The sequence below is a fragment of the Lissotriton helveticus genome, chromosome 5_1, assembly GCF_964261635.1.
Source record: "Lissotriton helveticus chromosome 5_1, aLisHel1.1, whole genome shotgun sequence".
NCBI lineage: Eukaryota > Metazoa > Chordata > Amphibia > Caudata > Salamandridae > Lissotriton > Lissotriton helveticus.
Window position 1 is genome coordinate 36,292,546 of NC_136065.1, and position 144,179 is coordinate 36,436,724.

A 144,179-nucleotide genomic window follows, 5' to 3' on the forward strand; every position below is an offset into this window, starting at 1 on the left:
TATTTCAAATGTTCACGTGTTATTCTTGACTCCACGTTCTGGTTTGAAATGATTGTATAACCAAAGAGTGCTCATGTGTTCCACGTAACCTGAGGTATTGTAAGCTCATGTTCTGGTTTGTCTAAACATTGGGAGTTTGTTATGACCAATGAGACACTGTAGCTAGCTCGGTAAGGGGTTTGTTGGATACTAAGGTGAGATTTGGGTCACCCTAATTCGCTGAGGTTCCAATCCTCTGTGCACAGTTCTGTGGGAGAACAGAAACCCTGCTACACAATGAGGTGCAAAATCACATTTGGTACAACATAAACAGGAGTAGTGTGACACTAGGGTGACCAGGTGTCCCAGATTTGCCCGGATGGTCCCAGTTTTTCAACACTTCAAAATATTGGCACGAGCTACAAGAGACTGAATTTCCCAGAATGCCAGGGGCGAACCTTGCCTGAGAGGTCAGCGGTGTGCTCCCACATCCTGTTGTTTATTTAAAGTACTTCCGTGAGTCAATGAGCTGACGAGCTCCTGGATGAAGCACCTGCGCGCCAGTGAGAGGTACCGGACCTGATATCATGTTTGGCAGCCTACTCAGCAAACCCCAAAACACAAGACTGTATTCTCTACTGATGACGGTTAATAAACCAGAAACACGTGTCTAGAGATCAGCACTATCTGCGCCAACCTTGGCGAAACACTCGAAAATATCAGAGCGAGCTACAAGAGACTGCATTTCCCAGAATGCCATGGATGAACCTTGCCTGAGAGGTCAGCGGTGTGCTCCCACATCCTGGTTTTTAGTTTTTCAACAGTTGCTCAGGCAGATTGTGATAAAAGTGCCTCATATCCCGTTTTTTTGAGAGGGTAAACTGAAAACAGTGTGAGGCTCTTTTTCAGGTGTTCCAAAGGATGGCTAGTAAGCAATTTAATGAGCATGTATGATGCTGGTTTTAAAAATTACATTGTATTCATTTTCTTAGTGCCTCTTCTGTGTGTCTATGGGGATGAGGGCTTCCGTTCTTTGCCACATTATTTTAGTAAATTTGTAGTTCTTCCTCTATTTTTGCAAAATGCCCCGGTTTTTGGGTCGCACTATCTGGTTCTCGGATATTTACACAGACTTAGAAGCTCTTAATCTCAACCCTGCAATCCCTGCCCCCCCTGCCGTGACACTGGAAAATCAGGTGCCCGATCCTCACTATCGCCTTACCCATTTTCCTCCCCTTACTATCGACCATCTTAGCTTGCTTCTAGAAAAGCTTAAGTCCGGATCTCCGCTTGACCCCTGCCCCCTGAAAATTCTTAAAGAATGTAGGCAGGTAATTTTGCTCCCCCTTGTGGAGGTCATGAATCTGGCCATTTCAGAAGGGGTTTATCCCCTTACTTGGAAAATGGCCATCGTCAAGCCCCTACTGAAAAACCTACTCTGGAGCCCAGGATATTAAAACACTTCCATCCCATCTCCCTTCTCCCTGCCCCTGCTAAGCTCTTGGAGGCACACCTTAACCACCATCTGAGTGCCTTCCTCGACAGCTCCAGCGCCAGCTCCCTGGGCTCCTTGAGCCCGACACTTTTTAACGTCTACGTGGCCCCACTCGCCAGGCTTGTAAGATCCCTTGGGCTAGAAGTTCTTTCCTACGCCGACGACACACAGATCATGGTCTCCATATCACAATCTGTGAACATAACAGCTCTTAACTTTAAAAACTGTATGGAGGCGGTCGCCGGCTGGATCGTTAAGAACTTCCTCGAGTTGAATGGGGGGAAAAAATGAGGTCCTTATTTTTGGAGCCAAACATGAGACCTGGTCGATAGACTGGTGGCCCCCTGCCCTTGGCGCTTGCCCCACACCATCCTCCTCTGCCCGTAACCTGGGTGTTATTCTGGACACCACCCTTTCTCTTGATAGACAAATCAGCAGGACAGTATTCACCTGCTGTGGTGCCCTAAGGATTTTAAGAAAAATCACTCATTATCTCTCCCCAGAAGCACGCAAACAGGTTGCAGTGGCCCTTTTAGCCTCCAGGTTAGACTACTGCAATGCACTATATCTAGGCATTAACAACGGTTTGGTCCAACGCCTTCAGATTGTGCAAAATGCAGCTGCCCGGTTTGTTGTGGATGCCCCGAAATACTCATCAGGCACAGCCATCAGGAACAACCTGCATTGGCTCCCCATGCAGCGAGGATAAACTTTAAGGCTCTCTGCCTTACGCACCGTGCCTTGAACGGGACTGGGCCCGATGACAATCGCTCACTTGTGTCCCACTATATCCCCGGTAGGGCACTTCGCTCCTCCAACAAAAATCTGTTGGTTGTTCCCCAAATATCCAAGGCCAGATGGGGCGGAAGGGCCTTCCACTTTCTCGCACCCAGACTTTGGAACACGCTCCCTGATGACCTTAAGGATCTTGCGTCCCATGCCCTCTTCCGCAAAGCACTCAAGACCTGGCTATTTCAAGAAGCATACCTGTAACCTACCCCTTGCCTTCCTCTGATAAAACAGTTGCACCATCTCTCAGCGCCTTGATGCCTATTAATTCATTCCTTCATGGTCATCATAGTAGTGTGGCAATAGTGCAATATGAAATAAAGTTGCAAAATACCCAAAAAAAGCAGAAACTGACGTAGAAAGTTGTCACATAAGGGTAATCGGTGTGCATGAACGTGATACGATGGCAGCTCATTCACGTGAAAAAGCACCATTAGTGCAACAATAGCATAGGTTTGCAAAATGTTTATAAACACAAATGTGCAGCATCACATTAATGAGTAGATTCACTCTCTGTAAATGATGCAGGGTGCAATATCACCTTTTGGATCTAAATCTTACGGGTGTAAAAATACACGGGGTGCAAATTTAGAGGCGTGTGGAAACACATTTAGGAGTACAAATCCCTTTTAGGAGTAAAAACACATTTCAACAAAATTGAAATTAGTTCCAAGATCAGATTTGGATGAAAAAAGAGCTGGGTATGATGAGACGCTTTGGGTGGAAAAATAAAATTAAGACAAAAAATTTTTGGGGGCCAAAAAAACATTTAGGTGCAAAATCACTCTAGGCACAAAGTCGGCAGGAGGGTGGTACCATTTTGAGGTGCAAAGTCATCAAATACAGAGAGAAAATATGGTTATAAGAAGTTACATTAACTGTACCTATGAGATGGTGGAGATAGACTATTTTCCAATCATCACTCCAAAATGTAAAGCAGTCCAATACACATATGGCTTCATACAAATTGGAAATACTCATTAAGTAAGCAATGCTGAAGGGGGGCGACCCAAACAATTCAGTAGCTGGAGGCAGCTGACCCAAATCCCACTCTGTGGATTTTTGCTTATCTGTGACATGAACCTTAGCTATCAGCAAGGACTCTCTGCAGCAAGGCCTAAAATTAATGGAATGGAGTGTGGAGTGTGCCGCAACTGAATGCACCCAGTGTGCTTCCTGCCCGAGCTAGTGACGACTCTGAATCGGTTAATGGTTGCCAGTGGGACTGGGAGAAAGAAGGGTGGGGTGAAGGTGAAGAGAGGCATCACAGAGGCTGGAAATTAAAGTGCAAAACATGTTTCCACAATTTGAGCTACAAACGCTTTGAAGGATCCCACCTCTTCTTCGCAGCCCACCTCCAGAAGGACTAAAACAATGTCCCACCTCATGGGCAGTGCTTATGTCTCACAGTGTGACTGACCTCCCAGTTACAGCGGTATCAGGTGAGTGTCCCCTACATCTAAATATTGCTGCTACCCATCTGCCTTAGTCACCATAGCCCCCAATGGCACTACCCCCCACTCAACCGCAGCTCCATCTTGCACTTTCACCTTCCTGAAACTACCTCTCCTGCATTGACCCCTTCACACAATGAAACCATGCAGCTGAGCCCAGCAGTGCAACGCCCATTGGGCTGAAAGGGCTTAAAATCTGACCCCCCCACCCCCACCGTCCTGTGTGTCAGCCCGGGTTGACACGGCTTCGCGGGCACACACACAGCCTCACCCGAGTTCTTCACAAGTCTTTAAAAGATCATTTTCTTGCTAACAAGGCTTTGTTGTACTTTAACCCCTTCTTAGAGCCCCTGCATCTCCACTCTGGCCCTCACTGGAAGAATTAGCCCCCCCCCCCAAATAGATGGTAGCCTCATCCCCCCCCGGAATGTGTCTCTCTCTAGTTGCTCCTCTGCCTGAGCCTATAAGGGGTTCTCTCGTCTGCCTGGCCCCTGCCGCCATGTTAATGAGCTTGTACCATTCCAGAAATTAGCAGATCCCCCGCACTCCATATTACAAGACCGAGATAGCGGCCCCTCCCGTAATAGCAAATACAATGGAAGCAGTGGCCGAAGTGAGGGGAAAAAGTAGGAGAACTGTGGGCAGAGAATCAGAGGGCAGGAGTAACGCTTAGATTGGGTCAGTGGGCGGAGTCAGAGGTGTGGCAGAAAGAGCAAAATATCCCAATTTTTTGTATTTGTTTCCTATTTCACTAACCGGTTACAGCTTATTATGTTATTTAATTTAACCAATAGATACACATGTTTATTTAAGGTTTAATATGAGTTATTGACATTAAAATACAATCACAAATTGGGATGTGTTTCCAATCACAGAATGTCCCAAGTTTCCGTCATCAGCACTTCTCCCTTTTTCCACAAGACTAGCTCAAACATGAATGGCAAAATATCCTAGTTTGCAAATGTTTTCTGTATAACAATGGTTTTGACATATTTGCCACATAACACATCATCTGCTGCATAATCTGATGACTTAACGAATAAATTGTTAATAGCTCAAACGGATCAAAGGTTACTAAAACATGTGACTTGTGCTGCGGTGAAGGGGAGGTCCCTTGGCGAAGGTTGACTGGTCACCTTTCTCACTGCTGCCGTTGTATGTTCCACTTGTACTAATAAGGAAACATCTTTGCAGAGACTGTTCGCATGCGCACAAATTTCAAAATACCAAAGTATCAGAAAATGTACAGCACCACTAATACCAGTGTAGGGTGTCAGAGCATTTTCATCATACATGTTACACAGAGACAATCATTCATACGTGTTTAAATCACTGTCTAGGGAACGTTATATAAGACAAAGGACTACAAGGTGTAGGAGTCACATGAGAACCATACTGGTAGGCAGCATAGTTTAATAGTGATTTGTCTGGGGAAACACAAACTCAGAATTCAAAACGTAATACCATGGTTGGGCGTTCTCTTTAATAATCAGAATTGATTTCTACCCAAATGAACCCTTTTTTTGCAATATCAGGATAATCAAAGACTGGGGAAAAAACCATAATGCTCTAATTTATACCTTGCAGTTTGGATGCAGCTCTTACATGACAGTTAATAGCTCACGGTTCTATGTTAGGATTTTAACTTATTAACTGCAAGTAACAATAGGGTCTCTCTGACAAAGCAGTAACCCACTGACCTATTAACATTATATTAACTTTGTGATCTGCATGGTACATGTTCTTAGCAGCAGGTACATTAACCCTCTGCGCTCCCTTTTTATGAGTCAAAACTTCCTCTAGACAAAACACCATCTATCTATACTAAGAACATTAATCACTGGAGTTATCATGACATTTTTATTGTTGCCGAAAATTGTTGAAGGCCAGGAAGGAGGCAGAACGTGCTTTAAAAACCATATTATGCTTATAAACATGACGCCCCCACCCGAAGTCAGTGCCCGGTGCGGCCGCACTGCCCTAGAGCCACACTTCTCCAGGGTCCTGTGACCTCAGTGACAGAGTCACTGTTGCTCTAGGGTGTGTTGCTTCATAGGCCTGTCCCCAAGACTGAAGGTGAACTTCCTGGATCGTGATGAACAGGCCTTCAAGGTTAACCCACACTTGCCACCGCTAGGGTTCACCGGCTGGTGCTAAGAGACCAAGGGCTAGATGTAGGTAATTTAAATTTACCGATTCAAAAATACCGAATTTTACCGATTCGGTATTTTCGAATCGGTAAATGCTATGTGGGTAAAAAAATCGGTAAAAAATACAAAATAATTAAGATTCGGTATTTACCGAATCGGTAATTACTGATTCGGAATTTGCCTTTCATTCCTATGGGCCTGGAGGCCCATGGGAATGAATGTCAATTACCGAATCGGTAATTACCGATTCATTAAAATTGGGAAAAAGTCAAGGGTGGCAGGGTGTCACTTTAACACCCTGTTGCACCCCTGATTAGTGCTTGTGTGCACATGTGGCACACATGTATGTCTTTCACATGGCACAGGTGTAAATGCACAGATTTGCATTTACATAGGAATTTGTTGTTTACCACCAACTCATAGTTGGTGATAAATAACGATTCCTTAAAGCCCAGAAGCACTCTTTGAAGTGCTTCCTACATTTCATTTACCGATTCAGTAAATACCAAATCGGTAAATGATGATTCGGTAAATACCGAATCGGTAAATGTGCCTCCAACATAGGAAAAGTCTATTACCGGTTGGTAACGGCCGATTTCGGCCATTACCGACCGGTAATGGCCTTCCTACATCTGGCCCCAGGGCTTCTAAGGTTTTGCAGGCCTTCTAAGGTCTAGCATGGGAATGTGCTCTCTCAGGAGAGTGGTCTGGAGACTGGTCATAAAGGCTGAACTTGGTTTTCAAGTTCCAAATTCAGTAGCTCTGACCATAGCGCCACATCCTCTCCCCCACGGAACACCATACTGCCCCACTGAGTGAAACCTGCACTGCACTGACCCGCTATAAACACCTGGATATGACTGTATTCAAATTACGCACTAGACAAGAACAATATCCTGCCTAAAAAAATAACAACATCCTAGAAAAAGCAAACACTCATAGGGAATGCAAGATTAAGTAAACATGTGAAACGTATGCAGGAACAACATGGTTACCTTTTTCCCTTTACACTCATTATTTAGTGAGTGCTTTTGCCTAAAAAAGATAAGACCATGACTAAAGGGCCCGGAAAGGACCTGTTCCAGTGTCCATTTTTTATATCCTAACAAAACATAGGCAGTATGGTTTAAAAATACCAGAATTGTGAACACACAGCAGCTGAACACATTTTTTTCCAATTCACACATCAAGCAGGCATTTCAGTTCCTTGAATAAAGGTGCACTTTCCCACCAAGGGAAAACAATGAGAAAACAAAAGTAGCACTTTACTGGCAAACACTGTAAAGTGGCGCTAATGTGTTTAAGTGAAAAAAAATGTAGTGGCCACCTTGCCACCACTCTGTCTTGCTTTCGTTAGTTGGTTGCTTATTTTTCATATTGGGAATGTTTTATTTTTTCTCCACTCCGAGGCTGCACATAGAAATTGAAAAATGTCAGTAAAAGACACCGTTTTGAGCAAAACTGTTTTTCTTTTTTAGAGCGATTTTACAGGGGAGCAAATAAACGAAAGAGGAAAGAGAAGGTAATACCCGTTTCTTGAAGTCTCGGTTTTCACTAAATGAGTGTTAGAATTGGGGGTCGCTAGTTGGCACAAGTAGGTACTTGAGACAAATGGGGACCCTCTCCTCTAGTCAGGGTAAGGGGGTACACTCCTAAAATAATCCCTGCTCACCCCCTTGGTAGCTTGGCACGAGCAGACAGCCTTATCTGAGAGGCAGTGTGTAAAGCATTTGTGAACACATACAGTAATCAAGTGACAACACTACAAATGAACCCCACACAGTTTGTATATTTATAAAAATAAGTATCTTTTATATAGATTTACCAGAAGACCATAAACGACAAAAATAATCCACAATACTATTACAAACCAAGAGTTCTTGTTAAAAAATGCTTAAATCAGAGTTCTGTGTGAGTCTGTAGGCCTGTCCAGCTACAGCGTTGATGAAACAACACAATTCCAGTGGACCAAGTCGATACGGGCCCACTCGAGTGTAGACAGACTCGGTCACAGTACCATTACTTGATGCGAAAGGCACGGGCGTGCGAGCCAGTCTTGGTGTTCGTCGCGTTGCAGAAAAGAAAGTGTTGCAGGATGCGTTGTCCCTCGAAGCGGTGCAGGCAACGGCCCGTTGACAGAGTCGGTGGGTCCAAGGCGTATCTTGCAGGGCTTGCAGTGCGGCGACAGAGCTGGAGTTCTGGAGATGGCGTTGATCAGTCCAGACAGCTGTACGATTCGGGCGGTGCGTAACTCCGATGCATCCACAGGTCTCAAAGTCAGCAACAGTGACTGCGTTGGTCAGACCAGTACGAGTTGCTGTAGCGAGGCGTTGCACGTCACGGTGTCCACAGGTTACGGTGCAGGCAATGGCTCGGTGACGGCATCAGGACAAAGTCGGTGAGCTCAGAGCTTATGTTGTGTTCGATGCGATGCCTACAGGACACCGGGCCAGTCGTGAGAGTCGGTCACAGCTCCCTGCCTCTGTAGGCACTGAAACAGCTTTTACCAGCAGCAATCCACAAAGGCCGGTCAGGGGGCAATTTCTCTTCCAAGCCCTTGGAGAACTTTAGCACACGTCGATGAGGGTACACACACAGTTCTCCTCTCTCTCTTTAGACATTAAGGCAACCACTGCAGGCCAATTCCCCAAAACATCAACCAGGTGGGGATAGCCTCTGCTTCAGTCTTCACGGGTTCCTTCCTCAGCAGAGGTTTCTTCTTGTCTTTCCAAAAGTTATCCAAATTCTTGGGATCAGGGTCCCACTACTTATAGCCCAAAATCATTTGTCCTCTGTGGGCAGAGGGTCCTTTGCCTAGTCCAAACCAGTTCTGGTCAGTCCTGGAGCACTCTTTTTACATGACTCCTTCTTTCCTTTCAGAGAGCAGGGCAGAGACATCAGAGACACCACAGGAGGTGGAGCCAGCATTGTGGAGGGAAGGCATAGTCCTATTCAGGTCCCAGGTGCAACTCCTCCCACCCATCTGCATGGAGATCTTTCTATTCAGCCCTGGCTGCCTCACGCGGTCTCCTAGAAATTCTCAAGCCTTTGTCACTCAAACTCCAGACAGGGAATACACAGCCCAGTAGAGGCAGGCTTGGATAGTTAAGCAAGAAAATACCTACTTTCTAAAAGTGGTATTTTCAAAAACAGCATGTTAAAACCAACTTCACTAAAAGATGTATTTTATCATTCTGAGTTCAAGCATACTAAACTCGAATTTCAACCATGTTCCCTGAGTCAGTTAGGATTATAAAATGTAATAATCTTACTGCCCATTCTGGACTATGGAGAACAGGTAGCCTTGCAATAGTGAAAAACGAAAATGGCTTTAAGTCAATATTAGGACAAGCCACACACACCAGGGCATGTCCTACCTTATACTTACAATGCACCCCGTCCTTGGGCCTATCATAGCGGTGTCTGACATGAAGAAAAGGGAAGTTTTAGGGACTGGCAAGTGGGTGCACTTGCCCAGTCAGCATTGCAGTACTAGACTGCACATAGGCTCTGTAATGGCAGACCTGAGACACATTTTACAAGGCTGCTTCTGTGGGTGACACAACCAGTGCTGCAAGCCCACCAGCAGCATTTGCATTTACAAGCCCTGAGCTCTCCTAGTGCACGGTACTAGGGTCTGACAAGTAAACCAAATCTGCCATTCATGGAATCACTAATTCACACATAAATTTAAAATGGAGAGCATATGCACTCTAACACTGATCAGCAGTGGTAAAGTGCCCAGAGTCAGAAACAGCCAACAACAGGTCAGAATTCATATAGGAGGAAGGCAAAAAGTTCAGGGATGCTCTGCAAAAAGGGCCAAGTCCAACAAGGAGGAGCGAGAAGAAAGAGAGGGTAGAGGGGGAACAAAGAGAGTGGCAGGCAGCTGCCAGCGTCAGGAGAATTGGACACTGTTCTCGTCTTCTCAGGGCATGAAGGAAAAGAGAGTGCTTTTCCTTCTCTGTCCGTTCTGCCTGTCCCCAAAAGCCAAGGCTTAACTATTGGCCTTGGCGATTTCTGCCTTCTGGAGGCATGTTTCAAATAATAAAGTAGGGGAACGGACTCTATGAAATTAGAAAAATAGGGGCAAGCAGTGAGTTGCCGATCCCGCCCACTTCTACCACTGAATGGAAGTGCTAGAAACACGGGATCCTTCATCTACGCTACCAGCGCAATCATCAATATGGCCCCAGGGCCCAGTCCATGCATCACGCGATAATTGCATACGTTTACTTACTATTGTGGAGCAGGGTTCCTCTTGCGGAGAAGCTGGGGTACGTGACTTCACGTCTGCAGGGCAGCATATTCAATTCCGGACTTTCCTTTTCAGGCGCGTTATGCGAATTGTTTAAGTTGAAATGAGCCAGTGCTACAGTTCTACAATGCATGATGGCCTGCAGCTTCACATGCGCACTTTTAATTGCGCAAAGTGGCATGCGCATGAAAATGACCAGCTGCCCAACATTTAATTTATGAGGCAGCCGCCGACCGTAACGTAAGTTACGTAACTCCCAGCATCCGAGATGGATCAGATGTGTGGAGTGCAAAGGGGTTGCTGGCTGATGGCTGCAGAGGGGCGCCTGGAGCACAGGGCCCCCCTGCATCGCTGGGGCTGCGGGAGTCTGTGTTACGCCCCTGGTCGGCGAGGCAGATCTGGGCAGCCGAAAGGTTTGTTTATACGATCTTACCACTAATTTGTCAAAAAGGGTAGTCTCATTGCCTAGCATTATCTCAGATCCATATGCAATGGAAGGTTTAAGTTTAGCCTTAAGTACCGCTCCCAAAGGTTTCAAATTGTGGCCTCGGATGGATCTTGCCAGTGCTGAAAAGGCAAAAATAATTGTTTGGGCTTTCCCCTTAATTGTCTTTCTTTGGGGTACAAATGTTCCCCTTGCATCTATTTTTATCCCTGTATATACATAGGCAAATGTCTCATTTATAATATTGTTGCCAAGGTACCATTCGCAGTTTTTCTTTTATGTGCGCCGGTTAAAAGCGATCAATTTGTCTTTTTTGCTATTTAGTGTCAGGCCATTCTACCCTGTGTAAACGCTAAGACAGTTAAGAAGGTGCTGAAGTCCTGTTTGTGTATTGCCAAGTAGTAATCCATCATCTGCATGAAGAATATTTGACAATTGTTGTCCACCCAGGCTCGGGGCATGCGCTGTCAGCTCATACAACTCCGTCGAGAGATCTGCAACCAAAAGGGGTGCTAACACATCGCCTCGCTTTAAGCCCATCAATGTTTGAACTTTCTCTGATACATGGGTACCATTGCCAATCTTGATTTTAACCCACGTATCAGAGTATAGTAATCTAATTGCTCGCAGGACGGGAGATGGAATTCCCCATCAATGGAGTTTTGCCCATAGACTACTACGTGGAACACAGTCAAAGGCTGCCTTGAAATCAACAAAGCACATATAAAGCGATGTACCAGTTGCCTTTTCTCTATTCAATATCAGGCCCACCACCATGATGTTGGTAATAGTACTGTGACCCCTTAAAAAATCAGTTTGATTTGGTGGAAGTCTTCCATTTTTATGTGCCCAAGATTCCAGATCGAGTAGAGAAGAATTTAAGGTCAACATCCAAAAGTGCACATAGACGGTAGATGGTGGGAGAAGATGCCTGTCCACATTTATAAATGGGATGGATTATTGAGCCCTTCCAGCTTTCGGGGGTAACCTTGCTTGCCAGAATGTTGTTATACAGTGACGACAAAAAGGCTGCCCACCTAGATAAAGAATGCTTAAAACGAGCCTGTGGTAGTCCATTTGAGCGAGGGGCATAATCTGCGCTTGACTTTTTGTTTACTTTTCTTTAACTCCCCTGGAGTATATAAACAGGGTGCCATGGTATCTTTATAAGGCTGATCCAAGCTCATTATATCCAAGGAACTTTCTTTAAAATGTGATTTTATATGCTGAACCCACTCGAACACGCTAATATTTGCATTATTTGCTGGTCCAGTACCTTTCTTGGTTAGGTTATTGAGTTCCCAAAATCTTTATGAATCATTTGTTTTTGTAGCTTGCATCGATTGAGCCCATAATGTTTCCTGTTTGGCTTTTTTATATCTCCAGATCTTCCTTTTTAATCAACGTCTCTCATTGCGGAAAGGCTTTAATAATTCTGTATCTCCTAAATTGTGGCGCAACTGCCACTAAAGCTTGCCTACTTTGGTTTTTATTCTTCGAATATGTAGTAGGAACATGTTAGACCTGGGGGTCTCTAGTTGGCAATGGTATACACCTTTGATCAAATGAGGGACCCTTTCAAAGTCAGGGAAAGGGGATTACACTCCTGGATAACCACTGCTCACCCCCTTGGTAGCTTGGCACGAGCAGACAGGCTTATCCCAGAGGCAGTGTGTTAAGCATTTGTGAACACATACAGTAATACAGTGAAAACACTAAAGATGGACACCACATTGGTTTGTATAAAAATAAGTGTTCTTTATATAGACTTATCACTAGACCACAAATAACAAAACCCCACAGTACTGTAATCACCAGTAATACTTCACGATGGTAGAAGTAATTCAAAAATAGGCCATTCACTTACTCAGCCTTTAGCAACAGATAACCCCAAAAAGAGTTATTACAACGACGAGGTCAAAGAGCTCTCAAAGTACGGGGCCCACCGCGAGGTGCGCAGCGTCGGGCCCAGAGTCAAAACAGATTCCAACAGAACAGTACTGTGGAAAGCGAAAACAAAGACAGCTCACGGTGTCATGGAGATGCGGTGTCGTTTGCATGTTGCAGCGTTGGTTCCTTGCTTCGGGGCAGATGATGCGTCAGTGTCCTGGATGCTTGCAAAGGCAGGGGAGGCGTTGGTTCCTGTTAGAAATGGGGGTCTCCATTTGGCATTGTATAGCGCCACTGTCCACATAGGGACCCTTCTTCCTAAGTCAGGGCAAGTGGGCTACCCCCTTCGACAACCCCTGCTCAACCCTGTGGTAACGTAGCAGAGCTGTTAGGCCTATATCAGAGGCAGTGTGTGAAGCGGTTATGATCATGTACAACAAGGCAGTAATGACATCACAAAAGGATACCACACAGATAGGTATAGAAAATATTATCTTAACAGTTTAACTCAAAACTCTCAAAACGTTTCAACAACTGCAATTCACGTTAACCCGTAGGGACTCAAAAAGACAATAACGTATTCACCAAGGCGTGACATTGACTAAGTTCAGGGCTGGAGCCTACGCGACCCAGGGCGCACCAGGTACCTGTCATTGGAATTGGAACACAGCACACAGCTTCTCGAAGAAGCGGAGACGGTGAAAGGCGGACTCCCAGCGACCACAAGTCTCGTCTGCAGAGGTCCGCAGCGTTCACCCACAGTGATTCGGGAACTCTGGGACAGGCGCACACTCAGCGGCAGTAGCACGTGGCTGTGGCGCCCCGGGCTGGTAGTGGCGCTGATTCTCGTCGTGTAATTCTGTTGTGGGCTCACCGCGGCAGCAGTTCTCTCTTAACGGCGGCTGCCCACGAGGCGATAGCAACATTTCTCAACAAGGGGAGACAAGGCGCAGGCACACAGCGGCAGCAGCTCTCTCTTAGCTGCGGCGGCCCACGGGACAGATCACGATGATGCAAAGTTAACCAAAGGTGGGGGCGCTCAGCGGCCACAGGTCTCTCTTAGCTGGGGCAGCCCACGGGACAAATCACAATGTTGCAAAGAAAAAGGGTGCGGTCACTCAGCGGCAGCAGCTCTCTCTTAGCTGCGGCGGCCCACCGGACAGATCACGATGATGCAAAGTTACCAACGTTGTGGACGCTCAGTGGCCACAGCTCTCTCTTAGCTGCGGCGTCCCACATGATGATCATGAGGAAGCAAAGATACCAAAAGTGTGAACATTCAGCGGCCAAAGTTCTCTCATAGCTGCGGTGGCCTACTGGGCATATCACGATGATGCAAAGTTACCAAAGGTGTGGGCGTTCAGCGGTCACAGCTCTCTCTTAGCTGCAGCGGTCTCAGGACAAACCACGATGTTGCAAAGTTGAAAAAGGGTGCAGGCGCTCTGCGGCAGCAGCTCTCTTTTAGCTCAAGCGGCCCACAGGATGAGCCACGGTGATGCAGAAGTTGGCAAGGGTGCGGGCACGCAGCGGCAGCAGCTCTCCTTCAGCTGCGGTGGGCCACACAGCAGATCACGGTCTCGACCAGGCTGGCACCACGGTAGACGCTGAGCAGCTACAGCGCTCTCTTCGCTGCAGCGGTCCACCCAGGTTCAGCGGAAGGCTCGAAGGTGCAGATTCCAGCAGGCTCTCAGCGGCGGCAGCTCTCTCTTAGCTGCAGCGGCCCACACAGGGTTAGCAAAAGTTTCAAGGATGCCCAGTCCGCGGTCCTCACAGTAGAACTAGAGGCTCCGAATTACTCGACAGAGGTCTCACCTGCAAATAGAATTCCTCGCACAGGAATTCTGAAGGCGGAGTCTAATGTCCCTGAAACTTCTGAAGGAGGCGCTCTCGATTTAGGCCCTCTGGTAGTTTCTTCGGCAAGTTTTGTGAAAGTTTTAAAGTCCTTTCCTCTGTCCACTCGGACAGAGTTTCGTCTTGACAACCTGAAGGAGCACACCTGGACAAAGTTCCAGCTCAGCATTTTATACCTAAAAAGACTTTGTTCTCTAAGGCCGCAAATCACTGTCTCCAGTCAGAACCAGTTTAGTTGGGTCGGAGAGCACTTGGTTTAAAAGGTGGTATCCTGCCAAATCAGAATGAGGGAGTCTGCTATCAGACACCCAGTGGGAGGTGGAGCCATCTTTCACCTTGCCAATCACGGCCCTGCTTGATCAAAGAGTAGCCCTGCCCCATGCTCTGAATACCGATCTCTCTCTCCAGCCAGGTCTGACCCAGCTGGCACTGCTGCCTCAAAACCAGACGGCCAATACACATACTCGCCACAGCCTACAGTAAATTTTAGGCAAGAAACTACCTCATTTCCTGAAGAGGAATTTCACAACATGTGATATATAAATGGTCCATACTAAAAGGTGTCCATCACTGTCCTGAGCATAAACATATCAAACTCGAAGTTCCTATCAGGTTCCTAGTGCCGATATGATGATAGAAGTAATCCTGAATTGGTCCATCCTGGCCTATGAGAACGGATCGTTTCATAGTAGCGATAATGAAATTGAGGGTAGCTCACTATTGGAACAGGCTACACAGATGTAGGCATTATGGTTGTCCTAATTCATACAGTCATTTATATACAGGGAGCATTCGCGCCGTGGCACTGATTAGCAGTGGTACGGCGCCCAGAGCATCTAAATCCAGCCAACAGAAAAGATAGGAAGAGTAGAGGGGAAGGTAGACCCACGCCAATGATGCCAGGTCTAACAGTTCCTAACCGGAGAGGAGGTGACATTACGTTGGCACAGAAACCACGGTTCCTTATGATGTCACAGTGTTGATGAGTTCTTGGCCATCTTCGTCGAGGATCGGCTCTGCAATGATGTCGGTTTCAGAGTCAATACGGCACAGCAGCAGGCATTGGGCCTGCTCACAAGTCAGAGCAGCACTCACGGCTTATGGCAGGTTAGGATGTCACTCGCTGGCGTCGATGTTGCAATTTCCTTCTGTAGCAACTAGAACAGCAAGTTCCAGATGCAGGCAAGCAGATGGGGTGACGTCTTGTATCCCTGAGACAACAGGCAGGAGGCAAGTTCAAATTCAAGCCCTTGGAGAAATATTCTGCAAGATGATGAAAGTACCTTAAAAGTTCCTTCTCCTTTCCTTGGTAATGAAGAAACCACTGCAGGCCAACCCACCACAGCACGCTGGCAGAGGGGAAGTTCAAACTCCTGCAGGCTCCTTCGGTTCTTCTCCTCGGCAAAGGTTTGTCTTGTGTTCCCGGAAGTGATCTAAAGTCCTGGGGTCTGGGCCCCAATATTTAAACTGCAAAATCCTTTGTCTTCTGAAGGCAGAGGGTGCCTGTGTCCAGCCAAAACCACTTCTGGGTGCACTCTGCCAGGGCACAACTTCTTCCTTTGTCAGTGTGGGCCAGGGTCATCAGACGCACCACAGGAAGTGAAGCCAGCATTGTGGAAGGCAGGCACAGCCATATTCAGGCCCAGGTGCTACTCCTTCCACCACTCCTTAGGTAGATCGCCCTATTCAGCCTAGTGCTGACTCACCCTGTATCCTGGAGTCCCCCAACCCCTGTCACTCACAAACCAGACATACAATTCACTACCCTAGCAGAGGTAGGCTGGATGGTTAGGCAAGAAAATAACCTACTTTCAAAAAGTGGTATTTTCAAACACAGAATATTAAAACCAACTTCACTAAAATATGTATTTTATCATTCTGAGTTCAGGCACACTAAACTCGATTTCTACCTAGTTCCCTGAGTCATTTAGGATTATAAGATGTTATAATCAAACTGCCCATTCTTGCCTATGGGAACAGGTATCCTTGTAATAGTGAATAACAAAATTGTCTGTAATTCACTATCAGGACATGCCACAAACATCAGGTCATGTCCTACCTTTTACATACAATGCACCCTGCCCCTGGGGTACCTTGGGCATACCTTAGGGGTGACTAACATTTAAAAAAGGGAAGGTTTAGGGACTGGCAAGTGGGTGCACTTACCAAGTCAACATGGAAGTGCTAGACTGCACACAGGCTCTGCAATGGCAGGCCTGAGACACACTTTACAAGCTGCTTCTGTGGGTGGCACAACCAGTGCTGCAAGCCCACCAGCAGCATTTGCTTTACAAGCCCTGGGCACACGTGGTGCACTGTACTAGGGTCTGACAAGTAAATCAAATAAGCCAATCGTGAAGTCACTAATGCATAACATCAATTTAACAGAGAGCATATGCACTTTAGCACTGATCAGCAGTGGTAAAGTGCCCAGAGTCATAAAACAGCCAACAACAGGTCAGAGGAAATACAGGAGGAAGGCAAAAAGTTCAGGGATGACAATGCAAAGAGGGGCAAGTCCAACATAAACCCCTTCCAGCCAAAACACAGGGTAGACCAATCACTACCTTGATGGGCTTCCTTGCTTTGGGCGATAGAACATGGACCCATGGCTGCAACAGCAGGGGCATATTCCAGTTCTACGCCAATCTGAACTCATTTGGATCCCTCTGTCCATAGTCTCCGGGCCCACCAACTAACCCATGGGGAACCCTTCTCCTAATTGTGAACACCATCGGTGCAGTACCTCACCTTAGCTTGCTCACAGGTGTGTCCCAACCAACAGCAAGCCACGGTGGCCACTGACAGTGGTCAGAGATGAGACCTAGACCATATGTCTCTCAGGGCTCTCAAACCTCAGTGGTGTCAGAGACATCCTGACACTGACCCACCAGTCCCGGGCCTGTACCCGGCGACTGGACTGGACACTGTGGTGGGCTTTCCAACACCCGCTCCTCCTCCTCGGGGCTCTGTATCCTCCCACCTGGAGCAGTACCCCCCTTCCAGAATTGTCAGGGCACCTGTGGCAGGTGTCCTGCGCAATTCACCCACCAGTTCAGGGGTTTTATCCTCCAAATGGGATCCCAGCCTAGGGTCTATACCCTTAGACTAGACAGAGGTCAGGGGTGAGGCTGCCCTCTCCCTGCCCCCCTTCCTCAGGCCCTGCACCTTCCCACGTGGAGCGGTGCTCCTAGAAGACAAACCAGTATGGACACTGATTACAGTTGTCCTTCCCTCCAGGTCAGGCAACACCTGAACCTGTCTTCCCAACCCAGGGACGGAACCCTGAGGCTGAGCAAATGCCTGGCAAACCATGACTTCCTGGGGAGTACATAGACCCTCCCCAGGGTGACACATAAACTCATGTGTCATGTGACAGTCTGCCTGGCAGTCTGCCTGGCATAATCTTCCGACTCCCGTCCATCTGACATTACACGAAGATCCCCCAGGACAGAAGGGGTGTCAGCATGGTCACTCTTTGGTGGCTCAGCCCTTCTGGCAGGCCCCTGACCCACTGGTTCTTCCACTGGGGACTCTTTCCTCTCTCGCCCCTCAATCTGGACTTCTGCCCCCTCTACTTAGGAGTGGCACTGCCAGACACCAGAACTGATGGAGGGCTGCTTACAGACACTCCCAGCTCACCTGACACGAAGAGATCCCCCTCAACAGACGGTCCATCAGGACAGACTGGGCTACCTACCTGGTGTTCCCTTAAGGAACCATCCAGTACTGGAGACTGAAGTTGGGGCTTGGAATACAGCCCAGTCTCACTCCTTCTCATGCGAGATAGGATGTGAGGCCCTACAACCACCTCCCTATAAGGGGACCTAACTGGGCTACTTAGAACCACTTTCACCACTCTGGGTTGGAAGACACCTGCACCATTCCTCATAGGGTCACTCCCCCATGCCTTGCATGCACCACAAGGTCTGCTCCCATGCAAGCTTCCTAGGTTCAGAAAACTCACACTCCAACAGGTGTTGACAAAGCTCTGGAAATAGGGACTTACAATATGCTCTCCCACAATTGGATAACAAAGCCCCCTACAAGGGTTAACCGAACTAGGATTCACCTCCAAATCCAGTGCCTCGCACACGTACTCCACACCACTCTTGAGATTGGCAAGACAGTATCTGACTGTCTCTATCACTCAACCCACACTTTTCTGGGGGGTCTTCACACTCACATACCAGGACTTTAACCCAGTCAGAACTCCTCTTCCTGCACCTCTCATCCAGCATCAGCAGAGTGTCCCTCCCACCACTAGGACCATGAACCCCTGCGTCAGTTTCCCCATTCTCCCCAGGGACACTGCACACCACTGGAGCTACCTCATGTCCTTGAACCCCCTGGCGTATGTTAACCCCTCCTTCAAATCAGGTGCCAAATCTCTGGGTGTATGTACTATTCTAAATCTCTGGGTGTAGTAAACACCCCCACCCACTACGCCGGACACACGCTCGACCCAATCTTCACCTCCAGCAAGCACATCTCCCTCAATCACATCACAGCTCTCCATTGGACAGACCACAGCTGCGTTCACTTCAACTACAAAAAGACTGCAACACACAACCACCCACAACCAATTCCCCGCAGAAACTGGAACAAAATTACCACCGACCAGCTCTTCACATCGCTTCACCAAAACCCTCCTGCAAAATCATCGGACCCTAACCTTGCAGCCACCAACCTCACACAATGGATCACCCACAGCGCTGACGAATTTGCACCCTTGAAAAAACATCAAAGCAAGCAAGGCAGGAAAAAAGCCCCCTGGTTCAACGATGACCTTAAGAAATCCAAGAAGATCTGTTGCACCCTCGAGAAAGCCTGGAGAAAAAACCCAACCACTGACAACCTGGCCACTTTCAAGAACGCCACCCGTAAACACCACCAACTGATCCGATCCACCAAGAAATCAGCATTCAAGGATCGACTCGACAACAACTGCCACAACAGCAAGGAACTATTCAACATCGTCAAAGAATTTACCAACCCCACCGCCGGCACCAACGACATCACTCCCTCCCAAGACCTCTGCGACTCCCTAGCCTCATTCTTCCACAACAAAATCGCTGACATACATAACAGCTTTGAAAACCAGTCTGGAGAGCAGTCCACCCCACCCTCCTCCGAACTAAAACCCCCCTCCAACAACCTTTGCGCCTGGAACCCAATCACCACTGAAGACACCATCCGCCTGATGAACTCCATCCACTCAGGATCGCCAACCGACCCATGTCCCCACCACATTTTCAACAAAGGAGACTCCATTATCGCACCCCATCTCCGAGACGTCATCAACTGCTCCCTCAACTCCGCTACCTTCCCGGAAAGCTGGAAACATGCCGAACTCAGCGCCCTCCTGAAGAAACCCACAGCGGACCCCACTGAACTTAAGAACTACCGCCCCATCTCGCTCCGCCCATTCCCTGCCAAAGTCATTGAGAAAGCCGTCAACAATCAGCTCGCCGCCTTCCTCGAATCCAACAAATCCCTCGACCCTTCACAGTCCGCCTTCCGAGCCAAACACAGCACCGAGACCACCCTCATCGCAGACGACATTCGAACACTACTGGACAACGGAGAAACAGCTGCCCTCATCCTACTTGACCTCTCCGCAGCCTTCGACACAGTTTGTCATAGCACCCTTATACAACGCCTCAACAACGTCAGAATACAAGGAAAAGCATTGGACTGGATCATCTCGTTCCTTGCCGGAAGAACCCAGAGAGCCCGCCTCCCCCCTTTTAGATCAGAGGCCACCGAAGTCATCTGCGGCGTACCACAAGGATCATCACTCAGTCCCACCCTCTTCAACGTATACATGAGTCCCCTCGCATCCATCGCGCGCCAACACAACCTCAACATCATATCCTACGCAGACGACACCCAGCTGATCCTCTCCCTCGCCAAAGACCCAAACACAGCCAAAACCAACCTACACGAAGGGCTGAAAGAAGTAGCCGATTGGATGAAGAACAGCCGTTTAAAATTGAACTCTGACAAAACGGAAGTCCTCATCTTAGGTTCTTCCCCTTCCGCCTGGGACGAATGAAGGTGGCCACCAGCCCTGGGAAACGCACCCATACCTACGGACCACGCACATAACCTGGGCTTCATACTGGACTCCTCCCTCTCGATGACCAGACAAGTCAACGCCGTCTCTTCATCATGCTTCAACATCCTACGTATGCTCAAAAAAATCTTCCGTTGAATCCCCACCGAAACAAGAAAGACGATCACCCACGCACTTGTCACAAGCCGACTGGACTACGGAAACACCCTTTACGCCGGAACCACAGCCAAACTACAGGAAAAACTCCAACGCATCCAAAACACCTCAGCCAGACTCATACTAGACATCCCCCGCCAAGCTCACATTTCCGGTCATCTGAAAGACCTCCACTGGCTCCCCATCAACAAGAGAATAACGTTCCGTCTCCTCACCCACGCACACAAAGCCCTCTACGACCTAGGACCCGAATGCCTCAACACGCGCCTGTCCTTTTACACCCCCACCCGCCAACTACGATCGTCCAATCAAGCCCTCGCCGCAATTCCACGCATCCATAGATCCACCATGGGGGGGAAGATCCTTCTCCTACTTAGCGGCCAAAACCTGGAATTCTCTCCCCACCCACCTCCGCCTTACACAGAACCACCTCTCCTTCAGAAAACAATTAAAAACTTGGATATTCGATAAGTAAAGTTAACCCCCCCCCCCTCAAGCGCCTTGAGACCCTCTGGGTAATTAGTGCGCTATACAAATGCTAAACTTGAACTTGAACTTATTCCCTCAGCACTAGAAAAATCTATTTTGCGGACACCATCTGAGCTGGACTCCACCACCAACTCAGCAAAGCTCATTTCCTGAGCTTTACACATTTCTGCTTCGTGGGCTAAGGCTCTTCTGCCCTGATCAAGCTTTCTCAGCTCCTCACTCTCTCTCAGCCTCTGGTCACAAGCCAGAAACCAGGCATCTTTTTCTGTTTCCTCCTCACTTTTAGAGAACTCCTCCTCCTTAGACTCAACTGGTAGTGTTGCCTTCCAGCGGGGTAACTCATACTGAAATATGGATGCCTCTAGATCCTCCCTGGACCTTCTCTTCACAGGCAGCCCTCTTTCCTGGCAAAACACACGTAGCTCCTTCATTGTGTAGACAAACATATGTCAGAAGTAGAGTTCCATTTTGCAACAACTAACCAGAGTCCTAGCATCAAAAATACTTCCAGAAGGACACCAGAAAACAGAAAACCAGTATGTGGTTGCGTTTGGTCTGCACTCACTAGTAGTGTACACCAATCACTGTATATGAGTCACAAATGCAAGTCAGAATCCTCACCGCTGAACACCAATGTTAGAGATGGGGGTCTCCAGTTGGCAATGGTATACACCTTTGACAAAATAGGGACCCTTGCTTCTAAGTTAGGGAAAGGAGATTACACTCCTTATTAACCCATGCTCACCCCCTTGGTAGCTTGGCACGAGCAGACAGGCTTATCTCAGAGGCAGTGTGTTAAGCATTTGTGAAAACATACAGTAATACAGGGAAAACACTACAGATGGACACCACACCGGGTTATTAAAAATAAGTATTCTTTATGTAGACTGATCACAAGACTACAAACAACAAAAATCCACAATACTGTAATCACAAGTAATACTTCCAGATAGTAGAAGTAATTCAAAAATAGGTCATTCACTTAATCCGTCTTTAGCATTAGATAACCCCAACGGGAGTTATCACGACGTCTAGGTCAAAGACTTCCCAAAGTACGGCGCCGACCACGAGGTGCGCAGCGTTGGGCCCAAGATCAAAACAGACCCCACAGAACAGTACATTGGAAAGCAAAACAAAGACAGCTCACGGCGTCTGGGAGATGCGGTGTTGTTGGCGGTTTGCAGGGTCTGTTCCTTGCTTCGGGGGAGATGATGAGTCGGTGTCCTGGATGCTTGCACAGTCAGGGGAGGCATCAGTTCCCGACCAGAGAGGAGGTGACGTACCTGGTAAGGTTTCCTGAGGCCGAGAATTACATCGGTGCCTCGCTGCTGGTCGCGCTGGCCGCGCTCTCTCTATTGCACTAAGAATTTTTTAATAATCCAGTTTTGGATTTTATTTAATTAATATTTTTCATTGTTCCCCTGTTTTTAATTCCGCTCCTGCCCCTACCTTGCACCATAATTTTCTGGTAGAACCACCGCTTTTCGGTGGGTCCGGGTTCCCGGGAGGTTGTGGGTGCCAGTGACATCTTGGTTTGGGAAGGGAAGTGTGAGCGCCATTTTGGAGCGTCCAGGTGATCTGGGACGCGGAGAGGACGCTATTTAAAGCTCGCCTGTAGCGCGCAGCGGTGACGCGCAGCGGTAGTGCCCTCCCTGCGCCTGAGTCGTGCCAGAGTCCTGCCCGTCTGCGCTCGTCAGCGTCTCGGAGGTGTATGCGGTGGGACTCTGGCTTTCGTTTATCCTTACATCTAGTATCTTCAGGTATTCTTTTCATTTTATTGTACCTTAGCTTGGTTCCGTGATGATTGCGTATAGTGCCGCTGCGTTGCGGGCTTTGCGCAACCATTCTCCAGTGTGTCAATGTGTTTTTCCCGGATTACGCCTCCTGAAGAAAGGCTGTTCTGCCTGTGGATGGCGTCCTGTGGTTTCGCTGATAACAGTGTTGCCACTTCCTATTCAGTACTGTCAATGTGCTCTTTTGAATACCAGATCCCTTGTTAGACACTCCACGGACATTTGGAATCTTCTTACTGACTCTAACATATCCTGCCTGTTTTTAACAGAGACTTGGTTAGGGGAAGGCTCAGGACCTGATTTGGCCTGTGCCTTACCTCCGAACTATACCATCTTAAGAAAGGATAGAGTTGGGGGCAGGGGAGGTGGAGTGGCCCTTATAGTGGACAAAGCACTAGTGTGCACTTCATTTCCTGTTGAGAACATCGCAGGCTGTGAAGCCTTAGGCTTTACACTTGGCCTCTCGGCTTCTCAGACGTGCACTGGGATCCTCGTTTATAGACCGCCTAGGCCTATTGGCTCGTTCTTTGATGATCTGCAGGCTGCACTTTCCACACCTTGTATGCGATCGGCGCACCGTGTTTTGTTAGGGGATTTGAATCTGCATATGGACATGACAGCGGACCCCGACGCGGCTAAACTGCAGGATATTACTGCATTGCTCAGGCTTGTTCCCTATATTGATAGACCCACCCATATTAAAGGCCATACTCTTGATTTAATTTTTTCTACGAGGCAGATCGCCGTGTCCCCGCCACTCCCAGTATTATGGTCGGATCATTTTTTAATAAGTTTTGGTATCCCTTATGGGACCAGGATCGGCCAGAGAGCACAGAAGGGCGCGATCCGACAATCAAGGTCTTTTCACCTAGTTACGGCGGAAATGTTGTCCTCTGCCGGTATCCCTGTGATCTTACAGGTGATCTAGATTCTGACATGGATCTGGTTCAGAAGTGGCTGAAAACAAGATTTGAGGAGTTAGCTCCAGCCAAACCAGCCAAATCAGCCCTCAGCCATGTGTCCGCCCCTTGGTTCACCCCTGCACTACGGAAAATGCGCCAAGATTGTAAAAAGGCTGAAAGATTGTGGCGACGCAGATACGAGTTAGAAGAGAAAATAAAATATCGTGACGCTATTAAAATTTACCATAAATATATTTCCGAAGGTAAAAAAGAATATCTTGAGCGTCGGATAGATGCAGCGCAGAACATGAGTAGGGAGCTTTTTTAGAATAGTAAAGGAGTTTGCTTTTCCAGCCGCTTGTTCTCCCACTCACTCTCACACAGAAGAGCGGATCAGGCAGCTTCTGATTTTTTTGTACTTAAAATCAAGGCTATTCAGGAGTCCTTCCCCATTGTTGATGCCGATGCGCTTGCATTTAAGCTGAGCTCGGTACCGTCACTGGGGGAAGAGACAGGGCCCATACTATCGGCCTTTCGACCGATGTCCTGTGCCACATCCCACGATTTGCTGTCCCGGCTTCAGTCTGGCTCACCGCTGGATTCATGTCCGGCAAAATGTTTGGGTAGAGTGGCTTCTGCAGTTAACTCCTTGCTGAACCCCCTGCTTAATCTCTCCCTGAGTTCGGGAATGGTGCCACAGGCATGGAAACACGCATTGATTCTGCCGCTACTCAAAAAACCTCTATTAGATCCCCTGATGCATGCTAACTATAGACCAATCTCCCTGCTTCCTGCTCTGGCTAAGGTGGTTGAGAAACATGTACAGCATACGATTACCAACTATATCGAGTGCAACAACATCCTTCATGATTCTCAATCTGGTTTCCGTGCTAATTATAGCACGGAGACAGCCCTCCTGGAGGTAACCGAAGCTATCAGAGAAACTCTCGATCTCGGGGGGAAGGCTATGTTAGTCATGCTGGACCTGTCGGCGGCTTTCGACACCGTCCCACATGACGGTCTCCTTTTTAGACTCTGGGAGATCGGGCTACGTGGGACGGTGTTGGATTGGTTTCAATCCTTTCTATCGGGCCGTCGACAGGTGATCTGGGCACCTCCGTTCTCCACTGAAATGCCACCGCTAGAGGTGGGGGTTCCTCAAGGGTCCATTCTGAGCCCCACCCTTTTTAATATCTATATGGCCCCTCTGGCGGAGGTAGCGGAGGCTTTTGGTGCCCAGATCATATCCTACGCTGATGACACCCAGCTCCTGTTCACTTGCAGGAAGGGAGAGGTTTTTGACGGCGACAGGATCAAAGGCTGTCTGAGTGCGGTCTTTGCGTGGTTTCAGCGGCACAGCCTGAAATGCAACTCAGATAAGTCTGAGTTGCTCTTCTTTGGTTGTGCCCCTGACCCCTGTTGGAAATCGTGGTGGCCCCAGGACATGTTCCCACCGGAGAAGGCGTCGTCCCAAGCCAAGAACCTTGGGGTAGTGTGTGACGACGACCTCTCTTTTAGACCCCACATCATTGGGTTGTCAGGGAAATGTTTCGGCATCCTAAAGATGCTCAGAAAATTTCTCCCACTGCTCTCCTTGCAGTATAAAAAAATTACGGTCCAGGCGTTAGTAGGGTCCCGACTCGACTACGCCAATGCGCTATATGCAGGATTGCCCAAATATTTGTTGGCCAGACTGCAAATAGTGCAGAATTCTGCGGCAAGAGCCATTTTTGGCCTGCCACGGAGAGCAAGAGCCTCAGAGCTGCTAAAAAGGCTGAACTGGCTGCCCATTTCCAAAAGAATTATCTTTAAAATCCTTACTTTGGCTTTTAAAGCTCTTCACTTAGTGGGCCCGAACTACATCAGGAAGCGCATGGTCTTTTATGCGCCGCGGAGGATGTTGCGATCAGCTGAATTGGCTAAAGCGGATGTACCGTCTATTAGACGTGCCCGGATGGGAGGACGGTCCTTCCAGTATTTGGCGGCATGCCGCTGGAATGAGCTTCCTATCACTCTTCGAAAAGCCAATAGTCTCCTTTCTTTTAGAAAGGAGCTAAAGACTATGCTCTTTTCTTCATAATTTTTAAGACTGCTGTGAGTTGTTGTATTGTAATTTTTTGGTCTTCAGGCCTCTTTGCCAAAGCGCCGGGACACCCTTTGGGGTAGCCGTGCGCTATAAAAGAGTGGTATATAACATAACATAACGATGGCGCCAAAACCAATGTTCCTTACGAGGTCACGGTGTTGATGAGTTCTTGGCCACCTTCGATGATGTCAGCTCTGGGGTCGATACAGAACACCAGCAGGCGTCGGTCTACGGATACAAGTCGGAGCAGCCCTCCTGACTTCCAAGCAGATACGTTCGCTGGCGTTCGTGTTGCAGATTCCTTCTGTAGCAACTGAAACAGGAAGTTCCAGAAGCAAGCAAACAGAAGGGGTAAAGTATTTTGTATCCCTGAGACTTCAGACAGGAGGCCACCTCAGTTCAAGCCCTTGGAGAAATATTCTATAAGATGATGAAAGTTCTGTAAAAGTTTCTTCTCCTTTCCTCGGCAATGAAGACACCACTGCAGGCCAACCCAACAACAGCACGCTGGCAGAAGGGCAGTCCAAACTCCTGCAGCTTCCTTTGGTTCTTCTCCTCGGCAAAGGTTTGTCTTGTGTTCCCAGAAGTGATCTAACTTCTTGGGGTCTGGGTCCCCATATTTATACTCAGAAATACTTTATCCTCTGAAGGCAGAGGTTCTAGAATGTTAAAACCAACTTCACTAAAAGATGCATTTTATCATTCTGAGTCAGGCATACTAAACTCAAATCTCTACCTCGTCCCCCAGGTCAGTTAGAATTATAAGATGTTATAATCAAAACCGCCAGTTCTGGCCTATGGGAACAGGTAGCCTTGCAATATTGAAAAACAAAATAGGTTGTAATTCAATATCAGGTCATGCCACGAACTAACCCTGGGCGAAGCACTACGCTCCGCTCGCGGAGTTTGCGAAGTTTTTGCAACTTCGCACTACGCGAGCGGCACGTAGCACAGTGCGAACATGCGTAGTGCAGCGCTCATTTTTTGCTTGTTCGCGGTCCTGAACGTCATGTTCGCGACCGCGAGCAAGCAAAATGACATCCCGGCGAGATTCTCAACGCGAGGAGGTCAGGTTTCTCATTGAGTGGTTGCGCATGCTCGCGACCGCTCTCAATGAGAAACTACCTGTTCGCGTTGAGAAAGCTGCCGCTCGAGTAATAATCTCCTCGAGCAGCAGCAAACTACAGCTCGCACTGTGCAAGATGCCGTTTTCAATGCTTGCACAGTGCCGGATGCTTGTCCGCACTGTGCAATCATTGAAAACGCATCTTGCACAGTGCGAACATGCTACTACGCAGCTCGCGTAGTGCTACGTGAAGTTCGCGTCGTGCGAAGTGCACTTCGCGTAGCTTCGCGTAGCGCTACTTCGCGAACTACGCCCACCCTTACCACGAACATCAGGGCATGACCTACCTTTTACATACAACGTACCCTGCCCGTAGGCCTACCGTAGGGGTGACTGCTATGCAGAGAAGGGAAGGTTTAAGGACTGGCGAGTGGGTGCACTTGCCTAGTCGACACGACAGTCCCAGACTGCGTACGGGCTCTGCAGTGCCAGGCTAGAGTTAGACTTTTCGGGCTGCGTTGGTTGCTGCAAGCCCACCAGCAGCCTTTGATTTACAAGCACAGAGCACACCTGGTGCACAATACGAGGGTCTGACAGTAAATCAAATAAGTCAGTCATGGAGTCCATAATCAAAACATCAATTTAAAATAAAGAGCATATGCACTTTAGCACTGATCAGCAGTGGTAAAGTGCCCAGAGTCATAAAAGCAACTAAAACAGGTCAGAGTTCAAGTTCATGGATGACCCTGCAAAAAGGGCCAAGTCCAACAACTATATTTTAAAACTAGTTGTTTGGCATACCACTGTCTAGGAAACCTAGTAGTATGTTAGAATTTAATAATGTTATTCAGTCGGATGAGGAGTGGGTGTTATATTCTGTATAGGTACCCTAATATAGGTCCGGGTAACATCATAACCCTTCACCTATATTTTTCCCTACCTTTCACTACATACATACCGGGCTTTAGGATTGACCCTTTACCTGGTTACAGTACTGCTCACAGTACCTGAAGTTTTCCCTGAACAATAGCCTCATACATTATGCATGAGGATTCATGAGGATGCTTGGAAACTCAGCTGGACCTACATCTACTGCATAATAATTATGTATAAGGTTCATCCCCGGCGTCATCCCAAGTCCGAGAATGGCACAGCAAGGTAGAACCCCTGGGGAGACCTCTGGGTATAAATACATCACATCTTGCTGAGATCGAGAGAAGAGATCAGGACTTCCCTGCCGACACACTGACGTGAGACGCCGAGGTTCCTGCATGCAGATCCTCCAGCTCGCAGTGGTCTGAACATCCCTTGCGGGGTGTCCAGCTCGAGACCAAGACGAGGACCCACAGTCTCAGACTTCAGGTAATGGGGGTGACTTTATCCTACAAGTATTCTTGGCTGTACACCTACTGACATGCCAGGTACACTTAGATACATCTAGTTAGGGTTGTTTCGCACTAGTACCCATTTTACTGTCATGTATTTGATATACTTGCCTGTATTCATGGTTTTGGCAAAATGGTAGAAATCTACATTCCTTTTACCTTTCTAGTGCTTCTAGTAATTTATATATGTTTCTGTCTAATGATTGTGTTAGCACACTTATCTTACACTAGAATAACGACTGTTCAATAAATGCTTATTGAAAACGTCCCTACCGTTTATTCTGTGTATCTCTCTGAGACAAAGTGAGCACTGTTTCCACGGTCCTGATGGATCAGGGTTGTCATGTTCGATAGTTGTCAAGAACTATTCTTTCCTTGGTAAGAAGAGTTTCTAGTGGCACCGTGAGCCAGTTGATACACAGGCTAACATCCGCAGTGGGGGTGTCTGGAATCAGTCTGGACACAAGGCATACAGTGTATGTTGTCTAAACACGCAGATCCTATGTAGTTTTTAAAGGAGCTACGCGACAGTTCTTGATAGGGAGAGATCAGAGTGTTCTCTAGTGGCCGTTTCCACTCATGCCAAAGTAGCGCAGAGGATTAAGATGCCTGCTGCAAAGAACATATCCTTGTGTGTTCATAGGTTTACAAGCCCTAAGGCCATGTGTGTGCGCAAAATCCGAACACAAACGCTGAAATTCTGTGTGTCCTTGTGTGTTCAGAGATTTCCAGGCAATAATAAAAATATAAATGTAACTGGCGATTAAAGTTCCTGTCAGAGAGAGATGTAATTTTTTATCTAGTGGCTGTTTCCACTCATGCTAAAGTAGCGCAAAAGATGAAGATGCCTGTGGCAAAGAACATGTCCTTGTGTGTCTGTAAGTTTTTAGGCAACAATAAAAATGTGAAGGTAAATATGGAGATCAATGTTCCTGCAGGAGACAGATCGAAGCTTTATCTAGTGGCTGTTTCCACTGATGCTAAAGGATTAAAGAGGATTAAGATGCCTGCTACAAAGAACATGTCCTTGTGTATTCAAAGGTTTTCAGGCGACAATAAAAATGTAAAGGGAACCTTGGCGATTAATGCAACCGCTGGAGAGAGATGGGAGTTTAATTTAGTGGCTGCTTCCATTGATGCTAAAGTAGAGCAGAGGATTAAGATGCCGGCTTCACAGAACATGTCCTTGTGTGTTCAGAGGTTTTCAGGCGACAATAAAAATGTAAAGGTAACTTTGGGAAAAAAGTTCCTGCTGGAGAGAGACATTAGGGTTGTATCTAGTGGGTGTACCGACTCATGTTAAAGTGACGCATGCAGAGAGCATGTCCCTATGTGTCCAGAGGTTTTCAGACAACAATAAAAATGTAAAGGTAACCTCAGCAATTAATGTTTCTGTGGGAGAGAGATCGGAAGTTTTATCTTGTGGCTGTTTTCACTCATGCTGCAGTAGCGCAGAGGATTAAGGTGCCTGCTGCAAAGAACATGTCCTTGTGTGTCTAAGTTTTTAGGCAACAATAAAATGTAAAGCTTACTTTGGCGATTTATGTTACGGCAGAAAAGAGAAGGAAGTTTTATCCAGTGGCTGTTTCCACTCATGCTGCTGCAAAGAATATTTCCTTGTGTGTTCAGCGGTTTTCAGTTGACAATAAAAATGTTAAGTTAACCTTGGCAAATAATTTGTCTGCGGGAGAGAGATAGGAGTTTTTTCTAGTGGCTGATCCCACTTATGCTAAAGTAGTGCAGAGGATTAAGATGCCTGCTGCATGGAACATGTCCTTGAGTGTTCATACATTTTCAGGCGACAATAAAAATGTTAAGGGAACTTTGGCGATTAATGTAACTGCTGGAGAGAGATGTGAGTTTAATTTAGTGGTTGTTTAGAGTGATGCTAAAATCACGCAGAGGATTAAGATACCCGCTGCAAAGAACACGTCCTTGTGTGTTCCGAGGTTTGCAGGCAACAATAAAAATGTAAAGTTAACCTTGGCAAATAATGTGTCTGCGGGAGAGAGATCAGAGTGTGTTCTAGTGGCTGTTTCCACTCATTCTAAATGAGTAGTGCAGAGGATTAAGATGTACGTCTGTTGCCCTTGAGTGGTCAGCGGTTTTCAGGCGGGAATAAAAATGTAAAGGTAACTTTAACGATTTTTGTTGTAAAGATGCATATGCCACCCACATGCATCCCACCAACACATACCTTATAACACACCACACCATGCCACTGCCCCACGTCACAGCACTAGACACCAGGTTTGCGGTACGGAGCACAGCAGCCACACTGCTCTACAACATAACTTAGAAAAATTGCTCTGGCTAAAGACTTATAAAGGACCCACAGGCGAGACCTATTGAATATGCCAGTGCTTGTTTAATTCTTTTGAGACTTTATCATGTTACAGCTGTTATTGGTGCATGATTCACAGGGAAACATTGTCTGGCCTTGTTTTAAAAATGTACAAGGAAACGAGACACAGTTTCACTGAGGCTTCTGATTGTCATGGAAACAGGTGAGAGGGTCATTGAAGAAGGTTCTTGGAATGTTGGAGTTTGAAGATTCCTTGGAATGTTGGAGTTTAAACCGTGGGTGAGAGTTGAGGGGGAGGGAGGGGGGGATCACACCAGCCTCAGCTCCGCTCCTCCCCTGTAGGGGGGCAGGGAAGGATGAGGGTCTGAAGCTCCCTGCAGCTCTCACACCAGCCTCAGCTCCGCTCCTCCCCTGTAGGGGGGTGGGAGGCAGGGAAGGATGAGGGTCTGAAGCTCCCTGCAGCTCTCACACCAGCCTCAGCTCCGCTCCTCCCCTGTAGGGGGGTGGGAGGCAGGGAAGGATGAGGGTCTGAAGCTCCCTGCAGCTCTCACACCAGCCTCAGCTCCGCTCCCCAGAGCCAGAAGATCGGGAAGAGCCTCTGTGTGAAGGGGGCCTGCGGGAAGGAGTAGAGAAGCTCCATGGAGTCAGCATTGTACAGGGACAGAAGCCCCCCCTCGTAGTCCAGATACACCCCCAGCTTCAGGGGCTTCACACGAGGGGCCAGAGGGGTCTCAGGGGAGGTGAGAGCCCAGTACTGACCCCCCGACCCCCGCACAGCCCAGACTCCCCCCTCAGGTGAATCTGTGATCGCTCCCTTCCTGTTCACAGACTCTGCTGCGACCCCCACATGCCACGCTCCCCCCTCCTGCAGCGGCTGCACCTCCCAGTAATGTCTGCCGGAGGTGAACCCCTCGCTCCCCAGCACACAGGGGTAGTAGGTGAATCTCTTGGGGGTGTCCGGCAGAGGCTTCCATGTGTCTGTCCGTCTCACTCGTCTCCGCCCCTCAGACAGGAGGAGCTGTGGATGAAACGTGTCAGGATCCAGAGTCACCATCACTGCGGAGAAGAGATTCACAATTAGAGATTTAATGACACAAAGAAAGGCTGGAATTACTGCTTCTGGTTTACATGTGATTAGTTTACAACACATCTGGAAGGAGCATGCGGCGCTAGAGAGCACGAAGCACTGGACTGCTCACTACACTAAATCGCACAGCACTAAACTGCTCACTACACTAAAGCGCACAGCACTAGACTGCGCCAGAATATATTACTGAACTCCACCGCCCTGTAGAAACACTACAGGGGCTGAGCCAGAATATCTCACTGAACTCCACCGCCCTGTAGAAACACTACAGGGGCTGAGCCACAATATCTCACTGAACTCCACCGCCCTGTAGAAACACTACAGGGTCTGAGCCAGAATATGTTACTGAACTCCACCGCCCTGTAGAAACACTACAGGGGCTGAGCCAGAATATGTTACTGAACTCCACCGCCCTGTAGAAACACTACAGGGGATGAGCCAGAATATCTCACTGACCTCCACCGCCCTGTAGAAACACTACAGGGGCTGAGACAGAATATCTCACTGAACTCCACCCTCCTGTAGAAACACTACAGGGGATGAGCCAAAATATCTCACTTAACTTCACCACCCTGTAGAAACACTACAGGGGCTGAACAGAATATCTCACTGAACTCCACCCTCCTGTAGAAACACTACAGGGGATGAGCCAGAATATCTCACTTAACTTCACCACCCTGTAGAAACACCACAGGGGCTGAGCCAGAATATCTCACTGAACTCCAACGCCCTGTAGAAACACTACAGGGGCTGAACAGAATATCTTACTGAACTCCACCGCCCTGTAGAAACACTACAGGGGCTGAGCCAGAATATTTTACTGAACTCCACCGCCCTGTAGAAACACTATAGGGACTGAGCCAGAATATCTCACTTAACTTCACCACCCTGTAGAAACACTACAGGGGCTGAGCCAGAATATCTCACTGAACTCCACCCTCCTGTAGAAACACTACAGGGGCTGAGCCAGAATATCTCACTGAACTCCACAGCCCTGTAGAAACACTACAGGGGCTGAACTGAATATCTCACTGAACTCCACCCTCCTGTAGAAACACTACAGGGGATGAGCCAGAATATCTCACTGAACTCCACCGCCCTGTAGAAACACTACAGGGGCTGAGCCAGAATATCTCACTGAACTCCACCGCCCTGTAGAAACACTACAGGGGCTGAGCCAGAATATCTCACTGAACTCCACCGCCCTGTAGAAACACTACAGGGGCTGAGCCACAATATCTCACTGAACTCCACCGCCCTGTAGAAACACTACAGGGTCTGAGCCAGAATATGTTACTGAACTCCACCGCCCTGTAGAAACACTACAGGGGCTGAGCCAGAATATCTCACTGAACTCCACCGCCCTGTAGAAACACTACAGGGGCTGAGCCAGAATATCTCACTGAACTCCACCGCCCTGTAGAAACACTACAGGGGCTGAGCCAGAATATCTCACTGAACTCCACCGCCCTGTAGAAACACTACAGGGGCTGAGCCACAATATCTCACTGAACTCCACCGCCCTGTAGAAACACTACAGGGTCTGAGCCAGAATATGTTACTGAACTCCACCGCCCTGTAGAAACACTACAGGGGCTGAGCCAGAATATGTTACTGAACTCCACCGCCCTGTAGAAACACTACAGGGGATGAGCCAGAATATCTCACTGACCTCCACCGCCCTGTAGAAACACTACAGGGGCTGAGACAGAATATCTCACTGAACTCCACCCTCCTGTAGAAACACTACAGGAGATGAGCCAAAATATCTCACTTAACTTCACCACCCTGTAGAAACACTACAGGGGCTGAACAGAATATCTCACTGAACTCCACCCTCCTGTAGAAACACTACAGGGGATGAGCCAGAATATCTCACTTAACTTCACCACCCTGTAGAAACACCACAGGGGCTGAGCCGGAATATCTCACTGAACTCCAACGCCCTGTAGAAACACTACAGGGGCTGAACAGAATATCTTACTGAACTCCACCGCCCTGTAGAAACACTACAGGGGCTGAGCCAGAATATTTTACTGAACTCCACCGCCCTGTAGAAACACTATAGGGACTGAGCCAGAATATCTCACTTAACTTCACCACCCTGTAGAAACACTACAGGGGCTGAGCCAGAATATCTCACTGAACTCCACCCTCCTGTAGAAACACTACAGGGGCTGAGCCAGAATATCTCACTGAACTCCACAGCCCTGTAGAAACACTACAGGGGCTGAACTGAATATCTCACTGAACTCCACCCTCCTGTAGAAACACTACAGGGGATGAGCCAGAATATCTCACTTAAGATCACCACCCTGTAGAAACACTACAGGGGCTGAGCCAGAATATCTCACTGAACTCCACCAGCCTGTAGAAACACTACAGGGGCTGAGCCAGAATATCTCACTGAACACCACCGCCCTGTAGAAACACTACAGGGGCTGAGCCAGAATATCTCACTGAACTCCACCGCCCTGTAGAAACACTACAGGGACTGAGCCAGAATATCTCACTGAACTCCACTGCCCTGTAGAAACACTACAGGGGCTGAGCCAGAATTTCTCACTGAACCCCACCACCTTGTAGAAACACTACAGGGTCTGAGCCTGAATATCTCACTGAACTCCACCGCCCTGTAGAAACACTACAGGGGCTGAGCCAGAATATCTCACTGAACTTCACCGCCCTGTAGAAACACTACAGGGGCTGAGCCAGAATATCTCACTGAACTCCACCACCCTGTAGAAACACTACAGGGGCTGAGCCAGAATATCTCACTGAACTCCACCGTCCTGTCAGAAACACTACAGGGACAGAGCCAAAATATCTCACTGAACTCCACCGTCCTGTCAGAAACACTACAGGGACTGAGCGAGAATATCTCACTGAACTCCACCGCCCTGTCATGATTAACTACAGGGACTGAGCCAGAATCTCACTTAACTCCACCGTCCTGTAGAAACACTACAGGGGCTGAGCCAGAATATCTCACTGAACTCCACCGTCCTGTCAGAAACACTACAGGGACTGAGCGAGAATATCTCACTGAACTCCACCGCCCTGTCATGATTAACTACAGGGACTGAGCCAGAATCTCACTTAACTCCACCGTCCTGTAGAAACACTACAGGGGCTGAGCCAGAATATCTCACTGAACTCCACCGTCCTGTCAGAAACACTACAGGGACTGAGCGAGAATATCTCACTGAACTCCACCGCCCTGTCATGATTAACTACAGGGACTGAGCCAGAATCTCACTTAACTCCACCGTCCTGTAGAAACACTACAGGGGCTGGGCCAGAATATCTCACTGAACTCCACCGTCCTGTCAGAAACACTACAGGGACTGAGCCAGAATATCTCACTGAACTCCACCGCCCTGTCATGATTAACTACAGGGACTGAGCCAGAATATCTCACTGAACTCCACCGCCCTGTAGAAACACTACAGGGACTGAGCCAGAATATCTCACTGAACTCCACTGCCCTGTAGAAACACTACAGGGGCTGAGCCAGAATTTCTCACTGAACCCCACCACCTTGTAGAAACACTACAGGGTCTGAGCCTGAATATCTCACTGAACTCCACCGCCCTGTAGAAACACTACAGGGGCTGAGCCAGAATATCTCACTGAACTCCACCACCCTGTAGAAACACTACAGGGACTGAGCCAGAATATCCCACTGAACTCCATCGCCCTGTAGAAACACTACAGGGACTGAGCCAGAATATCTCACTGAACCCCACCACCCTGTAGAAACACTACAGGGGCTGAGCCAGAATATCTCACTGAACTTCACCGCCCTGTAGAAACACTACAGGGGCTGAGCCAGAATATCTCACTGAACTCCACCACCCTGTAGAAACACTACAGGGGCTGAGCCAGAATATCTCACTGAACTCCACCGTCCTGTCAGAAACACTACAGGGACAGAGCCAAAATATCTCACTGAACTCCACCGTCCTGTCAGAAACACTACAGGGACTGAGCGAGAATATCTCACTGAACTCCACCGCCCTGTCATGATTAACTACAGGGACTGAGCCAGAATCTCACTTAACTCCACCGTCCTGTAGAAACACTACAGGGGCTGGGCCAGAATATCTCACTGAACTCCACCGTCCTGTCAGAAACACTACAGGGACTGAGCCAGAATATCTCACTGAACTCCACCGCCCTGTCATGATTAACTACAGGGACTGAGCCAGAATCTCACTTAACTCCACCGTCCTGTAGAAACACTACAGGGGCTGGGCCAGAATATATCACTGAACTCCACCGCCCTGTAGAAACACTACAGGAGGTGAGCCAGAATATCACACTGAACTCCACCGCCCTGTCATGATTAACTACAGGGACTGAGCCAGAATCTAACTTAACTCCTCCGTCCTGTAGAAACACTAGAGGGGCTGAGCCAGAATATCTCACTGAACTCCACCGCCCTGTCATGATTAACTACAGGGACTGAGCCAGAATCTAACTTAACTCCACCGTCCTGTAGAAACACTACAGGGACTGGGCCAGAATATCTCACTTAACTTCACTACCCTGTAGAAACACTACAGGGGCTGAGCCAGAATATCTCACTGAACTCCACCGCCCTGTAGAAACACCACAGGGGCTGAGCCAGAATATCTCACTGAACTCCACCGCCCTGTCAGAAACACTGCAGCGGCTGAGACTGAATATCTCACTGAACTCCACCGCCCTGTAGAAACACTACAGGGGCTGGGCCAGAATATCTCACTGAACTCCACCCTCCTGTAGAAACACTACAGGGGCTGAGCCAGAATATCTCACTGAACTCCACCACCCTGTAGAAACACTACAGGGGCTGGGCCAGAACATCTCACTTAACTTCACCACCCTGTAGAAACACTACAGGGGCTGAGCCAGAATATCTCACTGAACTCCACCGCCCTGTAGAAACACTACAGGGGCTGAGCCAGAATATCTCACCGAACTCCACCGCACTGTAGAAACACTACAGGGGCTGAGCCAGAATATCTCACTGAACTCCACCCTCCTGTAGAAACACTACAGGGGCTGAGCCAGAATAACTCACTGAACTCCACCCTCCTGTAGAAACACTACAGGGGCTGAGCCAGAATATCTCACTGAACTTTATCGCCCTGTAGAAGCACTACAGGAGCTGAGCCAGAATATCTCACTGAACTCCACCGCCCTGTAGAAACGCTACAGGGGCTGAGCCAGAATATCTCACTGAACTCCACCGCCCTGTAGAAACACTACAGGGACTGAGCCAGAATATCTCACTGAACTCCACCGCCCTGTAGAAACACTACAGGGGATGAGCCAGAATATCTCACTGAACTCCACCGCCCTGTAGAAACACTACAGGGGCTGAGCCAGAATATCTCACTGAACTCCACCGCCCTGTACAAACACTACATGGGCTGAGCCAGAATATCTCACTGAACTCCACCGCCCTGTCAGAAACACTACAGAGGCTGAGCCAGAATATCTCACTGAACTCCACCATCCTGTAGAAGCACTACAGGGGCTGAGCCAGAATATCTCACTGAACTCCAACACCCTGTAGAAACACTACAGGGTCTGAGCCAGAATATCTCACTTAACTTCACCACCCTGTAGAAACACTACAGGGGCTGGGCCAGAATATCTCACTTAACTTCACCACCCTGTAGAAACACTACAGGGGCTTAGCCAGAATATCTCACTGAACTCCACCGCCCTCTCAGAAACACTACAGGGGTTGAGCCAGAATATCTCACTGAACTCCACCACCCTGTAGAAACACTACAGGGGCTGGGCCAGAATATCTCACTTAACTTCACCACCCTGTAGAAACACTACAGGGGCTGAGCCAGAATATCTCACTGAACTCCATCGCCCTGTCAGAAACACTACAGGGGCTGGGCCAGAATATCTCACTGAACTCCACCGCCCTGTAGAAACACAACAGGGGCTGAGCCAGAATATCTCACTGAACTCCACCACCCTGTAGAAACACTACAGGGGCTGAGCCAGAATATCTCACTGAACTCCACCGCCCTGTAGAAACACTACAGGGACTGAGCCAGAATATCTCACTGAACTCCACCGCCCTGTAGAAACACTACAGGGTATGATCCAGAATATCTCACTGAACTCCACCGCCCTGTAGAAACACTACAGGGGCTGAGCCAGAATATCTCACTGAACTCCACTGTCCTGTCAGAAACACTACAGTGGCTGAGCCAGAATATCTCACTGAACTCCACCGCCCTGTAGAAACATTACAGGAGCTGAGCCAGAATATCACACTGAACTCCACCGCCCTGTAGAAAAACTAGAGGGGCTGAGCCAGAATATCTCACGGAACTCCACCGCCCTGTCATGATTAACTACAGGGGCTGAGCCAGAATATCTCACTGAACTCCACCGCCCTGCAGAAACACTAATGGGCCTGAGCCAGAATATCTCACTGAACTCCACCGCCATGTCATGATTAACTACAGGGACTGAGCCAGAATCTCACTTAACTCCACCGTCCTGTAGAAACACTACAGGGGCTGGGCCAGAATATCTCACTTAACTTCACCACCCTGTAGAAACACTACAGGGGCTGAGCCAGAATATCTCACTGAACTCCACCGCCCTGTAGAAACACCACAGGGGCTGAGCCAGAATATCTCACTGAACTCCACCGCCCTGTCAGAAACACTACAGGGGCTGAGACTGAATATCTCACTGAACTCCATTGCTATGTCAAACACTACAGGGGCTGGGCCAGACTATCTCACTGAACTCCACCCTCCTGTAGAAACACTACAGGGGCTGAGCCAGAATATCTCACTGACCTCCATCGCCCTGTCAGAAACACTACAGGGGCTGAGCCAGAATATCTCACTGAACTCCACCGCTCTCTCAGAAACACTACAGGGGTTGAGCCAGAATATCTCACTGAACTCCACCACCCTGTAGAAACACTACAGGGGCTGGGCCAGAATATCTCACTTAACTTCACCTCCCTGTAGAAACACTACAGGGTATGATCCAGAATATCTCACTGAACTCCACCTCCCTGTAGAAACACTACAGGGGCTGAGCCAGAATATCTCACCGAACTCCACCGCCCTGTGGAAACACTACAGGGGCTGAGACAGAATATCTCACTGAACTCCACCCTCCTGTAGAAACACTACAGGGGCTGAGCCAGAATATCTCACTGAACTCCACCCTCCTGTAGAAACACTACAGGGGCTGAGCCAGAATATCTCACTGAACTTTATCGCCCTGTAGAAGCACTACAGGAGCTGAGCCAGAATATCTCACTGAACTCCACCGCCCTGTAGAAACACTACAGGGGCTGAGCCAGAATATCTAACTGAACTCCACCGCCCTGTAGAAACACTACAGGGACTGAGCCAGAATATCTCACTGAACTCCACCGCCCTGTAGAAACACTACAGGGGCTGAGCCAGAATATCTCACTGAACTCCACCGCCCTGTAGAAACACTACAGGGGCTGAGCCAGAATATCTCACTGAACTCCACCGCCCTGTCAGAAATACTACAGGGGCTGAGCAAGAATATCTCACTGAACTCCTCCCTCCTGTAGAAACACGTCAGGGTCTGATCCAGAATATCTCACTGAACTCCACCACCCTGTAGAAACACTACAGGGTCTGATCCAGAATATCTCACTGAACTCCACCGCCCTGTAGAAACACTACAGGGTCTGAGCCAGAATATCTCACTGAACTCCACCGCCCTGTCAGAAACACTACAGAGGCTGAGCCAGAATATCTCACTGAACTCCACCACCCTGTAGAAGCACTACAGGGGCTGAGCCAGAATATCTCACTGAACTCCAACACCCTGTAGAAACACTACAGGGTCTGAGCCAGAATATCTCACTGAACTCCACCTCCCTGTCAAACACTACAGAGGCTGAGCCAGAATATCTCACTGAACTCCACCACCCTGTAGAAGCACTACAGGGGCTGAGAAATAATATCTCACTGAACTCCAACACCCTGTAGAAACACTACAGGGGCTGAGCCAGAATATCTCACTGAACTCCACCGCCCTGTAGAAACATTACAGGGTCTGAGCCAGAATATCTCACTTAACTTCACCACCCTGTAGAAACACTACAGGGGCTGAGACAGAATATATCACTGAACTCCACCGCCCTATCAGAAACACTACAGGAGCTGAGACTGAATATCTCACTGAACTCCATTGCTATGTCAAACACTACAGGGGCTGGGCCAGACTATCTCAAAGAACTCCACCCTCCTGTAGAAACACTACAGGGGCTGAGCCAGAATATCTCCCTGAACTCCACCACCCTGTAGAAACACTACAGGGGCTGAGCCAGAATATCTCACTGAACTCCACCGCCCTGTAGAAACACTACAGGGACTGAGACAGAAAATCTCACTGAACTCCACCCCCCTGTAGAAACACTACAGGGGCTGAGCCAGAATATCTCACTGAACTCCACCGCCCTGTAGAAACACTACAGGGGCTGAGCCAGAATATCTCATTGAACTCCACCGCCCTGTAGAAACACTACAGGAGGCCAGAATATCTCACTGAACTCCACTGCCCTGTAGAAACACTACAGGGGACGAGCCAGAATATCTCACTGAACTCCACCGCCCTGTAGAAATACTACAGGGGCTGAACAGAATATCTCACTGAACTCCACCCTCCTGTAGAAACACTACAGGGGATGAGCCAAAATATCTCACTTAACTTCACCGCCCTGTAGAAACCCTACAGGGGCTGAACAGAATATCTTACTGAACTCCACCGCCCTGTAGAAACACTACAGGGGCTGAGCCAGAATATTTTACTGAACTCCACCGCCGTGTAGAAACACTATAGGGACTGAGCCAGAATATCTCACTTAACTTCACCGCCCTGTAGAAACACTACAGGGGCTGAGCCAGAATATCTCACTGAACTCCACCCTCCTGTAGAAACACTACAGGGGATGAGCCAGAATATCTCACTTAACTTCACCACCCTGTAGAAACACCACAGGGGCTGAGCCAGAATATCTTACTGAACTCCACCGCCCTGTAGAAACACCACAGGGGCTGAGCCAGAATATCTAACTGAACTCCACCCCCCTGTAGAAACACTACAGGGGCTGAACAGAATATCTTACTGAACTCCACCGCCCTGTAGAAACACTACAGGGGCTGAGCCAGAATATTTTACTGAACTCCACCGCCGTGTAGAAACACTATAGAGACTGAGCCAGAATATCTCACTTAACTTCATCACCCTGTAGAAACACTACAGGTGCTAAGCCAGAATATCTCACTGAACTCCACCGCCCTGTAGAAACACTACAGGGTCTGAGCCAGAATATCTTACTGAACTCCACCGCCCTGTAGAAACACCATGGGGCTGAGCCAGAATATCTCACTGAACTCCACCGGCCTGTAGAAACATTACAGGAGCTGAGCCAGAATATCACACTGAACTCCACCGCCCTGTAGAAAAACTAGAGGGGCTGAGCCAGAATATCACACTGAACTCCACCGCCCTGTAGAAACACTAGAGGGGCTGAGCCAGAATATCTCACTTAACTCCACCGCCCTGTAGAAACACTACAGGGGCTGAGCCAGAATATCTCACTGAACTCCACCGCCCTGTAGAAACACCACAGGGGCTGAGCCAGAATATCTCACTGGACTCCACCCCCCTGTCAGAAACACTACAGGGGCTGAGACTGAATTATCTCACTGAACTCCATTGCTATGTCAAACACTACAGGGGCTGGGCCAGACTATCTCACTGAACTCCACCCTCCTGTAGAAACACTACAGGGGCTGAGCCAGAATATCTCACTGAACTCCATCGCCCTGTCAGAAACACTACAGGGGCTGAGCCAGAATATCTCACTGAACTCCACCGCCCTCTCAGAAACACTACAGGGGTTGAGCCAGAATATCTCACTGAACTCCACCACCCTGTAGAAACACTACAGGGGCTGGGCCAGAATATCTCACTTAACTTCACCACCCTGTAGAAACACTACAGGGGCTGAGCCAGAATATCTCACTGAACTCCATCGCCCTGTCAGAAACACTACAGGGGCTGAGCCAGAATATCTCACTTAACTCCACCGCCCTGTAGAAACACTACAGGGGCTGAGACTGAATATCTCACTGAACTCCATTGCTATGTCAAACACTACAGGGGCTGGGCCAGACTATCTCAAAGAACTCCACCCTCCTGTAGAAACACTACAGGGGCTGAGCCAGAATATCTCCCTGAACTCCACCGCCCTGTAGAAACACTACAGGGGCTGAGCCAGAATATCTCATTGAACTCCACCGCCCTGTAGAAACACTACAGGGGCTGAGCCAGAATATCTCACTGAACTCCACCCTCCTGTAGAAACACTACAGGGGCTGAGCCAGAATATCTCATTGAACTCCACCACCCTGTAGAAACACTACAGGGGGGGGCTGATCCAGAATATCTCACTGAACTCCACCGCCCTGTAGAAACACTACAGGGGTTGAGCCAGAATATCTCATTGAACTCCACCACCCTGTAGAAACACTACAGGGACTGAGCCAGAATATCTCACTTAACTTCACCACCCTGTAGAAACACTACAGGGTCTGAGCCAGAATATCTCACTGAACTCCACCACCCTGTAGAAACACTACAGGGGATGGGCCAGAATATCTCACTTAACTTCACCACCCAGTAGAAACACTACAGGGGCTGAGCCAGAATATCTCACTGAACTCCATCGCCCTGTCAGAAACACTACAGTGGCTGAGCCAGAATATCTCACCGAACTCCACCGCCCTGTAGAAACACTACAGGGGCTGAGCCAGAATATCTCACCGAACTCCACCGCCCTGTAGAAACACTACAGGGGCTGAGCCAGAATATCTCACTGAACTCCACTGCCCTGTAGAAACACTACAGGGGCTGAGCCAGAATATCTCACCGAACTCCACCGCCCTGTAGAAACACTACAGGGGCTGAGCCAGAATATCTCACTGAACTCCACCCTCCTGTAGAAACACTACAGGGGCTGAGCCAGAATATCTCACCGAACTCCACCGCCCTGTAGAAACACTACAGGGGCTGAGACAGAATATCTCACTGAACTCCACTGCCCTGTAGAAACACTACAGGGGCTGAGCCAGAATATCTCACCGAACTCCACCGCCCTGTAGAAACACTACAGGGGCTGAGCCAGAATATCTCACTGAACTCCACCCTCACTACAGGGGCTGAGCCAGAATATCTAACTGAACTCCACCCTCCTGTAGAAACACTACAGGGGCTGAGCCAGAATATCTCACTGAAGTCCACCGCCCTGTAGAAACACTACAGGGGCTGAGCCAGAATATCTCACTGAACTCCACCGCCCTGTAGAAACACTACAGGGACTGAGCCAGAATATCTCACTGAACTCCACCGCCCTGTAGAAACACTACAGGGGCTGAGCCAGAATATCTCACCGAACTCCACCGCCCTGTAGAAACACTACAGGGGCTGAGCCAGAATATCTCACTGAACTCCACCCTCCTGTAGAAACACTACAGGGGCTGAGCCAGCATATCTCACTGAACTTTATCGCCCTGTAGAAGCACTACAGGAGCTGAGCCAGAATATCTCACTGAAGTCCACCGCCCTGTAGAAACACTACAGGGGCTGAGCCAGAATATCTCACTGAACTCCACCGCCCTGTAGAAACACTACAGGGACTGAGCCAGAATATCTCACTGAACTCCACCGCCCTCTCAGAAACACTACAGGGGCTGAGCCAGAATATCTCACTTAATTCCACCGCCCTGTAGAAACACTACAGGGGCTGAGACTGAATATCTCACTGAACTCCATTGCTATGTCAAACACTACAGGGGCTGGGCCAGACTATCTCAAAGAACTCCACCCTCCTGTAGAAACACTACAGGGGCTGAGCCAGAATATCTCCCTGAACTCCACCGCCCTGTAGAAACACTACAGGGGCTGAGCCAGAATATCTCATTGAACTCCACCGCCCTGTAGAAACACTACAGGGGCTGAGCCAGAATATCTCATTGAACTCCACCGCCCTGTAGAAACACTACAGGGGCTGAGCCAGAATATCTCACTGAACTCCACCGCCCTGTAGAAACACTACAGGGGCTGAGCCAGAATATCTCACTGAACTCCACCGCCCTGTAGAAACACTACAGGGGCTGAGCCAGAATATCTCACTGAACTCCATTGCTATGTCAAACACTACAGGGGCTGGGCCAGACTATCTCAAAGAACTCCACCCTCCTGTAGAAACACTACAGGGTCTGAGCCAGAATATCTCACTGAACTCCACCACCCTGTAGAAACACTACAGGGGCTGGGCCAGAATATCTCACTTAACTTCACCACCCTGTAGAAACACTACAGGGGCTGAGCCAGAATATCTCACTGAACTCCATCGCCCTGTCACAAACACTACAGGGGCTGAGCCAGAATATCTCACCGAACTCCACTGCCCTGTAGAAATACTACAGGGGCTGAGCCAGAATATCTCACTGAACTCCACTGCCCTGTAGAAACACTACAGGGGCTGAGCCAGAATATCTCACCGAACTCCACCGCCCTGTAGAAACACTACAGGGGCTGAGCCAGAATATCTCACTGAACTCCACCCTCCTGTAGAAACACTACAGGGGCTGAGCCAGAATATCTCACTGAACTTTATCGCCCTGTAGAAGCACTACAGGAGCTGAGCCAGAATATCTCACTGAAGTCCACCGCCCTGTAGAAACACTACAGGGGCTGAGCCAGAATATCTCACTGAACTCCACCGCCCTGTAGAAACACTACAGGGACTGAGCCAGAATATCTCACTGAACTCCACCGCCCTGTAGAAACACTACAGGGGCTGAGCCAGAATATCTCACTGAACTCCACCGCCCTGTAGAAACACTACAGGGGCTGAGCCAGAATATCTCACTGAACTCCACCGCCCTGTAGAAACACTACAGGGACTGAGCCAGATTATCTCACTGAACTCCACCACCCTGTAGAAGCACTACAGGGGCTGAGCCAGAATATCTCACTGAACTCCATTGCTATGTCAAACACTACAGGGGCTGGGCCAGACTATCTCAAAGAACTCCACCCTCCTGTAGAAACACTACATGGGCTGAGCCAGAATATCTCCCTGAACTCCACCGCCCTGTAGAAACACTACAGGGGCTGAGCCAGAATATCTCACTGAACTCCACCGCCCTGTCAGAAACACTACAGGGGCTGAGCCAGAATATCTCCCTGAACTCCACCGCCCTGTAGAAACACTACAGGGGCTGAGCCAGAATATCTCACTGAACTCCACCCTCCTGTAGAAACACTACAGGGGGTGAGCCAGAATATCTCACTGAACTCCACCCTCCTGTAGAAACACTACAGGGTCTGAGCCAGAATATCTCACTTAACTTCACCACCCTGTAGAAACACTACGGGGGCTGAGCCAGAATATCTCACTGAACTCCACCCTCCTGTAGAAACACTACAGGGTCTGAGCCAGAATATCTCACTTAACTTCACCACCCTGTAGAAACACTACGGGGGCTGAGCCAGACTATCTCACTGAACTCCACCCTCCTGTAGAAACACTACAGGGGCTCAGCGAGACCATCTCACTGAACTCCAACACCCTGTTCCGAAGCCACAGTCCAAAGATTTCTATTTCCATTTTTGTGTCAACACTAATTTGACAAAAAAATTGAAGTTTCTTCCCAACTGGTATTTAAAGTGACACAGTATTACCACAGGCACTATTACCACAGGCACTATTACCACAACCAGTATTACCACAGGCACTATTACCACAGGCACTATTACCACAGGCACTATTACCACAGGCACTATTACCACAGGCACTATTACCACAGGCACTATTACCACAGGCACTATTACCACAGGCACTATTACCACAAGCAGTATTACCACAGGCACTATTACCACAGGCACTATTACCACAGGCACTATTACCACAGGCACTATTACCACAGGCACTATTACCACAACCAGTATTACCACAGGCACTATTACCACAGGCACTATTACCACAGGCACTATTACCACAGGCACTATTACCACAGGCACTATTACCACAGGCACTATTACCACAGGCACTATTACCACAGGCACTATTACCACAGGCACTATTACCACAAGCAGTATTACCACAGGCACTATTACCACAGGCACTATTACCACAGGCACTATTACCACATGCAGTATTACCACATGCAGTATTACCACATGCAGTATTACCACATGCAGTATTACCACATGCAGTATTACCACATGCAGTATTACCACATGCAGTATTACCACATGCAGTATTACCACATGCAGTATTACCACATGCACTATTACCACATGCACTATTATAACATGCAGTATTACCACATGCAGGATTATCACATGCACTATTAAACATGCAGTATTACCACAGACCTGATTATCATATGCACTATTGCCACATGAAGTATTGCCACATGCAGGATTATCACATGCAGGATTGCCATGTGGAGCATAAACACATGCAGTATTACCACATGCAGGATTACCACATGCAGGATTACCACATGCAGGATTACCACATGCAGGATTATCACATGCAGTATTACCACATGCAGGATTACCACATGCAGCATAACCTCATGCAGGATTACCAAATGCAGTATTGCCATGTGGAGCATAAACACATGCAGTATTACCACAGGCAGTTCCACTCAACCAGATATTACAGGGGACACATTCCACTTTGGCTGACATTACAGAAATTGTAGCAGGAAAATGACAAATAGTGTTCAGGAATTGTCTGCAGAAATCAGTGCAGCATTACTCTATTGTTATCTTGTGTTTTGTGTGCGTGCATGGCATAAGAGCATATGTACCTGATGCGACAGGCCTAACTGTGAGTGCATCGTGTGAGTGTAGACTGTGAGGGAAGATCTTATAAACTGTGTGTGTGCAATAGGTCAGTGTAGATGCTTGCGCGAGGTCAGTGTAGGTGCATGTGGTAGGTAAGTGCAGGCGCATGCACTAGGTTAGTGTAGATGCATGCGCTAGGTCAGTGTAGGTTTATGCACTAGGCCAGAGTAGATGCATGTGCTAGGTTAGTGTGAGTGCATGCATTATGCCCTAGCTCACTGTAGATGCTTGTGCTAGGTTAGTGTGAGTGCACGCATTATGCCCTAGCTCACTGTAGATGCATGTGCTAGGTTAGTTATGTTATGTTATGTTATTTAAAATGTATTAAGCGCGCATACGCCCAGGGGCTTCTTGGCACTGGAAAGAGATAAAAGAAAAAACATAACAGAAGGTGAATCAATGAAAGTCTCTATTTCAAATATGCCTGTGTGAAAAGGTGAGTCTTAAATGCCTTTCTAAAGGCAAGGAGATCCGTACCCTGTGAGGGCTAGTGGCAAAGAATTCCACAAGGTGGCTGCTAAAAAATGAAAACTGCTGCCACCCTGTCGTTTCTTCTTAAAGCGTGGTACCTCAAGTAGGTCTTTGTGGGCTGATCTCAAGTTACGTGAGGGAGCGTATCTTCCAATCAGCTGCCTAATGAATAAGGGGCCCTTGCCTTGCAATGCCTTAAAAATGATGCACCCAGCTTTGAATTTGGCTCTTTGAGCCACAGGTAGCCAGTGTAAGGTCTCTAAACCAGGTTTAATCGATTCCCACTTGGGTACATTGCATATCAGTCTAGCGGCCTGGTCCTGCAAGTACTGCAGTCTTTTGAGTTGGCCTACAGGTAGGCCAAGATAAAGACTGTTTGAAAAATCAATATAGGAGAGGACTAAGGCCATGACCACCTGAATTAGGGCAGTGTGGGTGAGGAAGTGTGCAATTTTCCTAATTTTCCTCAGTTGAAAAAATCCGGAGGAAACCACGGTTCCGATCTGGGTTTTTAAAGTAAGGTCCTCATTGATGGTAACCCCCAAGCTTTTTACAGTTTGTGATTTTTTGGGGGGGAGACCCATATCAACAGGCCAGAAATTAGGGCTCCAGCTGATTTCGCTCTTACCGGGCAGAATCAGCTCGGTTTTCCCCGGGTTTAATTTAAGGTGATTTGAGGACATCCAACTCTGGATTAGAGTGATGGTTGCCTGAAAGTCCTCCTCAGCATTTGGAGAGTTGAGTTCAAAGACTAGCTGTAAATCGTCTGCATAATTATATACCGTGACTTTGTGCTTTCTCAAAGCAAAAAGAAGGGGCCGCATATACAAATTAAACAATAAGGGAGACAAAGAAGAGCCTTGGGGGACCCCACAGAAGGAATTGATTTTAGGAGCCGAAAAGGATCCTAGGCAGACAGCCTGGGTGCGTTCAGATATGAACGATTTTAGCCAAGCCAAGGCAGAGTCTCTGAGGCCCGCCTGTTCGACACGGTTGACCAGAATGGAATAGTCAACCGTGTCGAATGCCGCGGACAGATCAAGGAGCACCAGGGCTTGGTGAAGATTTATGTCATCGTTGGACCTCAAGGTGTTCTGGACGGCCAGTATTACTGCCTCAGTAGAATGACCAGGCCGAAATCCTGCTTGATTAGGTTGAAGATAGCCCGATTCCTCCACAAAGTTTGAGAGGCAGTTGGTAACATGAGCCTCCAACATTTTGGATAAAAAGGGAAGCAGGGATATAGGCCGATAATTCGTGAGGTCCAACGGGTCGATACCAGGTTTCTTAGTTAAGGGTATCAGTAAGGCCTGCTTAAAACTGCTGGGCACTGTCCCAGAAGTGAGAGAGTTGTTAAGCAAGGATATCATGCTGTTGGGAATGGCTCGACCAATTTCCCTCATAATTTGGGGGGGACAGGCATCCATAGGGGAGCCTGATTTGACTCTGGACAATAATTCTAAGAAAACTTTCAAATCAATAGGAGGAAAAGAGTGTAAGGTTAGGGGATTAAAAAAGATGTCGTCCACAGGAGCGCAAGCTGGAAGTGTGGAGATGTTCTGTTTGATCAATAGAATCTTTTCACTAAAAAAATCGTTCAGGGAGTTGCATAGTGCTTGTGTAGGAACTACCGGAGGAGAGGTTCTGTCATCATTACATAAGTCGTTCACTATCCTGAAAATTTCTTTCGACTTATTGGTAGAGTTTAAGATTTTAGACGAGAAGTAGGCAGTCTTATGATTATGTAGAATTTTTTGATATGCCTTCCTGGCTAGGCAGTAAGTAGCCCTGGCTAGAGGGCAGTACTGAGAGCGCCATGCCCTTTCCTGTTGCCTCACTTCCAGTTTTAATTTTTTGACCTCGGGTGTGAACCATTTATGTGCGTCCGAGCTCCTAGAGCTGCAAAGACGCATGGGAGGAGCAAAGATATTGATTGCTGAAGTAAGCCATTGTTTAAACCAGAGGTCGGCCTCCTCCACATTAGTACTCTCTGGGGGAAGGGAAGTATTTAAAAAGTTTAAGAAAGCTGACATATCCATGGAAGTCCATTTCCTAATGGTCTTACTGGTTTGTAGCTTAAATTGGGTGGTTTTATCTAACTGGAAAGAAAAACTTATGCTATAGTGATCAGACCAACAACAAGGTTTTATATCTATCGAGGATAATAGTAAGTTCGAGGACCAGATTTGGTCAAGACTATGACCTTTCTGATGAGTCTTAGTATGAATGTGTTGTATCAAGTTGAGGTCGTCAAGAAGTTCTTTCATCTCTGCAGCTTGAGGGTCTAGCAATGTATTGTCAAACCAGAAATTTAAGTCTCCGACCAAAAGCAATTTAGAATGGTTTGTGACCAGAGGGGCCAATAACTGTGCTAGAGTAGATGGAAATATAGCCATGGTTTGAGGTGGGCGATACAATAGCACCAGTGCAAGTGTTCCATTAGGAGTGTCTAATTTAGCGACTATGTTTTCTGTGTTAGATAAAGGCAGGGATGACAGTTGTCTGAGTTGATGTTTTTTGTTAGCTATAATGGCCACACCTCCCCCAGTTTTCCCTCCCGGACGTAATGCTGACAGAATGTAATAGTCTGCTGGTAGGGCAGCTAAGATGTCCGGTAGTGAGTCCGGGGTGAGCCAGGTCTCAGTCAGTAGCAGCATGTCAGGTTGTATGTCCGTTAATACCAGAAAGATGTCCGTCTGATGTTTAATCATGGAACGGGTGTTTAAATATATGCACCTAAACGTGCAAGTAGCGCTGGGTGTGGTAGTGAGCATCGCATACTTAGGAGCGGGATCGGCTGTAAGGATGGCAGGGTTGTTTATGCCCAAGTGAGAGATTCGTTTAGCCGTATTGTGAGGGACGGGTGGACACATCGTTGTAGATGGCCGTAGTGCTTGTAAGTCAGCGGATGTGTATGTATAGGAGCAGGCAATGTCCTTAGCCCCTAGTCCCGGACGCTCGCGGACGAGCGGAGACGATCTTGACTCTAGCGCGACTCCGGCGCGCATCCGTCACGCCCGCTGCGCTCCCTCCAGCACATTACGTTTTATGTGAAGGAGCCTTGAGCAACTGGACCGCTGCCTCAGGTCCCAGTGCTCTCGGACTCCTCCCAATATGGCGCCCGCTCTCACCACCAGACCGGCACCAGGAGCCGCGGTAGATGAGCCGCCCTCCACTCAATCGGCAGGGGAGCCGCGGTGGACCGGGGCAGAGGGGCTGCTGTCTGAAGGTAAGAAAAAGGTGGCGCTGATAATCAGCCGCGCTGCTTGCCTTTAAACGATGCAGTTAAAATACACCTTCAGCCTGTAAGAGAATCTGATGTTAAAAAGATAACCGTTTTGATCACAGTTAATCAGTAAGACGTTAAGGTAGTGCAAATAAACAGTGCAGATAAACACTAATCAGGAATAAAAAAATTAGATTCTCAAGATATGCCCTTGTGCGCTTTCTCTCTTTCTAATGGCGCCGGGAAGCTGCCACCAACCCGGAATCCACCCGGGTTAGTGTGAGTGCATGCATTAAGTAAGTGCAGGTGTATGCCCTAGCTCACTGTAGATGCATGCGTTGGGTCCGTGTAGATGCATGTGCTAGGTTAGTGTGAGTGCATGCATTAAGTAAGTGCAGGTGCATGCCCTAGCTCACTGTAGATGCATGCGTTGGGTCCGTGTAGATGCATGTGCTAGGTTAGTGTGAGTGCATGCATTAAGTAAGTGCAAGTGCATGCCCTTGCTCACTCCAGATGCATGCGTTGGGTCCGTGTAGATGCATGTGCTAGGTCCCGGTTGGTGCTAAAACTCTGGAAAATAGAATGTGTTGTGAGGTAAATACAAAATTGAGGTAATTTTCCGTTCGATTGCCCCAGAATACTGCAATATCTGAGTTGCTCGCCGCTGTCAAGCCTACAGAATCATAACAGTATCATCGTTCGACACGGTCTCCCACCAGATCCTGCTCAGGAGATTGGAGGAGATTGGACTCAGAGGACCTGCTCTTCAGTGGATGACGAGCTTCCGGTCCTCCCGTTCTCAGACCATCAATTCAGGCCCTTTTCAGTCAAAGACAATTAAACTGACCAAGGGAGTTCCCCGGGGCTCATGTTTAAGCCCCACCTTATTCAACATCTATGTTGCTCCCTTGGCCAACCCCTCCGGGCCTGTGGCTTTACACCTATTTCATCTGCATTGTTGACAACACTTAGCTCCTCTTCTTATTTAATAAATCCACCCCCTTTGTTCAGGGAAGATGGAGATTATGCTCTGCGGAGAGGCATCTATGCGGTGGACACCAGACTGGTGGCCAGTAGCCCTTGGCATCCCCCTGCCCCTAAGGTCCTTGCTAAAAACCTGGTCATTCACCTAGACCGGGCCTTGACCATGAAGGAGTGTGTCGCTTATACTGCCGGCTCCTGCTTCTACGGCTGGGTTTGTTATGGCGAGTTTTTCCTTTCCTCCCCGATTCTACTCGTAAAACCCTCATTCAGACAATGGTAGTAAGCCGCTTATACTATTTCAACGCTCGCCTGGTCTCAGCCAATGAGTCCTCGCTTAGCAGATTGCAGGTGGTTCAGAACACCGCAGCGCGCCTTGTCTCAAATGCCCCCCAGAAAACTGCCTCCCTTCCTCTCCTTCTACAGCTTCATTGGCTTCCAGTGCCCAAGCGGGTTAAAGTCTAAATCTGCTGCACCGTCCACAAGGCCTTGTATAACAATGGCCCCCTCTACATCGCCGAGAAACGTAATCCTTATGTCCCTTCTAGGATCCACCGGTCAGGAACCAAATCACTTCTCTTGGTCCCAGGGATCAGGAAACAAGGGTAGGTGGGAAATCCTTTAGCTACCTCGCTCCCCTTTATCGGAATCAACTCCCCATTTACCCGAGACAATGTCCTGACTATCTCTGATTTAGAAAGCTTCTTAAGACTGCTCTGTTCTCATAATGCTCGTCAGCCTGTCCAGCAGCACGGTTCAAAGCGCAGAGATACCCCTTTGGAGGTGATTTAGGCGCTATATAAAACCCATAAATAAATAAACTAATTAATGTGAGGTGTGAAATTACCGCATCTGAATTTCCGATAAATTTCGCATGAATGTCTAAGGGGAAGATTGATTTAAACAAAGGAAATGCTGCAGCACATATACAGAATGGAGATTAGTGGAAATCTAGAAAAATCTTGTAAATACAAAGTTTAGGGACAAATCAAGTAACTGTACCCTGGCGTGAGTGCACGTTACCATTAAATACCAAACAATACCACACCATATCGCCATCCCATTCCATCCATCACCACCATACCAAACCATCCCATACCACTATACCATACTATACTATACTATACCATGATCTCACCCTATAGTACACCCACCATACCATCATAACATTCCATTCCATTCCAGTCCACACCATCCCATCCCATCCAATCCCATCCCACCATAACATCCCATAACATACCATTCCATTCCGTAGCATACCACACCACACCATACCATACCAAAGCCCATCACACCACACCACTTTAGTGGAGTGGTGTGGCTCACTGGTTAGAGGCGGCAGACCCGGAAGCAGAAGTCGGCCCGGGACCAGTGTTCGATTCCAGACGCGGCAGGGTTGTGGACTCGATAATTCTCGCCTCGGTGCCTACTTTAAACAGGGGTCCCACTCGGCAACTCTGGGCATTAGCTTGCCTAATCTCCTCAACGGCCCCATCAACACCGGGGATGCCTGGTTCCACCATGGGGATTCCCAGCAGGGACCATCCCACAGGGAAAGCCAGGACGGGTTCCCCAGCGGTATACAGCGCCGGGACGCTGGCTGGTACAGTGCGCTTTACAAGTATACATTACATTACATACCAGGGTATACCATACCACACCACCCCATACCATAGCCCACCAGACCACACCAAACCATAGTACACCACACCATACATGCCATACCAGTACACACCATCCCATCCAATCCAATCCCACCCCACCATAACATCCCATAACATACCATTCCATTCCGTAGCACACCACACTATAACATAATGCCATCCCTTGCCATGCATTACCACCATACCAAACCATCCCATACCACTATACCATATTATACCATGATCTCACCCTATAGTACACCCACCATACCATCATAACATTCCATACCATACCAGTCCCCACTATCCTATCTGATCCCATCCCACCATAACATACCATTTTGTAGCACACCACACCATACCATACCATAGCACACAACACTATACCACACCATAACATAGCCCACAACACCATACCATACCACCCCACACCATAGCACACAACACTATACCACACCATACCACACCACACCATACCATTGCCCACCACACCATACCATTGTATGCCACACCATTCCATACCACACCATCCCATGCCATACCACTCCAAACCATACCATAGCCCACCATCCCATACCATATCACACGATACAATACCACACCACACCACAACATACCATATCAGTTTCATGAACAGTAATATTCAGAGCTAATCAACGCAATGATATTTACCTTTATAACTCTTCACCGCCTCTGGGCTCTGAATCTTCACCGCCTCTGGGCCCCGAATCTTCAGATTATTACACCTGTAATAACACATACATGATCCTTGTATTAAAGAGAAATGATAGCTACAGGAACAAAGGATGAACATCACATAAGACCTGTATTTGAAATAAGATTCAGTATTAAGAGCAGCACCTGCGGACCAGAGCTCAGTGTGAGTTACTGTTCATACACAACAGTCAAAGCTCTAACGATACCCAAAAGTACCTTCAATATCTTCTGATAGGAAGTGGGTGTTCGAAGGCAACTAGCTCAGTGAGACCAGCGCGCTTCTTGTGAGGCCACGGAGTGCCTCAGCGTGGTTCTTCTAGGAGCGTCCGTTGGATCAGTGAAAGGGGGGCTGACTAACAGGTTGCATCTGCTCCTGGTGGAGTCTCGTGTATATACTTAAAAATTCACAGAAAAACCATAGGTTTCAGGCACGTTATAGTTAGTTGGACATTTCCTTCATACAAAACAATAGAAATTCTGGTGTTATAGTTAGTTCAGCTAACTATACCTCGCACCCCGGCAATGCACTTCTGATGACATCACATTACATAATTCATGACATGGTCAGTGACATCACTGATGACATATCAAATGATATCACTGATTACATCATTCACGTCAAAATCTGATACATCTCCTCACACCCTAATGTAACCTTTCATACACTCACTCTAAAATATACACTACCATTTTCGAAACCCTACACACACCAATACCAGTTACTACATACACACTGACTGATTTACAGGTCTACACACACATCCAGTCATTCACCCATACAGTCACTCATACATGCAGTCACTCATCAATACAACACTATGATACACACTCATACAGCTACACAGACGCTCACACACCACCACTCACCCAGAGTTACTCACACATCTAGTCAGTCATGCAAAGAATCAATCACACTCCCATTTACTCACCTTAAATTAAATACACACCAACTCACTTATTCCTACAGAAACTAATCCATACTTACTCTCTTCTACAATCACTTATACAAGTACACATTCATCCATAAACCCACTGTCACAATCACTTACTCTCACATATACTTATTTAAATACACCATTACTGAAATATACTGTCTTTTACCTATGTAGTTACTCGCACATTTACCACTATGACATCCATTCACTCACAACACACCCATACACTCACTTACCCACCCATACAGCTGTTTCCTTATACAGTCTTGAACCCATACACCCAGTGTATTAACCACTCACACATCTCTGCAGTCACACACTTCCCACCCACACATACACTGAGGCACCCATACAAATACTCAGGTAACCAAACAATAACTGATATAAACATTCATGTAGCTACTCATCAACGCATGCACACACTTACACACCAAGTTACACACTGATACAAGGATTCACACAGTTTAGTCACTAACCCATGCATTCAGTAACACGTTGAATCACTCACTCATACAGTCACTCGCACACCCACAAAATCATCCATACAGACACTCATACACCCATTAATTTCCCAATACACCTTGTAATTTATTTATATAAAGCATATTTCAACTTTACAGAAGCACACAGTCACTGTATGATGTTATCAGTGATGTCATGAATGATGTAATATGTGATGTCATCAGCAGTACATTGTGGGGGTGAGAGTTATAGTTAGCTGAACTAACTATAACGCCGGAATGTATATGGTTTTGTATGAATGAAATGTCCTAACTATGACGTGTCGGAAACCTATGGTTTTTTCAGTGAATTTCAAAGGTTTTTGAGCTAACTATAACGTGCCTGAGTTTAGTGTACCTGATACTACAACAAATACTATAAAATACCGAGCCAAAGTGGGGGCCTGTCTGGACTTATGTGTGAGGTTAATAATTTTGTTACACACATTGTGGACATCTTTTTTTTAGATGTTTTAAAAAGGGCTACAGATTTCCAGACCACTTCAGAGCACTTCACTTTGCTCCCTTAACCATATTCCCTACTCAGTTATTTGCAATTATTAATGTATACATTTTCCTCAATATGTACATGAATTTAGTAATTGTGTTACCTAGACTTTTAACTTATTTGTTTATTACATGTTTATATTTCGGATAATTTTATTAAGAATGTTATAAATTCAGCAACAATATAAAAAAATAAAAATTGAAAAAGGCCATGGTGTTACAGGCATGTGTAACAGATATGAAATGAAAAGTTTTTATAAAACACACAGTACACATTTGCCAGATAATTCTAGTTTCGCTGCTCACCAGATACAAAGGCGATACATGAATCTGCATTAAAAAAGCTCTGTTTTTTTCCAATCCAAAATGATTATTCCTATAAATGTGTGGGTGCCGTAAAGGTGAAAATATTTCCACATATTGCAGAATCTGATGAAACACGCACCTTAGCTATATGTTGACATAGGTGCTCCCGCGCACCGCCGCCCCCAACACCCCCGGACACCTTTCACTGACGGTATGTTTCCAGTACCTTCCGCAGGGCTTCGCTTTGGGCCAGCAGGGCGAAGAGCATGTCTGTGCGGGGCGAAGAGCATGTCTGTGCGGGGCGAAGAGCATGTCTGTGCGGGGCGAAGAGCATGTCTGTGCGGGGCGAAGAGCATGTCTGTGCGGGGCGAAGAGCATGTCTGTGCGGGGCGAAGAGCATGTCTGTGCGGGGCGAAGAGCATGTCTGTGCGGGGCGAAGAGCATGTCTGTGCGGGGCGAAGAGCATGTCTGTGCGGGGCGAAGAGCATGTCTGTGCGGGGCGAAGAGCATGTCTGTGCGGGGCGAAGAGCATGTCTGTGCGGGGCGAAGAGCATGTCTGTGCGGGGCGAAGAGCATGTCTGTGCGGGGCGAAGAGCATGTCTGTGCGGGGCGAAGAGCATGTCTGTGCGGGGCGAAGAGCATGTCTGTGCGGGGCGAAGAGCATGTCTGTGCGGGGCGAAGAGCATGTCTGTGCGGGGCGAAGAGCATGTCTGTGCGGGGCGAAGAGCATGTCTGTGCGGGGCGAAGAGCATGTCTGTGCTGGGCGAAGAGCATGTCTGTGCTGGGCGAAGAGCATGTCTGTGCTGGGCGAAGAGCATGTCTGTGCGGGGCGAAGAGCATGTCTGTGCGGGGCGAAGAGCATGTCTGTGCGGGGCGAAGAGCATGTCTGTGCGGGGCGAAGAGCATGTCTGTGCGGGGCGACGAGCATGTCTGTGCGGGGCGAAGAGCATGTCTGTGCGGGGCGAAGAGCATGTCTGTGCGGGGCGAAGAGCATGTCTGTGCGGGGCGAAGAGCATGTCTGTGCGGGGCGAAGAGCATGTCTGTGCGGGGCGAAGAGCATGTCTGTGCTGGGCGAAGAGCATGTCTGTGCTGGGCGAAGAGCATGTCTGTGCTGGGCGAAGAGCATGTCTGTGCTGGGCGAAGAGCATGTCTGTGCGGGGCGAAGAGCATGTCTGTGCGGGGCGAAGAGCATGTCTGTGCGGGGCGAAGAGCATGTCTGTGCGGGGCGAAGAGCATGTCTGTGCGGGGCGAAGAGCATGTCTGTGCGGGGCGAAGAGCATGTCTGTGCGGGGCGAAGAGCATGTCTGTGCGGGGCGAAGAGCATGTCTGTGCGGGGCGAAGAGCATGTCTGTGCGGGGCGAAGAGCATGTCTGTGCGGGGCGAAGAGCATGTCTGTGCGGGGCGAAGAGCATGTCTGTGCGGGGCGAAGAGCATGTCTGTGCTGTGCGAAGAGCATGTCTGTGCTGTGCGAAGAGCATGTCTGTGCTGTGCGAAGAGCATGTCTGTGCTGGGCGAGCCTTGGGGGCGTTCGGCTCCTTGAGGGCGTCCATCACGCATTGCTTCCCCCGCTCTGCCTGACTCTCACAGGCGGGGTTCAGGCCTCGGTCCTCCGGTCCAGTCCCACCAGGCCTGGCTCTGAGGAGGCTGGCAGCACAGGCAGGGTGTCCGGCCCTTGTGAAGGGTGCAGGGAGGGAGGCTGGCGGCACAGGCAGGGTTTCAGGCCCCTGTGAAGGGTGCAGGGAGGGAGGCTGGCGGCACAGGCAGGGTTTCAGGCCCCTGTGGAGGGCGCAGGGAGGGAGGCTGGCGGCACAGGCAGGGTTTCAGGCCCCTGTGGAGGGCGCAGGGAGGGAGGCTGGCGGCACAGGCAGGGTTTCAGGTCCCTGTGGAGGGCGCAGGTAGGAGGCTGCACGCAGGCACACGCAGAGCGGGAGGAGGTGCGGAGCAGGCACAGCGGGTGGGAGTAGCTGTGGGGAAGGAGGGCTTCACGCTGCACAGAGAGCAGGCTCAAGGTAGGGGCTGCCTGGGATCAGGTACTGGTGAGGGTTGCAGGCAGCAGGCAGAGCAGCGTGAAGTAACCCTGAAAATAGGATTTTCACAGGGAGCAGGCAGGGGTGCTGCGGGAATGCTTGAACCAGGCATGTATGTACTAGATGGGAGTGATCCAGAGGGCAGGGTGTCCACAGGAAGCAGGTAGGTGTGCTGCGGAGATGCTGGGTACAGGCTAGTCTGAAGGAGAGTGTTCCTGAGTGCAGGGTGTTCAGAGGGAGCAGGCAAGGATGCTAGAAACAGGCAGGTCTGGAAGGAAGTGACCCTGAGTACATGGTGTTCACAGGGAGCAGGCACCGATAGTGCGGGGAGGCTGGACGCAGGCAGGTATGGGGGAGACTTTTCTCGTGCCGGCTGTTCACAGAGAGCAGGCAGGGGTCATGCGGGGTAGCTGGAAGCAGGCAAGCAAGGAGGAGTTTGTTCTTATGTAGGCTGTCCACAGGTAGCAGGCTAGGGTGCTGCGGGGATGCTGGAATCAGGCAGGTATGGTATGAGGAGACTGCTTTAGTGCAGACTGTTCACAGGGGGCAGGCAGGGGTGCTGCGGGCAAGCTGGAAGCAAGCAGGCATGGAAGGGAGTGATCCTGAGCGCAGTGAGTTTACAGGGAGCAGGCAGAAGCGCTGCAAACTGTCTGAGAGCATGCAGGAATAGTAAGATCAGGCAGGAGAGGTTGGAATGCACCGTGTGGCTTTCAGAGCTCATGGAGAGCAGACCGAGGCACTAGAGTCGGCTGAGTATGGAGGGGTCATGAGGGAGGTGCAAAGGCATTAAATTAATTAGTTTGGCTGTCCGGAAGACGGACTCCCCCTGAGTACAAGAAGAAAGGGACCCTCAATCTTGTTACACATGTTAAGGCACCCCAGGTGCATGTGTCCCGTAGAGAAGCAAGAAGTCACGAGAGCTCATCATCAAGTGAAAGCGACGTGAAGTGCACGCGCCAGCGTGAAACACAGCGCCAAGAGACAGTTCTGTGCTGCAGATAGTAACAGTAGCGATAACATGATCTGTGTATTGTTGCTGTGTTTACATCTGTATAGCGCTTCATAAGCTTGACAGCGTCCGAAGCTTTTCGAGAAGGGGTAACACGCTCCTCTGGTATTCACCTGGATGGAAATGTGTAGGTGGCCTTGTGTGTGAGGATCGGAGCCGGTAAAATGCAATAACAACAACACCACAACTGACGACAACAATAACAACAACAACTACAGTAATAATAATGATGCTATTAAAAAAATAAGAGCAGGGGCTCAATTAAATAAAGCACGGGAGCTCACTCTTCATTTTAAAAAACAATTTTGGCGGGATTTACAGACCCAGCGCGAATTTTGCCGAAATAAAAAGAAAAATGCTTTTTTTTGGCCATGGGGGTCCTTGTGGGACCCCCTGAGCAGGGCTAGGTGGTCAGGGTGATTCAAACCTACCCCCTTTTCCTCTTTCTCACCTTTGCTTCCCTGTTTTCTTGTGACTCGGTTCTATTGAGTCACAAGATGGCTGCCAACACTTCCTGGTTTGGAGTGTTGACAGCCAATTAGAATAAAGCTTGTGGACGGGAGGGTCTGGGAATCACTGTGCCTCTATATATCAAAACTTTTACTTTTTTATTTTCTCAGCAGCTAGTGAATGGATTTACACAATTTAAAAACAAGCATTTACAATGCAACAGTCTCGCCTTTGCAAAAGTTAGAGCTATTGGCATTGTAAATGACAAACTTTTTATTGATGTGTTGGTTTTGAAAACAGAGAAATAAATGGCATTGTCATTTACAATGCCAATAGCTTAATCTCTCGCAAATGCGAGACCTATTGCATTTGCACACACACACACACACACACACACACACACACACACACACACACACACACGCAGAGCCACACACACACACAGAACCACACACACATACACAGAGCCACAGACCACGCAGCTCTTGGTGTGTCCTATCTGCGTTGGCAATTATCACCCCATTCTCGGTATTCTTCACCTGGGTGTTGTTTACTTCGCAGCAAGTTTGCGAAGAAAGCTAGTTGAGCAAGAAAATCTCCAAAACATCTTTTTTCCCCTCTCTGAGCTTGATGGAATCAGTGTGGCGGAGTTGCATTTTTCCACGCTATGACTGGGGTTTTTGGTGTCGCTTTTGGTGTTGCAGATGGGTGATTTTTGGGAGGGACAGGGGTTTATGTGGTACTGTTTTCGGGGAGTGGGGGCTCTTTCTGTGGCTGCCATGCAGCACTTCCTCCTCCCGCAGCCCCCATCTTTCTTTGGTCTCTCCCTGCTCGGAGGGAGGGAGATAGAGAGTGAGAGAGAGAGAGGGCAGCTCTCGGCTCTAGCCAAAGCGCTAAATGTAAAACAAGTATCAGGAAGGGAGTTTAAGAAAGGAAGAGACGGGCCAAACGTGATAAAATGGACGACATGTTGTAGAAAGGATCTGGTAGAGGGAGAAAAAGGGTTCTGAGATAGAGAAAGGAAGGAGAAGGAGAGATGGACAGGAGCCGATCAGATGAGAGCAATAAAATGGACAGTGGGAATATTTAAGCTAATAAAGGATCGAATTGATGGGTGGAAGAGACCACAGCGACTTCAAGAGGAACAAGCATTTGCAATGCAATAGGTCTTGCATTAGGAAAGTTTGAGTTATTTGTCCTGTATATCACAAATTTGTTATTTGTGTTATTTTTTGAAAATTAAGAAATTAATAGCTTTGTCATTTACAATGCTAATACTTTTATTTTTTGACAATGTGACACCTATAGCATTTTTAATGCAACATGTTTTGTATTTACGTGACTTAGAAGTATTGATTTTACAAATAATGTTTTTAACAAATAATTAATACATAAATAAAAGATATTGTAATTTATAATGGCAATAGCTTAAATTTTTGTAAATGACTTTTGTGAAGATTATGCTCAGTGTATTTTATCGTGACTAAAATGTAAAACAGAAGTGAAATATCAACTTTTTTTGTGACATTTGTAATAAAGCTTGAAACATTGAGAGAACATATTTGAACCAGTTGTTGTTGAATGTTTGCACAGATTGATACTGTGGTGGCGACGAGTGATGCTGTGGCGTTCAGTGACGCTGTGGTAGCGCATAGTGATGTTGTGGTGCCTCTGAGTGATGCTGTGGTGCCCCCGAGTGATGATGATGTTGTGCGATAGATAGAGTGAGGGCGATAGATAGATAGATAGAGTGAGGGCGATAGATAGATAGATAGAGTGAGGGCGATAGATAGATAGATAGAGTGAGGGCGATAGATAGATAGATAGAGTGAGGGCGATAGATAGATAGATAGAGTGAGGGCGATAGATAGATAGATAGAGTGAGGGCGATAGATAGATAGATAGAGTGAGGGCGATAGATAGATAGAGTGAGGGCGATAGATAGAGTGAGGGCGATAGATAGAGTGAGGGCGATAGATAGAGTGAGGGCGATAGATAGAGTGAGGGCGATAGATAGAGTGAGGGCGATAGATAGAGTGAGGGCGATAGATAGAGTGAGGGCGATAGATAGAGGGAGGGCGATAGATAGAGGGAGGGCGATAGATAGAGTGAGGGCGATGGATAGAGGGAGGGCGATAGATAGAGTGAGGGCGATAGATAGAGGGAGGGCGATAGATAGAGGGAGGGCGATAGATAGATAGATAGAGTGAGGGCGATAGATAGATAGATAGAGTGAGGGCGATAGATAGATAGATAGAGTGAGGGCGATAGATAGAGTGAGGGCGATAGATAGAGTGAGGGCGATAGATAGAGTGAGGGCGATAGATAGAGGGAGGGCGATAGATAGAGGGAGGGCGATAGATAGAGGGAGGGCGATAGATAGAGTGAGGGCGATAGATAGAGTGAGGGCGATGGATAGAGGGAGGGCGATAGATAGAGTGAGGGCGATAGATAGAGTGAGGGCGATAGATAGAGTGAGGGCGATAGATAGAGTGAGGGCGATAGATAGAGGGAGGGCGATAGATAGAGGGAGGGCGATAGATAGAGGGAGGGCGATAGATAGAGTGAGGGCGATGGATAGAGTGAGGGCGATGGATAGAGGGAGGGCGATGGATAGAGGGAGGGCGATGGATAGAGGGAGGGCGATGGATAGAGGGAGGGCGATGGATAGAGGGAGGGCGATAGATAGAGGGAGGGCGATAGATAGAGGGAGGGCGATAGATAGAGGGAGGGCGATAGATAGAGGGAGGGCGATAGATAGAGGGAGGGCGATAGATAGAGGGAGGGCGATAGATAGAGGGAGGGCGATAGATAGATGTGTGTGGTTGTGTGTAATGGGTTGCATGTGTGTTGTTGTATGTATGTGCATGCATGGTTGTATGTATGCGAGTGTGCGGTTACAGAAGGATGTATGTGGAAGAGAGCAGCAGATCAGCATATTATAAGAGAACAGGGAGTTAAAGAAAGATGCGTGTTGAAGAGATCATCAGATCAGCACAGGAGAAGAGAATACGGAGTTGGAGAAGTAGGCGGTGGAAGGGAACAGCAGATCAGCACGAGAGAAGAGACCAGGGTTTTGGAGAAGGGGGCGGAGTGGAAGAGAGCAGCAGATCAGGATGGGAGAACAGAACAGGGAGTTAAAATAGGAGGCGGGTGGAAGAGAGCAGCAGATCAGCACAGGAGAGGAGAAGAGAACAGGGAGTTAGAGAAGTAGGCGGTGGAAGGAAACAGCAGATCAGCACGGGAGAAGAGAACAGGGCTTTGGAGAAGGGGGCGTGTGGAAGAGAGCAGCAGATCAGGATGGGAGAACAGAACAGGTAGTTGAAGAAGGAGGCGGGTGGAAGAGAACAGCAGATTAGCACAGGAGAAAAGAACAGAGTTAAAGAAGGAGGCGGGGTGTTTGAGAGCAGCAGATCAGCTCAGGTGAAGAGAACATTGAGTTAAATAAGGAGGCGGGTTTTAGAGAGCGGCAGATCAGCTCAGGAGAAGAAAACATGGAGTTAAAGAAGGAGGCGGGGTGGAAGAGAGCATCATATCAGCACATGAGAAGAGAACAGGGAGTTAAGTAAGGAAGCGGGTGGAAGAGAACAGCAGATTAGCACAGGAGAAGAAAACAGTGAGTTAGATAAGGGGGCGGGGTGAAAGAGAACAGCAGTTTAGCACAGGAGACGAGAACATGGAGTTAAACAGGGGAGAGGAGTTGGCATCACGGCTAGGGCGCTCGACCTCGGACCTGGGGATCTGGGTTCGAGTCTCGGTAACGACGCCAAAACCTCCTGTTATTCTGGGCAAATCACTTAATCTCCCCGTGCCTAAAATGAAAGTAACTGGAATATGTAACGTAACTGGAAAAAATATGTAAAGCACTCGGATACCTGATTCGGTTCGGGTCTAGTTCGCGCTATATAAAACTCTGCAAAAAAAAAAAAAAAAAAAAAAAAAAAATAAGGATGTGCGTGGAAGAAAGGAGCAGATCAGCACATGAGAAGAGAACAGGGAGTGAGGGCGATAGATAGATCGAGTGAGGGCGATAGATAGATAGATGTGTGTGGTTGCGTGTGAGTGTGGTTGCATGTGTGTTGTTGTATGTGTGTGCATGGTTGTATGTATGCGAGTGTGTGGTTACAGAAGGATGTGTGTTGAAGAGATTAGCAGATCAGCACAGGAGAAGAGAACAGGGAGTTAAAGAAGGAGGTGGGTGGAAGAGAGCAGCAGATCAGCACAGGAGAAGGAACAGGTAGTTAAAGAAGGAGGCGGGTTGGAGAGAACAGCAGATCGGCACAGCAGAAGAGAAAAGGGAGTTAGAGTAAGAGGAGGGTGGAAAAGAGGAGCAGATCAGCACATGAGAAGAGAACAGGGAGTTAGAGAAGGAGGCGGGTGAAAGAACAGCAGATCACCACAGGAGAATGGAACAGGGAGCTAGAGAAGTAGGCGGATGGAAGATAGCTTAAAGATTATCACAGGAGAAGAGTATATGGAGTCAAAGAAGTATGCGGGTGGAAGAGAACAGCAGAACAGCACACGAGAAGAGAACAGGGAGTTAAAGAAGGAGGTGGGTGGAAGAGAACAGCAGATCAGCACAGGAGAAGAGAACAGGGAGTTACAGAAGGAGGTGGGTGGAAGAGAACAGCAGATCAGCACAGGAGAAGAGAACAGGGAGTTACAGAAGGAGGCGGGTGGAAGAGAACAGCAGATCAGCACAGGAGAAGAGAACAGGGAGTTACAGAAGGAGGTGGGCTGGAAGAGAGCAGCATATCAGCACAGGAGAAGAGAACCGGTAGTTAAAGAAGGAGGCAGGTGGAAGAGAACAGCAGATCGGCACAGGAGAAGAGAAGAGAACAGGGAGTTAGAGAATGAGGCGGTGTAATAGAGCAGTAGATTAGTACGGGAGAATAGAAGAGAACAGGGAATTATTGAAGGAGGTGGATGGAAGAGAGCATCAGATCAGCACAGAAGAAGATAAGAGAACAGGGAGTTAGAGAAGGAGGTGAGGTGGAAGAGAGCAGCAAATCAGCACAGCAAAAGAGAACAGGGAGGTAAAGAAGGAGGTGGTGTGGAAGAGAGCAGCAGATCAGCACAGGAGAAGAGAAGAGAAGAGAAGAGGGAGTTAGAGAAGGAGATGAGGTGGAAGAGAGCAGCAGATAGGCACAGCAGAAGAGAAGAGGGAGTTGCAGAAGGAGGTGGTGTAAAAAAACAGCAGATCAGTAGAGGAGAAGAGAACAGGGAGTTAGAGAAGGAGGTGAGGTGATAGAGAACAGCAGATCAGTACCAGAGAAGAGAAAAGGGAGTTAGAGAAGGAGGGGGATGGAAGAGAGCAGCAGATCAGCACAGGTGAAGAGAACATGGAGTTGAAGAAGGATGTGTAGGGGAGCAGAACAGCAGATCAGCACGGGAGAAGAGAAAAGGGAGTTAGAGAAGGAGACGGGTGAAATAGAACTGCAGATCAGCACGAGAGAAGAGAAAAAGGAGTTAGAGAAGGAGGCGGGTGAAAGAGAACAGCAGTTCAGCACGAGAGAAGAGAAAAAGGAGTTAGAGAAGGAGGCGGGTGAAAGAGAACAGCAGATCAGCACAGGAGAAAAAACAGAGTTTAAGAAGGAAGCGGGTGTAAGAGAACAGCATATTAGCACATGAGAAGAGAACAGCGAGTTAGGAAGGGGGCGGGTGAAATAGAACAGCAGTTTAGCACAGGAGAAGAGAACAAGGAGTTAGAGAAGGAGGCGGGTGAAAGAACAGCAGATTAGCACAGGAGGAGAGAACAGGGATTTAGAGAAGGAGGTGGGGTGGAAGAGAACAGCAGATCAGCACGAGAGAAGAGAAAAGGGAGTTAGAGAAGGAGGCGGGTGAAAGAACAGCAGTTTAGTACAGGAGAAGAGAAAAGGGAGTTAGAGAAGGAGGCGGGTGAAAGAGAACAGCAGATCATCACGGGAGAAAAAAACTGGGAGTTAGAGAATTAGGCAGATGGAAGATAGCTTAAAGATTATCACAGGAGAAGAGAATAGGGAGTTAGTGAATGATGCTGGAGGAAGAGAGCAGCAGTTCCGCATGTGAGAAGAGAACAGGGAGTTAGAGAAGGAGGTTGTGGAAAGGAACAGCAGATCAGCACACGAGAAAAAAACAGGGAGTTAAAGGAGGAGGTTTGGTGGAAGAGAGGAGCAGATCAGCACAGGAGAAGAGTAGCGAACCGGGATTTAAAGAAGGATTTGGGGTAGACGAGAGCAGCAGATCAGCACAGGAGAAGAGAAGAGACCAGGGAGTTAAAGACTGAGGCGGGTGGAAGAGAGCAGCAGATTAGTACAGGAGAAGAGAATAGAACTGGGAGCTCGAGAAGAAGGCATTTGGAAGAGAGCATCAGTTTAGCTTGGGAGAAGAGACTAGGGAGTTGGAGAAGGAGGTGGGTGGAAGAGAGCAGCATAACATCACAGCAGAAGAGAACATGGAGTTAAGAAGGAGGTGTTGTTGAAGAGAGCAGCAGAACAGGATGGGAGAAGAGAACAGGGAGGTAGAGAAGGAGGTGGGTTGAAGATCGCTGCAGATCAGCACAAGAGAAGAGACCAGGGAGTTAGAAAAGTAGGTGGGTGGGAGAGAGCATCAGATCGGCACAGGAGAAGAGAACAGGGAGTTAGTGAAAGAGGCGGTGGAAGAGAACAGCAGATTAGCACAGGAGAAGAAAACAAGGAGTTAAAGAAGGAGACGGGGGGAGGAGATCAGCAGATCGGCACAGGAGAAGAGAACAGGGAGTTAGAGAAGGAGGCAGGATGGAAGAGAGGAGCAAATCAGCACAGCAGAAGAGAACAGGGAGTTAAAGAAGGAGGTGGGGTGGAAGAGAGCAGCAGATTAGCACAGGAGAAGAGAACAGTGAGTTAGAGAAGGATGCGATGTGGAAGAGATCAGCAGATCAGCATAAGAGAACAGGGAGTTACAGCAGGAGGTGGGTGGAAGAGAGCAGCAGATCAGCACAGCAGAAGAGAACAGAGTTAGAGAAGGAGGTGGGTGGAAGGAGGTGGGTGGAAGAGAGCAGCAGATCAGCACAGCAGAAGAGAGCACAGAGTTACAGAAGGAGGTGGGTGGATGAGTGCAGCAGATTAGCACAGGCGAAGAGAACATGGAGTTAAAGAAGGAGGTGTTGTTGAATAGAGCAGCAGAACAGGATGGGAGAAGAGAAAAGGGAGGTAGAGAAGGAGGTGGGTTGAAGATAGCTGCAGATCAGCTCTGGAGAAGAGAAGTGAACAGGGAGTTAGAAAAGTAAGTGGGTGGAAGAGAGCAGCAGATCGGCACAGGAGGAGAGAACAGGGAGTTAGTGAAAGAGGCGGTGGAAGAGAACAGCAGATCGGCACAGGAGAAGAAAACAGGAAGTTAGAGAAGGAGGCAGGGTGGAAGAGATCAGCAGTTCTGCACGGGAGAAGAGAAGAGAACAGGGAGTTAGAAAAGGAGTTTGTTGGAAGAGAGGAACAGATCAGCCCAGCAGAATAGAATAGGGAGTTAGAGAAGGAGGTGTGGTGAAAGAGTGCATCAGATCAGCTGAAGTTAACAGGGTGTTAAAATGCAATGCAATATGTTTCTCATTTGGAAAGTTTGAGCTATTGACCAATTTTTTTTATGTTTTGTTGTGTGAAATCCTATCACCACCTTGAGTGTTTACATTAATATGAGACTCATTGATTGGCGGGAAGTAGGTCTAATTAGTGCGGAGGAATGTAGATATCTGATGGTCTCGGAGCCCACTTATCCCTGTATATATATATTTTACCGAATATCCACAAGGGCGGTCTTTTTCCACCTGGCCGCCCTATCATTTCTGGTGTCAATTCACCTACAGAACGACTGTCTGAGTATGTGGATTTATACATACAGCCTTTTGTACAGAATCTTCCTGCCTACATTAAAGATACTAAGGATATACTAGCAAAATTTGAGGACTTCATGTGGGCTGAGAATCTTATCTTCGTCACACTTGACGTCACCAGCCTGTATACCTGTATAAAGAAGGCATTCGGGATAAAGGCCCTGGAATTCTATTTGGGACAGCGAACGGCTGACCATCTATCTCATAATGAGGTGTTGATGGAGATAACTGACATCATCCTTTCAAAGAATTTCTTCCTACATGACTCCACCTGGTTCCAACAAATCCAGGGCACCGCAATGGGTTCCAAGTTTGCTCCCGCATATGCCGGCCTTTTCATGGGCTGGTTTGAGCGGGAGCATGCCTGGGGCCGCCATGCATCACGATGGTCGGAATACGTGATATTCTGGGGCAGGTACATCGATGATGTTATCATACTTTGGGATGGACCTGTCCCCTAATTGTTATCCTATCATAAGTATCTGAATGACAACCCCTATAATGTGCGCTTTACGATGGAATACAACAGGAATGAGATTAATTTCCTGGATGTAACTTTCTTTGTTGAAGACAATAAAATCAACAGTAGGACCCACAGGAAAGCTACTTCGTGCAATAGCACTTTACACTTTGAGAGCGCACATTCCTCGTCATGTAACTAACAACATCCCTTATGGAGAAATAATTCGGATGCAACGCAATTGTAGCACGGAGGGTTCCTTTCTCAGCAATATCACCGAGACGAAGGAACGTTTCCGTCAGAGGGGATATCCAGCCAACATTCTAAACAAGGCACATCATAAGGTTATCAATGTGACGAGAGTCCACCCTTGCCCCTTCGTAAAAAAGTAAAACCAAGAATTCTCACATTGCTTTCACTACATGCTATACGGGCGAGAGTAGTAGAATTTACAACACCCTCCGCAAACACTGGCACCTACTCACGGCTATACCAAGCCTGCAGGGGATCCTGCCGGCTAAACCCAGGGTAACATTTAGACGAGGTCAGAATATGAGAAATATTCTATGTCTGAGTTACATTACAAGGGAGAAAAAACCCTGTTGGCTAACAACTAACACTATGGGGTTTTATACATGCAGAGGATGCAACATGTGTAAATTGGGTAAAGATAAAACAAAGGATTTTTGTTTTAACACCACACGTAGACACGAGATCAATTACTTTATAAACTGCAACACCAAATATGTAATATATATTTTGGGCTGTCCGTGTGGGCAAATATATGTAGGCAGCACAAAGAGGGCGCTTAAAACTAGAGTACAAGAACATGTTTGAGCGCACATAAATGGTGACTTAAAGTATCCCATGACCTTCCACATGCAGGAGAGGCGCACAGCAGAGGACACCATATGGTTCATGGGCATTGACCATGTTCCAGCACACCCTAGGGGTGGGGACAGGGTCCTAGCTTTAAGAAAGAAAAAGGCTAGTTGGATTTGCAGACTAAGAACTGTAGAATTCGGACATAACTTTGATGATGAAATGCATCATTTTCTGTCATGAACTCCTTGTATAATTTACTCAATGCCGACTGCTGGTTACCAGATGTACTGTAGTTCATACTTTACTGTTTACACACATGTTTGTAACCCACCGGGTTTTTCTGTTATGACACTGCTGCTCAGACATGTGTTTGTAACTTACTGTGATCCCCTGTCATGACATTGTCGCTGCACGCATACATGGTTCAGATCATTGTAAAGTTTTATAAGTTGAGACCCTACTGTGTCCTGATTTGCTTTTAAAACACACATTTTTTGGACCTATTTTAATGTGATTGGCTGATCCACTATACACATTATTCTACCTCCGGGACTCTGGGCTTACTCTCCCCCTCACTTAAGATCGGGCCACTCCTAGCCATGCTTGCCTTAGACCTGACATACTTTTTTGTTGCCTTGTGGATTCTGTTTAGCACCCCGTTTGCTCAATAGACACATCTATAATTAATAGGGTTTGAGCTTTGGTGTCTTTGGCTCATGATGCGGACATAGGCCCGTCCTCTTGACTAGTAAAACCTCAATCTGACCCTGTATTACGACTGGGTCCTTGCTATTCCAAGATGGCCGCCCACTCTACCACACAAAACATGTGACCTAGGGGTACCATGGCTCGCTCCTACCCAGATCCAAGGGACGTGGATTAACAGCTTGTTTATGTATATAAACGGCTATGCAGCCCTTAGGACCGTAACTCTAATTGCCTTCACTCTGCACAAATACCGTGGGCACTTGTTGAACGTCTCGGTTTTTTGTTACAAAGTTGTGGGGACGTGTTGCTTTATATGTGTGAGCAAGTGTGCGGGTTTCGGCATGAATGTCTTATATGTAGGACGTCGCATTCTCGGATGTACGGGGACCTTAAAACAGATTTATCCTTAGTTAAAAGCAATTTCAAATTAGTATGGACATGACATTTAAAGATGGCGGCCGCGGTTACACCGAGCTGCCTATGAGTCTTGGTATACATCCAGGGAACATCGCGCAGGTGTTGCGGATATTCTAATCAAGTGATATGTATAAATACGAGGGTCCCCGCCGTGTATTTTCACCAGGTGCTATACGTACTGGAGGGAGTGGAGACGTGTGTGGAAGGAGATTGTTCGGGGCGTGAACTATTTTTTCGCGGTAAGTTTTGTAGGATAGTCTGTCATACTTAACCAGGATTACCGGATAAGGGTACGGTATTGTGGGTTGGTTATGTTCTTCCCGCTACTTTTGGGACCAAACTTATTTGCGCTAACAAACACAGAACGCTTTATTGTTATAAAATATAGGACTAGTTATTTTTCTGTCTACTACATTTACCTAGTATAACTGGGGTGTGCTTCCCGTCTGAGGTTTCTCGAGTTGCGTGTCCACTCGGCACAAGTTCGTTGACAGACTTGCCGGTTTTGAGGATGTAACAAATTAGTCTTTGGGTCATGAATATGGACACGTGTATTTATTTTAGAGGAAAATATACGAAGAGAGTACTGTTTAGTATTTAAACGTCAAATCGAAAAATTAAACGAGAGGGGATGGAACGCGCATTGATTATCATCTGTGGATGTTTTTTGGAATATGGACAGGTTGTAATTGATGACTTTGAGTAGTGTCTATAGGTGTGAGCTATATTAGCATGTCTTTCTCCGTTTAGAGCCAGCCACGGTTAGGAGAAGCAATACTACTATGGAACTAACGTTACCGCAAGCATTGGGACAGATTGGGGAAGGCACTAACTTGGGTTCAACCATAGCAGCTGCTAACGGTCCCCCTAGGGGTGGAACACGGATTGACAGCCCCAGACTACACGTTCGCCTTGACTCCTCAACAAGGCATTATGCTTACATTATCCTGCTTAAATCTTTTAGGAGGAATAATATATGTTTTTTAAGGCTGTACTCGACCGTTCGGAATTACATCCATTGGGACATACGGGGGTAAGCACAAACCTTTTGCATAACTATAGCAGTGATACATTGCCCCCCTAGTAGCTACAGATAGAATGACAACCATAGATGGGAATAGGATCTAGCCTGATTATTGCCTTCGTGAAACACGATTATAAATATCTATGACTGGGCCTGAACTTGGGGATTAATTGGATATATACTGGTACGCACTATGGCACAGTAAAATAGAGGGATCGACATTAATTATTCGCTTACTAGATACAGAGGCATGTAATATTTATTCTGTATTAGGTCCGGCTTTATCTCTCACACATTTTCTTTACAGAATTCTTACACCTGATTTGGTGCCGAGGTCCTATCTCCTTTTTCTGTTTCCTGATCAAGATTCTAATTTCTCAACTCTTATATGCTGACAAATCTATGAGGGATCACATTCACCCCAGCATGTATGTCCACTTATTATGGTTGTTCTGTGCTTGTTGGTATAACTGAGATTGTGATAGAGTGTGCTCACTTAGGACACCTGATGGAGTTAGATATTCATTTGTTTTTGAACCTTAGATCCTATTGTGTTATTTGGTTTTGGGACAGATACATCCCTGCTGTATATCTTAGGACACCAGATGGAGTTAGATATTTATTCGTATTGAACCTTAGATCCTGTTTGTTTTTGGTTTTGGGACAGATACATCCTTGCTGCATATGGACCTCCGGGTGCAAATCTGCATCCACTCCTACTTTATTGCTCCTACACGATTTGCCGATTTATTTTGGAAGACACACATTATTCTGGTAGGTTTTCCTTCCGTTTAATTAGTAGACTCCTCATCATTAGACTCAGTATGGTCCTAACTTACAATGTTCTGTTCCTATTAATGCTGATAGCATGTTATTAGTGATCTACCATCAAGTGGGCAATACTGATGTCCATCTACTGGGGTTACGGTTCCCATTGTATTTGACTCATAGTTAATGTTATTGCAAAATGTATATCAATTTTGAGAAGGTTCCGCCTGTCTGTCAAAATTATGCAACTCTAGAGTTACTAGTTCCCTTCCACCCCTCTCCCCCCCTCCTTATAGCAACTTTGCAACTCTCTCTTCAAACAACAATCCTCCCTGAACCTGACTGTTTCATGTCACTTCAACCTGTTCTATGGGTTGAAACAAACTTAAGAATATCTTTGATTGCAATAAAAATTTTAAAATGATTGTTTGGTTATTTTTCATGTGCTGGCTTCGATGGTGCTTATTGTATTTTATTATGTAAATAGGTACAACAATTTGATTAGTCTATTTCCTATGTATTAAGGCGATATATGCTCGGCTGAGCCTTGCGAGTCATTTTTTAATTGTATGTCTATATGTTTTTTTGTTAAATACAGCCCTGAAGAAGTCTCAAGAGAGACGAAACGCGTCGGCTGTTCTTTCTTACGTGTTGGAATAAAAAAGATCAAAAACATTGGACGCCATTTCCTGTGATCATTTTATTAAGTCTTGGATACAGCTTTGGAGTCTGCTATGTGGTGCGCCTGTGCTTTTGTATTGTATGAAGTTAACAGGGTGTTAAAATGCAATGCAATATGTTTCTCATTTGGAAAGTTTGAGCTATTGCTATTGTAAAAGACCAATTTTTTTATGTTTTGTTGTGGAAAATAGTGACAATAATTGCTTTGTCATTTACAATGCTAATAGTTATAACTTTGGCAAATGTGACACCTATAGCATTTGTAATGCAATATGTGTTGTATTTATGTGACTTACATGTATTGATATTACAAACAACACTGATTTGGAGGGTGGAGTTGGATTTGGAGGGTGGAGTTGGAGGGTGGAGTTGGCTTTTGATTTGGAGGGTGGAGTTGGCTTTTGATTTGGAGGGTGGAGTTGGAGGCTGGAGTTGGAGGCTGGAGGTGTAGTTGGAGGGTGGATTTGTAGGGTGTATTTGGATGTTGGAGTTGGAGGGTGGAGTTGGATGGTGTTTTTGGAGGGTGGATTTGTAGTTGGAGGGTGGAGTTGGATGGTGGAATTGGATGGTGTTTTTAGAGGGTGGATTTGTAGTTGGAGGGTGGAGTTGGATGGTGGAATTGGAGTGTTGAGTTGGAGGGTGTAGTCGGAGGATGGATTTGGAGGGTGTAGTAGTATTTGGAATGTGGATGTGGATGGTGGAGTTGGAGGGTGGATTAGGATGGTGGGTTTGGAGGGTGGAGTTGTAGGGTGGTGGTGGAGGGTTGTTTTGGAGTTGGAGGGTGGTGGCGGATCGAGTGGTGGTGGATCGAGTGGTGGGCGGGTAGAGTGGTGGGCGGGTAGAGTGGTGGGCGGGTAGAGTGGTGGGCGGGTAGAGTGGTGGGCGGGTAGAGTGGTGGGCGGGTAGAGTGGTGGGCGGGTAGAGTGGTGGGCGGGTAGAGTGGTGGGCGGGTAGAGTGGTGGGCGGGTAGAGTGGTGGGCGGGTAGAGTGGTGGGCGGGAAGAGTGGTGGGCGGGAAGAGTGGTGGGCGGGAAGAGTGGTGGCGCTAGAGTGGTGGTGCTAGAGTGGTGGTGCTATAAGGTGTGCGCTAGAGTGGTGGTGCATAGAGTTGTGGATAGAGTGGTGGCGGATAGAGTGGTAGAGAGTTGGTGGAAAGAGTGGTAGAGTGGTGGCGGTAGAAGGCTGTACTGTGTGTGAGAGAGAGTGTGTGTATGAGAGAGAGAGTGTGTGTGTGAGAGTGTGTGTGTGAGAGAGTGTGTGAGAGAGAGTGTGTGAGAGAGAGTGTGTGAGAGAGAGTGTGTGAGAGAGAGTGTGTGAGAGAGAGTGTGTGAGAGAGAGTGTGTGAGAGAGAGTGTGTGAGAGAGAGAGTGTGAGAGAGAGAGTGTGGTGTTGTGTGTGAGAGAGAGAGTGAGAGAGAGAGAGTGAGAGAGAGAGAGTGTGTGTGAGAGAGAGAGTGTGTGTGTGTGAGAGAGTGTGTGTGTGAGAGGTGTGTGTGTGAGAGAGAGTGTGTGTGTGTGAGAGAGTGTGTGTGTGAGAGAGAGTGTGTGGGAGAGTGTGAGAGTGTGTGAGAGAGTGTGAGAGAGTGTGTGAGAGAGTGTGTGAGAGAGTGTGTGAGAGAGAGAGGGTGTGTGAGAGAGAGTGTGTGAGAGAGAGTGTGAGAGAGAGTGTGTGGGAGAGAGAGTGTGAGAGAGAGAGTGAGAGAGAGTGTGAGGAGAGAGTGTGTGAGAGAGAGAGTGGGAGAGAGTGAGAGAGTGTGAGAGAGAGTGTGTGAGAGAGAGTGTGTGAGAGAGAGTGGTGGGCGGGAGAGTGGTGGGGGGTAGAGTGGTGGGGGGAGGGGGTGTGGGGGGGGGAGGGTGGGGTGGGCGGGTAGAGTGGTGGGCGGGTAGAGTGGTGGGCGGGTAGAGTGGTGGGCGGGTAGAGTGGTGGGCGGGTAGAGTGGTGGGTGGTGGGCGGGTAGAGTGGTGGGTGGTGGGCGGGTAGAGTGGTGGGCAGGTAGAGTGGTGGGCAGGTAGCGTGGTGGGCAGGTAGCGTGGTGGGCAGGTAGAGTGGTGGGCAGGTAGAGTGGTGGGCAGGTAGAGTGGTGGGCAGGTAGAGTGGTGGGCAGGTAGAGTGGTGGGCAGGTAGAGTGGTGGGCAGGTAGAGTGGTGGGCAGGTAGAGTGGTGGGCAGGTAGAGTGGTGGGCAGGTAGAGTGGTGGGCAGGTAGAGTGGTGGCGCTAGAGTGGTGGCGCTAGAGTGGTGGCGCTAGAGTGGTGGTGCTAGAAGGTGTGCGCTAGAGTGGTGGTGCATAGAGTGGTGGATAGAGTGTTGGCGGATAGAGTGGTAGAGAGTTGGTGGAGAGAGTGGTAGAGTGGTGGCGGTAGCAGGCTGTACTGTGTGTGAGAGAGAGAGTGTGTGAGAGAGAGTGTGTGTATGAGAGAGAGAGTGTGTATGGGAGAGAGAGTGTGTGAGAGAGAGTGTGTGAGAGAGAGTGTGTGTGTGTGTGAGAGAGTATGTGTGAGAGAGAGTGTGTGTGAGAGAGAGTGTGTGTGTGAGAGTGTGTGTGAGAGAGAGTGTGTGTGAGAGAGAGAGAGTGTGTGAGAGAGAGAGAGTGTGTGAGAGAGAGTGTGGGAAAGTGTGTGTGAGAGAGTGTGAGAGAGTGAGAGTGTGAGAGAGTAAGGTAGTGAGAGAGAGAGTGAGGTATTGAGATAGAGAGGTAGTGAGAGTGAGGTAGTGAGATAGAGAGAGAGAGTGAGGTAGTGAGGGAGAGTGAGGTTGTGAGGTAGTGAGAGAGAGTGAGGTAGATTGAGAGTGAGAGACAGAGTGAGGTAGTGAGAGAGTGAGGTAGTGAGCGAGAGTGAGGATGTGAGGTAGTGAGATAGAGATAGAGAGTGAGCTAGTGAGGCAGATAGAGAGAGTGAGGTAGTGAGAGAGAGAGTGAGGTAGTGAGAGAGAGGGAGGTGTTGAGATAGAGAGAGAGTGAGGTAGTGTGAGATAGAGAGTGAGTTAGTGAGATAGAGAGAGTGAGGTAGGCCGAACGAGATAGAGAGAGAGTGAGGTAGTGAGAGAGAGAGTGAGGTAGTGAGGGAGAGTGAGCTAGTGAGGTAGTAAGAGAGAGAGAGTGAGCGAGTGAGGTAGATAGAGAGAGTGAGGTAGTGAGAGAGAGAGAGTGAGGTAGTGAGAGAGAGTGAGGTAGTGAGATAGATAGAGAGTGAGGTAGATAGAGAGTGAGGTAGTGAGAGAGTGAGGTAGTGAGGAAGAGTGAGGTTGTGAGGTAGTGAGGGAGAGTGAGGTTGTGAGGTACTGAGGGAGAGTGAGGTTGTGAGGTAGGGAGATAGAGAAACCCTGACATTTATAGGAATAGAAGCTCGGGCATAGAGGGGTCTAGTGAGGCTACCAAAGAGCAGAGGCATGCCAACAAGAATGCCATACCCAGGTCGCAGAGAGTGACTGACGAGAGCACAAGCAGTGGCTGGGGAAGTGAAGGGTGCGGGGTGTCGGAGAACCTAGACGATAACTTATCCAGAGAGGAGGGGGTAGAGCATGATTCAGACATCCACAGATAGGGGGCAAGCAGAGCGTAGTGAGAGGTCAGACTTCCACGACGATAGGGCACGCAGGCCGTGGTGAAGGGTCAGGCATTGACGGGAAGAAGGAAATACAAATAGGTAGCATGTGAGACGTCCATGTTCTCCAGCGCCCGTCTCTTTATTTGGTAACTGTTCAAGATGGGAACTAAGAGGTGTCTTGTGCCAGCAGCCTGGGCATTGGTTGAAATTTGGGCTGTTTTTCCTCAATTGGCGCCCAACGTGGGCCCCATCAGCGACATAAGGTCCGGTGAGAGAGGTCCAGACGATGGGGTGAACATCTGAACGATTGGAGTATACCTGCCTTGAGAGGGCCCTCGTCCGGCTGCCGATTGAATGAACTTCACCGATTCCGAACGGACCTCTCTCAAGCGACCTACTGTCCTGACTGGGATCCCACAGGAATGCTGCGGTAAAAACCTGGAGTAAGAGAACGATCGGACGCTGGAAAGGGAAGGCGAAGAACTGTCCACACGGTCCGGTCCGGGTAAGGTTAAGTAGGACGTCTTTACGTCTGATTGATTGTTTATATTGGAATCGGTATTTAAATACTGGTATTGTTCATCGATTGGCTCATTTAGCCTTGGTTGCTACTTGAAGTATTGGTTCTCTTTGAGACATTCTCTGTTTGCAAACAGCGACGAATAGGAACGTTCCTCTCTCTTTGCAAATAGTGAAGGATAGGTAATGCGGACTTTTGTCCCCCGTTGTAATCCGTCATGCCTATTTTTCTCCCCACTGATTGATTGGTTGCTCTGTTGCTCTTTGAGACATTCGCTGTCTACAAACGGGGAAGAATAGGAATATTCTGTCTCCCTTTGCAGATAGTGAAAGGTAGGCAATGCAGACTTTTGTCCCCATTGTAATCCGTCATGCCTACCTTTCTCCCCACTGATTGTTTGTTATCGATATTTTTTTATCGATTATCGCTCTTTTGAGATATTCCCTGTCTACAAACAGAGAAGAATAGGAATATTCTGTCTCCCTTTGCAGATAGCGAAGGATAGGTAATGCGGACTTTTGTCCCCCGTTGTAATCCGTCATGCCTGTTTTTCTCCCCACTGATTGATTGATTGTCTGGACATTAATTGTTCAAGGAATAGTTCTTTTGATGGATTCTCTGTTTGCAAACAACGTGGAATAGAAATATTCTGTCTAGTCTTTGCAAGTAGTGAAGGGTAGGTAATGCAGACTTTTGTCCTCCGTTGTAATCTGTAATGCCTATCTACTCCCCACTGATTGGTAAACTAGTTCCACCCGGACCATTTATTAGAGGTAGACCATCTGGCTCAACCGGAGGGCGCCCCTAATAAAAAGGACATACGTAAAATATGAAGAAATCACCGTATCCTGTTAACAGAAACTTTAGCGCAAAAACACACTAGAAAAGGAAGGAAAAAGAAATCTAGCAAAATCAGTAGGCCACTGATGAGTTTTTTTGATTTAGCTAGAAATAAGAAACGTTAGAAATAGCCCGCAATAAGAAACATGAAAGTGGTGAGAGAAGCCAAGCTTGACATCACGGCAGCCACGAGGTAGCTAGGCTCCGCCGCCCCTCACTGCTCCAAACATGTCTGTCCCACCGCCCACCACGCCCAATAACGGTAACATAAGACAGATACAAGTCAGCAGATACCTACCCCCATTCCGGAAGCTCCCGAAGTGCAACAGGTCCACGGTCACGCCCATCCGGAAGACGAGGCCTCGACACGTGCAGAGCGGGGCCCGGCTGGCCGCCATCGGCCGGAGAGGAGAAGGGGTGGATGTGTGGTTCTGAAAATCTGGACCCTGTTGTCATCCCGATATCGAGGTCCAATACCCGTGTCACAAAATATCAACGTACCATGACGAATTTGGTGTCAGCGAACCGATAATGATTAGGGCATCATTCCCATGCATTTGCGTCATAATCGAGGGTCAACAACACCCCCAAATCGTAGTTTCCGTCCCGACCCCTTAGACTCCATTTTGTGAACGGCATCCATTTTACGTCTTGCCCTCATGATAAGTCAATTAAAGGTCGAGCTTGATCTAAAAGGACACGTCCTCCTTCCCTGACTTCCCCCTGACCTGTCCCAACTGACTCCATCTCCTTTAGCCAAACCTGTCTGGGCAGCCCCTCGCCCAGTGGCCAAATGCGATAGCATCGATACATAACATTCCTCAAACCATTCACTACATACAAACCATGCTTTCTACAAACACACACCTGTCCTGTTCCCTGTTTATGGCCAGTTTTATGACTAGGAGGTGCCTTCCTTTATTGGGGTTTTCATCGATATCTGATGGGAGTTCCGGGCTTGGCTAAGTAATCTATCACGCATTTGACATCTAAAATACGGGCTTGCCTACATGACTTCGCTCTTTTGTATTATTGTAGAAATATGTGTATAGCCATATCATAAACTCAAGAATTCTTGCTTGCAGCTATTATTTCTGTATAGAAGGAGAAGGCTGGTTCTGTAAAAACGAACAGTCTCCTGAGAACACATGACCCGTGTTTGTCGTGCTTCTAGGACACCTGTTACTTGGTAGCTATCAATAAAACTCGATCTCTGACTCGACTAGAAGACTCCGTGTTTCTGTGGTCCGTAACAGGGAGAACTCAGAGGTCTTCGGGTGTTATCCCCTGGTACCAAACGGGTTCCTAAAAACCCGTTACCTCAGTTGGCGCCCAACTCGGGGCGGTATCAAGTGGCGACGGTCCAAGCCAGATGTTCGTGAGGAGCTTCGTGTGAAAATTCCGGAGGACGGCCAGCCACTTCAGCAAACCCTGTATGTCGACGTGGTTCCGAAGGTCTTTGCTGCGAGGTTCCCCGCGTCCCGACGGCTACGAAGGACTGCTGCCCTGACTATCGCCTGGTTTTGGACCCAGTGATCCTTGGTAGAGCGAAACGATAGACGAGTCTTCTAGCGACGTCACCGATCTTCTAATACTTCAGTTAAGTATAAGTGGAGCGTCTCCCAGTCCTTAGTTTGTCCTTAGTTTTTGGTATCCTTGAGATACGCCTTGATTTGGTACTTGCAAGCCCCAAAGCCGAAGGACTTCTGTATTCACGAGAAATATCGTAACAGATAATCCTTTGAAGTTTGAAGCTAGACTAGTGAGCAAAGATGCCTGATTTTAGCAGACTTGGAAACTTGTTTTGTCTTGGTTATAGTAAGGACTCCCGATTAGAGGATTCCTGTCCGGTTCCTCCGATTGGAACTCCAACATATGAGCTCTACGTAAAGCATGGCGTAGGCCCTATCACATATAATGAAGTGTGGATAAAATACACCCGCAAGGATGGTGTTTTAAAATGGCCCCAATATGGTAGTTTCGACTCAGAAATATTAGATAACCTAGAGGTCAAATTATTTAAGAGAAAAGCCCGGCCGGCGATGTTTGACTGTTTTCGCTTATGGCGCAAAGAAGCAAAACAGAAAGAAATAAAGTTAGCGAAAAAGAATAAAAGAGGTATGTCGATGGTGCAAGCTGCCGTTGCATACAGGGATAACGAGGAAGAGCAAGAAAGCGAACAAATACTTAGGAGCAAGAAACTAGCAGTAGATAAATGCTACCCGATGTTACCAAATAAGGGACAAGGTCAAGAGGAAAGATCCGAGAAAGATCCATTAATGTCCCACTTATTAAGCTCACCTCCACCTCATGCGTTAGACGCTACTACAACGCCAAAGCGTTTTTCTATACCACGCCCCGGCGCACGAAACACAGCTTTTGCACACACGCCAGCTACTGTTCAGCTGGTTCCTACTTCTCCGGCGCAGCCTTCTCCAGGGCCGCCATCTATGCTACCTACTCCATCTACTTCCACGACTTTGCCTACAGCTCCAGCTATTGTCTACGATACCGCGTCTGCTACTACTTCAATCTCCTCTACTATTGCCTCTACTTCTTCTTTGCCTCAGCCTATTTTTTCCAATGCACTTGCTCCTCCGCAAGCTTCTCCTTCTATTAGACAAAGAGTGACAGGAACCGTCACTGGTCTGGTTTCACCTTTCTTCGGGTCGCCTAAGACGACCCCTAAAACAGAAGGTAGACAGTTACGTAGTCAACTGCCTGATTATGAGGAAAGAAAAGTGCTAAATGAACTAGCCCGTAAATGAATTACGGATACTGTTAGATATGATGTTCACTCTGTTATGGAAGTTTTCCGTCAATAGAATGCACCCACTCAGAGATACGTATTCTAAGAAATGTGTGTATATCTGGGCGAAGATTTGGAGACAAATGATCCCAAATACACAATTAACGAACTATGGCGTACACGCTTTAAGTTCCACGAAGGCATGATTACAGGCAGAGATGTTGAGAAAGCGATAGAGTTATTACTCTCTTATAGGAGTAAAGGAATCGTCTCTAGATCCTTGCACGAAGACGACGTATCAGATAGGAAAAGAGCGAGACAGTACCCCATGAGAGAGGTTCCTCCGGTTTGGAGGGAAGGTGATGCGTATGCGAATCCACCGATTCTGCCTCATTTCCAGCGTGTATGGGTACATGTCCCCTGGAAAAGATCCGAAGTCTTAGCGCTCAAGCAGACATTGCCTAATCCTCGTAAAAACCCGACTGGGTATTATAAGGAATTATCGCAAACTGCAAGCTCATGTATAATGAATTTAGCGGACATAGATATGCTGTTTGGGAACGTTGTTCCACATCCTCTATGGAGCAAAATACGTCATACGAACCATGCCCAAGAACTAGGTGACTCATGGGCGAACATTGCCGCTATAGATGCTAGACAAATTGGTGGTTCTAAACCTGAGCCGTTAATAGCTGAACTTCCCGGTAGAATTATTGCATACATGAAAACAATAATGCCTGAAGTACACGTGAACTGGGACAAGCTATCTGCATGCAAGCAGAAGAAAGATGAGAATGTGTCTGACTTTTTCACAAGATTCGAGGAGACTTTCACCGATCATAGTGGTCAAGATATGGCTACCGAGGGTGGCCAAAGATTGTTTGTAGACAAGTTCGTACATAATTTAATTCCTGAACTATGTAATAAATTGAAAGACTCAGAGAGTGCTTGGGCTGTCTCTACGTCAGCTCAAATTTTAGCTACAGCCCAGTACTATGAAAATAGGCGCAAAGACGAGCTAGATAAAGTAGACAGAAAGACAAAAGATTTAAAAACTAAAGTTCTTCTCCAGCAAGCTTATCCCCCTCGTACGGCTAGTCAGCCCAGTTATCAACCGCAACATCAGTATTCGAGAAACGCGCAAGAAAACGAGTTTTCCCACCAGCGTATTGCTTATGGCCCGAATCAATGTGCATATTGCAAGGAAGAGGGTCACTTTAAAAGTAATTGTCCGGCTCTTGCGCGACGTTTGAGCGGTGCTTCGGGTGTAAGGGGAAGAGGTGTTCAACATGCCCCTAGAGGTAGGGGCCGTGGAAATTCCACGCAGAATACAACTTCTTTTACGCCTCAGAATTCAATGAACAGCTTCGACCAACAAAATAATGCGTCGACCAGGTCAGCTCAGTACTATGCTGACGACTATTACACCGAACATGAATATGAGGGTAACGATTGCTAGGACAGCCATGGACAAAGAGAGGGAGTTGCTTCAGTTCCAGTAGATCAGAATGGACCTTATGTCGAGGTAATAGCCTCAGGAGTGTCAGAGCCATTTCTGCTGGATACTGGTGCTACAAAAAGTTCTATCATGCACTCGAAACTTCCTGGCGCACCTTTGTCTGGCGAAATGAATGTCTCAGTAGGTTTCTCTGGCGCCCCTGTTAGAAACCCGATCTCCAGTCCTGTATCTCTTTCTATTGGCCCATGCGAATTAGAGGCACCCCTCATTCTTACAACAGGTTGTGGTGAAAATTTGTTAGGATTGGATTTGCTAAAAAAGGTTATATGCGACTTTGTACTGTTCACCATTAGGAGTACAACTTACTTTCGGTAAGAAAGTCATTTCTCCAATGTATGTATCGAAAGAAAATATTGCAACTGAATTGTCGAGTCTTCCTGATGTACTCTGGGCTAATTGTTCTAATGATGTAGGTCGTTTGGAGATCGCACCATATGTCATAACATTGAAAGCCAACATTAGGTTGCCACGTATTCCCCAATACAAAATATCTAGCGAATGTGAAAAGGCGTTATTGACGATTGTTTATGACCTGATTGATAAAGACGTCATCGAAGAAACAACAGGAAATGTTTGTAACAGTCCAGTTTTGCCAGTCTTAAAACGTACTGATCCTTCACAACCCCCTGTGTATAGGTTTGTGATCGACCTCAGAGAAGTGAACAAGATAGTTATCCCACAGTTTCCAGTTGTCCCCGACATTACTGCTTTATTGATGATGGTTCCAGCTTCAGCAAATTGGTTCTCGGTGATTGACCTGAAGAACGCTTTCTTCAGTATCCCGATTGCTGAGGAGAGTAGAGATATTTTCGGATTTAAATTTAGGAGGACGAAGTTTCCGCTTCAAGTGCGCTCCTCAAGGCTACTGCGAAAGCCCATCAATATTCAGTCAGGCCCTGAAAACACAACTAGACACGATTGTTCTACCGAATGGTTCAACTCTGATTCAGTACGTAGACGATCTACTGATCGCTGCAGACACTGAAGAGATTTGCAAGAAAGCTACGTTATCATTATTGCATCACTTATGTGACATGAAGCACAAAGTGTCTCTTTCCAAACTACAATTTTGCCGACAAGAAGTAACCTACTTAGGTCACATCTTGTCGAAGGAGGGAAGGAGACTGACACCAGAAAGAATACAGGCAATCGCAGAACTAAGTGCCCCAAGGACACAGAGAGAGGTTCGAGCCTTCTTGGGCATTACATCGTACTGTAGACAATGGATACCGAATTTCTCACTACTAGCTAAACCCTTGCTGGCACTACTCTGCAAAGACACGCCAAATCCTATGCCTTGGTCTGAAGATTGCCAGACGAGTTTTCACAAGTTGCGTGATGCATTATGTTCGGCTCCTGTGTTGGGAAACCCCAACTACAGTAAGCCTTTTACATTATATGTCCACGAGCAGGAAGGTTGTGCATTATCAGTTTTAACACAACATTTTGGGGACAGACAGCGCCCATGCGCGTATTTTTCGGCAACTCTAGACCCTGTGGCTAAAGCCCTACCAAGTTGTCTGAGGGCTACCGCCGCAGCAGCTGTCTGCATCCGACAGTCCGCTGGATTAGTCATGAATAATACTCTGATCGTTATGGTTCCGCATGCAGTAGACATTTTACTAAACAGGACGAAGACACAACACCTTACTAGCGCTCGACTATCCAGTTACGAACTTACGTTGCTAGCAAGTCACATCCACATAAAGAGGTGCGATACACTGAATCCCGCAACGTTATTACCCATTCCGACAGGAACAGACGAGATTGATAAACATGACTGCTGCTTTAGGACAGAAGAAGAGACAAAAGGGAGAGTAGACTTACAGGACACTCCCCTTCCTGAATGCAATGATACTTTATGGGTTGATGGTTCATGTTTCAAGATGCCGAATGGTGATACGACTGCAGCATATGCCGTAACAACATTACACACCATTATAGAAACTGCGCGCATTTCCCATAATTCTGCACAAGCTGCAGAGCTAATTGCGCTTACCAGAGAATGTGTGTTAGCGAAAGGAAAACGAGTGAATGTGTACACTGACAGCCAATACGCCTTTGGTGTGGCTCACAGTTTTGGGAGATTGTGGCGTGAACGTGGGTTTCTTACGTCACATGGTGCAAAGATACAACATGGTCAGCTAGTTAATGAGCTCCTCCAGTCACTGACCTTGCCACTACAAGTTGCCATTATAAAATGTAGTGCACACAAAAAGATTCAGGATGATGTTGGCCGCGGGAATGCATTTGCAGACGAGGTTGCGAAAGAGACTGCAAGGAACACAATGAGTCGGATGTATGTTGTAGGTCCCGCTAGATGGATTACTGATGTAGGAATGTGTGAGGACACCATTGAAAGCATGAAATCTATACAAGCCGAGGCAACTGAGAAAGAGGTGAATGAATGGAGAGAAAGTAAGGTTAGATTAGATACGAATGGCTGTTGGGTCGAATTGTCAGAACACCAGCGATGGTTATTGCCTAACGCCTATGTACTTGCAGTAGTAACAATGGCTCACGGATTTGCACACATCAGCTCGAGAGGAATCTGTAAAGTATTGGCCCCAGTATGGCAAAATAGCAACATCCCGAAATATGCAGAGAATGTGGTCAGAAACTGTATGGTGTGTTTGAAGTACAATCCCGGTAGGGGAACCCCAACTCCAGCTGGTCATTTTGCGCCTCCAACGTATCCGTTCGAGGTTTTGCAGCTCGATTTCATTCACATGGAGAGATGCAACAATCTGAAGTATGTGCTCGTTGTTGTTTGCGCTTTCTCCAGGTGGGTGGAAGCGTACCCCCTTAAAGACAATACTGCCTTGTCAACCGCCAAAGCCCTTGTCAAAGAGTTCTTCCCGAGGTTTGGCATGCCTAGAATTGTCTGGAGTGATAATGGAAGTGAATTCGTAGGACGCGTGATGAAGAGAGTGTGTGAATGTTTAGGCATACAGCAAAAATTCCACTCTGCGAATCACCCCCAATCAGCTGGATTGGTAGAGTGCTACAACGGCACTTTAAAGCTCAAATTAGCCAAGATCCAAGCCAGTACAGGTCTTAAATGGCCCGACGCCTTGCCCCTAGCACTCTTGTCAACTAGGATGACTGCCCATCCAGATTAGGACTTAGCCCTCACGAGATAGTGTTTGGCCGCCCAGCCAACGTCTGGGGCATGCCAAGACCAAAGAAACTTAGCGAAATAGAGCACCCCGTACTGCTTGACTATTTGTGCGAATTGACAACTAAATTGCGTGTTTTACACCAACAGGTTCACAGTTCCTCTCCACCTGCCTCTGACGATCCAGGTCACTCCATCACACCCGGCACGTGGGTCTTGGTGCGAAACTTCCAGCGCACCAACAACGGACAGCCGAGGTGGACCGGACCTTACCTGGTACTTCTTTCCACGAGGTCAGCGGTTCGGGTGGACGGCAAAAAGAACTGGGTGCACGGGACCCATTGCAAACGGGTCCCTCTGCCTCTTCCATACGACCGGTGGTTCAACGAAGGAATTGCCGACTCCGAGACAGAATCCATACCTCGCTTCATCCCTTTCAGCGATGCACGTTTAAAAGAAACTGGTACCGAAAAGGAGAGTGATCGTATTTTACAAGGACTTGTGCCACCGTCTATGCAGTTGGACACTACCGAACCTGAGACATTGTTTGAAGACCACACCGTACATGGGAAAGAACAGTATAATCTAAGGTCAGGACAAAGAGACTAATAAAAAAAACACAAACGAATGTGATTTTCCCTTCCCCCAAGAACTATTTTTGATTTTCCAGCTCTCTCACTCTCAGGAAACTTGCTCATTTTTGATTTTCGAACCGCCATCCGGTTCTGCTGCTAGGGTCGCGGTTGAAGTCTGGGGAGTGCAACTGGGAAGTTTTAGGTCCACGGTTCTGGTTGGTCCACGGGAGTTACCCCGGACTGAGCAGAGCGCGCTCCCTGGCAGAATCAATCTACCGCCGCGGGCAGCAACTAGAGGATGGAGTTTCCTAGGGTAGAGAGACCTATCAGACTCACGAACTTTGAAAAACAGTTATGCACGATACTGTCCAAAAGAAGATTCCTGATAATATGTGTTTTAATGTTATGTAGCATAGTTGTGTTTTTTACTGGTTATACTCTATTCGTGTTTAAAGTTACCTTTTCGAATGACACCCAGCCACCACCTCCTCCTACTATTTCTCCACACTACTTTCACCCTCTACCTGAACACGAGTCTGCCCGAAGACTCGAATTTGTAAATAACTCTTTCATTCAACTCCTACACCAACACCAGTCCATCATGAACACATCGAACTGTTGGATATGTGGACTCATGCCACACACGACGGACAAGGGTATCCCATACTTCATCCTGCCTTTCAGTTATTATGGTTTTCTGTGGGCTTTCCAGACCATGTTCCTATTCGCCCTAGAACCATACCCGACACATTCTACTGAAAGTGATTCCAGTAACAAGGCACTAATAGCAGGGATAGGAAATATGAGAAGAGAGTTCGACACCTATCTTACGATTCCCAAAGATGAACTCACTCCGTACACTCGTTGGAACGTAACCAAATATGGGGTTTACCTGAGTAAGAGCCAGACAGCAAAGAAATCCCGCCCAGTTTGGATAGTACCCAACCGAGGTCACTTATGTTTACAGGGTATCGGTAGGGATCCCAAAGCTCAATTAGGAAAGAGTATATGCGCGGAGACATATGTGTTCGCTTCCCGAACTTCCCCTATATTATTAGCAGCCAAAGGCACGTACTTCGTCTGCCATGACCAAGCTTACACGTGGTTGCCCCCTGACTTCTCAGGTACATGCTTTATCGCATTTCTGCTGCCTCCCACTTACACGGCCAGAGCAGATTACCATCGGACAAGGACAGCTAGAGGTGTCGTGAGTAAAGACGACACCGCGGGTCAGGAATTCACTGACTTCGCAAAGGGTTTTCTGCCATTTTGCGGGCCTATGGTAAACAGCAGGAATATTCGCCAGTTATCGAGGATAGTTGAATCCGCCGTGACTACAACGGCCGGAGCCCTTGGAAATTTGACGACCGAACTTCAGTCGGATCGACTTATGACCCTTCAGAACCGAGTTGCCCTAGATATCATACTCGCCAATCGTGGTGGTGTGTGTAGAGTGATCCAATCCAGTTGTTGCATTTTCATTCCTGATAACGCACCGACAGTGTACCAAGCCATCTCTAAACTACACGAAATATCTGATTCCCTCCACGTAGAAAAAGGAGATTGGTCCTTACTAGGGTGGTTCTGGGAACTGATCGCTACATGGGGATGGAAAACACTGATCTTCATTGGGATGATCTTAGCACTTCTGTTTATGTTCTGCCTGTGTATACAGTGCGCTCCTGCACTATGTGGCCTCTGTGCTACGTCATGTGTACGGAAGCCTGTGCCAAGGGACGAACTGAGCAACAGAATGATGTTACAGCAGCATCTCCACGAATTCCTTCATACGGATTTGGACTCCGATTAATATGAATTATTGCCTTACATAAGGGCAAAAGGAGGGTCTGTGGTTCTGAAAATCTGGACCCTGTTGTCATCCCGATATCGAGGTCCAATACCCGTGTCACAAAATATCAACGTACCATGACGAATTTGGTGTCAGCGAACCGATAATGATTAGGGCATCATTCCCATGCATTTGCGTCATAATCGAGGGTCAACAACACCCCCAAATCGTAGTTTCCGTCCCGACCCCTTAGACTCCATTTTGTGAACGGCATCCATCTTACGTCTTGCCCTCATGATAAGTCAATTAAAGGTCGAGCTTGATCTAAAAGGACACGTCCTCCTTCCCTGACTTCCCCCTGACCTGTCCCAACTGACTCCATCGCCTTTAGCCAAACCTGTCTGGGCAGCCCCTCGCCCAGTGGCCAAATGCGATAGCATCGATACATAACATTCCTCAAACCATTCACTACATACAAACCATGCTTTCTACAAACACACACCTGTCCTGTTCCCTGTTTATGGCCAGTTTTATGACTAGGAGGTGCCTTCCTTTATTGGGGTTTTCATCGATATCTGATGGGAGTTCCGGGCTTGGCTAAGTAATCTATCACGCATTTGACATCTAAAATACAGGCTTGCCTACATGACTTCGCTCTTTTGTATTATTGTAGAAATATGTGTATAGCCATATCATAAACTCAAGAATTCTTGCTTGCAGCTATTATTTCTGTATATAAGGAGAAGGCTGGTTCTGTAAAAACGAACAGTCTCCTGAGAACACATGACCCGTGTTTGTCGTGCTTCTAGGACACCTGTTACTTGGTAGCTATCAATAAAACTCGATCTCTGACTCGACAAGAAGACTCCGTGTTTCTGTGGTCCGGAACAGGGAGAACTCAGAGGTCTTCGGGTGTTATCCCCTGGCACCAAACGGGTTCCTAAAAACCCGTTACCTCAGATGGCCCGGGATGTACTGGTCTTCCCATCCTCTTCTTCTGGCGCCTTGCAGGCCACGGGGGGGGGGATGTCTTGCTTATGCCTCCGACCCCCCCCTCTCTCATCGCCTGGTCCAGCCATCACGAATGTCAGCGCCAGGAAAAGGCATGGGGTGCGCTGGGAGGGAGAGGCGGCGCGGACGAGCCTCTCCCATCTCCCCAGGTGGAGGCCCCTCAGCTGCATCCCCAATGCTCCACTCACCCGACAAGGGTTCGTCCACTCTGGCGGTGCAACACCACGCCCGACAGGCTGGAGTCCGTCTGCTCTTGCGAGCCAGCAACTGCTGATTGCCGCGGAACTCGTAACATGACGGTCGACTCTGCAGGAGTGGGCCTGGCGTGCAAAGATGACCAGGTCGCTTGCCAGCTAGAAAAAAAGAGTTCCCCGTCCAGAAGCGTTCTCCTCAACTTTGAAGATTCTATGAGAGCCGCAGGGGCCCCCGACCCCCGCGGGCCCCCGATGGAGAATGACTGCCATGATTACCCGCGGAACGACCAAGACGTAGCCACGAGACGTCGGCGCTCTCATGCTGGTGCCAGCCTCAGTTTGAATGACCGAAATCCTGCTGACTACCAATTTTATCAGTTCCGGTGGAACACCAGTATGACCCGGTAGGAAAGATTGTTGCCTCCCTCCCCCCTTTGACTGATGGTTCTTATCGGCGGCCCCTTCTGTGCCCTTTAACGAAACTTTTGGACTGCCGAAAGAGGCTCTGGTCCAACCACGAGTTGGTGGAGACATTTTGACTATACTTGGACCTGCCTGACCTCACCCAAAATGTCTCCGGTACAAATGAAACTCGCAACTCCCTGTTGTGTTCCGGTTGCTCAGCCTTGATATCATGAGATATGAATGCAGTTTTTGAAGCACGTGGAGGGAGGGGATGGGTACTGATTGAACACTTGGACAATGAATTGATATTAAGTTCTGACGCGTCATTGATTACGGTATTATTGAAAGTTCGAATTTTCGACACTTATGGTACTTACCCACAATTAATTTTCGATATGATTTTATTGCACTTGTCGCACCTTTATGAAATCAATGGTCACTGACTCCGTTCAAATAAATATCCCCTCATGTACAGTTCCAGTCTGCTCCGTGGCTGGCCCACGTGGTTGTAGACCCATATTTGTGCGCCAACATTTTTAAATAAAGGTTTTGTGAAAAGCAAACTTAGTTGTAGCGCTTAAATTGGTAAGTTTCGAATAAATGGACACTGTTTCCGATATAAGTAAAATACAGGTGAAATAAAGCCACTCGATTACTTGAAGGTTAAAAAGCAAAGTACACAGAAATATCGCAAATGTGAATGGTCCAGGTTTGTTGTGTATATGTTTTTTATTATATATTTTTATTTTTGTGCAACGTAAAGCAATCGATAAAGGTCCCGGTATTTAGCCTTTACCTTATGTGCCACATGTGTCAGGGAAGTTGTTTCAGATGCCCCTAAGCCACTCCGAAGGAATGCCACCTAGCCCCTCTAGTCTCCGTGCCTAGTGACCCTTCCCTACACACGATCCGTAGTACCACACTTGGGCGATCTATGCGATACACAGTCCATCAAAGATTATCTCTCCCGCACTACCGGTCCCCCTGGGCTTAAACGCCGAGATGAAAGGGACTGCATCCCGCGGAGATCGGTCGAGTATGTGGTAAGTAAAAGCATTTTCGGGTTTATGCGCGCTGATGTGTTTTAAAACGCTGCCCCCACCCCCTTCTTTTTCCCTTCTTTCTGCAGGACACATCGGAACGTCGACCGAAGTATGGAGAAGGCCTAAACAACACGCCATGGTTCGGCACGGGAAAATTGTATATTGTCTATGGGGACTGCCCCTGAGAACGTGACGAATTTGTGCGATATGAATGCACGTATGTATGCCCTGATGTGTATAACTCGACTGAATATACGTTGCACACGTTTGGATTGATGAGAGAAATGTTTTATGTATGACTTAAGTGATGATCGAACGGCCGACGAACAAACAAAGATATAGCACTCCCTTACTAGAAACGACTGTCCCCCTCTCTCTCTGAACCCAGCGACTGGGAGGGTGGCCTGAAGCAGAAACTTGACGGGTTATTGCAGTATGACAAAATATGACTCCAACCGGCACCCCAAGTAATGCAACCTAGAATGACGTGCACCCATGAGTAAATTCACACGGTAACTAAATAGGGAAAGGTTCAGGAATATTCCGGGGTGAGGTTTACCCAAGTACCCTCCTCCTGGAAGACTAGGAATATTGTCAATGTTTAAGATTTACCACCTCCTTCTTGCACCCTCAGACATGAAACTTAAAGCTGCCCCATTGTTCTCCCGACTGACACCCTCCGTTGCCTCAGCCCGGATGCCCATTCGCTAAAACTGATTCGAAGATCCCACCGTGAGTATTAGCCCGACCAGGTTAGTTCCCGGACAATTGACAAAGGTGTAAGTATTTGCAACCGAGGCCACCAGCAAAGGCAGCCAGATGAATTAAGTAGGATACTAAGGATGCGCAGCATGCAGGAAGAAATCTTTTTGGCCAAGTACTGTTCTATGTTTTGTCTTGGATTCTTGTATATAATGCATGTACTACCCCCGCCTGAATTCATGTGTACGTAATGCATGGATCTACGTCGTCCCTCAGCCTGTGTTTCTATATAACTTGACCCCTGCTGTTCTGTGTTGTGTGCGCACTAAATGGCCTATTATTGTACACGTCTCTCTCTCTCTCTCCATGTCGTACGTGTACCGAATAGTTCGTTTAGAATGCGGACGACTCGCTCTCTCTGAGGGTCCCCCTGTTCCCTCTTCCTTTGTGTGGTAACATTGTGCCCCGCCGGCACAAGCCTAATTGGTTTTTCGAGCACAAAGGTGTTCGGCAAAATTGACAAACTAAAACAATTGTAATTTGCCATATTACTACCTCTCCTTTCTGTAAAATGATGGAACTTGAATTGGCTAAGAAGGAAAGGACAGGTAAGACGACTGATGTCCCCTAATCTGGCTTTTATTTTTTTTAGGGGGACTATATGTCAGTGGCCTTCTGTTCTCAGTTCGTTAGAAACACAATCCCCAATGCCCAGATTGCCCCACCTCTCTGCACCCAAGTACGGATGTCCAAAGCGTCCTCGTTTCTCCCGATTGACCCCAGCTCCATATCCCGAAGTATAATCGATGACCCTGATTAACCGTTGCTCCCCGAGAAAAGAATGTTTAGCCTCTGTCCCTCTCTCATGATGGTAGAAGACTGCCAGGGTTTGGGTTAGAAAGACGAGTCTCTACCGAAGGATCCGATTACGAGTTTGATGGAATACGCAGTTGATAGGAGCCTGACTTCTCTCCATATACGTCATGAATGAACGCCAAATAGACTTAGTGCAAACTCAGTAGAAATGCTCGCATACATACTCCATAGTGATAACTTCTGAACGTGACCGATGAACGTACCCCCAACTACTTAAGATTGGGGGCGGAATTGAAATGTATAAATGTCTTCTCCTGCCAGTTCTCTAAAGATTGTTTTGTACCCATTCAAAGATACACAATCACCGGAGGAGAGGGGCCGGACGTGATGCACAGCCTAGCCGCAGATCATGAAGCACATGTGACATCGACCAAAGGTGGAGCCGCAGAGCAACGAGACGCGGGACGAGGCACTACTCTCAAACACGGAAAATGAAAGGATGGAGGGCTGCCTTGAAGCCCTCTGCTTGCTGACCCACGCGTGCCAGAAGTCCCCGCCCTTTGAGCCCGATCGATGGGCCTGCCTGCTCATTATCCTTTGCTCCCTTGGTTTGTCTCAAAGATCTGATCCCACTCCGCCCTCTCTTCCCTCGATTATCCGACAACACCCCCTTTTTTTCACATGGATTTTGACTCATAGAAGAAGAACAGCATTTAGGTAGAATAGGGTTTGCCACGGAAGGAGAAAGAAATGCAGGTGCCCAGCATGAGGCACCCTTAAAAAGATTAGTTAGGAAACAGGACTGTGGTCTAACAGCAGAGGACAGATCGCACCCTGCGACGTAAGGATGGATCCGAGCTGGACCTATAGCTCCACGCCGGTGCTCAACAGCGCCAACGAAAGAAAACGAACTACTAGAGCCCACCAGTGATGGCTCGCTGCTAAAAAGACACTGTGGCAAAGACCCCCCCCTCCCCTTTCTGGACTTTCTACCCCCCCCCCTGGACTAATTGCTTGTATTGAACTGAATTCCTCCCTCAAACACTTTGTATTGTTTTCAAAATGTTTCATCGGCCACTCTTTACTGTACATTGATACCGCCGGAAAGAGAGTCAGAACATGGTTCCATAATGTGTCGAGACATTTCCTTGATTGATTCCGACTGAGTTGTATACCGATCTCTAGACTCGTATATATATCACGACAAATGTAAATTCATATGTATTGCACCACGTCTATTGCATCGACTGCACAGGGTTATGTGCAACCCGCCAGTATTGACAAACGCTATTTCATTGACCACACATGGCTATATGTACACCCCGTCAGTTATGATAAACACGGAAATGAACTAACTCATGTTAAAAAGCGGCGACTGTGGAAAATGACAATGTATATGTACATAAGCGGCGTTCATTTGTGTTCCCCATACCCCTCGCTGCAAGCAGAACGAATACGGCGAAGCATTGCCCGCATCATCTCGCCAGGATAGGCCCATGCACGCACGTACACGGCAGCCATTTTAGGCACCAAGGCCTCTCTGCCCACTCCCGATAGCCAGCCTCTCTCTCTCCCCCTCACTCCCCAGCCTCGCAAGCATCCCAGACAGCCCCCGCTCTCTCATGCATAGGCCATAAAACCCTCTCCCTCTGCGCGACCCTGCTCTAAAAATGACACCCCTGCCTGACCCACACCCCCTACATTCCTCCCAGGAACACCCTTCCCCTCTTCTGATGACCCCCCCCCCGGCTACACCTGGCCTCTCGACCCGGTCCCAAGTCATAAAACAAAGCCTCATGGATGTACTCCCCCTGGCCCCGCATAGCAAAACGTGATACACCAACCGAAGTGCCCGATCTTATCGCTTGCCCAACCTTAGATCTGACCACCCCCCCCTCTTGCCCTCGTGTCCTGTTGGAATGTCCGGCTGCAAGATTACAATCACATGTTACATTTGGGAGGGGAAACGACATCCGAGCGACTGGTGTGGGAATAGGCCTGAAGCTGGGATTCCAAACATGCCTTTTGGTACTTCAAAGTTTCTTTATTGCAATAAGGAATGTTTGTGCATCATAAACCTGTGTATAAAAGACGGAGCCTCAGAGAAACTTGTTAGAGCACCTCTTGAAGACATTATGCGTGTGTCCGAAATGACAGGCTCTCCTCATGAGAAATAAAAACCTGTTCCTGCCTTCCCGCTTCCAGCGCCCGTCTCTTTATTTGGTAACTGTTCAAGATGGGAAATAAGAGGCGTCTTGTGCCAGCAGCCTGGGCATCGGTTGTAATTTGGGCTGTTTTTCCTCAATGTGAGGAAGACCATGGTGAGGGGGACAGACACCCACAGGGAGAGTGCATGCACAGAGTGGTGAAGGGTCAGACACCTACGGGGAGAGGGCATGCACAGAGTGGTGAAGGGTCAGACACCCACAGGGAGAGGGCATGCACAGAGTGGTGTGGGGTCAGACACCTACAGGGAGAGGGCATGCACAGAGTGGTGCGGGATCAGACACCTATGGGGAGAGTGCATGCACAGAGTGGTGAAGGGTCAGACACCCAGACCTAGAGTGCATGCACAGAGAGGTGCGGGGTCAGACACCCACAGGGAGAGTGCATGCACAGAGTGGTGAGGGGTCAGACACCCACAGGGAGAGGGCATGCACAGAGTGGTGCGGGGTCATACACCCACAGGGAGAGGGCATGCACAGAGTGGTGAAGGGTCAGACACCCACAGGGAGAGGGCATGCACAGAGTGGTGAGGGGTCAGACACCCACAGGGAGAGTGCATGCACAGAGTGGTGTGGGGTCAGACACCTACGGGGAGAGGGCATGCACAGAGTGGTGCGGGGTCAGACACCCACAGGAAGAGTGCATGCACAGAGTGGTGAAGGGTCAGACACCTACGGGGAGAGGGCATGCACATAGTGGTGAAGGGCCAGACACCTATGGGGAGAGTGCATGCACAGAGTGGTGCGGGGTCAGACACCTACGGGGAGAGGGCATGCACAGAGTGGTGAGGGGTCAGACACCCACAGGGAGAGTTCATGCACAGAGTGGTGCGGGGTCAGACACCTACGGGGAGAGGGCATGCACAGAGTGGTGTGGGGTCAGACACGCCAAGGGAGAGTGCATGCACAGAGTGGTGCGGGGTCAGACACCCACAGGGAGAGTACATGCACAGAGTGGTGAGGGGTCAGACACCTACGGGGAGAGGGGATGCACAGAGTGGTGCGGGGTCAGACACCTATGGGGAGAGGGCATGCACAGAGTGGTGAGGGGTCAGACACCCACAGGGAGAGTGCATGCACAGAGTGGTGAGGGGTCAGACACCTACGGGGAGAGGGCATGCACAGAGTGGTGCGGGGTCAGACACCCACGGGGAGACAGGGCGCAGACAGTGTTGAGAGGGGTCATACCCTACTGAGGCATGCAGGCAGTGGAAAGAATAACAGTGCGAGACATAGCGGTGAGGGGTCAGACACCCACAGGGAGAGTGCATGCACAGAGTGGTGAGGGGTGTCATACGCATATATGCACCCTGAAAGAGCGCCGGTATAAACTATGAAACTAGCCAAGGACTACAAATCCCAGAACACTTGGCGTCGTGGGCGGAGAATAAAGGGAGGAAATCGTCAATGCCGGACGTCGGATATTTTGGTTCCGGACCGGGAGTAGGGCGTTTCGTGTTTTGGAGTTCCTGTTTGCACCGAGTGATCCTTGGCTGATAGCTCTTCACAAGTCTAGTGGAGGTTGTGGAGGCGGAGTCTTCTTCGGACGACTGTTTGCGGTGAGACGCTATTCATGTACACCTTGTGAAACAAACAAGGTGCTTCCTTTGTTTTCGCTTTGTGAGAACTTATCAGCGCCCCTGTTGGCTGAGCCTTTTTTCATCGGCTCGTGCAGGGTGCGCTACGATTCTGCAGTTCGTGTTGTTCCCCCCGGCGTCCCCCGTTGGCAGAGCCTTCTTTCATCGGCTCATGCGGGGAACGCCTTGTGTACGTTTCTTTAGTCCGTGTTGTTCCCGGCGGCATTCCCCGTTGGCAGAGCCTTCTTGCATCGGCTCATGCGGGGAACGCCTAGTTTCTTTTCTTCCATGTTGTGCACCCCTGTTGGCTGAGCCTTTTTGCACCGGCTCGTGCAGGGTGCGCTCCGTTTCCTTTTCCTTATGGTGCCCCTGTTGGCAGAGCCTTCTTGCACCGGCTCATGCAGGGTGCACCGAGCTAACAGTACACAGATCTGAGACTTCTTATCAGGTACTGTAGACCTTACATTACTTTTGGGTGACGTAACCTGTTATTTCCATCATTTTTGTTCTTTACCTGGTACTGTGGTGTTTGGTCCGTGCAAGTGGGATCTGATCTTAGAGACGCCCTCAGAGTAGCATGGTATGTACTGAGCAAGCCCTCCTATGTGATTGCCAGGATAGTGTTACCCCCAATCACAAACCCCCCCATATGATTGTGTATTACAGGTGGTGTGCTCTATGTTTCAAACCTGTTTGTCGGACCAGATAGAGGGGAAAGAGAAGTATCTACAGGGTCTATTCTTAGTTTATTTACAGGTACTGGTCACAGTGATTATTGAGCATTGTTGTGTTGTATACACCAAGAATTGAGACAATCACTTTTCTCTTGTTTTGTCATTACAGTTCTCCCTCCCTGCTGTCCCCATCCTTTCCTTCCTGTTTATTATTTTTTTCCTGCCCTCACCTGATCCTTCTTGGGCCCTGGCTATAATAGCTTTCTGGGTCCGGATAGATCAGGAGGTGGCCTTATTACATCATCCGGCTGATCCCGAGGACTTGGAGGATAACAAGGGGTCAGACACCTACGGGGAGAGGGCATGCACAGAGTGGTGCGGGGTCAGACACCCACGGGGAGACAGGGCGCAGACAGTGTTAGAGGGGTCATACCCTACTGAGGCATGCAGGCAGTGGAAAGAATAACAGTGCGAGACATAGCAGCGACCCACCAACACAGACCCCGGTGCCCACTTAGAGGGGTGTTGGTGGGTACTAAAGGGTGCAGGAAATAGAAAGCCCAGAGACCCTTGGGGAGGTGGGTATCGATGCCACGCAGTCATCAGCTGTGAGAGAAGGGCACATGGATGAGACCTGGGAGGAGAGAGTATTCAAACAGCGTAACATGGTCAGACATCCACGAGAAAAGGGAACGCAGGCAAGCGAGATGGGGGATGTAGTGTCCTGCTGGACACGTTCTAGTTGTTCAGTATGTAACCCCACACTTTACACCCACCCACCACTGGTGTCACGAGTCAGTTGACCCAGTCAATAAAAAGGGCGGAGCGCATGTGCTCTGGGCCCTTTAGCTAACCATCACCACTGTGTGCGTGTCTGATTATTCACCCTAGCATAATGAGGGCCTAGCGCCCCTCACCAACACTACATTGTCGACGAGGCGGAGCTGTGCCCAGCGTGCCACAGCTACCTGAAGAAATCGTGTGGAAAGGGGGAGAGAGCTCTAGGGCGATGTCGTGCCCCCCCTCCCCCGCATGATCGCCGGCCGCCGTGAGGCCCGTGGGGCGTGTGCTGAGTCCCGGGCCGAGATGCTGGCGAGGAGGTGACATGGAGCCCACCCCGCACCTCCAGTGCTGCTGAGGGCCACCTGGGTGAAAAAGCAGACGGACCGGAGCCCACCCGCGTCGGCCGCGACTGACCCCAGCTGCGAGGTCACTACTGCAGAGCCCACCCGTGTGGAAGGTGAAGGCCCGTCGGCCGAACGAAGGTGAGCCTATGCAAGTGCAGCGGACCGACCGGAGCCCACCTGTGTCGGCCGCAACAGAGTGACCCGCACCGCGAGGAGGCCGTGCGGAGCCCACCCGCATCGGCCGTGAAAATGGAGAGATAAGGCCGCAGCAGCGAGGAAAGAATAAGCGGGCCGGACTGCCAGACGCCGGACGCTGCCTCTGATCACCTGCGCGGCGTGCCCCTGTCACCAACCTGCGGACGGCGACTTACGGTGAGGAAAGCGCCCACTTCTGCCCCCGAGAACAGAGCCAACAGCCCCCACGCCGCGAGAGAGTGTGTGAGAGAGAGAGTGTGTGTGAGAGAGTGTGTGAGAGAGAGAGAGTGTGAGAGAGAGTGTAAGAGAGAGAGAGTGTAAGAGAGAGAGAGTGTAAGAGAGAGAGTGTGTAAGAGAGAGAGTGTGTGAGAGACATTGTGTGAGTGAGAGAGTGTGTGTGAGTGAGAGAGAGAGTGTGTGTGAGTGAGAGAGTGTGTGAGAGAGAGTGTGTGAGAGAGAGTGTGTGAGAGAGAGTGTGTGAGAGAGAGTGTGTGAGAGAGTGTGTGTGAGAGAGAGTGAGAGAGAGTGTGAGAGAGAGTGAGAGAGAGAGTGAGAGAGAGAGTGTGAGAGAGTGTGAGAGAGAGTGTGTGTGAGAGAGAGAGAGTGTGTGAGAGAGTGTGAGAGAGAGTGTGAGAGAGTGTGAGAGAATAAGGTAGTGAGAGAGAGAGAGTGAGGTATTGAGATAGAGAGGTAGTGAGAGTGAGGTAGTGAGATAGAGAGAGTGAGGTAGTGAGGGAGAGTGAGGTAGTGGGAGAGAGTGAGGTAGATAGAGAGTGAGGTAGTGAGGTAGTGAGAGAGTGAGAGAGTGAGGGAGAGTGAGGTTGTGAGGTTGTGAGATAGAGAGAGAGAGAGAGAGAGAGAGGTTGTGAGGTAGTCAGGTAGTGAGGGAGAGTGAGGTTGTGAGGTACTGAGGGAGAGTGAGGTTGTGAGGTAGTGAGATAGAGAAACCCTGACATTTATAGGAATAGAAGCTCGGGCATAGAGGGGTCCAGTGAGGCTACCAAAGAGCAGAGGCATGCCAACAAGAATGGCATAGCCAGGCCGGCAGAGAGTGACTGACGAGAGCACAAGCAGTGGCCGGGGAAGTGAAGGGTGCGGGGCGTCGGAAGTGAAGGGTGCGGGGCGTCGGAGAACCTCGACGATAACTTATCCAAAGAGGAGGGGGTAGAGCATGCGTCAGACATCCACAGATAGGGGGCAAGCAGAGCGTAGTGAGAGGTCAGACTTCCACGACGATAGGGCACGCAAGCCGTGGTGAAGGGTCAGGCATTGACGGGAAGAAGGAAATACAAATAGGTAGCATGTGAGACGTCCATGTGAGGAAGAACATGGTGAGGGGACAGACACCCACAGGGAGAGGGCATGCACAGAGTGGTGCAGGGTCAGACACCTATGGGGAGAGGGCATGCACAGAGTGGTGCAGGGTCAGACACCTATGGGGAGAGGGCATGCACAGAGTGGTGCAGGGTCAGACACCTATGGGGAGAGGGCATGCACCGAGTGGTGCGGGGTGAGACACGCCAAGGGAGAGTGCATGCACAGAGTGGTGAGGGGTCAGACATCTACGGGGAGAGGGGATGCACAGAGTGGTGCGGGGTCAGACACCCACAGGGAGAGTGCATGCACAGAGTGGTGCGGGGTCAGACACCTACGGGGAGATGGCATGCACAGAGTGGTGAGGGGTCAGACACCCACAGGGAGAGTGCATGCACAGAGTGGTGAGGGGTCAGACACCTACGGGGAGAGGGCATGCACAGAGTGGTGTGGGGTCAGACACCCACGGGGAGAGAGGGCGCAGACAGTGTTGAGAGGGGTCATACCCTACTGAGGCATGCAGGCAGTGGAAAGAATAACAGGGCGAGACATAGCAGCGACCCACCAACACAGACCTCGGTGCCCACTCAGAGGGGTGTTGGTGGGTACTAAAGGGTGCAGGAAAGAGAAAGCCCAGAGACCCTTGGGAGGCGGGTATCGATGCCACGCAGTCATCAGCTGTGAGAGAAGGGCACATGGATGAGACATGGGAGGATAGAGTATTCGAACAGCGTAACATGGTCAGACATCCACGAAAGGAGGGAATGCAGGCAAGCAAGATGGGGGATGTAGTGTCCTGCTGGACACGTTCTAGTTGTTCAGTATGTAACCCCACACTTCACACCCACCCACCACTGGTGTCACGAGTTACGTGACCCAGTCAATAAAAAGGGCGGAGCGCATGTGCTCTCCGCCCATTAGCTAACCATCACCACTGTGTGCGTGTCTGATTATTCACCCTAGCATAATGAGGGCCTGGCGCCCCTCACCAACACTACATTGGCGACGAGGCGGAGCTGTGCCCAGTGTGCCACAGCTACCTGAAGAAATCGTGGGGAAAGGGGGAGAGAGCTCTAGGGTGATGTTGTGCCCCCCCTCCCCCGCATGATCGCCCGCCACCGTGAGGCCCGTGGGGCGTGTGCGGAGTCCCGGGCCGAGATGCTGGCGAGGAGGTGACCGGGAGCCCACCCCGCACCTCCAATGCTGCTGAGGGCTACCTGGGTGAAAAAGCAGACCGACCAGAGCCCACCCGCGTCAGCCACGACTGACCCCAGCTGCGAGGTCACTACCACAGAGCCCACCCGCGTGGAAGGTGAAGGCCCATCGGCCGAAGGTGAGCCTATGCAAGTGCAGCGGACCGACCAGAGCCCACCCGCGTCAGCCGCGACTGACCCCAGCTGCGAGGTCACTACCGCAGAGCCCACCGGCGTGGAAGGTGAAGGCCCGTCGGCCGAAGGTGAGCCTATGCAAGTGCAGCGGAGCGACCGGAGCCCACCTGCGTCGGCCACAACAGAGTGACCCGCACCGCGAGGAGGCCGTGCGGAGCCCACCCGCGTCAGCCGCGACTGACCCCAGCTGCGAGGTCACTACTGCAGAGCCCACCCGCGTGGAAGGTGAAGGCCCGTCGGCCGAAGGTGAGCCTATGCAAGTGCAGCGGACCGACCGGAGCCCACCTGTGTCGGCCGCGACTGACCCCAGCTGCGAGGTCACTACCGCAGAGCCCACCCGCGTGGAAGGTGAAGGCCCATCGGCCGAAGGTGAGCCTATGCAAGTGCAGTGGACCGACCAGAGCCCACCCGCGTCAGCCGCGACTGACCCCAGCTGCGAGGTCACTACCGCAGGGCCCACCCGCGTGGAAGGTGAAGGCCCATCGGCCGAACGAAGGTGAGCCTATGCAAGTGCAGCGGAGCGACCGGAGCCCACCTGCGTCGGCCACAACAGAGTGACCCGCACCGCGAGGAGGCCGTGCGGAGCCCACCCGCGTCGGCCACGACTGACCCCAGCTGCGAGGTCACTACTGCAGAGCCCACCCGCGTGGAAGGTGAAGGCCCGTCGGCCGAACGAAGGTGAGCCTATGCAAGTGCAGCGGACCGACCGGAGCCCACCTGTGTCGGCCGCAACAGAGTGACCCGCACCGCGAGGAGGCCGTGCGGAGCCCACCCGCGTCAGCCGCGACTGACCCCAGCTGCGAGGTCACTACTGCAGAGCCCACCCGCGTCGGCCACGACTGACCCCAGCTGCGAGGTCACTACTGCAGAGCCCACCCGCGTGGAAGGTGAAGGCCCGTCGGCCGAAGGTGAGCCTGTGCAAGTGCAGCGGACCGACCGGAGCCCACCTGTGTCGGCCGCAACAGAGTGACCCACACCACGAGGAGGCCGTGCGGAGCCCACCCGCGTCGGCCACGACTGACCCCAGCTGCGAGGTCACTACTGCAGAGCCCACCCGCGTGGAAGGTGAAGGCCCGTCGGCCGAAGGTGAGCCTATGCAAGTGCAGCGGACCGACCGGAGCCCACCTGCGTCGGCCACAACAGAGTGACCCGCACCACGAGGAGGCCGTGCGGAGCCCACCCGCATCGGCCGCGAAAACGGAGAGATAAGGCCGCAGCAGCGAGGAAAGAATAAGCGGGCCGGACTGCCAGACGCCGGCCGCCGCCTCTGATCACCTGCGCGGCGTGCCCCTGTCACCAACCTGCGGACGGCGACTTACGGTGAGGAAAGCGCCCACTTCTGCCCCCGAGAACAGAGCCAACAGCCCCCACGCAGCGCAGCATGTGAGAAAGGCGAGGCGGTGGCGGTGGGGTAAGGGAGCGCGAAAACAGCCTCCGTCCAGTAGCCGGATAGAGCGAGGAGTCTCCAGTGCCTGCCCATGCCTCATGACTGCGGGCGAAAGAAGCTCCTACTCCTCGTGTGTGCGGCCGCAGCTGAATGGGAAAGCCCAGGCAGCCGTAGCTCTGTCCCCCACCCGCGCACCGAGTGAACATCCTGAAGCTGTTGCGGGTGGCGGGAGAGCATAGAGAAGGCAGCGAGTGAGCACGAGACTGGTGCCAGCACCCCCTGCGCAGCCCGTAATGCAAGAGGGCCAGTAGAGCGAGGCAGAAGAAAACTTACCTGGAGTAAAGAAGAGGTGCTGCGGGTCAAGGAGAGAGCCTTCTACAGCGGGTGTGCTGAAGAGCAGCCCAACAGGACCGAGCAGCGACGGCCATGACCCCTGCAACCTGCTCACGAGACCTGCCTCATTGCAATACCAGAGTTTTGAACGAACTCCTAAGAAACACTGCCATCCAGTGGGTGGTCTCCTGAAGTGCAGCAAAGGGAACAAACAAGCCTTTAGCTACACAGCTTTCCAAACTGTGTGGCGCGACACTTTACTGTGTCGCGCCCCGTACATAGGTGTGTCGTGCCAGTCAGGCCCCCCAGTCAGGCCCCCTCGAGGCTTGCGTTGGGGCGCGTCTCGCTGACCCGTGACTAATCTTTGGTGCTGCAGGCCACTTGCGGCGACTTCCAAAGGGGAGGCAATGGAGCTCGTCACCAGGACCCAGCGTGATCTGCTGTGTAAATCAGAGCAGGGGTGTGTCTGCTGAGTCATTTGCTTATCCAAAGATCTTTCACGGTGGGCGCTAAGAGGGGGCTGTAAAATCTAATGGGTGGCGGTGGGAGGCACTATTCAGGACATAACAAAACAACGTATGGGAAGGCTTTTACAGTCGCCACGCATCTGAATTGCTTTCTTGCACACTTCCACTTCCACACTCAATGATTCCTATTTTATCGACCTTGGACAGACCTTAAGACCAATCAAAAATGTGGAGATTGGCATCTGGTTCCCCAGTACAGACGTTGTCAGCTCTGGCCCTAACTCCGGTTTCCAAATGTTCCAGGAGAGACTTGTTTATTTATTTTATGCGTTTTTATATAGCACGGACTTTACCCAAAGGTGTCGGAGCGCTTCACAATAGGAACAGTAATGATACATGAGGAGAAAATTACAAGTGAACAAATTACAAAAGCAAACGTTAAGTTACATGAGGCAATAGTGACAATTGTGAGCAAACAAAATACAAGAGGTAGCAAACGATACATTACAGGAGGAAAAAGTGATATGTGTGCAGGTTACAAAAGCGTACAAATTACAAGTAGAGGTATAATACTGCAATAAATGGAGGACACTCAAACACAAGAACAAACATTAAATGAGGCAATGGTGGCACTTGCGCAAGTATCGTGAGCAAACAAAATGTAAGAGGTAGCAAACAGTAGGTTACAAGAGAAAAGTGACGTGTGCATGTTACAAAAGAGTACCAGTACTGGACAGATGGCTCAGTGGGCTGTAGGCCACCGGTTCGATTTAAGGCAGGCTGAAGCAGCAATGTAATCCTTAGGCGGGTGATTAAATGCATGCAGATTTCATGCATACAACCTTGGCATGGTCATGTCCCTTGTGCCGCCGGAGCATCAATTTAACCATGCAAACCACCCCCCTTAGGTGGTTTGGGCTCGGATTACCGTGTCCCTGAAATTTGTTTCGCAAAAAGGTGTGTCACCAACATGAAAAGTTTGGAAAGCTGTACTTTAGCAAATCAAGGAAAAGAAACAACCGTGATGAACAAGCCTGGGACAAGACAAGGTAGCACAATAGCAGTACCGGGCAGGCTGCACGCAGCACACGCGCAGGAGCGACAGAGCTCCGTGAGCTGAGCAAGTTGCGAACAGTGGTAAGGGGTGCCAGGTCACCATTGAATTTTGTCACCAAGGAGACGCTGCACAGTGAAGCAAGCACACCCCGTGAAGTAACTGGGAACGACCTGAACACGAAGAAGCAAGGTGTAGTGACGTAACCCTCTGCACCCAACGAAGCAAAGGAAGAGCGCGGAGAAAAGCGCGCTAACGCTAAAGCACCACAACAGCAGTGAAGACAACCGCATCACGCTACACAGCAAGGAAGCTTCACGACCGCCAACCGTAAGCAGCAAAGTGCAAGAACTCCACACGCACATCAGGACAGCGCAGCACTGCGCAGGAAAGCGCCGAGAGTGAAAGTACTCCATGCACAAGGAGGTGCAATGAAAGAGTGACGCAAGTTCACTACCCAACCAAAGAAGACGAAGCAACCACGCACGGTTAACGCCCCAAGAATACGAAGAGCACAGACAAATGTGCACCAACGCCAAAGCACTGCAACGGAAACAAGTGGCGATCCCAATGGTCATGGACAGCATGAAGACTCACGAAGAGGAGAAGAAAGGCGGCTACCCAGCCTGGTCGCAAGGAGAAGAAAGCCGGCAACCCAGCCTGGTCGCAAGGAGAAGAACGCCGACCACCCGGTATGGTCGCCAGGGAGAAGAATCCGACCACCCAGTCTGGTCGCAAGGAAGAGAAAGCCGACCACCCAGTCGGGTCGCAAAGAAGAGAAAGCCGGCCATCCAGTCGGGTCGCAAGGAAGGTAAAACAGACCACCCAGTATGGTCGCAAGGAGGACGAAGTCGCAAAGAAGAAGGTAAAGCAAACCCCTGTCTGGTCGCCAACGAAGTTGAAGTCACAAGGAAAAAGGGTGACCGCCCAGCCTGGTCACAAGGAAGACGAAGCCAGAGAATCGCCTAGAAAGAAAGTGGAACGACCAGTCAGATGGTCGCCAGCGCAGAGAGACCTGGCAGGAGGTCTACTCAGAAGACAGAAGACGTTCGTGAACCAAATGCCTAAGAGCGTGTCCGGAAGAGGACCCGAAGAGACGGACGCAACACCTCCAAGAACCAGAAGTAACAGGAAGCAAGAAGGATCACAACGACCGGTCCAGTCACAGAAGAGAAGAAGACCGTATCCGAAAGCCAGGACAAGACCAGAGGGAAACAGGCAGAGTGCACGCTGCTTGGAGAAGCCTGGTCAGGAAGACTAAGACAGTAAGGTGACCGCACCGCGTCGCGAAAAGGAAGATGGAGAAGGAGTGGCACGACACCACGAAGAAAAGAAAAGAGGAAAGGAGTCATGTGGCATGACGCCATCAAGAACAACAGCATCCAAAAGGTGAGGAGAGGTGTGACAAGTCTACACAACCACCAGAAAAAGAGGTGACACGCACCACAACACTGCGTACAGGGACCCACATGTCCAGGAGAACATTGATGGCACTAAGAACAGAACGGGCATCTATTTACAAGTTCCTCCTGACGACTGGTCGACTACAGGAGAGTACAGGCTGGACCATTGGTGACACCTACCTTTGGGATTGAGCGGAAGGTTGGATGCGGAGAGCGCTCAGACGTCCGGCAGAAGGAGAACTGACCACTCCACACCAGCCCGTGGATATCCAAGGGGCAAAGGCCTCAGGGACACCGGTGGCAGAGGGTCCTGACAAGAGAGATGGATCCACCGCCGAGGTAGTAATCTCATCGCCTCCTCCATTCACACCCAGACTGTGGAGTTGGAGCATTGCTGCAGAGAACACCAAGCCCAGCGGAAACCTGAAGAAGAGGGCCTCCGGGACATCTTGTGGCAGGAGAACACCCGCGAGAGGGGCGTCCCTGTGAGAGGGATGTCCTTCATCCACTCCCTTCTTTGCAATGTGGAGCCAAGCGGCCTACAGTGAAGAAACCAGACGGACTAGTAGAAGACAACCTCCATCAAGTCTACCATCTGGTCATCCTGTTCGGCGTCACCCCAAAAGCAAGATCTCAATGGACTGAAGAACACACTGCCATGGGGCAAGTCCAGAAGAGCACGCCCACCGACGACCAGGACGCCGAGCCCAAGAGAACGAACGTTTCAGCTGAAAGTTTCCACCGTCGTCATCTAGCAAGCAGCTGAAGAGACTCCTTCTAAAGTTAGGAGATTGCATATTTTTATGTTTTTCTCCCACCGTTTCGGACTTTGTTTTATCTCAACTTTTATTAAAGTTTGGGAGGAATGTAGTGTCCTGCTGGACACGTTGTTCAGTATGTAACCCCACACTTTACACCCACCCACCACTGGTGTCACGAGTCACATGACCCAGTCAATAAAAAGGGCAGAGCGCACGTGCTCTGGGCCCATTAGCTAACCATCACCACTGTGTCCGTGTCTGATTATTCACCCTAGCATAATGAGGGCCTAGCGCCCCTCACCAACACTACAGGGGAGGACGGGCCCATGGGAAGGGGCATGCAGGCGGTGACGAGGGTGGCAGAGCTACAGGCAAGAGGGGCGGGTGTACCCAGCATAGGTAGGGGTGACATAAGAGATGGGAGAGAGGGCTCTGCTTGAAGGGTATGCAGGAAAGAGTGGGAGGTTAAAGGGCACACACATAGGATTGAGGACGAGGAGGTCGACTCATTAACAAGGGTACACACATACTGAGTGGTAGTTGGGGAGGAGCCTCCAGACAGGAGGGACGGGGTGAGGAGACTGTTACCTTCTCCCCGGAGCCCTGCTGCTCTTGCGGCCGCACCTCACGCTGGGCCGCTCTCTCCATCGAGCCTGCCTCCTCCTGGAGCCCGGGCGACAGTCACTCCCTCCTTGGCCAGCTCCGGTGCCCGCAATGCTCTGCCCCAGACTCCCGCCGCCTGCGCTCTGCTCCTCAGTGCCCGTCCATTGAGCAGCCACAATCTCCTCTGCCAGCTCCTGGCTGCGCTGCTCCTCCTGCCTCTGGTGCACTAGCGAGGGGGGAGATCTGAAGAGTGTGACATCTTAGAAGATATGGCACAGTTCAGCTTCCTCCCATTCAGGCAACGCAGCACCTCTGCTCGCTGCCTGCGTTGCGTGATATTTTAGTAAATAAGCCCCAGCATTACTTTCCCCACACAGCAGGGGAGTAACACAGGCCACTGCAGCCCCTGCGGCGTAGGTAACCCCCAAACCTCATGGGGCCCGCCAGCCCTTCAGAGAGGCCCATTCAGTCCAACACCAAAGAACATCCTGGAGACTGAGGGGCCCGTCTTCACATTCTGTAGGGAGGGGCCATTATTTTGGGTTAGGCAGTGCCACTGCCTCAAAGAAGCAGTTCACACAAAAAATCCATAGCTTATGTTTTCTACAGAGCACATTATCTTTTACCAACAAATGATCCTGTGGGAGGTGTGACTTCACTCCAGCCGCCCCTCCCCCCTACCTCCTCCCACAATGCCCGGAAACTCAAACTCGAACCCCTGCTTATGACCTTAACTGCATTTCTATTTTCGCTTCTCCTTTCACCTCCGCTTCTTCGGGGCATAGGGTAATGCTGTGGGATTGCGCAATTTCTTCGAGTTAATCACACTTTTGCTTTTCTATGGCATCCCGCCCGGTTCTGGTCAAACGAAGCAAGCCACCAGAAAGACAGGATAGGCTCCTGCAGGGGTTAAAATGTACACATTATGTGTAATGGAAAACTGAAGGCGGCAGGCATTTCCTTATGCAAGATTTATATAGAGGTTGTGCCGTCACCTCTGCTACTTCCGGCCGTGCGCACCCACTTCCTTCCCCCTCCCTCGCTCCTTTCTCAATGCTTTGTCTCGCAGTCCCAGAAAAGCAGACTGTATGTGGTGCAGGTCTGTAAAGTGAGCATGATTGACAAGTATACCGATGTGCATTGGAAACCCTGTACAGCAGCACAGAAGGTTGAATGCCTGCAGTCACGAGAAACGTGCTTCTTACAGTCCTTTTAACCAGGCTGCCAGCCGAGGTGGTGGAAACACCACCATGTTTCTCTGAGGCGAAGCAGAAATGCCTCGGAGAAACGCACGGTCATTTTGGGATTCGGGGACGTGTTTTTCTTTCTCTCCTCTTCCCATTGGCTGGAATGTAAAATTCCAGCCAATGGGAAGAGGAGAGAAAGAAAACAGAAAGAAAGTAAAAAACACACCCCCGAATCCCAAAAAGACGGGGCTTAAACAGAGTGACACCCCTCTCCTCCAATGGCTGTCCTCCGTTTAGGAAGCCAGCCAATGGAGAAGAGGAGCGAGTTCAAGCCCCACTCTGCAAAACATCAGTTCTCCCCTGTGAAACTGAGCTAGCGCAGCCTTCGCTAGGCGGAGACCTAACAAGCATTTACAATGCAATGGTCTCGGCATTGTTAAAGTTAGAGCTATTCGCATTGCTCATGACATTATTTTTATTTATGTTTTAGTTTTTAAAACATATAAATAAATGGCATTGTCATTTACAATGCCAATAGCTTAATCTCTCGCAAATGCGAGACCTATTGGATTTGCACCCACACACAGAGCCACACACACAAAGCCACCCACACACCAACACAGAGCCACACACACAGAGCCACCCACACAGAGCCACCCACACAGACACCGAGCCAACCTCACATTGCATTGGCTACCGATCAAACAACGCATTCAATTTAAAACTCTATGCTTAACCCACAGAATTCTGTATGGCGCTGATCCCCAAACTTTGCAGGGACTTTGTTCCCTATATGCCCCCACGCGTGCCCTCCGCTCGGCGGATCTATCTCTTGCCCGCACAATTAAGATCCGGAGGAGTAGAGCCGGTGGCCGGTCCTTCAGGTATCTGGCCCCAAAGCTCTGGAATTCGATCCCCCTAAGGGCTCGGGCCACCACTAACCACATGCTCTTCCGAAAACAGATTAAAACCTGGTTGTTCTCTTCCATTTAACATACTATCACTGGCTGTGCTGTTGTACCTTCCGGCATGTCCACAAGCGCTGGGACACCCAGTCGCTGGGGTAGCCATGCGCTATATAAACAGAATTAACATAACAACATAACACACAGGGCCAACCTCACACAGAGCCAACCTCACACAGAGCAAACCTCATACAGAGCCACCTACAAAAAAAGCTACCCACACAGAGCCACACACAGAGCCCAACACACACAGAGAGCCACACACACACACACACACACACACACACACACACACAGAGCCACACACACAAATTCACGTCAGGACGCCTCTGCGTTTCCTCAGGCCCGGCCACCCCCCGGCTGCAGCACAAGGCCCCATTTAGCTGTGAAGTGTTAAAGGTTTACGTTCTTTTGAAGGCTGCCTTCTGCTTATTTTTAAAATTATGGCCGTAATTGTTTTTACAACTTGTAGGATTTTAAAGTGATTAAACCTCACAGTTGTGGGGCGCATGGAAAGGAGGATTATTGCAATTTTCGGAGGTTTCACAAGGCAGTGTGAGTGTTTGGCTGTCTGCTCATCAGTGAGGGAGACATAAGGTCTACCTGGTATATTACATGTCAGGGTTTTCAGGGCCTCTTCTTGCGGCCATGAAATAACACATGCCCTTATTATAGAAAGCAAAATACACCTGTGATAGCAGGTTTTTAAACAAATTTAAGCTATTGGCATTGTAAATGACAATGTTTTTTTTTGTTTATGTTTAAAAAAACAAAACCGGGGCGGCGTGGCTTGGACAGCAATGAGGACGGGCGCCTGAGTCCGTTCCTGCATCAACCCGAGGGGAACAACGGCGATTTATTGAGCGAAACTAAATCAGCGTAACAGCCAAACTACAAGCATGGACGTCGGAATATCAGGAGCACGGACTGAGGTACCCCACCACAGCCAAAGAGTCCCGCAAGCCAAGAAACGGTCTTCAACACAAAACCAAGACAGACGCAAAGAGGGGAAGAAAATGGTGCCGCACCGGTGCTAGCCCTGGCAGAGGAAGATCTGGCCCCGCGAAGAGGAGTGAGAAGGACCGACAACATAGCACCCCCCTGAGCTGCCAAGCCAGGTGAGTGCTAAGAGGGTGGCGAAATGAGAGCACTAAACCGCTATAAAAGGCTAATAAGCGATTGGGGGCAAAACAAAACCGAAGGCGCACACTGGCAGGGGCCATCTTGGCCAGCACACACCCGCCGGAAGCAACAAGATCAGCGAAAAGGCACAGAAGTACATATGTGCGCCTGCAACACCGGGGACAAAACGGAGGGAAACATCTAAAAGCACAGCCCTGTGAGCCGGCGAGCCTGTGACCCTGAGAGTGCGAACAAGTATTACGTATCAAACGGCAACAAGACAACGGGGAATACGAAACTGAAAGCAGCCATCTTAGCCAGCATAGACCCACCAACTATATGAGCGGCTGCAAATTGGGAGAAATCGGAGGGAAGTATTTAAGAGTACAACCCTAGGAGCTGGCGCGCCGGTTAGCTCGTGAGTGCGAACAAGTACAACGTATCAAACGACAACAAGACAACGGTGAATACGAAACTGAAGGTGCAGACTGGAAGCAACCATCGCAGCCAGCATACACCCACCAAACATATGAGCCTGCAACACTGGGGTCAAATCGGAGAAAAGCATTAAGAGGACGGCCCACGGAGCCAGCGTGCCGATGAGCTCGTGAGTGCGAACAATAACAACGTGTAAAACTCTAATAAGCAATCGGGGGAAAAGCGAAACCGAAGGTGCACACTGGTAGGGGCCATCTTGGCCAGCACACACCCGCCGGAAGCAACAAGATCGGCGAAAAGACACAGAAGTACAAATGTGCGCCTGCAACACCGGGGACAAAACAGAGGGAAACATCTAAAAGCACAGCCCTGTGAGCCAGCGAGCCTGTGACCCTGAGAGTGCGAACAAGTATTACGTATCAAACGGCAACAAGACAACGGGGAATACGAAACTGAAGGTGCACACTGGAAGCAGCCATCTTAGCCAGCATAGACCCACCAAACTTAAGAGCGCCTGCAACACCGGGGACAAATCGGAGAAAGGCACTTAAGAGATCAGCCCTAGGAGCTGGCGTGCCGGCGAGCCCGTGAGTGCGAACAAGGCCAATGCATAAAACGGCAACAAACAATGGTGTATACGCAACGGAAGGTGCATACTGGCAGCAGCCATCTTAGCCAGAATACACCCACCAAATATATGAGCGCCTGCAACACCGGGGACAAAACGGAGAAAAGCGGTTAACAGTACAGCCATGTGAGCCGGCGAGCCTGGGAGCCTATGACTGTGAACAAGTACAACGTATCAAACTGCATCAAGACAACGGTGCATACGAAACTGAAGGTGAACACTGGAAGCAGCCATCACAGCCAGCATACACCCACCAAACATATGAGCCTTCAACACTGGAGTCAATCGGAGAAAAGCAGTAAGAGGACGGCCCAGGGAGCCGGCGTGCCGATGAGCCCGTGAGTGCGAACAAGTACAACGTGTAAAACGGCAACAAACATCGGTGTATACGAAACCGTAGGTGCTAACCGGCTACTGCCATCTTTGTCAGCGCACACCAACCAAGACCACAAGTCTGGAACGAAGCGCTGAAGACAGAGAGACTAGCGCCTCTAGCACAGTGAATTTAATCGGGGAAAGCATCGAATAAGCCAGACCTGCGGGGGCAATCAAGTCAACCGGTCCACATGAAACGGAAGGTGTACACAGGAAGTAGGCACCCGAGCCCACACGGACACACCCAGTGCCGAAAAGTAGGCGAACAAGAGCAGAAGGCAAACTAGCGCCTGCACAGAAGGGGGAAAGCAGCTAACAGTCCGGTCCAGCTGGCGCAAGTAAAGAACGCAAGAAAGGGCAATAAAACGTCCGCGATTACAGCAACAGGCCCACAGCGAATACGAAACTGAAGATGCACACTGGCAGAAACAAGGGCTAGCTCTGGCACAAGCAGAGAAACGCTTTAACACACCAGACCAGCAGCAGCAAGCAGAGCGTACCGAGGGGGGAAGCAGACCTGGAAGTGTGGAGAAGAAGAGGCCACCCTGGCCAATAAACAGCAAGTGGGCACGCATAGAACGAGAATACCTCAGCTAGCACCCTCAAGCGGAACTGGCGGGAGCAAAAACAAGGACAAGGGCCATCCGTGAGCCTAGCAGATACAGACTAGACCGCCAGCACACGAGCAAAGCCACACCGGGTCCAGGAGGAGAACACTCCAGCTCGGCCACACAATGTAAGAGCGGCAGATTGGACAGCTACCTAGCCAGAAGGCGCCTCAGCGAGATGTCTAACCAAGAAGGGAAAGTAGCCAACGAAGTAAAGAAATACAAAACCAATCCTGACTCGCCCTTGAAGCTCAAAAATGACAACTCCGGACACAATCCTCAGGAAAATCAATGAAGGCAACGAGGTTGCTAGATCCACCAAACAAACAATCGACAACATGCAACTTGAGCTAGCAACCATTAGAGCAGACCAACACAAAACAAACACCAGGATTGACGCAGCGGAAGTAAGAATCAGCGAGATGGAGGACGCCAACAAGCAATCTAGCAGAGCCCTGCTGTCAGTCTCCAAAGCCACCAACAGCCTACATAAACAGCTGGCTGAGCAAGACGACCGCACCAGAAGAGGCAACATAAGACTTCTCGGCGTACCAGAAGGGAAAGAAGACAAACCCGGATCCTGCTCAGCCCTCCTAGAGGAGCTCATCCCGCACATCACAGGTCTCAGCTTTGACAAACACTTCGAACTAGACAAGGCCTATCGAGTACCAGCGGTGAAACTCCAAAACGCACGTGGACCCCACCCGATTATTTGCAGACCCCTTAGATCGCAGCACACCGAGGCCATATTTGCAGAGGCCAGGAAAAATCAAACACTAAAGTGGAAAGATACCAAAATAATAATCACCCAAGACTTTTCGCGCCAAACAGTCGAAACAAGGAAAGGCTTCCTAGCCCTGAGAGACAGAATGAGAAAGGACATCACCACCTTCAGCTTTGCAGGGCCGGCAAGACTGAGAATCGTGGACAAGGGTCACGCACTAATCTTTGATGACCCGGGAGAACTGAGAAGACACTTACGCGGCCCCCCGGTGGAGGACATGGAGTCGCAACGCACAGAGACTGCGAAGAGAAGAGCATCAACGGATAACACGAGTGCAATGAACCAGGCCTGCAATGGACAATAAACATGCACACAAAAGAACTCAAGCACACGATCAACATTTCCACATCAAGTAACACTCTACCTCACTGTATGGCCCTTGTCTAGAACATGAACTCACAAAGGACAACGGGAACACGGTCAAACTAGCAGCATACGCCGATGATATACTCATCATGACAGAGAACCCCGAGCCCTCAATAGAAGCACTAATGAACACCATCTAAGTGTATGCCAATGTAGCAGGGTACAAGCTTAACAGAAGCAAGTCAGAATGCAAGCCACTCAACGTCCATACCACCAGGGGAGTGAAAGGAACCTCCGGCCTACTCTGGCAGAAGGGGCACTAAAATACCTAGGTATCTACTTTGACAGGGACCTCAGGTCAACACTTGAGCATAATGAAAAATCAATACTCAACAAAATAAAAGACAGACTAGACACATGGTCCAAGGAAATCAAGGGGGGGAGTGAAGAGGTGATGCCGGTGGGCACCGAGGTGGGCACGTCCTCCTCTTGTCAGGGTTTAAGGTTAATCATAAAGGGCCACCTCAAAATGGGTGGATGTGTATCCAGATGTCATTGGAATACAACATCTTTGTTAAAATACCCCTCACACACCAAAAGGGCCCTTGGTGTCATGCTTCATCATCGGGGTCTTCCCGTCCCGCTGCGGGGCGGGGCAGTGCTGCGACAAGCGGATACGCCGGAGCACCTTTTAGATGGAGGTGCTATGTGTTGGGAGTGAGTGTCAGTGGGGTCAGGGGTGATATCTGGTGTAAGTTAAAAAATACCTGGCCTAGTGGAAAAAAAGAATTTTATTAAACACTGGCTGGTATTATTAAAAGAAAAAGTGAAGCGGAGAGATAGAGCAGGTTAATGGGCTCTCTCTCCTAAGTGGGTCAACATGTTTCGAGGCACCGGGCCTCTTCGTCAGGACCTAGGGGAGATCCCCCTGTCACTCACTAATGTATTCTCCACAAAGGTAGAAAAAAGTGTATGTACAAAAAAGTGAAAAAAACTATGTGAGTAACTACCAATTAATAATTACAACACATCTATACTACCACACTAATAATGTAGTATGCCTGCAAAATAAGAGTAAAAGATTAAAAATGCGCCGATCCCAAAGTGCGCTTAGCTCTAAATTACCTGTAAAGGAAAAAAAGAGAGAAACACACACAACAATATTCTCAAATATGGGATCCAGTGTACACATTGAGGATTATTGAAGGGTTCCTTCAGCACTTACACAGTCAGTCACACACCGAGTAGGTAAACTACATAGATTCTAAATAACCAGGGGTTGTAGATAAGGAAATGCATACTTATCAAGAAAGGGATCAATGCCTCATGAGCCAGCATAAGACTGAAGGGTATGATGGGGTATCAACTGCAAAGAAGGAAAAAATGGATATACTGTGATCCTGCCTTAGAAGTGGTATAAGGTAACTCAACTAGGTTGAGTAGGAATAGAAATGCAGGTATGGTCCTCCTCGAGACGGCTATGCCGTACTTACTGTGCCCCTAGCACGATTGTGCTTCCTCCTTCGTCCGCGGCTTCCGTGGATATGAAGGGGGTAGTGGGCGGTGTGTTTATATACTCAATGGTAATTGGATAATTGATCTATTAACCTTGGCGGGAAGATCGCCAGGTATGTGTGGCCAGCAAGGGAAATACGGGGGCGGCCATGTTAGGATGGTTAGGTATAGCCACAAGATAATGGTTCCTTGGCTGTGGTGCTCATAGAACACCGATCATGGGTACTTTCCTGGAGTTCAGATCTGGTTAAGGGTGAGCAAGTAGCCAGACCGGGAGGAAAAACACCGCAGCGGCGCCCGGCGCTGTGCGGACTGTCTCTGCGCATGCGCCGGAGTTAGTGCAATACCGCGCATGCGCCGGAGTTAGTGCAATACCGCGCATGCGCGCGGGGCAGTCACTACAACCGGTGCGCATGCGCAGCGTGCTTCCCTAATAGAACAAATGATTTCCCCAGCGTTAGCTCCAATTGGACCAGGGATGAAAGAAAGAATACGTGCTTTGATGAACACATATACTAATAGTTCTGATAAGTGGGTTTTAGCAGAAAAAGTGCGATGTATACGCAGCCTCAAGGGGTTTGATTTAGGAGGACGTTTCTAGGAAATGGAGGAGGGGATGGTGTCCAATAATTATGACATGGTCCCATATAAGTACACCATTCAACAACCTGGTTGGCTAGAAGGGGTTTAGAATATATAAGGGGAGCATGTAATAAGACAGTGTTGCAGGGGCCTTTCTTTCAAACCAGGAAAAGTTTTTTTATATACATACAGGACAGAACGGAATCCATTACTTTGCAGATAGTGGTGTCTGCACTGTCATAAGGCACAGCACGCCTTACGTGTGTAGTTGGGACCACGGGATATCATCGTTCAGGCCAGTGCGATGTGACCCCAAACGGAACACCCAACGTTGTTCTTTTGATAGAAGCTCTCTATCATTGGGGAAGATCTCAATAACAGTCCACTTTAGATCATGGACACTGTGTCCCATGGTAGAGAAATGGGCAGACATTTTTGTAGATGACCTGTTGCAACGTACATTGCTGCGGTGTTCTCTCATGCGAATTTTCACGGGTCTGCTGGTCATTCCTACATACTCCTTGTTACACGGACATGTGATCAAATACACTACATTGCGACTGTTGCAATTCGTGAATGCACGTTGCTCCCATGTAGAGTGGTTAGAAAAGGTGATACTCCTACTCTTCTTCGTGTACTGGCAGGATACACAAGACCCACAGGGGTGGTGTCCACTAATCCCTGCCACTCTAGGGGGTTCAATTGCACCTGTTGATCTCGGTCTTGTGTGTACCAGAAGATCTTTTAAGTTCATTCCCCTCCTATGTGCAAACATCGGTTTAGGAAAGTCCAACTGGCCACACGATAAAACCCTCCAATGTTTGTTCACGATTTTCGTGATCTGGTTGGAGCCGGGGAACCTAGTAGTTAACCTGTCGGACCAAGACCTCACAGAAGACCAAGTGAAGGTTCTGTCAAAAGGTTTAGGCTATGTACCCACGAATAAAATGGATAAATTCAAAGTCTGCCACGAGATGAAAGAATTCATGAGGAAACTCAAACTTCGGGCTTTCTTTCAGGATACTACTAACATAGGTATTGAGGAGTCCGACACAGGGTTGAAGAAAAAGTCAACTTTTACCCCACTAGACTCCACCATACCTGTAGAACTTCTGGCTTTTGAAAAAGCAGTAATGGAAGATCTTGAGAACTTACCGAACAGTGACAAGATCCCCTTTAGGAACACCTCCCGCCAAGAACAGGCTGCACTGCAGGAACTTGCCAATAACCAGACAATTGTGATAAAACCAGCCGACAAAGGCGGGGCAACGGTTGTACAGACATACATTAACTACGATAGGGAATGCAAAAAATTACTGAATGATGCACGCAATTACCAGCTATTAAGAGAAGATCCCACAGAGGAAGTGAGGATCTCGATCCAGATAATGATAGAGGAGGCAAGAGCACACGATTGGCTGACCAGAAAGGAAAGTGAGTTCCTGACCCAAGACAAACCGAAAATACCGTATTTTTACACCATACCCAAAATACATAAAGACGCCCCCTATCCACCGGGACGTCCGATAGTGTCGGGTATAGACTCCATTTTGGAACCACTATCCAAGTTCGCAGACGCTTTCCTCCGACCTATCGTGCAGAGAACCGATACCTACTTGAGGGATACCAAAGCAGTCCTTCAATTGATCAAGGATGTCCCTTTTGACCCTGAACACGATCTCCTTGTGGGACTTGACGTGGAGAGTCTATATACAAGTCTTCCACATAGAGAAACCCTCGAAATAATAGAGGAAGTATTATTCTCCACTCCATGGGATTACCACACCCCCAGACAAGTGGTCCTCGAATGCATCTCTCTCACCCTCACAAAAAACTTTTTTCAATATGAGGATACCTACTACCTCCAAAGACACGGTACCAGTATGGGGAGCACCTGTGCCCCCAGCCTGGCAGGCCTCTACGTCCATCATCTAGAATCCACCAAGATCCTGGACCAGAGCAATCCCTATAGGCACCATGTACTCACTTGGAAGAGATACATAGACGACATTTTTGTCATCTGGAAGGGAGACCTAGACTCGGTTACATGTTTCATGAACTGGCTCAATCAGCAAGATCAGTTCTTGAGATTTACCCACACTGCTTCCAACGAAAATCTAGTGTTTCTAGACTTGAACATCTTTCCCAAAGGAGGCAAACTTGAAACTAGCACTCATTTCAAGCCGACAGCTAAGAACAGTCTACTTCTGTACAGTAGCTTTCATCCGCGCCATCTACGTGAGAACCTTCCGTACGGACAATTTCTCCGCTTACGGCGCAACTGTAGCAGCATAGACGATTTTAAGACTCAAGCTGCAGACCTGGAGAGCAAACTCCTGAACAGAATACCCGGCACACATTGTCCGGAAAGGTCTGAAACGTGCACGCAATAATAACAGGGAAGCACTCTTGGACGACACTGAAGCAAAAGAACCAGATCCACGCCCGATTTGCGTTACCACCTATAACACCAACTCCAACCAGATCACGAAAATCGTGAACAAACATTGGAGGGTTTTATCGTGTGGCCAGTTGGACTTTCCTAAACCGATGTTTGCACATAGGAGGGGAATGAACTTAAAAGATCTTCTGGTACACACAAGACCGAGATCAACAGGTGCAATTGAACCCCCTAGAGTGGCAGGGATTAGTGGACACCACCCCTGTGGGTCTTGTGTATCCTGCCAGTACACGAAGAAGAGTAGGAGTATCACCTTTTCTAACCACTCTACATGGGAGCAACGTGCATTCACGAATTGCAACAGTCGCAATGTAGTGTATTTGATCACATGTCCGTGTAACAAGGAGTATGTAGGAATGACCAGCAGACCCGTGAAAATTCGCATGGGAGAACACCGCAGCAATGTACGTTGCAACAGGTCATCTACAAAAATGTCTGCCCATTTCTCTACCATGGGACACAGTGTCCATGATCTAAAGTGGACTGTTATTGAGATCTTCCCCAATGATAGAGAGCTTCTATCAAAAGAACAACGTTGGGTGTTCCGTTTGGGGTCACATCGCACTGGCCTGAACGATGATATCCCGTGGTCCCAACTACACACGTAAGGCGTGCTGTGCCTTATGACAGTGCAGACACCACTATCTGCAAAGTAATGGATTCCGTTCTGTCCTGTATGTATATAAAAAAACTTTTCCTGGTTTGAAAGAAAGGCCCCTGCAACACTGTCTTATTACATGCTCCCCTTATATATTCTAAACCCCTTCTAGCCAACCAGGTTGTTGAATGGTGTACTTATATGGGACCATGTCATAATTATTGGACACCATCCCCTCCTCCATTTCCTAGAAACGTCCTCCTAAATCAAACCCCTTGAGGCTGCGTATACATCGCACTTTTTCTGCTAAAACCCACTTATCAGAACTATTAGTATATGTGTTCATCAAAGCACGTATTCTTTCTTTCATCCCTGGTCCAATTGGAGCTAACGCTGGGGAAATCATTTGTTCTATTAGGGAAGCACGCTGCGCATGCGCACCGGTTGTAGTGACTGCCCCGCGCGCATGCGCGGTATTGCACTAACTCCGGCGCATGCGCGGTATTGCACTAACTCCGGCGCATGCGCAGAGACAGTCCGCACAGCGCCGGGCGCCGCTGCGGTGTTTTTCCTCCCGGTCTGGCTACTTGCTCACCCTTAACCAGATCTGAACTCCAGGAAAGTACCCATGATCGGTGTTCTATGAGCACCACAGCCAAGGAACCATTATCTTGTGGCTATACCTAACCATCCTAACATGGCCGCCCCCGTATTTCCCTTGCTGGCCACACATACCTGGCGATCTTCCCGCCAAGGTTAATAGATCAATTATCCAATTACCATTGAGTATATAAACACACCGCCCACTACCCCCTTCATATCCACGGAAGCCGCGGACGAAGGAGGAAGCACAATCGTGCTAGGGGCACAGTAAGTACGGCATAGCCGTCTCGAGGAGGACCATACCTGCATTTCTATTCCTACTCAACCTAGTTGAGTTACCTTATACCACTTCTAAGGCAGGATCACAGTATATCCATTTTTTCCTTCTTTGCAGTTGATACCCCATCATACCCTTCAGTCTTATGCTGGCTCATGAGGCATTGATCCCTTTCTTGATAAGTATGCATTTCCTTATCTACAACCCCTGGTTATTTAGAATCTATGTAGTTTACCTACTCGGTGTGTGACTGACTGTGTAAGTGCTGAAGGAACCCTTCAATAATCCTCAATGTGTACACTGGATCCCATATTTGAGAATATTGTTGTGTGTGTTTCTCTCTTTTTTTCCTTTACAGGTAATTTAGAGCTAAGCGCACTTTGGGATCGGCGCATTTTTAATCTTTTACTCTTATTTTGCAGGCATACTACATTATTAGTGTGGTAGTATAGATGTGTTGTAATTATTAATTGGTAGTTACTCACATAGTTTTTTTCACTTTTTTGTACATACACTTTTTTTCTACCTTTGTGGAGAATACATTAGTGAGTGACAGGGGGATCTCCCCTAGGTCCTGACGAAGAGGCCCGGTGCCTCGAAACATGTTGACCCACTTAGGAGAGAGAGCCCATTAACCTGCTCTATCTCTCCGCTTCACTTTTTCTTTTAATAATACCAGCCAGTGTTTAATAAAATTCTTTTTTTCCACTAGGCCAGGTATTTTTTAACTTACACCAGATATCACCCCTGACCCCACTGACACTCACTCCCAACACATAGCACCTCCATCTAAAAGGTGCTCCGGCGTATCCGCTTGTCGCAGCACTGCCCCGCCCCGCAGCGGGACGGGAAGACCCCGATGATGAAGCATGACACCAAGGGCCCTTTTGGTGTGTGAGGGGTATTTTAACAAAGATGTTGTATTCCAATGACATCTAGACACATGGTCCCCCAAGTACGTCAGTTGGTGGGGCAGAGTAGAAACTATTAAAATGATGATAACCCCCATGGTCAACTACCTGCTGAGCATTCTGCCACTGATAGTCACGGAAGAATTCCACAAAAAACTGAACACAATGATAAACTCGTTCCTCTGGAGGGGTAAAAAAGCCAGGATTAGCCTCCAGAAACTCAGGCTCAGCAAGGACCTAGGGGGGCTCAACCTCACAAACTTTAAGACTTTCCAGTCAGCCTGCCTCGCCAGGCAAGGCATATACTGGCTCACGCAGGAACAGGGATACACACTAGCTTGGCTGGAACTAGAGAAAGCTCTGCTGGGCATGATCCCGGCGGCCCTCCTCACAGCTAACAAACACCCGGAAGCCAACAACACAATCCTCAAAAACACCAAAAAAGCCCTCCTGCAAATAGACAAAATAATGGGAAAGAGTATAAATAACACAAAACATGAATCCATTTGGTTCAACACAAAAATTAAATACAAGAACAGCGTACTTAATATAATCCCCTGGCTCCAGCGAGGTATCCACAACCCATCCCAACTAGAAGAACGTGAATCACCTTCCCCCTTCTCGAACCTACAGAAAGTGCAGGACCTCCCAGACATAGAATTATATAACTTCCTCAAAATCAAAGTGTCAATCACTAGAGCAAAATTAAGCAAAGCGGTACCAACAATACACCAATATCTGTCAAATCTCAACAAACTTGGGCACCAAACATCTTACCTATACAAATTACTTAAGGCCCCAAAAAATTATTTAAACAGGAAAGTCGTAGATCACTGGGAAACACTAAACGCAGGGGGCCTCGGCAAGCAGGAACAAAATCACCTCCACACTAGCACAAACAAAATTCTGGCTCCTACACAGAGCGTACTGGACCCCGGCACGCCTAGCAGCGGTCGGGCCCACAGACAACGACCTATGCTGGAACGGTCAGAAACAGAGAGGTGACCTAGAACACATGATTGTCCAATGCCCTAAAGTTAAAAATTTCTGGGGGAAAGTAACAGATATCATCCACAATGTAACTGGGTACGCTCCAAAACCGGACCTCCTCGACATAGCAAACGCATTCACGGCGCCGGAGATTCAATCCGCCAATGATAGGAGCCTCATTGACCTGCTCCTCACGGCGGCAACCAAGACAATCCTGTCTAACTGGAAAGATACAGGGAAGGCCACTTTCAAAGTATGGTTCAACTGGTTCACCTTCCTTAGGGGAGCAGACAACATAACAAAAAATCGAACTCCACAAGTTGGACTCAGCAATGAGATGTGGCTCTCCCTGGACAAATACCTTGCCTCGTAAAAACCGCTGTGAATGCACCACCTGGCCCTACACAGACCCCCCCCACCCCTGGCGTAACCCGTCTGCAAACTCTCTGGCCATGCAAACCTCTATTAACCGCACCTGTGTCCGTCCTTCCTCTCTCTTTTTCTCGTCTTCGTCCTACTTACCTCTACACACGATCTATTCCGACCGTAGTGGGCAATGCATATGACCGGTATGTAATGACAAGGACTCAAGCAGCCTATGTATAACCAGCACACAAGCACCGTAACAAGCCCGTATGTATTATTACCGAAGCGTATGTTTACATTTACCAGTGTTGCCTTCGATCGGCTTACTCTGTACTGTTTTGTAAAAACTTCTTCTAATAAAATCTTTTGAAATAAAAAACCCCCCAAAAAAATGAACTAAAAGGCATTGTCATTTACAATGCCAATAGCCAAAACTGGTGTAAGTGCGAGATCTGCTGCATTGCAAATGCTGGTTGTTACTTTTTGTCCTGGCACTCCACTAAGAATGTTTATTTTTGTTAACGGCTTCCCTGATGATGCTTTATGGGTGACTCATGCTTCCTTGCACTTCGCAGATAATTACTGTGCAAGTTGGGAGCTCTGAAGGAGGCACAGTGATTAGAGCTGCCTTAAAAGTTTCCAGAGGCGTCGGAAGCAGACCTGCTGGTGAGACATACTTGGTTACTCAGAGAGTCTGTTTCAATTTTTGCAACATTTCTTCCGCCAGCCTGTTAATTTATAAATGCATGAAGACAAGGGGGGAAGGTAAGATTCTTCTTGTTTCTAATGCTATAGCCGGCTCTACCCCTCCCCCTCCTCCAATGTCTGGCCCATGGCTTACAAAACAAACAGGAAGAATCTTACCTGCCCCCGGTCTTCATGCATTTATAAATTACCAGGCTGGCGGAAGAAATGTTGCAAACATTAAACAGACTCTCTGAGTAACCAAGGGGGTCTCAGACAGCAGGTCTGCTTCGGACGCCTCTGGAAAGGATTAACAGGATGGGGCTGCATGATATCTCCCAGAATACAGAAGACCACGTCCCTGGCTCCACCCCGCCCCCTCCTCCAATGGGGGCCCGAGGGGGAGCAGAGTGCGAGCAGTCTCCCCCTGAGGTCTTTCGCCCAATGGACCAGACCGAGCGCAGGGATAGGACCGGTAGGTAGGAGGCAGTGGTGCGCGCTGTGAAACGTCACAGTGCGAGCAGAGGGAGGTCGTGAGGCGGCAGCTGGGTGGCAGGAGGGGTTTTGTTTTAGTAAGTCCCATCCTCCCATCCCCCCCAAAAAAAAACAAAAAAAAAACAATTGTTATAATGCATGTCGTTTGCCACTTTTAGATGGGTAGCTCCCAGGCTTAAGAAAAGTTGAAGTGCTTGTATTGGGGTGGGTAAGTCTGGATCGGGCTTGCCCACCTTGGATTTTGGGAAAAAGAAAGGTGAAAGGAGTAAAGATAACAAATGAAGAGAAATGAAACACAAGGTTTGGAAGGAATGTGATAACATACTATTGAGGGTTTCGGTCTGAATATGCTAATATTTTATACGCAGGAAAATATTAAAGGTTTTGCACGTTTTACTAAAATGTTGAGATTATAAACACAATAGCCTGAATTTTGGAGTTACATGATCTAAAATAAAGGTGGCCATTTCTGCTATTTGATAAACATGTGTCTGGTTGTTTTGGGCGATGGCCCCTGGGGCAGAGCCCAACTGAGGAGCAGAGTGTTTGAAAGTAAACATTGCTGTCTTGCTCGCCGGGTCTGTGCTGCGGTCACCTTCATAAACATATTTTAAAACTTCAGGAGAAAGGGGGATATTTTTCTGGAGGGGCTGATTAATACGCTCTTCCCTCAGACAGACTTTTGCAGAATGAGCAATAAATCACCCTCCTTCCGAAAAGACAAAGCTTGGGCGATAGCTGCGCTGTGACCGAGGATGGAATTTTGAAAGAAATGTAACATTTTCGAAAATCCCTGTGGTTTTTGTATTACCTGGTCAGTGTTTTCCTTGGAATCAGGCCTCGCATTTGGAAAACTGAGGCACGCTATCACTCCTTCTTATAAACCTCATTAAGGGCAGCCTATTCTTCATAATGGGCCGTTCGGTGAGCCGATTTCCTCGTAATTGAGAGATTATGAGCTCCCTCAAAGAAGGATTAGGGAGACAGACCTCACCCGCGACGGTACGTTTCAATTAAATGGGCCGGAGGTGAAAGTCAGGGGTTGGTGAAAGATACAATCAAAAGCGAAAGCATAGCGCGTTATGTAATTTGACCCACGAGGAAAGGAATGCTTCCACCCTGCACGCTGCTCACTCCCGCAAGCCAAAGGCTGCAGGGGTGAACATTTGACAACAAGCATTGGCCACGAGACCGGATTTTGTGGGGGGTGGGGGGGGAGGTGGGAGAGAAGAGGGAGTTCTGTGCGTGCAGTTTTTGCAGTCAATTTATAGCAGATGCTACCATGAGCAATGTGAGTGATGTGCATGTTATCCAACATGGGAGTATGGCGGACTAAGTCTGCTATTCCCAGGACGTCCTGCGCAGGAGGTGGAAGGAGCGGTGGGGGAGGCTGGTGTTGGTGCTGTCTCAAGCGGCAAATGGGGCGCTGCGGGTCACTCTTCGGGCCCGACCTAGGGATGCGCTTCCAAAACAATAGCGCCTCGGAGGTGGTGTGGCCCCGGAGGGTGTGATGGGGGGTCTTCTTACTGGACGGCTATGGCACGGGCTATGGGTCAGGCTGATGGTGCAGGCAATGGCGTACCACAGAATATTAATACTGGTCGCCCCCCCCACACACACACACACCACCACCCTTGACAGATTGTGATGAAGGGCCTCTGAGCAGCCTATAAGCTCACTGACATTCTCAGGCCATAGACATGTACAGGCGCACTAAAAGTTGGGAATTTGAGGTGCCCTGCAAAGCCCTTGAAATGTGTTCGGCTGAGGTGCAATGTAACTGTTACATCTAGGGTCTGGGGTGATGAAGGGCAGTCACGGCTAGACCAGGCATGGGTAACCGCTCTCTGTTGTCCTCGGTAGGCACCGACTTCCGTCAGCCGTGGCACAGTCGAGCAAGAGCTCACCCTCTTTCCCTCCCCCAGGACCTCCACATGCACAAGGGTCCACCCGGAGAAACAAAACCGCACCGACAGCGCAGAAGCTAAGCACTTGCCTACAAACGAAGGATGCAGGAAGGAGGCCTCTACGTGTTTACAGATCCCCGCTTTGAACCGGTCCCACGGGGCGAGTCACACGCACTGGCAGAGACGGGCCTTGGCAAACGCTACACAAACTACCACCAAGGCCTGTGTATCACTGAGGCGCCCAGGGGAGCTCCGCAGCGCCCAGGAAGTGCGAGAAGAGGCGGGAGGATGCTGCAAGCCATCAGGAGGGTAGTCGAACACCACCATCTTTCTCCGAGGTCATGTGGAAATGATTCGGAGAAAGGCAGCATCATTTTGGGATTCGGGGGCGTGTTTTCTTTCTCTCCTCTTCCCACTGAGGAGAGAAAGAAAACAGAAAGAAACGAAAAAACACACCCCTCAAACCCAAAAAGACGGGACTTAAATCGAGTGACGCCCCTCTCCTCCAAAGGCTGGCCTCCGTTTAGGAAGCCAGCCAATGGAGAAGAGGGGCGGGTTCAAGCCCCACTGTGCAAAACATCAGTTCTCCCCAGCGAAACTGCGCAAGCGCAGCCTTCGCTAGGTAGAGACCTAAAAAGGACGCTTTCTGAGCCAAGCACTACCTTTTTGCCGAATTTGGTGTAGTTCTGTTCAGCAGGTCGAACTGTAGCCATGTCTAAAGTTTCCTATGGGAAACTGATTTTCCAACCTCTATTTTTTTTAACTTCGCAGGAACTACTGAACGGATGTACACCATTTAACAAAAAGACTCTTTCTGAACCAAGGGCTACCTTTTTGCAAAATTTGGTGTAATTCCGTTCAGCAGTTCGAGTTGTAGCCATGTCCAAAGTTTCCTTTGGAAAATACCATGGAGAAAACACGTTTTGGGACCCCCCTTTTTTCTTGGTCCCCGCTTGGCTAATCACCCCGAAACTTTCAAGACAGGAGCTGACCAGAGTGCCCCACTAGTTTTTAAAATTTCGCAAAGATTTGTGAACCGGCGCCAAAGTTATTAGGAAAAGAAAAAACGCTTTTCCTATGGAAACTAGGTCCTAACCATAACTATCTACTGGCGACCGCAGGTAGATAATAAATAACTTCTTACCTGAGGTCCACGTGTAGTCCTGCCCGTGCCCACAACACAACATTCTCCCATCCAATCCCTGCCAGTGTAAACTTTGTCACCCTTCTCTACAGCAGAGACATTGAAGAGCCTTAGTGGGTTATATAAGGAAGATTTGGACCCAGACCGCTTAGTAATGAAAAACTGGTTGCAAAACAAAAACACCCACGTCTTACGGAACAGCAGATTTTAGACCGTAGGGGAAGGATCACAGATGGAGAGATAAGGGAACAGGTTAGGAGGCTCAGTAAAGGGACAGCAGCAGGCCCAGACATGATCACAGAGGGAGAGATAAGGGAGCAGGTTATGAGGCTCAGTAAACTGAGAGCAGCAGGCCCAGGTGGGATCCCATCTGAATTCTATAAAAATTGTTAAACTCTTTGGTCTCTTTATGGGTATCTTATTTTAATAAGATCTCTCTGGAAGGCTGTTAAATTTCACCTTCCTAATATGAGGCAACTGTAGTTATGATCCTTAAACTGGGTAAAGATGCTAGATTAGCAGATTCCTATGGACCAATATATTAGTTATACTGTGTTTACAAAATGATCACAGAAATCTTGGCTAAGAGGTTATCACACGTCCTTCCATAGATGATCCATTTCGATCAAAAGTGTTTTGTGCCTGGAAGGATGCTGTATGAATTAACCCATTGACATATTGGTGCGAATGACATGGCAGAGGCCTCTAATCTCTTGTGGACAATGCAAGAATTGATGCTGCTAAAGCATTTCATAGCGTTAATTTGTTCTATCATTGAGAGGTATTGCAGAAGTATGGTTTCAACAGCAATGTTACTAGAGTTGTGCAAATGCTACACAAGGTGCCGGCAGCTAAGATTTTGGATGGCGAACTTACAGATCTGTTTCAGTTATCCATGGGAACTAGGCAGCGGTGTCCTTTGTCGCCAGTTCTATTCTTTGTATATATATATATATATATATATATATATATATAGAGACCTTTTCCCAGATGATTCGGCAGGATTAGACCATTCTTTCCTTCAAAGCTGTAGGGTTACCAACTAGAATAGCACTGCATGCTGATGACATAGTACTGTATACATCAAACCCAGAGCTCTCGGTTCCACAGCTTGAGATGCATGCCAGAGATTTTGTGAGTCTGTCAGGATATCTATTCAACAAGAGGAATAAGAGATTATGACATGGGCTAAAGAGAAGGTAGGGCTTCAAACCAGAAACAAGATTACGAACCTAGGGATCATCGTGACTCAAGAGTTTGGAGGAAATTCCAGAAGTAAACTTAACTAAGGTATACCATTGTTAATTAGGAAAATCGATGCTGATATGACAAATTATACATTCATTTATGTGAACAAGATCTCATCGTTATTCACAAATTCACCCATGATGAACGCCACATCAACTCCGACTCGCAAATACTTAGACTGGCAAGCACTGAGACCTAGGCCCAAGGATACTGATGGACAGGCCACAGGTGGGGTGGCACATAGCCGGCAGACAAATGCATGGACGGGAAACACGAGATCAACCCCACAGATTAGTAAAGAGACACTACAATGGTTAAGGGAAATTGGCCCCAATAAAGCACGCATGGCTGCAGGGGGTACGCGCACTCCAAAAACAGCATAAAGTCAGATGCCACATGAGTAAGGAACATAGAGCAAATCAAATCACAGCACACGCACTGATCACATGCTCTCCGTGCCAGAAATCTGGACACTAACCACTGGCAGAATTATGTCCATGCAAGGTCGAGGCCCACCTGGATAATCCATTAAAATTAATTTATGACTCTAGAGGCAGCAACTTACATTCCTCACCATACAAGTATTGCCAGAAGCATTGTATTGCCTATAATGATCTGTATAAAGGAATGCTACAGATCGATTGTCATTTGAGACAGTCCTCAGACCCTTTGCCTGTACTGTATTCCCGGCTGCTATGTTTAATTAAAAGAACTGTTCCTGTTTTGCCAAACGCCTATTATCTCTTGTTTTTCAAAGGTATTTCATGTTCAAGCAACACCGTGATATAGATGCTCTCCTTAAAAGATGGTGGCAAAATCTACCCATCGTTATCTGTGGGAGGGTGAACTTCATTAAGCTGCTGGATATTCCTAAGGTGATCTTGTTTAACACCAAACCACTTCCTTTCCCCAACAAGCTTTATACAGGTATCCAGGGGAGCCCGGATCTCACAAAAGAAGGAGGAGACTGAAGCAAGGGAGGGTTGGCAGCTTTATATGGGCATCCCGGAAGGCTGGATCTCATGAACGAAGCTCCAGAGGAGACTAAAGCAAGGGAGGGTCGGCAGCTTCATACAGGGAGCCAGGATCCCATGAAAGAAGGAGGAGACTGAAGCAAGGGAGGGTCGGCAGCTTTATATGGGCATCCAAGGGAGCCAGGATCTTATGAAAGAAGCTCCAGAGGAGGATGAAGCAAGGGAGGGTCGGCAGCTTCATACGGGCATCCAGGGGAGCCAGGATCTTATGAAAGAAGCTCCGGGGGCGACTGAAGCAAGGGGGCCTGGCTCCTCCGGATTTTCCCGCCTATTGTTATGCTTTCCAGTTATAGAATTCCCGGCTCTTGGCTGGAGAGATAGTTCATTCTTACATGGGTCAATTGTATAGAGCTATGTTGAAGCATTTAGGCCTGAAAACGTATTTTGTTTAAGTTTGGGGGACCCAAAGTTTTTAAACAAGGTAGGTTAAAGGTAACCTTAACAGCCCTGAGGGTGTGGGAATCCTTAAGGAAATTTTTCAGGATAGATTACCATGTGGACCTGGCACCAATTTGGGGCTCTCCTGGAACCCCCAAGTGACTTAAAGATAAACTTATTTCCCCTCTCCAGCATGGAAACCTTTCCTCCTGGGGAGACATTACAGGAGCTCTCTGAGCTTTTCAAGGGGGGCTTTCAAAATTGAAATGCCTGCGGCTTTGTTCTTGGTGGTCATCACAAACGTAGTCAGAGGTGAGCGGTTCGGTGAAGGAGGACTTCCTTAAGCGGTTGAGAGCTAAGTAACAACCTAAAAAAGAAGTTTCACAGTGGTTTTGAGGATTTATTTCTGAAACGGATGAGAAAATGAGTTCCATACCTGCACTGGGAAAGGGATCTTCTGGTGATGGCTAAAGAGCAATTATAGTGAGTAACTGTAATTCTGTTACACACTCTGCTCAAACCAGTATCACTTAAAAAGAATCATTTGTTTACTCTCCAGAGACCCTATTGGTCACCAACAAGGTTGGCTAAGGTCACATTGGAACTATCAAAATATAAGGAGTGCAGTGACAGAGGCGGATGATATACGCATGTTCGTGGACTGCCCGTTATTGGCCTTCTTCTAGGGATAGGTAAGTCAGGTGTTTTGGGAAATTAAGGGCTGCGAAATAAAGGTAAGCCCCTGCCTGATCCTATTTGGGATGGACTTGTGCCTGGACAGGGATGAGTTGAACTCGGATCTGCCTCATTAATATTTTTTCTGATATTGCTAGCAAGAAAGGAAGTCTGTAAGGAATGGATTACTCCCGACGCACCAGAGGTATCAGAAAGGCTCAGATCTGTAAGAGATGTCTGTAGACTGGACTTGGACCGCATTTGTGATATGGCAAAGTAAATCATAACGTCCTATGATTACACCTCTATCTTGCTAAGAAATGGGCAGTTCTCCTTCCTACAAAAGGGCAGTACAATAAGCAATATTCAACAAACACATATGTTAGACACTCCGAGTGGAGGCGGCTTGGCTTACAGCTTCCTTAGCTGGATGGTGATGAAGACAAAAAATGTAAACCATTCCTCTACAACCTTGGAAGGATTAGTACACAACACACAACCTTTGTTACTGCAAACTCCATTATTGCTGCTCTAGAACTTTAGAACACAAACCCCCCTATAAAATATATCCCTGAGTTACAAGAGGGCCCCGTGAGGAAAGTGATGTCTGACCTGTAAGACACAACTGTGAATCCAGCAAGGCAAACTCATCCTTTCATCCTTCTCTGGTTGTTTCACTGCTCATCATCAAAGTGGAAAATATCTATTTTATGAGCAGCAAAGATGAATGATCGAAAGCTACAGAACTTTGGGAGATCTCTGCCCACACACCCTCTCTACAGAGGGAGACAGGCACACAATCCCTGCCACTGTACTCACCATCATCACTGCTCTAGAACCTTGGAGGGATTAGCACACAACCGCTAACACTGTAATCAGCATCATCACTGCTCTAGAACATCGGTGGGATCAGCACACAACCGCTAATACTGTAATCATCTTCACCACTGCTCTAGAACCTTGAAGGGATTAGCAAACAACAGCTAACACTGTAATCACAGTAATCACTGCTCTAGAACCTTGGTGGGATTAGCACACAACCACTAACACTTTAATAACCATCATCACTGCTCTCGAACCTTGAAGGGATTAACATACAATACCTACAACTTTAAACCCCTTCATCGTTGCTCTAGAACCTTGGACCAATAAACACAGAATCCCTGCCACCGTAAACCCGTCTTCCCTGTCCTAGAACGTTTCATGGAATTAGTGCACCGCACTACCTCTGCAGAGAGAAGAAGTCAGGTCACCATACGCTGTAACCTCGAGGCACTATTCCTTCTTAGGATTCTTCTTTTCACCTTTGAAACTGTTATTTATAGGATCTAGCTGTTAATTTATCCTATGGGGGATCCATAGGATCAGCAAGGCCATTAATTTTATTAATGATAGATAAGATTGGGGGGGCGTGGCCAACTAGATGGCCGGGCGGCAGCACTCAAAGAGAGCTGCAGCCCAGACACAGGCATACTCCATCCTCCTGCACTCCCTCAACTCTGAGATTCTTGAAACTGATCTCCGGATAGGGCGGCGCCAGGGGGCATGGAAATAGTGCCACCCCGGAGCTGTCTCCAACACGCTGATGCACAACCCGAGGAGAGGCCTACGAGTCACTACCTCTCAGCCGAAGCCCACGCGGCTGCCGAAGCTGTGGGGCGGACCTGGGGGGCTGCCACAAGGAGGTGAACGGAGTGGGGGCTGTAGAGTGGGACGGCCGATACCCTGAGAGCGGTGGGGCTGCCCTGCTGACAGCACTTGCAGCCTGGGACGGAGCTCCGGTGTGCCTCCTCTCAGGGCCTTGCAGACCCGATATTTGAAAATAGCAGTATACAAATATTCTTAGACTTTACAAGAGCTATCCAATTCATAGGCAGTCCTTAAGTAGTGTTGAACAAAAGCTAAGAATGATGGGCTTCAAGTATATATTGCCTTACCCTACCAACCTGAAGGTGCTGCACGATGGGTGTTCTCATTTTTTCATAATGCCAGAGAACATTGGCTGGAGGTCCAGAGTGCTGAATATCAGCCTTCGACATCCACGGGACGGGCTTGGGATCCACTGTGGCATGGAGATGGCCCCTCGCTACTCCAAGGCGACAAAGCCGACGTAGACGCCATTCCAGATCTCCAATTTGATGGTACTCTGGACCTAGCAAAACAATGACAAGAGTGAGAAGCAGCCAGGGCCTTAGTAGAGGCAGGTACCTCGGCTGCTTCCTCAAGCACAGAATCAGATCTTTTGGGGCCTCACGAACACCCGAGCGAGTGGATGGTTGAATATGGACACATATTGATGGACCACACCGAAGGAAGGTGCTGTAGAATGATGTTGCACTTGCCCCTGGCGTGACAGGTATGAGGCTGACTGGAGGGGGAATGCCACCCAGTAGTACGACAGGACTGATAATTCTGTTTGTTGAGGATTCCCCTGGGACTCTCGGTCATTGTTGTACGGACTTTAAGAGAGGTGGGATAAGATGAGGTGGCGGCACTGACAGAGAGCCCGGGTCTTTCACTCATTAGGTAGCCAACCTTCCCTTTTTCTCTTTCTCTATTATACTTTACTTCTTGTTTTTCTCCCATACCTTCTCTTGTTTCCACTTTTCTGTGGTGTGGCTGATTACCTGACAACCAGTGTGAGAACCTCAGCGTATTAGGGTGCAGAACTGCTGATTAAGCCACCCCATGGGGTGAGATCTGACTGTTCTCTGAAAGAGGGATCATACACACACACTGTAGTTCAATTGAGACTGTTATTGGGTGGGTGGGAGTAGCATTATGTGTGGGAGGACACTAGCTAAGTTGAAAGGTGTTGATCCGGGGTGGGACAATGGGAGTCGCATATGGTTTGGGGCTATTATTGTTCTTGCAGCGTCAGTTGTGTGTCTGATGGTAGCAGGGTTGGGAATTGTGTGGGGAGGGGTGTGTGCGGAGGGGAAATGAGGGGGGTGGGATATTACGAGATGGGTGAAATGATAAATTTGCTCACATGGAATGTGAGGGGTCTAAACCCCTCTGTGAAACAGAATAGAACAAACATATATCTTAGGAGGTTTGGAGTTCATATAGCTCTCCTCTGAGAGACACATCTGTTGCAGAAAGATGCCAGAAACTCCACAAAAAATGGAGTGGACAGCTTTACTTGTCCACTTATTCATCCTGTGCCAGAGAGGTATCCTTATGGGTGACTCGGGGCTCTTGTTTCAGCTGAGTGGCCAGGTTTCAGACGTGACAGTGTGCTACATACTCATACACAACCTATTGAACGGCCAGGATCGCTGCTTGATTAAAGTAGTCGCAAGAGTGACTTTTTCAAGACCCTAGAAATGGAATTATTACCCTATGTTGGGTTCCCCATAATTTGGGCGGGCGATTTTAATTGAGTTCTAGATGGTAGTCTTGACCGACATCCACCACGGTTGGGTACAAAACCTCGAATCATGGCTAGATAACGTGCCACAATGTCTAGACTACAGCTGCTAGACATTGAGAAGGATCTCCACCCTCAGGTTGTGGAGTTCTCCTGTTATAACCCCACTCACGAGGTGCATAGCTGTCTGGATCATAATTTTAATAACCATCGAGGGGGAACTGAATGTCCAGAGGGCAAGTTACGAAGTACTCTTCTTGTTCGAACATTCCTAACTACTGTTGGACTGGGGCGATCGGACCATAGACTCAGTATCCCACTATGGCGATTACGCTCTGAGGTTTTGGAAGAATGGGAATTTAATATAGATATAGATACAGCGGAAGCATTGAGTGGATTTTTCGCCACAAATTGGAACTCTTCTCACACACGAGGTACGTACTGGGGACCGGTTAAGGTAGTAGTCCGTGGCGAGTGCCTCGGCTAAGTATATGGTTGAAGAAGGAAATTAGAAAGGGAACCGCAGGTGGAGGAGTCACTCAAGTCTGCAGGGATGGTGCACAAGACTTTGAAAAAGCCTTTGACACCTTATCCTGGGCATACTTGTGGGAGGTGCTTCGTCGTATGGGCCTAAGCGGGGGTTTTGTGGCCTGGGTGAGACTCTTATATGTTAATCCAACTGCAAGGGTGAGTATGAGTAATGTAGTCTCCAAGTCGTTCTGCATTGAGAGGGGTACCTGACGGATGCTCGCTATCCCCTCTCCTATTAGCACTTGCTGCGGAGCCACTCACAATCTACCTAAGGGCTGAAATGTGTGAAAGGGGCCTGCGTGTGGTGGATACGGTACATATTGTGTCCCTATTCACAGACAACGCGTTGATCTATGCGATGAACCCGGAGTAAATGGTGCCTTGCCTCCATTGGCTGCTGACGCAGATTGAAGATGTTTCAGGGATCTGTGTCAATAAACGAAAGACAGTGTTATTCCCCTTGGCGGTGTTAGCTGACAAACTCCAGCAGGCAGGACTGAAGTGGGAGACAATGAGCTTTCATTATGTGGGAATGCAAGTGACTCAAGAACAAGAACAGCAATATGATTTGAATATTGGCAGAATAAGGACCGGACTCACTGCCTCAGACACAATTTTGGACTACTCTCCCACTGACAGTTACGGGCAGGGTGGCGTTGAGTAATATAGTATAACTGCTACGCTGCCTATGTACCCTGTAGAATTCATTCTGGGAATTACCACCCTCGCTGTTTCGGTGTATCGATAGCCTATTGGTGACCCTTGTATAGGCAAGTAAGAGAAGTAGAGATTGCCTTGAAATCCTTAAATTGAACCCCAGCCAGGGAGGCCTTGGCCTTCTGGACCTTAAATAATACCATCTGGCCGGCCCATCGCAATGTGGTGCGAAGAAGCCCCGACTGGGAAAAGATACTCCTATCAGGCTCCGTTGAAGTAGCTGACCTCTCTGAGGAATATATGACGTTACAACGCATACCATTACAACGCATACTTTTACATCATAGTTTTTACAACACAACTACCATTACACTGCATGATTTTACAAAGCGTACCATTATGTTGCATGTTCATAGAAATACCTTAAAACTACCATTACAACGCATTCCACTACAATGCTACGCATACTATTACAATGCATAATATTTTTTATTGCAACAGTAGGGAAAGTGCTGGATAGGGGAGGGGTAAAAATTACTATTCCCACTCTAGTGAGTGCAACAGTATGGAAAGTGCTGGATATTGGAGGGGTAAAAATTACTGTTCCCACTCCAGTGAGTGCAAAAGTTGGGGAATGTTTGGAATAGCGGAGGGTTAAAAATTACTATTCCCACTCCAGTGAGTGCAACCCTACAACCCAAACACACCCTGAACCTAAAACTAACCCTTGCACCCCAAAACTGAAACACACCCTGATCCCGAAAAATAACCTTTGCACCCCAAAAAACAAAATACACCCTGAACTCTAAAAATAATCCTGACACACCAAACCCCGTACCCACCCTAAAACATATTACCCTTGCTGCCCCAGAACCCATTCCCACCCTAAAATTCTCCCTTACTAACCTTACAATGCGTTGTTATGGCATGCATTGTAATGGCATGCGTTGTAAAGGCACCTGTGTTGTAATGAGATGCGATGTAAAGGCACCTGCATTGCAAAAGTTGCATTGTAAAGGCATTACGATGTGATGCCTACGTTGTAATGGACGCCTCCCTCCCTGAGTTACTCATGAGTGGTCGAGTGCTTTCGGTGCGCACCCCGTTTTTAGTCATACAGATGATGTCAGCATGGGAGAGGTGATAAGTCACGCACCATATGCCAAGCTCCTTCCAATCTGGTGGTTGCGCCCTTTTGTGCATATACGGGACTCCATTGATTTCTCGGATTGGCTGCCGGGGGGCTGCCGGAGGGCGGGAGACCTCTTCCTAAACGGAATCTTCATGTTGCAGGGGGAAATAGATAGGAGAGGGACAGTTTTTGGGACAGGAGAGGGACAGTTTTTACAATGCCCCAGCATCTTGCACACGACCCAAGACATTTGGAGGTCATTCCCAGGAAGAACCAGGAGAATCTCGGTGCTTCAAGTGATACTGGACCCTGGGTCAACAAAAGGTATTACATCTCAACTGAATGTAGCACTGAAATCTGACAGACAAAATTATATAGATCTTAAGCACGCCACCTCCGACGAAGAGTTAGAATCCCAACCCATGGACACCTGTTGGACTTGCCCCTTTGTGCAGGTCATCCCAGAACTGTTTGCCTTCCTCCTAGTATTTTTCCTGACATGGTAATGGTAGTTTTAGGACTCTGGGCACTTTATCACTGCTGTTCAGTGCTAAAGTGCATGTGCTCTCAATGGTAAACTTGGTAAGATTGGTCTACACATGTTTGGCGTATTTAATTTACCTATCAGTCCCTTGTAAAGTGGTATCTCATATACCCGGGTCCATAAATTAAATGCTACTGGTGGGCTTGCAGCGTTGATTGCGCCACCCACCAAAGTGGCCTATCAAACCTGTCTCGGGTCTCTGTCATTGCAGGGCCTGCGGGCGCAGTTTACTGACAATGTATCGTGGCACATTAAGTGGTTGCCAAGCTGTGACTCCCTTTTTACTACATATCAGTCGCCCCTAAGGTAGGCCCTAGCTAGCCCTATGTGCAGGGTGCAATCTAGGTAAAAGGTAGGACATGTGCCTTGACTGTGTGGCATGTCCCGGTAGGGACAAACAGCCTTTTTGGTTTGTCACTACTGTGAAGCTGCCCTCTCATTGGAATGCATTGGGGATTCCCGGATATGTGTTTCAGTGATAAATAATGCTATGAGAGGGGTGGTGTGATCAAGTTTGTTATGCTGCGTAGTGGTGTTTGCAGATTTGTTATCACTATGTTAGAAATGCCACTTTTAGGAAAGGGCATTTCTATGTGTCTTGGTGCCTGCCTGTTGTGTAATGCATGTCTGGAGTGATAGGGACTGGGGAGGTACAGTGGCTCAAGAGGGCCTGGGCGAGTCAGAGCTAGGCTGAATAGACCTGATCTGCATTTGGAGTAGTGGGAGGAGTAACACATGGACCTGAATAGGACTGTGCCTGTCTTCCACGATGCTGGCTCTGCTCCCGTGGTGTGTCTGGGGCTAGGGCCTATACTAAACAAAAGAGATGTTTTGTATGTACGTACCCCCCAGAACTGGTCTGGACTGCGCACAGAGCCCTGTGACAGGGGGAACAACAAAGGGGCATATTAACAAGCGGCAGCAATACTTTTTGCTGGCCGCGCCTGGCGCGAGTTTCTCTATTGCTGGAATTCATCGCCAAGCTAGCGCTGTATTTACAACGCTTAGCGCAGTGGCAATGAAAATTCCAGCTATAGCAGGGAAATCTCCCAACATCGCTGGGAAAACAGCAATTACCTTGCTGATACAACCCTGTGGGCAACCTTCTCTTCTAGCAGGAACTTACCGTGGGCAGCTGAGCTCTTGAACTTGGGAATATTGCTGGCCACAGCGCTACCAGCGCTTGCTTCATCACCGGCTGTTGGGGTCCCCTCCCCCCCCGCCGCCGCGACAGGAACACCACGCGGCCGGCGAGCGGGGGGACTACAGCCCCCACAATCCTTTGCTTTGCTTGCTGACTTCGCCCTATTCCGCCCACTGACGCGCCCGGAAGGTGCTGAAAAGAACAGAGCTCCATCTGGGGAGCGGGCGACCTTCGCTTCTAGCAGGAACTTACCGTGGGCAGCTGAGCTCTTGAACTTGGGAATATTGCTGGCCACAGCGCTACCAGCGCTTGCTTCATCACCGGCTTTTGGTCCCCTCCCGCCGCCGCAACAGGAACACCACGCGGCCGCCGAGCGGGGGGACTGTAGCCCCCAAAATCCTTTGCTTTGCTTGCTGACTCCGCCCTATTCCGCCCACTGACGCGCCCGGAAGGAGCTGAAAAGAACCGAGCTTCTTCCACGTCGGTGGATGCGCGCAGGCTGCGCCGGGCTAAGCCCGGGCAAAGGGCGGGCCATCTGTGGCCATCCGGGGCTGGCCAAGGCTGGGCTGGGACACCTCCCATTGACCCTACGATCAACTAAAGTAAGACAACAAGTACCAACCATAAGGCATCACATTGTTATTTCTGTGCCCATTGTGTTAAAGATTACGGTTTACAAAATATGAATAATATCCAGAGCTTAGGACGAAAATCATCAGTGGGAGGCTCTGTGAGAGGGACTTTAGACGCTTTTATTACAAGGGCTGCTTCTGTTTTAGAAAAAGAAATAGCATTAACTGAGAGACATATTTCCTCAGAATGGCAGAGCAAACGTTCATCTTTGGGGGCTATCCAAACGGCAAGAACACCCACACTTAATAGCATTAGTAACGAACAGTCAGATGACATAGGTATTCCCCCACAACTTCAAAACCTCTCCGACCGCCTAGCGACTCAGGAGAATTCGATCATTTCTGACACTAGTTCAGATTCCCAATTAGAACTGTCCTCGGAAGTATCACTACTTACCGCTTCCCTTAATTCTACTCCTGAGAAGATTACTAACATTAAAGTAACAGGGGCAGGTATTCCAGTAAAAAGAAGGAGGGGTGGTGTGATACAAAAGGGTAATCGAGTAAAAAGTCGCAGGGCTGGTATGAGTCCAAAAAATAAACCTAAAGGTCCCCAAACTAATGGGGCCAACCACGGTTATTCTACTACATTTCTTGAAAAAACTTTAATGAAAAATAGTGAGCATTTGATTACTTCCTTGCTATTACCTATAGTGGAGAGGGTCAAGCGAATAAATGAACAATTAGGATCCATTATAAACACTGGAACTACCAACTCCAACTTACTAAAAGAAGCGTTGATTAAGAACCCTCCCTTAACAAATCCCGAGATAAGGACAGAGCCTATACCAACTAATAAGGAATCTAATACCAAATCGACACCAACAATCAATGACAACTCAACAGGTACACAGCCCCAGAACATAGTTATTGAAACTATTATATCAAAAGATTTACCAGAAAATAGGCAACCAAAAGAGAAGGCTCTGGGGAAACAGGATAACCCACAAAGGAATCCTAATAAAGATAAACAGGTTACGGGTCCTGCAAAACATATTGATCTTCCACCAGAAGCAGAACCCCTTGTTATTGTTTTAACAGGGGTGCCTGAGTTGCCACCAGGGAAATTCGAAAATTACCAGACTCTCAAGAACAAAGCCATGTACTGGCTGAGAACAAACAGACCATTACCTGCACATCTAGACAGAGTAATTCTAAACGTTAGAAGGTTAGATTGGATCGGGAAAAGACCAAAGGAAATCCAAGGAGATATAATGGTTATAATCTTTAGAGATCGAAGAGTCACATACAAGACTGGTTCCCTGACGGATACGAGGGAGGTATTACCCCTAGAGACCTAAGTTACTTTTATCCGAAAACTCTCATTGAAAACTCTTGGATACTTGGGAACTTAAGATCTCGTCCGTTTCCACCCCCCTTGTTTAACATCCCTACTTTAAATCGCTTTTCTTCTCTTATGGGGTTGGATGGAGTTGATTGACTGCAATATAAAAAATATAATTTTAAAAGAGACCACGAATCCCACTCACCCCAAGTTCAGAGGGAAGACAGCAAAGAAAGAAACAATATGGATGTAGCTAACATAGGTGGGGAAGATAGCCCTGAGATGAAACAAATGGCTGGAATCCAGGTCCAACGCTCTTCACTAGTCCCTGACATAAAATCAAATCCACATCCAAGTATGGATATATCAAGAATTGACTCTCCCTGTCTTAGTCAGTACAACAATGGTCAAGATTTAAATATTATCTCCTGGAATATTGCAGGATTAAAAAGAAATCTCCTTGATCCCACTTGGCATACCTTTATTGGTCTCTACGATATTATATTTCTTCAAGAGACCTGGATGTTAGAATTTGCCCATAGGGTAGGCTATAAATCATACTGGGTGGGGGAGTCTCCATCAGTAAAAGGAAGACCATCGGGAGGACTGATTATATGGGTCAGTGTTTCCCTGCGAGTCACGATCACTTAATTAGATATTTCCTCTCTAGATATACTGGGCCTAAAATTAAAAGCAAATGATGATAAAGTTACACATTTTTTAATGTATATAATAGACCATCTCTTACAAATGGTCCATCACCAGTTATTGATTTGTTGGACAGTGTCCTTAAAACATTAGTCCATAATACAGGTGTATTCATTGCTGGCGATTTTAACTAACTATGAGCCAGTACTAGATTTTGGCAATTTGATGGAGTCCCAAGACCAAGCATATAATATACCATCCTTGGCTAGTGAAAAGGATGTGAAGTGTACAATTGCTGTGACTCAGCTCTTAGGTTTAACTTTGACACATAGTCTAAGATCATGCAATGGGCGTCTTCCATCCGATAGACCCAAAGCCCATACGTTTCGGAGAAACACTTCACAAAGCCATATAAATTATATGATGGTGTCATTAAGTTGCTGGTGTTTTTTGAGAGACTTTAAAATAATCTCCAGAACAGAGAGTGACCATTTACCTTTGTGTCTGAGGGCCTCAATAGAATTTCTTACTACTTCAGAATCTGCAAAAGTGAATTATGACCTTTTAGATGATCAGATCACGCTAAAGGGAATGATCGAGCAGTGAAATGGCCACATATTTTGGAGGACAAAAATGCAATGACTAATATCTATCTAACCTTTATAGATATTTTATCCTCGTATATCGAAAGCAATGTCCCGCCATTTACATTGACTGAGATCCATTGCAGACTGGTAGAAGCTCTAGGTCCTATACTAAGTAAAACAACACAAAGTAAGATGGAAAAACCAACAGAAAGGGTTAACCATGGAAAACCATGGTTTAATAAGGACTGTCGAACTGCAAAATCTGAGTTAATAAAATCAATAAAAAGTAAAGATATAGATAAAACTAGGGAAAAAAGGCGAGCCTTTAGTCTAGCAATAGTTTCTGCTAAGAAAGTTTGGGATGAGGAGATTTGGGCAGGTCTTATAAATGCCGCCAAGACAAAGGATCAAGCAGGTTTTTGGAATCTATACTCAAAAGGTAATAGGACAGGTAATAAACCTAGAGAACTCTATTTGGATGAAGACACCTGGGTTAATCATTTTTCTGGGCTATTTTCTGAATCCAATACTGAACCTAATACCAATATTCCTGCTCTGACGGGCGAAATGATTGAACTAGCAAAGACAGCCAATCTACGTTTTTCCATAAAAGAAACTAACTATGTACTACAAACAATAAAGTCAAACAAAGCTCCAGGCCCCGATAGAATTCCCAGCGACCTACTAAAACATGATTTGACAGTTTGGGCTTCTTATACGAATGTTCTATGCAACGCTATAGCAAACTTTGAACCTATTCCAAATACATGGAGGGGGGCCGAAATTACCATGATTTTTAAAAAGGGGGACACACTTGATCCGGCAAATTATCGCCCGAACAGTCTGATAGACATTCCACAGAAAATATTTGCTAGACATATATTGTTGCGTCTCTTATCTTGGATGGAAGAAGTTGATTTATTAACAAAATTCCAAGCAGGATTTAGAAAAAAGATCAGCACCACTGATCAAGTCTTTAGATTTCAATGTTTATGTTGGAAGTATATCACGATCAGACAGGGAACATTGTATGTAGCATTCATGGATCTTATAGCTGCTTTCGACTTGGTCCCCAGAACTAGACTTTGGACCCACATGAAAAAACTTAGGGTACCCAATGAATTACTAGTTCAAATTATCAGGTTGCACGAAAACAACTTTGCAAAAGTTAGATGGGGACCAAGGGGAGAACTTACGAGAGAAATTCCAATGAAGCGTGGAGTACGGCAGGGTTGTGTGTTAGCATCAACCTTGTTTTCTTTATACGTAAATGACATCCCCTCCTTCCTTGAGGGAAGCAAGAGGGATTCGCCAAGGTTAGGAGGGGATGTGATTTCTGCATTACTCTTTGCTGATGACACCATTTTCATTTCTCAGACTCCGGGCGAGCTACAAAACCTGATTAACATCTTCCATCTATATTGTATTAAAAAAAAGACTTGAAATTAAGCCTAGCAAAACAAAATATATGTCTTTTAACCCAAATAAAACTTTGAGAAAAAAGTTGGAATTACAAGGGGAAAGATTAGAATATGTAAATAATTTTCACTATTTAGGTATCACGCTGGACTCCAAAATGTCATGGAAACCCCAATTGATAAAAACAAAATTAGTACTGCTCCAAAATTCTATGCCTATTATAAAGAAACATAAGAGAGAGTACTTCTAAGGCTGCATCACCTGCAATTGAGGTCTTTAAATTTAAGGCCCAATCAGCAGCCCTTTATGGAGCAGAACTTTGGGGTCCATATTGCAAGTGTAATTTTGATGTGGACGAAAACAACTTTGTACGAAGATTACTATCCCTACCTAATAGAACTCCGATGACACCGTTTTTTTGGGATATTAATCTAAAGCGTACTGATAATCTTGATGTGTTACGCCCCCTTATGTATTGGATAAGAATTTGGACAACAGAAGAGCTCATCCATTACAGAACGGGACTACAAGAGATAATGTTCTTTGGTATTCAAAAAAATATTTTATGGTTTAGACATATTGGCTCTTGGTTTAAAAGAATAGGACTGTCAAGCTCCTGGGAAAACTCTCAAGAGTTAACAAAAACTTGTAGTAAAATAGTGAAACGTTCATTTTGGAATTACTTAAGTAACATGCTGCTACAAGATTCCAAATTAGGTTCATTGACTATAAGGTTTCTTCAATTCAAAGACACTCCTAAATTTGAAATACTCTTGGATGAGATGAATCCCCCGGTAGCAAAATCTTTATATCTCAAATTCAGATACGGTGTCCTGCAGACCAACGAAAAGAAATCTAAATGGGGCAGTAATGCACACGACAAAGACTTGGACAAATGGGATTTCTGTAAAAATGTCACATATGTCATAGAAAATTATATGCATATCTTATTTTTCTGCCCGGCTTATCGATATGCAAGAGAAAGGTGGATTAAACCTTTATGTAATATTCTTAATTTAAGACACTGTAGAAAGGCAGAACAGATTTTATGATCTGATACAACTCGATTGATAGTATTCTGTGTGTCTAGGTTTCTTATGAATGTAATGTTTTCTAGAGCCAAAAGAGGTTTAAAGTTGTAATAACAGCAGCACTTTATCTAAACTGTTACAAGAAAGAAAATTAATTTCTATTTTACAATGTTGCTCGTCATTTTCTTCTTTTTACACTGGAGAATCCCAGTAGTGACTGATTGATTGTACATTAATATTTTAATGGAATGCAAGTTTTTAACTTTAATACCCCTGTTTATTTTTATACTTATTTAAATAACTTATTACTTTTTAAATACAACCGATTTTATATGTAAATTATTGATGAAACGCGGATATAATTCCCCTATCCCTGTTATTTGGTATATTCACCAGATTGCTAAACATTTTGTAAATTGCTGTAATGAGGATTTTTATATTTAATATGTTGTATTTTTACTTTGTGCACTTTTATGGTCCAAAATAGACCGAAAGAAAGTATTGAATTGAATTGAATTGAATAGACCTGATCTGCATTTGGAGTAGTGGGAGGAGTAACACATGGACCTGAATAGGACTGTGCCTGTCTTCCACGATGCTGGCTCTGCTCCCGTGGTGTGTCTGGGGCTAGGGCCTATACTAACAAATGAGATGTTTTGTATGTACATACACCCAGAACTGGTCTGGTCTGCGCACAGAGCCCTGTGACATGGGGAACAACAAAGGGGCATATTAACAAGCGGCAGCAATAATATTTGCTGGCCGCGCCTGGCGCGAGTTTCTCTATTGCTGGAATTCATCGCCAAGCTAGCGCTGTATTTACAACGCTTAGCGCATTGGCAATGAAAATTCCAGCTATAGCAGGAAAATCTCCCAACATCGCTGGGAAAACAGCAATTACCTTGCTGATACAACCCTGTGGTCGTAACCCCACATTCCACCTCCCATGCAAAGTATGCCTAACACTAGATTTTAGCAGACATTAAAATCCAGCGTTAATGCCCGGTTAGTGCGATTTGGTTTATCGCTACACCGGCCGGGGCATTGTTCTATATATCGTAAAGCTGCCTTCGCGATATTTCCCCATGCAGCCTATTGAGGCACGCTTACTTTGCATCTCATTAACGATGCGATGCAAAGCGGGTGTCAAATCACGGAAACACGCGCTAGCGTGTCCTTGCTAATATTGCGATAAAATTATCGCCACTCTTTGGCCGAAAACAAACGCTAAAGTGGGGATAATTTTATCGCGGCCCCTTGGTAATATGCCCCAAAGACTTTATGTGATGCCTACGTTGTAATGGACGCCTCCCTCCCTGAGTTAATCATGACTGGTTGAGTGCTTTCTGTGGTCACCCCGTTTTTAGTCATACAGTTGACGTCAGAATGGGAGAGGTGCATATGCAAGACTCCACTGATGTGGTATAAATGTGTCAGTATTTATGTGGTGTAAATATTGGGGCTGTGACACCATGTTTGGTTGTACACACTGAACTGCTGCTTACCGGAGGACTGCTGGGTGCCAGGAGAAACCGCCACAAAGGATTGCCCCTCTGCTGGAGGGCCCTGTGAGCTGGCCTGTCCAGCTCTGCCCGGTGTGATTTTGGGCTGGGGAGAGGACTGCCCCTGTGTTTTAGACCCCTTTGTGCTGGCCTGACTGTGCCTTGTGGTGGGTAGCCTCAGGAGTCCCCCAGGACTGAGTGGCTTGCCTTTGGTGAGTTAGGAGCAGCGCGGCGAGCGCTCCAAGATTTCTGCACTCTGTGAGTTCGAGTCCATCACACGGGTTCCTGCTGAAGTATGCCGTTGTGGAGACAGAGAGAGAAATTGCGCTGTGGCAAGAGTGGCGGATCATCTCCCACTGTGGTTGTGGAGAGGAGTGGGCCCCCGCTGCCGTGGAGCATGTGGAGCGCTTCACATTTCCTTTTTCTTGGTGCCAGACATATTTGCGCCACTGCCAGAAGCCAGACGGCTGTTGCCTTGTTGTGGGCGGGGCCCGACAGCAAGAGGAAGCCGAGCCTCATGGGCTCACATTAGCTGTTGGGCCACCAGAGTGCGGCAGCATGATGAGTAACGCCGGGAGTCTACCACGCAGTATTACGCCAGGAGGAGGATCGGAGATTCCGAGCCTGACAGAGACTTCACTCCGTATCTCAGTTCACTGGTGTCACTAGGAAGTTAGGCAGAGGACGCCTGACAGCCGCCAAGGAATGGTGAGTGGGGCCGAGCTTTTTTGTATTGAGCTCCCATTGCTGGGAGGTCGGAGGCCTTGGTGTTCCATGCTGTGTGTGTTGAAAATCATTACATAGCGGGTACAAGGCTGCATTGTGTCCTGAGGTGCTCTGCTGAGGTGATTTCATTGCAAATGCCTCACTCTAATGACCATATATGCGTGCCCTGACATTATGATGTGCTGTGGGGCTCATAACGTGCAATTGACAGAAAGGGGCACCTGAGTGTGCAGTAATGCTGTCTATATCTAATGTGCTTATGCTGTTGTGGTAATGTGTGCACCCTATGAGCAGTTACGTTTATGCCCGAGATGTGCTCGTGAAATGTGAATGGCGACTAGTGATTACTATGGTGCACGAAGGTTGTATATGTGTAATATGCTTTTCTATGAAATGGTATAATGTTCATGCCTCATGCTTGGTGCTAAGTGCGCCCTTAACAGTAGTTACTGGTTGCCTTCGCTGACTGTGAATTATGATGTTATGACAGTGGCCCGATTGGACCTGTAGAGTATATAATCCCTGTAAAGTCATACCAAGTGCCAGGTGGCACAGTGTATATATGTGATTATATTCTAATGTATTTTAGGAGTAATATACAGGCTATTTTTGATATAACCTTGCGTGGAGTTTCTTTTGTGGTGTGCATAGTGTGTCGCTGCTGTGTGTTTGTGTTGCTTAAACGCTTTACAAATTGCCTCAAGGACTGCTCGTGCCAAGCTACCAAGGGGGTGAGCAGGGGTTATGTTTGATGTGTAACTCCTCTGCCCTGACTAGAAGGGTGGTTTCTGCCTCCCTTAGACGCTTGCCGTAGACAACCAGAAATCCCATTTCTAACAACACTGAAAGGAAGAGGACCCTGGCATAAGTACGGGAGGTGACTAGTAAGGCCAGGTTTAAATTGACACAATTCTATTACATATATCAAGTTAACCTGACACCACAGTGCCTACACAGGTTCTACCCGGAGAGACCAGAAGGTGCTGTAATCCCGGCTGATTTCAGTTATGTTACTTGGAAATGTCCATTGTTCCACCCCTACTGGGACGCGGTGCTATGTGAGGTCCGCAGAATAATGCATGGGAATGCATACCTAATGATCCGTCATTGTTTACTGGTGTTGGGGCCATTTCACAGAACTAACTAAAGACAAAATACTAAACTTACTACTTTTGGTATTCACAGAAGGCATTTAGTAGTAGTAAAATTAGGATTTTGTCTTAAGACAGATTTAAGATCGA

At 48.2% G+C, this 144,179-nt stretch overlaps 1 long non-coding RNA gene across 1 annotated transcript; it reads right to left on the minus strand.

Annotated features, from left to right (window-relative positions):
• Positions 1-31,372: 31,372 nt before the first annotated feature.
• On the minus strand, positions 31,373-101,341 carry LOC144752923 (uncharacterized). The gene is made up of 3 exons (XR_013594143.1): positions 101,159-101,341; positions 53,608-53,681; positions 31,373-31,628 (listed from the first exon to the last, which is right to left on the minus strand). It is a non-coding gene; the product is annotated as an uncharacterized LOC144752923 (long non-coding RNA).
• Between the last annotated feature and the right edge of the window lie 42,838 nt (positions 101,342-144,179).